Source organism: Adelges cooleyi, unplaced genomic scaffold (assembly GCF_023614345.1).
Source record: "Adelges cooleyi isolate 19-005CV unplaced genomic scaffold, UGA_ACOO_1.1 ACOO_flye_CR_arks_rails_tigmint_CR_PRNA_9, whole genome shotgun sequence".
Taxonomy (NCBI): domain Eukaryota; kingdom Metazoa; phylum Arthropoda; class Insecta; order Hemiptera; family Adelgidae; genus Adelges; species Adelges cooleyi.
The window spans coordinates 6,103,117-6,234,071 of NW_026096579.1; the positions used below are offsets into that span (position 1 = coordinate 6,103,117).

The 130,955-nt window shown below is 30.4% G+C and overlaps 6 protein-coding genes across 15 annotated transcripts in view; 3 read left to right on the top strand and 3 right to left on the bottom strand.

Annotated features, from left to right (window-relative positions):
• LOC126846914 (neuroglobin-like) overlaps positions 1-1,304 on the bottom strand; it is a 14,778-nt gene extending 13,474 nt beyond the window's left edge. The window contains exon 1 of one of the 2 annotated variants that reach the window (XM_050586776.1): positions 874-1,294. In XM_050586776.1, coding sequence (XP_050442733.1) covers positions 874-1,088 — 215 coding nt within the window. In that variant the 5' untranslated portion in view covers positions 1,089-1,294. Of the gene's footprint in view, positions 1-873 lie in introns of both variants that reach the window. The other variant, XM_050586777.1, reaches the window with a different exon arrangement.
• A 12,432-nt stretch (positions 1,305-13,736) lies between these two features.
• LOC126846830 (multiple inositol polyphosphate phosphatase 1-like) lies at positions 13,737-23,722 on the bottom strand. The gene is made up of 8 exons (XM_050586638.1): positions 23,612-23,722; positions 16,418-16,617; positions 15,899-16,188; positions 15,474-15,593; positions 15,273-15,411; positions 14,834-14,934; positions 14,202-14,311; positions 13,737-14,134 (listed from the first exon to the last, which is right to left on the bottom strand). The coding sequence occupies exons 1-8, from the start codon at positions 23,650-23,652 to the stop codon at positions 13,771-13,773; spliced, it is 1,365 nt and encodes a 454-aa protein (XP_050442595.1). The 5' UTR covers positions 23,653-23,722; the 3' UTR covers positions 13,737-13,770.
• An 11,333-nt stretch (positions 23,723-35,055) lies between these two features.
• Positions 35,056-50,267, top strand: LOC126846118 (sortilin-related receptor-like). 4 transcript variants are annotated; one of them, XM_050585284.1, is made up of 33 exons: positions 35,056-35,658; positions 36,496-36,726; positions 36,795-36,956; positions 40,101-40,367; positions 40,449-40,711; positions 40,805-41,006; positions 41,077-41,542; positions 41,630-41,825; positions 41,887-42,093; positions 42,233-42,407; positions 42,476-42,714; positions 42,785-43,016; positions 43,086-43,238; positions 43,302-43,488; positions 43,566-43,672; positions 43,738-43,864; positions 43,945-44,097; positions 44,386-44,519; positions 44,604-44,756; positions 44,824-45,040; positions 45,133-45,360; positions 45,424-45,575; positions 45,887-46,169; positions 46,231-46,460; positions 46,549-46,810; positions 46,891-46,989; positions 47,060-47,224; positions 47,298-47,554; positions 47,787-48,058; positions 48,138-48,334; positions 48,400-48,609; positions 49,456-49,473; positions 49,580-50,267. In XM_050585284.1, exons 1-33 carry the CDS (start codon positions 35,425-35,427, stop codon positions 49,633-49,635), a joined length of 6,534 nt encoding a protein of 2,177 aa, XP_050441241.1. In that variant the 5' UTR covers positions 35,056-35,424; the 3' UTR covers positions 49,636-50,267. The 4 variants fall into 4 exon arrangements, with proteins under 4 accessions (XP_050441241.1, XP_050441242.1, XP_050441243.1 ...); XM_050585285.1 differs by having other exon boundaries at positions 42,785-43,010; positions 49,580-50,266; XM_050585286.1 differs by lacking the exon at positions 49,456-49,473 and having other exon boundaries at positions 35,057-35,658; positions 49,580-50,266.
• Positions 50,268-52,352: 2,085 nt separating this feature from the next.
• Positions 52,353-59,416, bottom strand: LOC126846650 (mediator of RNA polymerase II transcription subunit 24). 4 transcript variants are annotated; one of them, XM_050586352.1, is made up of 18 exons: positions 59,360-59,416; positions 58,843-58,980; positions 56,357-56,482; positions 56,161-56,262; positions 55,861-56,089; positions 55,688-55,784; positions 55,433-55,613; positions 55,036-55,367; positions 54,590-54,953; positions 54,280-54,449; positions 54,036-54,213; positions 53,872-53,972; positions 53,729-53,812; positions 53,378-53,665; positions 53,159-53,294; positions 52,839-53,090; positions 52,635-52,780; positions 52,353-52,570 (listed from the first exon to the last, which is right to left on the bottom strand). In XM_050586352.1, exons 2-18 carry the CDS (start codon positions 58,948-58,950, stop codon positions 52,561-52,563), a joined length of 2,904 nt encoding a protein of 967 aa, XP_050442309.1. In that variant the 5' UTR covers positions 58,951-58,980; positions 59,360-59,416; the 3' UTR covers positions 52,353-52,560. The 4 variants fall into 4 exon arrangements, with proteins under 4 accessions (XP_050442309.1, XP_050442307.1, XP_050442308.1 ...); XM_050586350.1 differs by lacking the exon at positions 59,360-59,416 and adding an exon at positions 59,236-59,359; XM_050586351.1 differs by lacking the exon at positions 59,360-59,416 and adding an exon at positions 59,167-59,353.
• A 691-nt stretch (positions 59,417-60,107) lies between these two features.
• Positions 60,108-66,472, top strand: LOC126846652 (multiple inositol polyphosphate phosphatase 1-like). 3 transcript variants are annotated; one of them, XM_050586355.1, is made up of 8 exons: positions 60,108-60,209; positions 63,652-63,845; positions 64,052-64,347; positions 64,428-64,544; positions 64,605-64,770; positions 65,186-65,286; positions 65,835-65,944; positions 66,010-66,472. In XM_050586355.1, the coding sequence occupies exons 1-8, from the start codon at positions 60,175-60,177 to the stop codon at positions 66,356-66,358; spliced, it is 1,368 nt and encodes a 455-aa protein (XP_050442312.1). In that variant the 5' UTR covers positions 60,108-60,174; the 3' UTR covers positions 66,359-66,472. The 3 variants fall into 3 exon arrangements, with proteins under 3 accessions (XP_050442312.1, XP_050442310.1, XP_050442313.1); XM_050586353.1 differs by lacking the exon at positions 60,108-60,209 and adding an exon at positions 63,137-63,299 and having other exon boundaries at positions 66,010-66,471; XM_050586356.1 differs by lacking the exon at positions 60,108-60,209 and adding an exon at positions 63,308-63,450.
• Positions 66,473-70,095: 3,623 nt separating this feature from the next.
• LOC126846726 (uncharacterized) lies at positions 70,096-117,095 on the top strand. The gene is made up of 5 exons (XM_050586506.1): positions 70,096-70,265; positions 82,672-82,823; positions 91,160-91,277; positions 100,836-101,046; positions 116,283-117,095. Exons 2-5 carry the CDS (start codon positions 82,677-82,679, stop codon positions 116,392-116,394), a joined length of 588 nt encoding a protein of 195 aa, XP_050442463.1. The 5' UTR covers positions 70,096-70,265; positions 82,672-82,676; the 3' UTR covers positions 116,395-117,095.
• Positions 117,096-130,955: the final 13,860 nt, after the last annotated feature.

The window sequence follows — 130,955 nt, forward strand, 5'->3', positions numbered from 1 at the left end:
TTCGTAAAATTACCTCCAAAGTTGTAAGCAACACCGTTTCGTGATTGTTTCGCTCTGTAAAGTTCATCGATTTACTGATGGTCTTGACTGCGTACATAGTTTTTTAAATTTTATTTACTTTGATGAGCAAAAAACTGGCTTGGAAAATAATAAATTTCTGATTTTCGTTTTGTAAGTGATTTACAACTATGGAAACGATTTAAACAATAAATTGAGGGGCTAGAACAATAGTTCTGAGACAAAATATGGATTCACCAAAAAATTAAAAAAACTTATACAATTTATACATTTTGTTCTAAAAACGGTTTGTTCTAAAAAATATAGTCAAACAGTCAAGGTGTTAACAGTTAACATGTTTACCTTTACCTAATTACTTAACAAATACGTACTATTCATTAAAAGTATAGTTTGTACTAAACCGACATTGTACAGCAAAATGTCTTATTTATTTGAAACATAACCCAAGTTATTTACCTATTTATATTTTAAATTGCATTTTTTCTCTGAATCTGCTTCGAAATTGTTTCAGTGTCAATAAAAGACAATAAAACGTTCAATTTATTATTCTATTACACGACCAACGGCTAATATTGAACACATATTTTCTTAATAACTGTGCGAATATAAATGCATACAGCACTTTGTTTTTTTTTTAAATAACTATTAATAATGAGTTTGTTTCGGTTCTAGCAATTAACAATCCAGATTAAGCTCTCCACTTTAGTCATTCTTAATTTATTTGCCTGATTTCGATCAATCCTCATGAGGCGTATCGAAGAAAACGTTTCAACCGTGTTTACGGTTGTCGCCACTATTTATGTATATATATATATATATATTTTTTTTTAGGCGTTATATTATTATTATACTCACTTGATGAACATGTACACTCCGGTGGGTTCCATGGCTCTGGATATGCCTTTCCACGATGCGATCATGCTGTATTTCTGTTTGGCCGTCAGGGGAAGTCGCGGGTCGGGCGGCCCGGGACTAGGCGGCTCCTCCAACCTGTCCTTGTGTTTACTACCGGCACCGCGGTCATCGCCGGACGCGGCCGAGCTGGCCAATTTGCCCAGGTCGCAGCCCATGCGAAACGGATTTTTCCAAATATTATTATTATTATTTTTTTAATTAAGAAAAAAAAAAAACCTGGAATTTTTATTTGCTCTCCAGACGAACACACAGCACAGCACAACACGGCGGCGCTCGTGCCGCGTACTTGCGACCGTACCGCGTTCTCGTTGGCCCCAACACCGGAACAACACTGCCGCCGCCTTCGCCGCTTAGCTCGCCCGTCAGGTTGCCCGACCAAACGGCTAGAGCGGCCGCCACCGCTGCCGTCGTCGCAGACCACACACACAAACGCACGGGAGGGCGCGCTCGGTCGCGCACACGCACTATAAACGCCCAATGTACAATAGTGATAATACCCTCTTCAGCTGTGGCCAGAGCACACGGGCGGCAAAAGTGGAAAATATAATTTTCGGGGTTAGCAAAGTCTATGTGTGTGTGTGTGTGTGAAGATACCCGGTGGTAAAAACAACAACAACAAAAAAACACTGTAGAAAAATTTCTACCGAAAAGCCATTATATTTACCAGCTCGGCGAACGTTCGGACGAGCCGCGTTTTTTCAGCGGGCGCGACACTAACGCTTCCCGGACGAACCCGGCACCTGAACATTGTCACTGTGTATACCTCTACACACGCACAAACTATAGTAAAACGACAATATAAGCACCGCTAAACGGCTATTGCTTTTGTTTTCGTTCGGTTAATAGCTTCTTCCCCTAGCCCCCGCGAGCCACCGCAAAGACTATTGTTCACCCATTACCCTTTAAAAAAAAAAAAATGGTCTAGTTAGTTCAACATTTCTATGTGGTATTCTCTATTGATACACAGTACTATATTGGCACGCTACGACAAACCGAAAAATTAGGTTCCAACATTTTCCTCTTTTCTTCATTTTCCGTTTTACCTTTTATGGTTTTTGGTTCTTTATTTGGTTAGTCAACGTTTATTGATAGCAGTTTATTTAAAGAATACTTAATTACACATTTGGAACTAATTTGACTGTTTTCAAAAAAGTTATAACGTGCCTTAATTGTGCATAAAGTACGTACATAACACATATTTATACTTTTATTTCATAGTTTTATTTAGTCGTATTAAAATCATGTAAGCCAAAAATAATTTTATTTCCAATAATAATCTTATGATAGTTACAACACATTCGACATGGCATGATTGAATGAGTTTTGATTAACTAATCCTAAACACAAAGACTATTGTAATGTACCTATACTAACTTCTTCTGTAACATCTATCAATTTTTTTGTACGACCTGTTTGGTAGCCACTTTGGAGTTTAGTTAGGATTAAAGATAGTTTCGTCCTGACCCGAGTTGTAACTGAAACCCAGTCGTGTCAAATGATCGTTTATGTGTCCAATGTAATCGTCTATTTTGTTTACAAAGAAATTGTAGCTGTAACTTGTGGGATTTTGACGCTCGTGCTCGTTCATCAATTCCTCTAGGTCGAACGGTCTGTACTCTGGATGACAGTTGGACACCATAAATCTGTGCAAGAAAAGTGTGACTTTATTCAATAGATAGCCAAAATCAAAGCCCTCCTGTGACACCCCAGTAAACTCCACCACTTTGCGCTGTGTGAGAAAATTTCGGATCGGCACCATTGCTTGGTAAAACTCGTCCAAGTCAATGTCGTCGCCGATTATGTTGTGAATGTGTGTCAACACGCGGTTCACTTTCAACATGGTAAACGAACCTCTCTCGAGACAACCTTTGAGCTTGTCCCAACAATCGCCGGTCTGGCCGTCCTGGTCTCTGGACAGATAATTGCACTCGCCAATAACGTGCACAGCCGAAGAGAGGAACCAGTTTATTCTTAGCCCGTAAGCGCATCCCATCATCAGTGGGATCTTTTCCAATTTTTTCCTCGCGTCGAATTCGGACTGCGGGTCAAGTAAACCGCTCACTTGTATCCAATCGTCTTCTTCGGTGACGAAATCAAACCACAAGTCCAGCCAAAGTTGCGCCTTAAGTACACCGTCGCACAGGTCGGCTTGAGCTTCGGTCAGGTTCGCCCGTACTTTAGTTCCGTCGTGCACGTGCGCTAGTAAAATGGCAATTACTAAACCGGTGTGCATTCTAAACGGTTTAGATATAAGACACAAAATCATACTGAAAGGTACTACTCGCCTAGTCCACACCGAAAACTAGAATGTCTCTCTGAATATATCCAATACAGACGGTGTGGTAGACAACCGGATTTGCAAAACACTGAAAATTGTTTGCCTCCAACGTATGCTGAACGTCTACGTAAACAACATAAATTGATGAAACATCAATTTGTTTAGTTTATTTATGGAATTTTCTGCAATAACAATAGTCTGGGTTCGAAGATTACAATAATATATATATTTGACGATATTATTATATTCTCAAAACTCGGCCTGTGTGTGCAAAATATGGACGCCAGACGGTGTTTATTAATAGATACAACACATATTGTGACGCATTAAAAACATACTAGTTTTATTTCAAAAATATTAATTCGAAAGTCGATGAACTGATGAACAAAAAACAAGTACAGTGCAGTGGGGACATAGTGGGGCACAATGCAATCGGCGAGGCCACAGGTCTGTCAGCAGCTAATTTAATTGAATGTGATGAAATCACTTTGAAATAAAAATGTCGAAAGCATACCTTTGGTGTAATTTCCATCTAAAATAGCTAAATAAAGAAAAAGGTCCTACCGCATCTGGAGTAAAATTCCAATGTCACGAATGTGGACTAATGTAACTAAAATCGTTAAAAATGGTCCAACTAGTTGTTGGACCATTTTTAAACAAGTTATAGTAGTTACTAGTTTTACGTTGGAAAATATTTTAATGTTTAGGGCGCATTTTTGACTTTGTAAGAGGAGGGGTGAAAATCTAAAATTTCTGGCCCAAAATATTGTCTTTCAGGTACGATTTCTGATCTTTATAGTTGCCACGCGAAGAAATCAGTTCAGCGGTTTAAAAGATATCGTGGGCCTGACAAAAAATAATTAAACAAACAGCACATTATTGTAAAAACAATTACTTTCCAACTGTAAGCATAGTAAATTGCATACATTGCTGTATGTGAGTAAATCAACAGTCAACAGGTATGTTAAAAAAACATTCTCATTATATTGTTCATTGCGGTTTATAAATAACAACGGCAAAAACTTGTTACAGACAGACAATCATCCCTAATCGTACCTGTCATAATAATAAAAATACAATAAAAAGCTGATAATTTAGCATTATTTGCGTTTACAATGGTTTTTATCGATTACAGGTATCCTAATTATATATGTTAATAATCACAATACGAGTATACGGGTAACAACAGCAACAAACTGTTAGGGAATACTGACCCTATTCGTACCCACCCTATTACAGAAGGTATAAGGTCACAATATTGTTTTAATGATGTAAAAAATATTTTTACGCATACAATTTTCATTAGGATATTCTCAACTTAAAATTGAAAAAAATTACATTTTTTTTTTTATTATTGAGACAGGTTTTAATAACAAAGATTATTAGCCAAGTTACATAAGGCAAAAGAAAACAGGTTAATCAACTATGTACAAATAAGAAGAAATTTACAATTCTTTTAATAATAATAAGTTAACTTCGTTGAAGAATTGACAGGTAATATTTGCGTTGTCTTCATTGTTCATTTAACACTTTTTACCATATTATGCACAGTTTCGCATCAAAGCGTTTATTTGAAAATTATTTTATCACTTTCAACTATAATAATTCCTAAAGACCTGGGTTCTGTATATGCTATGCCCATGTAGTGGGACTAATGAGACACTCTGTATAAAAATGTAAACGCACATAGGTATTATTATTATATTATCACACCACGAGCTCACCAGTCACGAAGCTTTATTTTTTTTTAACAATTTGCTAATACAGATTAACTCACACTAATCTCCAATGCACATTTACAATACTATACAACGGTAATATTGTGTAACACGTTCACTCGTCACGTTCAAGTGTCATTTGTCGGTGATTATAAAGAAAAATGTCGATTACCTGCGTTTAGTATTTTATTGTATTTGTATTTTCATCATAGCCGGCTATTATATTATGGTTTAGAATTTAGATAATAAAATGGTGTGTTCCGTGTGTTGACGGGATAAGAGATTATGCATGTTATAATCTATATATGTATATATATTAGAAAGTCTTATAGTATATGGAATGGGCGTGTAGGGCGTAACGAAAATGCATGTCAATGATGTACTACAAAGGATGTATTTTGCAAAGAAAAAAGTGTTAACCTTTTTGAATTGATTTGACAGGTCACATTGTGATGAAAACTAAATGAAAAATATTTACACTTCCTCGTGTTAACTTTTCTATACACTGCATTTGTCAGTTTACTAAATACTATTTTGAGTATGACGTTCAATTGGAAAGTAGGTAAATTTGTTATTTGATCATTTTATCATATAATTCAATTATTACAATGCTGTTTTTATTAATACGGTTTTCAAATAAACGCTTAAAAACCACCCCTTTTACAAAACAAATTAATTGGTTTTTCACCAAATTATGTTTTTTTTTTAATAATATAAAACCAATTTTTAGTAATAACAATAATACAATTTAATTTAATTTTTCAACAATATCACATCATTGAAAAACCAATACCGTTGCATACCATGGTATTTTAGCTAAAATAATTGATATTTGCTTCTTCAATAGGTAAAAAAAAATTTTAATCGTTCGAGTTGTATTAAAAAGATTATAGGAAAAATATTGAAAGTAATAATAGTTTATAACAAATGCTCAAAATTTGAAAATTTTATTTTTCCAAAATGTATACTCTTTTTGTTTTAATTTTAGAACATTTACTTGAGCGCGAGCTTGAAAATTGTGAACTCAAAAATATGTTTAAGCCGCTCCTTAAACAAAATATCTTCTACGTTTTAGGTACAAAGTAAGACCTCTTAATCATATAAATTTTACACTTATATACGTTAGAAGGACTTAAAGAAATATTCTTCTTTAAAATAAACTCCGTGTATTTGTAATATACTTCAAAGGTTTGATTAAGTGGAATTAAATAAAAGTCAACATTTACACAGTCACGGTAAAACAAAATGCAAGCAATCCTAATACATTCGAAATTAGAATATTAAGTTCTGTAGAGGCCGGTGAAGATTTTCTAAACGTTTCGTTAGTCAGACAGGATTCGCCAATCGCATCTTAACTTTTGTTCTTATAGTTAATTCTTAGGTTTTATGTTAACTGCGGTTCTTGTCCAACGGGGACTAACGATGACTTGGACCAGCTAAGTTTCACCTTATAGTTTACAACTAGCGTGAAATCGATACACCGATTGCTTAATAATACAAATATCAGTTCTGGATCAAAGCTACACAATGGTAATACAATAATAAAGACTTCTACCTACTTCGGTTTTATTTATTTTCAATTTTATATCCGTAAACATAACAAGTTTTAAACATTTACTAATATGAAATTGATTGGTTTCACTATTTACCACTGTAGTAATGGCAGCACTGAAAGTGTTTGGACTTTGAACGAGATGAAAAGAAATCTAGTGTCGAGAGATTCAATAGTTGAGGTACACCGAAAGAGAAGTGGGTGGTGAGAAGTTGTTAGACTATGGCCATGGTGTCGAAAATACGAGGGAGAGGATTTAGCTGGCCCACCCTATTCGTATTGGGTAATGCGAGGAAGTAGAAGAAAGAAAATACCAATATAAAATAGATTACTTCCTATTCCCATGTGCATTTTCTAGATCAGCTCCTCTGTATACAACTAACGTCATTGAAAGTAAATATTGTTGACAACTAATTTTAGTCTCTATTATTTTTCAACACATAATTTAGTTCTGAACAAGACTCGTTTTAAATGTTTATTAGACATAACATAAAAATGTATTTTATACACACTGCACATATTGTGTCCTTATATACAAGTTATGTTTTAAAATATTAAATTAGAATTTAGTAGATATGAATGCAGCTGGGGCGAATATTAAAATAAAATTGTTTTCGTGTAGTTTACCACATCCAATCGTTCATTTGATACAATGTATTATGATAAATTTTATTAAAACGATAGGGTTTTTTAACACTTGACAGGTACGGTAAGCTAATACATTATTTATAGCACGACCCGCCCATTTAGAACTATTTTCCTGACAATAGTTACAAGTGGGGTAGTGGGGTTGGGTTCGGCGCCACCGCTAAAACCAAATTCAAGAATAAACATTTAGTATTGAGTTACAGAGTGTATCTTGTCGTCGTAAGCCCACATAATGGATTCTTCTATACTTTCAGCTTACATGCGTTTGTGTGAACACACATTCAGGCGCGGATCTAAAAATTCTAAATAGAGTGATGCAAACCGTGATGTATTTGTTAAGAATGTAAATGATTAACAACAATTTATTATTGACAAGTAAATCAATCCCGAGTCATCGTGATCAGACGTGAAGTTATAATAATCAGTAAGCTAAATTAATAATAGTGTGTTTTGCATGAAGCAATAGGCGTCTTAGGGCGTTGGGCTAACGAGCTGGTGTTTAATTTTATAATGTCTAAAAATACAAATCATTGTCTTTATAATGATCCTATATACTTGAGTTTCAGTAGCATTATATCGGTAAGAAAGTCTTACGACTTTGGTAAACTAAAAATTAGACTAACGAAATGTATTTTGAAAACGTACGTTATAGTAAATAATATGGCATTATTCTAAATAATGAATTTCCGGCATGTCCTTTACAGTAATGCAAATTCGAGTTTTTGGTTTCATTTATTATATCACACTTTAAAACTATCTTCTTTTTTTTTTGTTCGAGTAAGATTTGTATTTGTTGTAAAAAAATAATTCTTCAAACGACCTTTTTTAGGTTTATGAAAACAAACGTTTTTGAATAACAACAGTTTATCCCGAAATTGAAATAATAAATAAAAACAATTATGTCTGAATTTGTATTGTCCTCAAATTGATTTGGATAGTGAATACATATACGTCATATGCTACTATTATTTGTTGTGTTCATAATTATTAGTGTTTTGATTTTAGAAAACTTTGACTTTTAATGGTTGAAAATTTGTTTTTTTGGTAACATTTTTAAAATATTGTACTATACTATTTTGGAACAAGAACCAAAATACATTTTTTTTGTTTCTTCTTGTTAAAACCGAATCTGGCTTTAGATTTTTTCTAGCACATCTAGTTAATTTTTAAATCGCCTAAAAAAATTGTAGACAACATCGTTTTTTATATATATATGTATATATATTAGTGTTTTATACGTTTAAATGATTTACTAAAATGTATTATAGTTTTCGATTTTTTTCTTCTGAAAATCTAACACCAAAATGTATTTTGGTCCTTGTTTGACATTTTGTTCTGCAGTGTAATAATTGTAAACATAAACATTATAGAAATTGTTCTATGGTTTGACTTTACTGTTTGAGTTGATTAAAATGTATTTCTGTAGAAAAAATATCTACGTTTGTTTTACCCGGCATGAGTAAGGAAGGCACTTAAAGAATGCGAGTCACAAAATATGACAAATTGCTCAAAGTCAAACAATATAAAGGACGACGACGGATTGTCGGTTTAAGGAATATAAATGTTTGTGTGCTCGTGTGCAGGGTACTGTTGGCGAATGCAAATATTTGACTAACAAAAATGAATCGTCTAAGGGCTTATAGCGTCTCGAAAATGGCATTAAAAAATATGCATGCGGTGTGTCGAGTACAAGCTGTACACGGTGTTCTGTATAATAATATTGGTACTTAAATACACGGGTTTTCAGCTACTAGAGCGGTGATGTGTAACAATTAATTATTAGCCTCTACTTAAATGCTCAACGGAGTAATCAACCTAACTTTTAAACTTTATCGTTATACAAGTGGTTAAAAACATAAAAGTTTGTGAAAAATAAATTGAGATCGAATTGTGCAAAAAGAAACAATACAGAACAAAAAAAAAAAATCAATAACTGATTAAACCCTATGAGACATTGAATGGATCACTTAAAAAAAAAATCAGCCTGTATAATGTAGTATCATCGATCAGACGACTAAAGTACAACACTTTTATGGGTTGCAAAAGTCTTGTTTTGTACAAAATTATTTATTTAAACCATTTAAATTCCACTAAAAAAATATGCGAAACGTGTTACAAAATGTTATTTTTTTGTCCATTATAAAACAAAAAAGACAAATCCAAAAATATGACTTGAGTAGGCTGATCCAAAAAAATTGGAAAATGAGTTGTCAACACTGTCTAATAGGATTTTTAACGGCCAATTCGAAAGTGTTGTTAGTTTGTTTAGAAACACACTTACACACCAGACCAGATTGGATTTAGCCTGGAAAGTAGGTATTAGCTTTAAAACTAACAAGCTCCATTTTATCCTGTGAGCGTTGATACCAAAGGTTCTTTTCAGTCGTATAATATTATGTTTTACTATACTTTTCAACAGTATGTTGGCTCTAAAATATAGAAAATTAACTTTTAATGTGATAATCCAATTAACGCATGATTTTCATTGTCCCATACTCTTAACCTCTTTAACTTCCTATCCTCTATGGATATTAACGACCCTAACTCTTTCGATATACTTAACTCCTGTTCCGCTGTTCCTATCATTCAATTCATCCTCGATGCTAGGCTTACATGTTATTATGTATTTTTCTGTACTCGTTTTCATACTACATGTAATACGTGTTGAGCTGACATATTTATGTTATATTTTTTGTCGTACCGACAATTCGTCCGCGTTGCTCGCTCCAATCATAATATACAAACCAGCTGATTACAATACGATTACACTTACCCACATAGGACCATAGCCTACACCGTGCAAGTACCCGGGGGCGGGAGAATTATGTACAATTAGCAAACATTGCGGCATCACCGAGCACGTATCATGTGGTTCTGATGAGAATATCGAGCAAAGGCAAATATCGACCCGAACAGCCGCGGCCACCGTATTATTATTATCAGCCAGCAAACGGCGCGCGACGTTGCCAAAGGGCCAAAAGTATGTACACCGGCAGAGCAGAGAAGAGGGCTTGACTTAAAAAAGGGATGTAGCGACGTCAGCTGGCAATATTGTGGTTTAATTGTCCATTGTCATTCCGGGCAAACCGGAACAAGTATTTTTTTTTTTTTTTTTATATATATAATTTCCACGTTACCCGCACATTATGCCGGCACCATTGTTAAACCCTTGATCCTATAGTGACTACCCGCCTCCATACTTAAATAATATATATATATATATATATATGTACTCAAAAGTAGTATATCTGTATATCGGATACCCTGTTTTTAAGCGCTTATTTATTTTTTTATTACATGCTATCAAAAAACACTTTTGTTTTGTTCACAAAAAAAAAAAAAAAAAACTTTCTTTCTTTTAGATATACTGTAAAACCATCGTGATTACAACGTTATATCGTTTTACATTAATTCGAACAAATATTTTTTTTCACCCCTCACGCCGACAAACGCCTTTGAAAACTTTATCCGGGACACTAAAAATATTCTATTGTACCGCTTTGGGTTTTTTTCTTATAGTTTCTTATTGGGCAAATATAATAAATAAGATACTACAGCGATAAGTTGACGAATAATAAATTGTTATTTTTATTCTCGAACGATATCATACTTGTCAACACGATAAATAAAAGACAATTAGTTAGTTTATAACTAAAAATTTGTCTGAAACGATACTTTTTTAATACATTTTAAACAAAATCCAAGATAAAAATATAATCTTAGCTATCATTTTGATCATAAATATAAATTTATCTTCAATTATATGTTGTCAAACTTTATCTTCAATATTGTGTCTATTATGGTTATTATTTAGACATTCAAAAGAATAAAAAATAATTAGTTGTAACAAACATGTTTAATGTCTTTAAATAAATTACAAAATTTTAAATATATTAAATTTTAAAAGATATAATCATTTAAGTTAAACTTATTTAATTTTCTTATCTATTTAATTAAGTGTTGAATTTTGCAATTTCTTAAGGAGTTCGGTATAGGAAAATTTTGTCAAAATCTTAATTTTAGTATTACAATTTTGTCTAATGTACTTTTTAGTAATGAGGAATCTTTGTTTGTAATAACTAGACTATTTTAGGAACAGTTTATAACGAATTTTCACTACTTTTTTCCATAGCACACTCTTTTCAACCGCTTGTACAATTAAAAATAACATCTAATTTTTAAATACAGCTTAATAAATAGCTCATTTTTTTTAGTGTGGCAAATACTGTGAAATAAAAAGTTTAGTTTGAAATAAATTACATACATTATATAAGTACACTCACGAATATAGTTCTTAGACATTTTAGGTGTCTTAAAAATAATGTAGGGACTTGTAATTAATTACGGTATACACTGATTGAAATAACCAAGTAGTTTTTAAAGTAAAATTAAAAAAAATTATATTAAAGATACAGTAGTATTAAATATAACGTTATATCTAATATTAATAAATGTATGATTTAATTAATAGTCTTATTTTTTGTTTTTATTATCATTTTTAATCTATATTTTCCTGCTTGAGGAGAAACATATGAATCATGAATATGCTTATGGCAGTAAACAAAGAACAATACAGTTTATAAACAAGAATTTGATTATACAAATAATTTTTTAAAGTTGATATCTTTATGTACATAAATCGAATAAACGGACGTTTAACAAGTGATACAAATTAACAGTCATCGGTTGGTTGTTGGTCAACAAGGGGACAGATTTTGATCTCACTGAATAGTGTTAAGCTAATTTTATACTTCCATAAAACGTTTTCATGTAAATATGTGATTTGTATATAATCGTGTAACTACCGTGTATTGTTGTTATTTGTTTCTGATTACCAACTTCATTGTTAATAAATTGTTTTTTTTTCTAAATTAGGACAAAGTCTGGATGTCATAGAAAAATGCATACAACTGTACTGAGAGATTTTATGTTTATAATTATTGTTTTGATTTATAGTACCTACTATACTTACCGGGACAGTCACGGTTGGCAATTATTATTTTAAAAATAAACATACCTCAAGGAGAGTATGACGTTTGAGATAATTGTACGTGCACCCGTCACCGGTACTAAATCATTTTTAATTTCAATATTCTTCATAGTTTCGAGAAAATGTAGTGAGCTTGTTAGAAAATTAAAAAAATTATTATGACAAAAATGAACGTTGTCGAAAACATGATTTCGTTCAGAATAATAATTGTGGCCAACCACGACTTAATGATTGAATCGGGTACTTTTTAAATAATTGTATACATTTTTTTTCAACATGGTAATTATTTTGTTTTTTAGGCTGAGGTCAACCAAAAAAAAAAAATTTGTGAGAATTTTCGAATAGCATTTTTCACTTCCTGCTAATTTATTTGCTCGTTTACTCGATTAGTTTACTTGTTTCTGACTTTTGTGATAAAACAAAAATTTCCTAGTGTTGGATTTATAGCTATTTACTTGACCTTTGGGCTGTGCCACATCATAACATCATTACAGCATCAGTACCTATGTATGAGTTTTATAGGTGTTATTAGTTAAATATGTGTTTTATTATACCAATCGTCAAAACAACTATAAAACGAATTCAAGGTACGATTTCCTCTGTTACTGTCAAAAAAAAATGTTGTGAATATTTCAATTGCACAAAATATAATATATCTTTTACTTGTGTACTTTTTTATTTATTAAAAGTTGTCAGTTGAGAATTTGTAAATGTAAAAATTACTAAAATTGTTCAGCTCAGAAAGTATGGCCAATTTTAAGATATTGATAAGACATTAATAATAAATATATTTTTTAGTTGTTAAACTAAATGTTAGACTAATATAAATAGTTTTTGGAGACTTTAATCACTATTTGAACACTTCTAACTTTGTTATAATTGGTCTCTGAACGAACATCTTAAGTTGGATTTTTGAGAAACGCTATTATTTTAATAACATAATCTTATTATTTTGAAGTTATTGAAATTTGTAAAGTTCAACGTTCTGTTAACACCAGCTATTTGAAAATGTATAATTTTTATTTTTATTCAATTAAATTGTCCTTACTTGAACTCTTTTATAAATAATTGATATGGCATCTTGTTGAGTGGGTAATTTTAAGTGCAATTATGTAAGACAAGACAACTTTTGAACGCACCAAACTTGTTGTACCTAGTAGTCATAAAAATGTGAGCACAATTTTGTTGTTGTTAGTCTCGTCGTAATTCATGGATTTATATTTTTTTAATTTTTCTTATGCCACAGTTTTATTATTTATAATTAAACAAAAGTAATAATAAATTCCTTTAATCATCATTAATTAGGTTCCGACTACTTGAAGTTTTTCGTTCAATACTAAATTATGCGCACTTAACGAGTTTTCTTGTTAGCACTTAAGATTATAGTGGAATACAGTGGGATCCATTACATAACTATAGGGCGAGGATGGAAGTATATCTGGAGAAGGAGGAGGAGGAGGAGCTTATACAGTGTTAAAATAAAAACGTTTTGAAAATGGTTTATATTTTATAGTGTACCACCCAAGCGCAATCGGATTAATGGCCACATCAAAGTAAATTCAAATTATAAATGCATTACTACTTCGTCATAGAATTACGCCATTTAATGACCTTTTTAGTGGTAGGGTTTATTTTTTTTTTTATAAACAAGTCAATTAGAATTACAGTCGCAATTTAAAATGCGAATTTTTTCATCGAATGTCTGTTCGACAAGTTTCCACGGACAAAGTTCACACTTATCTCCATTGTCCAACTCGAAGGGTGTTAAGACTTCGTTGATGTAAAACGATACCATCAATTCGTCATTGCCACAATCGTATAATACAGCCGCGGTGTTTGCACCGAACGGGTTCAACTTTGATGTTTTCCATTTCCTGTCTTCCATCTCCTCCATGTTGTCGTAGGTCAGCCGTTGCTCGTCCTTTGCCACACCTAACATCACTGCTGCAGCAATCATGTTTGAACGATGGGCAAATTGAAACACCCCTTTCGGTCCCTTTCCATCGGCTTTTTCTCTAAAACGGCAAGGCAGAATTTCAATTGTAAACTCGGTTATCATAACAACACGATAATGTAAAATACTTGAAACTATCGTTGAGCTGCTTGAGTAAGGGACAAGCGAAATATTCATGCAACCGACAACCATAACCGAACGAATAGTACCAACCGAGATCGTCCAAGTATTCCAAAACCTGCAATTCTGTTGATGTAAATACGATTTTTTTCCCTTCAAAATAACACTAATTATAACAGCTGTAAAACGATGTATCCTGATTTATATTCTCTAGGGTTTTCTATAGTTGGACACTAGGAAAAAAGCGATAAACTGAAAATGTTCTTTCATTTTTTATTTTAGAAAAAAATCGTTTAAAATTTCAATTAGTTAAACGGTTCATAAAAAAAATGTTCAACGTACTTAATAGGTAAGTTTTATGTAAACATACTTTAATCATCTATCTCTATTAGGCAGTTCAATAGAGTAAATTGGTATTTTAATTTAAACCAGAGAACAGCATCAGGAAAGATAAATGGTTTTCTCTCACAGAAATAACGGATAGTGAACTGTTTGGATATCTTTGAAAATGTAATTTGATTTTGTAAGGTGATGTCTTTTTAGGTTTGAATTAAAGCTAAAATTAAACGTATTGTTTTTTATTGCTAAATCTTAAGTAAAATTATTATTAAAAAAAATTCAAAATAAACATATATTTTACTTTACGGTCCTCTTTTGAAAAAACTCTGCACCAAACCGGATTTGATTTAGGGTCCGTAGCTCTACCATGACGACACGATTCGAACATGGTTTCCAGTTGTTCTGTAAACATGTCTGATTAATTAACTACCTATCTATTATTTTATATTATAATGAAATGTAAGATTTAGTGACTTATCGGTGAACGGTCCATATTATAGGGAAAATAAGTAATGCCAAAAGTATATTAACCTTTGTATGAAAACTGTTTGTCAGTTGGAAGTATCAAATTACAAAAATAATGATATACGGTGTTGTTTAATATTAGGTATTTTCATCACTGTTCGCATTCGAGTTACGACAGACAAGATTGATTGAGAGAAGAGTATTGAGACAAGCAACCCTTGTTTTGCCAACCTGTACAACCTTTAAAATTAGGACAAGAACCTTTTGTTATTTACCTAAAGTGATCACGTCTTTGTCTAAGCCCATTTTTTCGGCTACTCTGGACAATACATTTGCCATGGTATCGCTTTTTTTGAAATCGTTAATTTGCGACTCGTCTACAATTCCGCCTAACTGGGCTTTCAAGTTGTAAAGCTAAGGAAAACAAATTTTCTTAAAAAAAAAAAAAAACAAATCCGGCTGTCGTTTACACTTACGTTTGGTAAAACATGGTTGTCTACATTTTTGGAAAGGTCTTCAATGTGCTCAACTCCAAGAACGGCTTGCATAAAGGCCTGGGCGCTGGTTATACAACGAGATTTCGGTGCCGACATAACCTAATCAATATAATCGAATAGACAATTGAAAGGGTCAATGGATAAAGATGTTAACTAACATTTTTTCAAACATGTATTTTAATGCATGCATAAAAGGATGCATATATTTTCCCTCTTATCAGTTATTTCATCTATTGAATAAACAAAAGTTCCGCAGTTTTTGTGTAATATTTAGTTACAAAAGTGGCGTTGCTGAACAATTTCAAAAATGTCAGATAACACCTTTATCCATCGACCCCTTCAATTATTAGTTTAAGAATAACATTCGGAATCAATATAAGGTGAACGACACGGTTTATTATTACTTTATACATTTCCGGATCATAAGGCTCATCAAATAGAGGTTTGAACGTCGCCCGTACTCTTTCTCCCAGACCTATCATGTCACGGATTCCTTGGATGGTTAAATTTCTGTCAGTTGTCCCGTCGTCGTTAATTTGCCAATTTTTCAAGTCCTCCACGTCTTTTTCGTTCATTTTCGGTTTGTCCATTTTACTTATTAAGTCGGTCAACTTTGACATTTTTTTAATATAATTACTAGAAGAATCTCTTGTCCCGTGTCGGACTGCCATGAATATTTGTATTGGGTTACATGCTAAAACGAAACATTATTCGTATTACTTTCCCAAAAATACATTGTCACATATGAATAGTTATTGATCTGGCTGGACCACACTGTACTCAATACAATATAGGATAAAGTTGTGGAGAACTAGGTGCTTGTAGGTCGTTGGATTCATAGGCACCAGGAAGTATAAGATAGTAAATAGTTGTGCATCTAAGATGTGTTATTAATAAATTCACAAACTAGACGGTAAGCTCACCGGATGGTAGTTGTGGAAATGTGTTTTCTAAATTGTAAACTGTTTTGCTACCAAATTGCCAATATTGATCGGTATCTTCACAACGGTCATATTGAGTTGGCTCGATATTTGTTTCTCCGTAAAGTCCACTAGGTTGATCATGCAAACCTTGGGCATTCATTATAAATGCCGGAACAAGACAAAAAAACAACAACACAATCCTAGGTAAAGAAAACATTCTTTAGTTGTATTTAGTCTTTACTGTAAAAAAAACTAGCATTTTTTGTTTGTATTTAAATCATATTATTCAATCGCATACGGTGTTTATAATTGTATATTACTAGTACCTACTGTTTTTCTATCATATTTTATGGACTTTAAAAAAAAAAAAATTACAATTATCAATTTAAAGATGTTACACATGTTAGTATGTATTATCATTTTAACATAACTTTTAACAAGAAGAATTGAGACGTATAAGCTTTTTTTTTTTATTTAGCTCAACAATAATAATGACCGTTCTCACCAGTTTGGTGAAACATTAAAGAAAAGGTTAACTATAAATATTTTAGTGTTGTTAATTTATGTTAATTTGTTTAACTAGGCTAATGAGAATGGCTATAAAGTATTCTCTCTGAAAAGAAAGTTAATAATATCTAAAGATAAGTTAATTAATTTTAAAATTTAGGGCATATATTATTAATTTAGGGATATATTATAAAACTACACGCCGCAATTATAATACATTAGTTACTAATATCTATAGCAATATGTATAATTGGTGATTCTTTTAACGTCCTACACCTATATACATGTATATAGAGAGAGACAGAAAGAGAGAGAGAGAGATAGAGCCAATTGGATAGAAAAAACTGACTTTTGTTTTTCTAGCTACATTTCCCAATTACACTAGTTAATAATGATTGAGGTATAAAAACCAATATGTTATTATACAACCAAACAAATAACAATTACTTCCTGTTATTGTGCTTTAAAATGCATCCAAAGAATGAAAACACAATTCATTTTTTTAACATGAAAAGGTCATGATAAATTTGGAGAGATAATATCACAACTATTACACACGCTAATAACTACTCATTAACTGGTAAAAAACGTAGTTGACAATGCATTGCCATAGACACGTGATAATAATAGTAATAACATCAATATCCAAGTTCGAAAAACTGAACTATACTCGTCATTCGTCATTGTTAAGTGTTATAATATTCGTGTTCTATTCAAAAAGAACGAAATTAATAAATAAATCGATGTCATTTTCCCATCATCTAGTCAATTTTATTGAATTTTAAATTAACAATTTTGATAATAAATGCGCTTGGTATTTTCAAGTTTTAATACAATTTAGTTTTTCACACATCCGTTATAATGTCGACAAGAGATATCTATGATGACATAAGGCCGTTTCTAATCATGTGTAAAGTACTCGTATTGACAAGTCTCCAAAACGCTTTTTCGGGTCAGCCAATTTTTCAATGGGGATATAGTATAGTATACCTTATTGTAAGTATGGCTGAAATATCGACGTTCTTTTTTTTTTAACTATGGGGAAATTTTCTTTCACATTTACAGTAATACAAAAAAACTAACCTTAAAATAACTTAAAAGAAATGGAATTTAGGGGATTGAAAGCGGACAGGTTTTTAGGAGTTTTACATAGGCAATATTTAAGAAATAAGGGATTTTATAATACATATCGACCATGTCATTTTACTAACCGATTAATTTGTATACACTTCAAAGTACTATTTTTAACTTGTACAATTGTACACGTGTAAAAAGTCATGTAATTCATTAGGTACTAACGGGGCTTGAATAAAAAAGAATACCCTGGGGAGGTTTTTTTAATTCTAAAATGATCCCACGTCTGTTGAAAATGTCATTAAAACGGCATTTTAGGAGCCTTATGTGTTTGAGTCTTACATAGGAAACACGATATATTGTTATAATACTACAGTGTACGAGTATAATCATATCGACGAAATTTTACTGAAATAATTATTTATTGTCGAGCAGATAGTATACACTGGAATTTTGTACGTTGCGGTTTTTGTCAACGTCCAAAGAAATCGAACGCCCTTAATGCGGTATTGGATATTCAATTCTGTTATGCGTGAGATTTGCCGGCAAACTTCAGCAACGTACGCAGATAGTCAAGTACCGGGAATCTTAGATAAAATCTACAGGTTCGACTTGGAGCAAGGGCGCCATTTACAGTACCGGTCTACATCCCGGCACTTCTTCGTCTTATATTTTATTTTTAAAATAGCCATAGTCATATGCAGTGTCGTGGACTTAAACGACAACGGAGTTTCATTGGACAACATGTACAGTGTCTTTTTTAGGTGAATAAATGACGTCAGTCTCGGGTCTCGCGAAATCAAATAGTTCGGTTACTTGTACACGTACAAGTAGATGGCTAACATTTTAACCAATATTTATTTATACCCATTTAAAAATGTAATGATGTTTAGGTACTGGACCTCGTTGTATCCGATCATGTACTTGTTCTTGTGCGATCAGCTTTATTTTCGATTTCGGGCGGTTGAAATGAGATTGACTTCGGAAGTGACAAAGTTATTGATGGCGGCTCCGTTGCAAGCCACACCGCAAACGATGGAATTAGAACGGTTAGCGCACGCTCAGCTCTGCGACCTAACCAAGGATGTTCGGTCAGCGTTCGGACCAATGCTCACTACTTATGTAGTCTTTGTGTTTTTCGAGCACTTAGCTCGTTTTTACTCCTTAGCGTATCTGCAACCGCTGAACCAAGTCAATCACACACATAACAACTCCACAGACCAAAACATTTTCCAAGTACTGGAACCGCTGATGTTCGTAGCGCATAGCTGGACCGGTATATACCTGGTTGCTCACTATTCCGGCAAGCTTACCCAATCAGTAATTACACTTATTATAACCAACTATTAAGCTATAAGGGAAATAACGCCGTACAACTCTTTTACAATACCTTTCTACTACACTGTCTAGAAAAAGAAATGATCACCTTTCTACATAATATAGCGTGACAGAAACCAAAATGGCGCACAAAAAAAAATCTGTCGAATTGGCGACCGAGCTAAGTCTTGACTCCGCTAAGCCTACTGTTGATCAGAAAAACCACAAAAAAAAAATGTGCATCCCCGCACATTCTGCAGGCTCAGCAGGCGTAGCTTATAACACGTTTAATAACTTACTACAATCATAAGAAATTCTCCAACTATTCCCTTCGTTGCTCAACTAAAATTGATTTTTTTTTATCATCAAACCATTTTCTCTAATACATATCCTAATGGATTTAGTTTCACTCCCAATCCATCTGTACTCTCTCCGCTCTATAAGTTATAACTGTCCACCCGGGTCAAATGGAACATTTTTTATTGACTTGGAACACTGTACTGTAATAGGTCCTTAGAGTTGTTTTTATATTTTTTTTTGTGAAACAAATATACACATTTAAACAAAATAAGTTATAAATTAAATTTCCATCACCTAACCTTAAATAAACAAAAATTAATTGTTCCGAGCCGGACGCCTGTTTCATTTCACCCGGTTGACCATTATGCGCAAAAAGTATATTCCAAAGAGCATATTGTAAACAAATAAATGTTAAATACGTGATTACGCGTGTTTTAGAGCAAAATGATTAAAGTAAATTTGAGAAGTATACCCTTGTGGAAATTACCAAAGGACTGTGTTGATCAGGTACAATAATTTAGTTTTTTTTTTTAATTATATAACTTGTTATGAGCTTTTAAGGTTAAGATGTTTTGCTCCATCTGCCCTTAATAATAGTTATGCCTAATAATGATAAAAATAATATGTTACTATAGGTGATTTTATTCATAATTCAAGTGGAAACTTCTAATACAATAATCCGGCCTCTTGGTTTTTTTACAATGGACAAAAGTATTATATCATCTGTAAGTACTCCAAGTACAGTTCTCAATTTTTAGGGTCTGACTGGCCTATGATCTAAGTAAAATGCCACAATAGAATTCGTGCATGTAAGTTTTTATCATAGGTGTCCGAATGCTGATAGATGATAAGCTTAAGGGCTAAATATACAACTAATTTGCTCACAATATAATAACATAATATGGAAAATATTTTAATAAAAATAATTTTTATTAGAAACATATACTTTTGAATTTGAAACTAGTCTAAAAATGTATTTTTTATTTTATTATTTAAAAATTAAAATACTCTATACTCCAGTAAATTTAATATACAAAAAATACGTTTATCTATAACTAGTCATTCTTAATTTAGGTAAACTTTAATTACAATTTAATTTTTTCAGTATAAGTTACAAAAAATGTTGGTCTTGTCTTGATCATTACATCAAACAAGAAAACCGATAATCAACTATCAAAATAAATAAAAAACAGGTTTTTTAAATGCATACAAATAAAGTATATATCGTTCCAAGTATGTGTCATCGGGTGCCGATACCTATTTAAAAGAGAGTTGATAATGTTTTCTAGAAAATGTTGAAGGTGGATGGGAAAGGATTTAAACTATAGAAATGTGGATTGATAAAATGACTTCAAGTATTGTATAAATATAAATATTTCCCTCGAAAGAAAGACATTGCATCATGAATATGTACTATGTGGCCTTCCCCAGACCTGTCATCACTAATTTAGCACGATCCTATTCCCTTTTCTTTTACTACGAAACTACAATTATTTGTTTCAGATAATAATGACATTGATTACATATATAATTGTGGTGGTACAATTATCACCGGGCATGATATCCTTATTTAAAATTTCTACATAAAAACAGATTAAGACACATTTTTTTGAACTCAAACGAGGAATAGATAGATATGTATACATTATTAATCCGACAAAAAATATGTGCAGGTATTCAAATACTACGGTTTAATAAATTTAAGTAACACGTCATAGGTTTATTGGTATTTGAAATTATGTTTTTGTTATTATAATTAATGATATTATGTTGCATATTAAGTACTTAATTATTAATTTAATTATTTATTAAGTACTTAATTGATTAATTTTTTTACTTACTGTTAAAATATTGTTACAGAGTTAAGTATTAAATAAAATATTGGATTGAAAATTAACTAAATATATTTTTTTTAAGTCAACTATGAATATTTGAAAGAACATTCATAAATGGAAATAATTAATGGTTACTGGTAGGTAAACGAGTAACTAAAAAAATTAAACTGGCAGTAAGACCATTTAAAAGGAAAATAGACGTATGTGAACTTGGCGCAGTCATCTTGTAATAGATCTCAACCAAAACCATTCAACAATTTTGTTGGTCATTTATTAGTCATTGTTGGACCATTTAAAAATTTGTCGGACGTTCGTTACAGAGTTATAAGGTTTTTTTTTGAAAAAGGTTAACGTGATTGTAATCGCTCACTTTTAAAAATAAAATACTATTGTCGTTTACGGTCCATTTCGCTCCAAAAATTTAACCATACCTACCGTAAACCTTCATTATTTGTCTGTCCTACACAGCTAATTATCATAACGCTGATTAAGTATAAGATAGTTTCAAATATCACAAACGAACAGAAAAAAACCAAGTCTGAAAGGGTTAAAAACAATATATTTTAAAACTACACTAAACATATAAACATAATATAATAAAAAAATATTAAGCAGCACAGTCTAAGACAATATAGTAAGAAAGATAAGAAATCATAGCTATTAAATTTGACAGAAATTTCATCACAATTAAATTAACTAATTTGTTTACTTTTATGTAATGAATGCTGTTTTTGATATCCCCAGAGTACAGTGTATAAGTTCATAAATATAGAGCAGATTAATTATTCGTTCTTAATGTTTACGACTTTTTTAGATTTTTCTAAGCATTACTTTTGGAGATAAGGTGGGGGGCCACATTCAGAAGTGTTGATTCAAAACATTGTTTTAATAAAAGTAACACAAAGTAGAGTAATATAAATCATTAAATTGGTCCCCACTATACATAAGTATTTGTTTTTAATTTTACATAAGCTTAATAATATTCTTAAACAGAACTTTGAAAACTGAAAATTATTTGAATACAACACATAATTTAAACTCGTTGAAGTACCGAAAAAATTAAAAAAAAAATTTAACATCCCCTTCCCCATCACCACCCCACCCCATCTTCATTACCACCCTTAACCCCATCTACATTCCCATCCCCAACCCCAACTTCATTGCATCCACATCCCCACCCCGCACAAATTTTATCGGTAACATTCAGCGTGAAGCACAGATTTTCTTATTGACCCCGAGCCAAAAGACATATCCACGTCAAAAACAAATATATATACAAATTCATGACAAAGAATACAATATATGAGATGATTTATACTGCTAATGTTCGTATAAAAGCAAAGCTATAATTTAAAGGTGCCTCTACACTAGCATTTATTATGGTGTATAGCCAATTTTTCACTAAAACCTAACCCAGTTAAAATTTGTAAACATGCACCTGTGTTAATATAATATATTATAATTAATATATTATATTAACACAGGTGCTAATGGTGTCTCTTTCTTTGACTGAATTGCATTATTTATGAGTGTGTCCTTACAAAACAATAAGGATAACAGTTTTTTCAATTACGTATGACTTACTAAAACAAAATCAATTAAGAAAAAAACACCACAGTCTAAACCAGCAGAGTTCAAACAAAGCGCAGACTAAACTATTATTATCTAAGCCAATTACAATGTAAATAAGTACAGCAAAGTTGGATCGAATTAATAATTATTAAATTTGAGTTCATGATTTCATTAGAATCTAACATTGTGATGTGAATCTGCAAATAGTAAGAGTTCGTCTCAGTTTAAACCAGCATAGTAGAAAAGATCAGTGTTTTTTTAAGCCCATAAAAACGCCAAATTGATATACGTATTTACCGTACGTTTTTAGAGTGGAGTAGTATAGAATAATACTTTTAAAAATATAACAAATATATTAATTGTTTGCCTAATACAAGTAGGTGGAAAATATTTTTTTCTCATAGTGTGGGGCATAAGAGGATGAGGAACTCGAGAGAGGCTCGATCTCCCCTCGGTTTCCTAATTATTTATTTATATTAACTATTAATTATGTTGGACGGAACAAGGGTTCCTTTTGCTCAACAATATCATTATATGTTTCTTAAAGTAGGTACCGAGTAAAGAAATATAAATTTCAAAAAGAACTCACTTATACAAAGCCGCCTCACCATTACAAAAAAACGTGGTCATATTGTTTAAATTTTAAACTTAAGTAATTTTATGAACTTTGTTGAAGCGTTTGGTGTTCTCTAAGACGCAGATATTAAGTGAGAATACGTTTACTAGTAAGACAATAGTAATAAATAAAAATATGTTTACAAATGGCTGACTGCAAAATTTACACAAGCGTGCAATATTAAGTTAATATTTGTAGAAAACATTATTTAAAACGGATTCCAATTTAATTTATGAGTCAACTAGTATCAAATCGCAAACTAAGTATAATACAAATTCGAGATGCTTTAACTTTTACAGAAATTTTCGACTTGGCGTCATTAGGTATATTTCTCCTAGGAATTGTTGTCAATCTTTGTTCACCTTATTTGGCCGAATTTTGGGATTATAGTCAGATGTATAAGTTTAAATACGAACGTTTATCTTTAAAACATTAAAAAAAAAGTTCAAAAATCTAGACAAATTTATATTATTGTATTGAGGGAACTTCCAAAAATAATCCAACACTGTATTGCGCACAATATTACCTTAATTGGAATGATTTTGATTGATCTAATTTATACCATTTTACCAGTTTTTTCAAAAATAACAATATTTCTCTATTTTTTTAGCTGTAATATACAATGCAATCTAACGGAAAATACTGCCATAAAGTGCTTAGTGTTCTTCTTTGAAGATTAATGACTTAATGATTATTTTGGCTTTGACTTGGTTGCACAGTGTCAAATTTTGACTGTGCTGTCTTACACTGTACTTAGTTTGAACTGTGCTAGGTTAAAGTGTGTTGGTTCATTTTTTGTTTGGTCCATTGCACTCACAGCTGCGCATAATTTTAAATGGTTAATGTATACAATTTATTTGTTTTTGCATTTGCATTAGCGCATTAATTCATTTTTTTTTTAAATGTTTATGTACATTTATTGATCAATACAAATAATATAATATAGATAAATGCATTTAATTATGTACTATCAATTTTTATGTTTATATTTGTACTATAAAATTACATTCGCCATAATTGATTACAGTCACTCCAATAAACCTAACATAAGTACTATTTGAATTTCCAATGCATTTATTAGACACTTTATGAACTGTGTGTTAAGTTTAATGATGAAACGGGATACTAGAAATGAAGACGGTATAATTATTTTAAACCGACTTTGTCAGGAATTGAAAACAACCGAGGGCCTCTTACACAGCTGAAATTGTAGTAGGTATATAAGTAGAAAATAATGTGCACGTGTATTGTTCAAATATTTTTTTAAAAATGTGTTTTACTTGGCGCAAAAAATATTAAGATTACTCATGTACAAATTTATCGGTTCGAACAAAACAAACAACAGTTATTGCTACACATTATTATTGCAAGTTATACCACATTAACTGATTTCAATATACGAGTAGGTAGGTCCTAAATTTTGGATACCAAGTTGTTTATCCCGGTAAAAAACTATAGGCACCAAGCTGACTACATTAGGCCAACAACACCACACACACTAGTATTGTAATTTAGGTGACTATAGTGTATGGATGCTTATTTTACAGCCATTTTTTAAACTAAAATACTTAAACCATCACATGCGATTTTACATGAATCGCTATTATTTTATAGATATTAACTAAATAAATACATCGATTTTAATACAAAACGATTCATACTAATTTTATAAATGAATACTATATAAAATTAATCAGAATTAATAAATATGTAATAAAATTACTCTTTCCCAAATGCAGTCTGCGTCCTAAAAAGTTTTCATGGGTGAATTTGTAGGTTAGGTGACCGGATAGCATCCAAGTACTTGACTTGGTGGAGAGAGGTTAATTAGACATCGGTATCCCAAGTATTTAATCTTCTCTTTTTTCTTATTCCCCTCTAAAACGAGTAGGTATATCACTCAGAAATTTATCGATTGACTAACTAACAAAAAAAAATGTCAATAAATTTCAATATCGCACTCCTTTTTTATAAATTTGTCTGAGGAATACATTACTTTTTTCAAATCGAGCACTTAAATGGGTCTAGAGTTAACCACACAGTCACATAAAAAAAAAGTTTTCTAATTATTTTATTTTTAATACAAAAAGTAAGAATTTTACTGATTCAATAATTGCGACTGTAGTTAATTCCGGACAGCTGCATATTAATAAATTATAATTAACATATTATGTATAAATCACTACATGTATTGCATACCCGTTACTTCGTATTATTTATACTTAAGTATTTGCAAATTCACAATTACAACCATCACGGGTAAATAATTGAAATTCTTCAAATGCAAGAATTATAAATGTTTCGATTTTCAAATTGCAACCGGAGCATCTGGATAAAATTCTGATTACATTTTTAATTAAATTTTTTTTTTTGAGGGGGGGGGGGGAATTCTATTATCAATTGCTTCATTATACTCGTTTCCAAACCACCCATGGGGTAGAGTATTTGGCTCGTTTTTTTTTAACGTGGTATCTCCATCTACGATGACGCTTCAAATTGTATTTACTGTAAAACCACCAGCAATGCGTGGTAGAGCGTTTCAGTAAAGTAAGCTAGTCAGTATTTAATTGGAATTGTGTGTGTAGCGTGCATTATTCGATATTATTGAAAATATTACGGGTAATGCAGATAATGACGATGAGGGTATCAAGGAGGTTATCCTGCTGGATCACGGTAGAGGTTGAATCCAAATTGACAGCTTGGGCAGCCACGCATCAGACAATGGTGGACTTAGCATCTATACATAGATTCGGGTTTACCTTAAGTTTAACTTCATCGCGACGACATCCTGGTATTGGCAGCTTGGTCGGCCTCGCAGTAAACGTGGTCTTGCACTGATGTCGATCGAACTTATGATTAACTTAATACTACAAACGCATTAGACTATTGAGGTCTTATGCTTAATAAAGGGTACCAAGGAGGTTATCCAGCAGGATAACGGTATACGTATTGGTAGTTTTATTTACAAACAAATCTTGTTACCAAATAAGTTTGCAACATGAAATAATAATCGGACATAGGTATGTCTGTAGAAATTCAAAAGAATAGTGCAAGAGTGTACAAAAGTTAATGCACATACAGATGTGACTTACTATTGTGTAAGTAGTTTAGTTTAATTAGCTGAAGTGATGACAGTGCTATAGTGTGTAAATTTACTTAAATAAATAAATTATAGTTTTGTGGTTGTTTAAAATAGTTTATGAGGGGAGAAATGAGAATAAAATGGCATCATCGTATATAGACCTAATCCACGCAGTACTTGATTTGATGGGGAAGTAATTTGGAGCTCCGAGTATTGGTCAGAGATTTTAGCGTAGGTATCTTTTTTGAGAAATACATTACTTATACCAAATCAAGCACTAGAAAAGGGCCTAGAATTAACATCCCATTCACATAAAAAAAGGGTTTTTCAATTTCATTTCATATCCAATTTACGAGAAGGAGATTTTAATGAATAGAGAAACGTGAATACAACTATTTCGACTGTATAGTTAATTCCGGGCCCTTAAAACGATATATAGTTCAATTATTATTAGTATTTAAAATAAATTTCTACATGCATTGCTTACCAGTTACTTAGTGTTATTTATACTTATTTGGAAATCCATGATCAACCGTCACGTGTAAAGCATTGGTCGCCTTCGGTGGAACGCTTAGGATTTATTTTTTGAATAGCTTGAAGATGTGTCCAACCAATCTTATAGTACACTGACAATAATGTTAAAGTCGTTAAAAAAATGAACGGTTTTAACGGCGTAAAAAATAACTGAAAAACGCTCTGACACGCTATATATTGTTCGCTGAAAATATTATAACACAGGTATTGAATTTTAATGTTTTATAAATATACATTTGTTACTAACTCCTTGTTATTAAGTTAACATAGAAACAAATTGATTTCAGCCATTGAAAACGCACATGGAATTTTGGCCAACAAAAGTTTGCTTATTATCATAATATATCTGAATACAAAATCCGCATAATATTATTTATACTAATTTAACATGAAGCGACAGAGTAATTGTAATTTATAAAGGGATGTAGCTCGTCCAGTATGCATAATGCACGTATTATTCAAACAATTATTTATTATAACAATAATCTTAAACTTAATTTTACACTTAATCAAATTAATGATACAAAACTTAATTTATTAAACATCAATGGAAATTATTTGAAAATTTCCGATTAAATATTATATGCACTCATCAAGAATAACTATATGTAGAATATCTAGATAAACAAGGGTATTGAAAACGGGCGGTTTCTAAGGGGTTTTATGTAGGCAATATTTAAGAAGATAGTGGTTTTAATAAATGTCGACTATGTAAATTTATTTTCAGGGTAATTGGTATAAGCTTCAGGATATAAATTTTAACTAACACAATTTTTTTCCTACCAGTCAAAGCTATTTTGTTCTTACAGGAAACCAGTTTTGACCTAAAGGCGTGACAAAATTACGCATAATATTTAGAATGATCGGATTTTAGTTCTGTAGAAATATTTCTGCTCATCGACCTCTTTTCCAGGTTATTGTAGAAGTCGATTTTATAACAACCGTTTCGTTTACTAAAAACAAATAATGGGAATACTAAAATTTTTAAAAATTCAAATAGAACTTAAACACAATTTAAATTTAAATATCAAAAATCTTTTCCCACATTACCCTGGAAAAGAGGCTGCTAAGCTAACAGTGTTTACATAATTACATTGGGACGCCATAAGTTGGCGTAAGTTTGTCAGCCTGACAAACAAAATGGGCTATTTTATCAATACAAAGTTAAATTGCTGGATATATTGATTTTGAGGATGTTATTTGCGATTTTGCAGCAATCAAATCGAGAAAAATATAATTGTGGTTTTGAAAAACTTTGTATGTTTTTGCACAATGCTCTTCCATTTAATACTATTCAACTTTTTTAAGGGGGGGGGGGCACATATATTCAAATTTGCCTCAGGCGCCAGAAGAGCTTACTACGGTTCTAATCTGATGCTAGTTCAGGATTTTCGTTGGAAAATGACTAATCGTATGAATTATGGAGTAATTAAAATTTTCCTGTCTTGTCCACATTCTCTAGAATCGGCTATAACAGGTGAATTGTTTTTTGGGCTCTATTATAATAGAGCATAAGCGCGACATTTTTGTGGAAAAGCTTGCAATTTTTTACAAATTTCAATCATTTCTACAATAAGATTTAATACTATAATTAAAAACGTACTATAGACCTATGCATCAAAGAAGTATAAATAGAAAAAACTTATACGTTTTAAAAATTATTGTCGCTTCACGCGTTTCATAGTACGGTTGAATTTAGATTGAGTTGATTGCGGTAGTAGTAAACACACAGGTGTAGAGGCCTCTCAATGATGTCAAGGTGGATTTTGTTCGGTTACTTTAAACACGGTTTATGTATTAACTCTGATAGATTATGAAGTAAACTTTAAACGAGCTTTAACACATTGCACATGAATATTAGTCTTGTGGCGTTCCACTTTTCGCAAAGCTTCTTATTACTAATTTGGTTTAATATTCACTTGATTTAAGAGCAATTTAAATGTGGAAAAATTATGGATGGAAATTATGAGAAATTAAATTATGGATTATCTGTACTATAACATAGATATTTTTTTAGAGGTCGGGGTCTATCTGGAATTAACGTCATCAATTTATTTTATATGTCAAACATATTCACTTCCAGCAAGAGCAAGAACCGAGTAAAAACAGTGATAATATATAATGCACATAGTATACAACGAATAATAAAGTAATAATACAATAAAAAATAAATAGTAATTAAACATATTACAAATTAATTAAGAACTAGACAATTACTAGCTGTAATGTTGTAAGCGGAGTGAAGTATAAAACAAAGAATGGTTACTAGAATTATTCATAAGATGGCACCCTGATAGATATATTATCTCCGAACAGTCCATAAGACCGCATTTACTAATTTATAAATGAAAGAGTTGTCCAAAATGTTTGCGCCTCTGATCTAGACTATTGTGTTAAACTTAATCCTCATAAAACCTTACATTCTGGTTGATCTATTATAAATCGAAGTAATGTGTTCCCTACAGGAAAGATCACTAGAAATTAATATTCCTAAATCTTTAACTAGGGGTCTTTAACTCTCATTAGGAAGGTACTGTTTAATGAATAACTAAATAGTGCTGGGGTTTTGTTCCGGGTAAAGGTAATTAGCTGTCATTTGCTAAAATTAAGATTACCCAAGTTTATTATCCGCGCGCCATTTACTGAATTTTGAGATTAGGGTTTAACTGAAATATATTTGAAAGACAACCTATAGAATAATTATGAGGTGTTGATAAAATGTGTCAATTACTTTTAAGGGAATTGCATGCGGTCTGTTTTTAAGGAGTTTTGTATTGGCAATATTGAGGAAAAAAGAAGTTTTAATAAATTTCGACCATGTCAATAAATTTACCGGTTAATTTTTATAAGCTCCAAGGTATTATTTCTAATTTAAATAATTATTTTATTGTGTAAAAGCCAGTTTGGTTTATTTTTTGCAGTTAAAAAATTTAATTTGCAATCTTTTCCATATTGAAACCCAATTTTTTTACATAAAAATGAAATGTATTGAAATAAAGCTCAAACATTTGAAGTCATCTACTACTATTATTACATTAAAGTTGAACATTATGTTGAGCCGTTTTCCAAATAATCAAACAATAATTTTCATAACTAGTCAAATGTTCAACTTAATTCGTAGTTAAAAATAAAATTATTATTCACAATTAAACATTTTTCATGTCATGGAAATCCATTCGAGTCAAATAAACGTTCCACTTGAGTAATAATTTACCAACACTTGCGCGTCATAGATCTTAGCGGCAATACGATAAATCAGTATCGGATAAATATGTGTAAGACATTTTTAAATCGTTGCAAATTATTTCAATATCTGTTTCCGCCGCAGGTACGTTTCAGAAGCACATCGCACCTACTTTATACTTAAAATGGTAGATTTGTATTTTTTGGGGTTTTTAAATATATATATTTCACGTATATAAACCAATACCACTATACAAATGCAACATTAGTACTAAGTCATTAAATAGAGTCTAGAAATATGTTTCGACAATGTAAACATTAGCGTTAACGTTATTACATTTCCAAAAATAGTCAATTTCGGGCTGTTTTCCTGACCTGTAAAGATATACCTACATATAAGTTCATTGGCATCTTTACTAAGTTTTGAGGAAAACAGCTTTTTGATCTTTGCTTTTTTTTTATGTAAAAATTACAAATTTAATTTATTTAATTACAAGAAACTGACATTTTTAAACGAAAAGCGGCTTCCTACAAAACTTAGTAGAGTAGCCAAAGAACTCTTTACAGAACTGAAATGGACCATCCTATGTAGTCCACCTTTTGCCTGGCTTTTTGATCTAAAATAAACCAATATAGCTTTTATTCATAGAAAAATTATTTAAATTAAAAATAATACCCTGAAGCGTATAAAAATTAACCGATAAATTAATTGAACATGGTCGAAGTTTTTTAAAACTCTTTTTTTTCTTAAAGATTGCCTATACAAAACTCCTTAAAAACATTCCCCGTGCAATAAACTTAATATCCATAAGTGTAATATTTTTCAAGACTTTTTTAAGAAATTGGTTTTTGAGGGTGTTTAACCCTCCGTCAAAAATTTAGCAGAGGGGTGCGATTTTTAGTATGTTAATGATTTTCCGAAAAGTACCGCTTGTTACCTCGTCTTTCATGTCTTTCATAATTCAAACACTTATTAGTTATTAAGAACAAGGGCCCGATTCGGCTTTTTTCAAAATGCGTTTTTTCTTATGTATACCTTTTTTTTTTTTTTTATTGTGGTAGAATATTGTGACCTAGTATGTATACAGGAACATACCATAATAAGAAAACACAATTTACTAGAAAACGGGCCTAATAAGTGTTATTTTATAAGCCAAAGTACAACTGTGATTAAAAAAGTCTTACAAGGTAAAATATTGCGATAACTACTTTTAATAGTTGTAATGTTCTCAAAGTTAATATTGTTTTCTGTATAACATTTTTATTAAATTTCATAGATTCAACAAGTGTTTTTTTTTTATTAAATAAACAAAAACTTTCAATTTTAAAAGTTTTAATTAGAACAAATGCCCAATTTTACAACTTTTAAAAACATTTTTAGGCTAAATTAAAATTAAAAATTACATTTTATAAATGAAATCAACCCATTAAATGGTAATAAATTAGGCGAAATTATAAAGTTTCGTTAAAAAAAAATGTCCTTGTCTTAATAAGCGTCTCAATTATTTCCTCTCTCGCCTACACTATGTGCGTTTCAAATTTATATTCGACCGATAATAAATATTGTCCAATAATAGTAAATACATTTGGCAAACATTGTGCAATGAGCTAGAGTTTTGAACTGCAGTTTATATACTTAAATCACAATTTATTCTCAATGACTTTAGTGATCTACATGGATTCAACAGTTGGCGACAACGTCCACAATGACCTCACACGCAATTTAATCGTTTAGTGTATAGCAACAGCAAACCTTTATCCTATTTTATCTTTTTTTTTTTTTTTAATGTTTTTAATACATACATTATATTATTATTCTTAAAATCGTCTGGAGGCGTCACTTACCGTATCTGCTTCCTGTATTGTTGCATTAATAATTAATAGACTTGTTGTGTACGCAGATTGTAAATTAGTTTCAATAAAAATCATATTATTATCGAAGTCGGTGTACAATACACTTAACGGTGCAGACAACAGAGGTCAGAGGTGGTCAACACATAACTCGGCAGTGTATAATATTATATAGGAATGGAATGTATAATGAGATTGTGAACTACTAGGCAATTACAATGTATAATGAGGTACATGTAACAATATTTTTCTGTCGATTATGCAATTATATTTTATTTGATCCGACACACAACAGTTTTTAAAAAAAATGATTTGTTTTTTCATCGGTGCCTACCTATTTCTCAACACTAACATGTATTTTAAGTATTATAAAGGGTAAACTTTGGGTAACATATTTTTTTTTTTTTTTGTTCTTCGCAAACTAAAGTCTAACATATTACTATTTTTATCACAATACGTTGATATAAATACTTATTTCATATTGGTATTTTTTTTCACTTCTTCGATACAATGACTAATAGTATAGTTGAGAAGTCGGGCCATGGTATAGTCAGAGAGTTCACAGGCCCTTCTGTGTAATTTAGCATTTTTAAAGATAACAAAAAACTCGCATCTGCAAAAAATGTAGGAGTTTGTTTTGTAGAATGTATAAATTATAAAAATTAATAATGCAAGTAGTCAAAAACATAAGCCAGAATATACAAATTAAACATAAATTGGCTTTTGTGTTCCCCGCGTTGCTCAGAAAAATTGTAAGCAACGTGTGAAGTCAAAGTAGGTACTCTTTTTTGTGTAGGTACCTTTTAAAACTACTCCTTAAACAAATATGTTTTTACTTTATAATATTAATTGTACTTTTTTCATAATTTAATACAGCAACAGATTTTATTTGAATAATTGTTTTAAAAACTTCAGCATATTTTTCTTGCGAACAAAATCATCGACCAAAAATTAATATTTTTTAACGTGGTTTGCGCAAAAACTTCTTTTTACCAACTATCGATAAAAAAAAATAAAGTTATTTGTTATACAACTTCCCTACTCGAGTTTCAATTATTGAATCTCGCGCATTTTATTTTACACTTTATAGTTTTTCCATATTTCTTATTTACGTTATTATTATAATATGTATTGATCAATGATTATTATTATTATCATTTTTTTATTAAAATATTTTCTTTATTTACAATCTATACAAAATATGTATAATCAGCAAGTCTGATGACAACGATACAATGACATAATGTGTGAATAGGAATGATTATTTAAAAAACAATTTTTAAAAGAAGACTTCTTATGGCTCACATAAATATATTTATACATATCTAAAAGTTATAATGAAAACTGTCCATTGTTGTGGTGCGTGACTTGCAGGGACGCGGCCCACTTTATTTGGGTATTTTTATATCACCGTCGAACATCTTTATTATATTATTTTTACTTTCATAAATTTAATTTTGGCTTGGATGCGTGGCTAAGAAGGTATTTTGTTTTTAAAATGATGTGTTTAATTGTGTCTGGCCCATGATATAATATTCTAAACCGCTGAATCGATTTCTTCACATGTAGCAACTCTACAAAATCTTCAAAATTGAGAAAAAACACCCAAAAAAAATATATATATATATATTCTAAAACATAGTACTACAAATAAACATTGACAAAAACCAAAAATATCATAAGCCCTTTCTCCTAGAAGGAATAGACATTTTTTGTCTGTATTTCTTTTTTTCAAGCAAAGTTTTAGAGATTAGTTCTGAAAATTAGACTGAAGATGGATCCAAAAAGGAACTATAACATATACAATTAGGCGCTGCCTTTAGATGAAAAAACAAAAATTCCAATTAACCCCTTCAGTGCCCATTGTAGAACAGAAACGTAACATGTTTATTAGGTATCTACATAATTGTTTTGTTAGAAAAATTACATATTTTAATTTAGGTGGTGCCATCAAAGTAGATTTATCAAAGAAACTACTATCTACCAGATATTATGAACGTAGTTATTTTAGATGTACACTTTGACATGGATATGTCTTATGGCTGGGAGTCATTCTGAAAATTTGTCCGTCACGCATGTGACACAAAACGTGCCGCCATTATGGGTTATGGAGGAGGATTATTGAGGGATTATGGAGGGGTATAGAGGAGTATTAAGAAATTATGGAGGTGAATCAATAGAGCTAGTGGATTTGATATAAGATATTAGAGATACAAGATTGCAGGACATGTCCATGTATTGATGTAACTGTATGAAATCTCTTAACTTTTTATTTTTCCCAAATTCCTGATAATTTAATACGTGTAAAAAAAAAATTGTATTATACCTAACATACAATTTCAAAAAAATTGGCCATTAACGGTTTAAAAAAACACTGTCGCCGGTCGCCCACTTATTGCAAAACATCATCCCGTAAGTCTGTCGAGCGCTTGACCGACGGCAAACGAAGACCAGGCACCAGCGCCGGCGAGCTGAAATGGTTTGGCCGCCAGGCTCGCCAGGATCGTAGGCGGCGGCGGCGGCGGCAGTACACGAAACCAGCGACGGCGGCAGCACGAGCACGCTGCAGCAGCACTGCAGATTATGGAATAATAATAATGAGAGAACGGATCCCCATCCTCCCCCCTCCCACCCGCCCACCCGTTTTCCGCTCGCCGTCGTCCGCCAATCAGCGTGCGGATAATAATAAACGATCGTCCCGCGGCACAGTGTAGCGGTAGTGGTGGGCGGCGGTGGTACGTCAGGCGTCGTCTTATCTGTTTGTGTTTTATATTTTGCGTATCGTCGCATCGCTGCCATTATCAATAAAAACATGTTGCAAAATCCGATCGCAGTCCGAGCCGACGTCCGCTGACGAATAGTGTGCGAAATAAAAAAAATTGCGGTACCGTTAATAAAAAAAAAAAAAAAACATCAACAACAATAATAAAATATAATATAGTTTTCATTATATGTTATATTCGCCGATTCGTTCGTTTTGGATGTCAGTCGTGACGAGCGCGAACCTTCGTTGAGTGGTCGCAGTGCTTTGGCGTTTTTTTTTCTCCATCGTTTCTTCTACTAGATGATATTATGTGTCGTTTTAAAGTCTCCCGTGTCGTTTCAATAGTAAAGTCGCTGTAAGTCTAGTGTAATCATGAAACCCTCCACCTCGATGTGGACCGTTTGCCTTTTGGTTGCGGTCGCATTGCCCAGTGCACCGTCGTTGTCCGTCTACAACGATGATAGCCGTTCGGTCCGCGGTCACTTGGATTTCGCCGGCGACGCATACGCTACGGCAGACCCAGCTCGATTGTCGGCATCGTTGGACAGGCATAAGCGAGACAGTCCTCCTGTCGTGAAGGTGATCGACAACAACATTACGTCCAAAGTAAGTCTCCATACATATGTAGTGATTATATATTGGTAAATATAATAAATGATTACAAAATGTTACAATCAATATAGCTTACTGGTATTATTCAACGTATGATCATATTAGATTTGTACCAATTTGCCCTGGCGTTTACGACCTCCTATTTGGTTTTCGAATCGTAGAAGTAACGATTCTTGAAAACTTATAATATGTTTACCATAATGTACTTAGTATATTCCACTTGAATATTTGATCAATAATGCACTTGAGTAAACTACATATTTTTTAACGATAAAAAATACTATTGAAAAACCCTTGTCAATGTCTGATAAGAAATTATATTTTTAAATTTGTTCGTACCAATAATATATTAATTTTATTGAGTTCTATATGATACAGTCTTACGATATCTTTATATTTTAATTAATAATTTGAATAAACAATTATATAACAAACATACAATTAAAATGTATTTAACATTATACCTAATCTGTTTGTGATATCGATCATAATTTATTCTTTAACTTTTCTTCATTATCTACTTCACATATAGTTTGTTCTCAGTGTTATTACGTTTTCTAAATATTCCATTTAACATCCAATGATATTCTCTTCCAAAATTGTCCCAGTACTACCACGTATTATTTCATTATGTCATTGAGTTGGATTTATAGTTTAAAATGCTTACTAATTATTTCTGAATTAAGACATAAAAATCTTTAAGTGTGTTATTGAAAAATATAATGTAGCATAAAACAATATAGGTTTCCGATTAGGTAATTGATCATACCTAATATTTAATTTAGAATTTAAAATATTTCATTAAAGTCCTATTTAATTTTTTTGTTTAAGGTAATACATTTGAATGAAAGTCGGCAACAGTTGATGGTCCATTGGGTTGGTGAAAATTCAAATGTGATCATATGTCTCGCTCGCGAAGGTGGTCTTTCTTCTGCTGTATACGTGTCTTACGACTACGGTGACACCTACATTAACAAAACGGATAGTTTTAAAATAGACACCGCCAAAAATGTGTACGCTTCCATCGATAAGTTTTACATACATCCGACGTTTAAATCATATGTAAGTTTAAAAATAATATCTGTACAATTTTAAAATTTTGCCAGTAAGTAATAATTGTTTCGTTTTAGTGTGTATATACGGATGTGGCTAATCGTAAAATCTTCACCACAAACGATCACAGTAGATCAATCAAATCGATCCAACTGGCTTTTGAGCCAAACGAAGTAGCTTACAGACCCGATATACCGTTTGTGTTTGTTGTACACGACAAAAACAGTCCTACAAAACAAGTAAGTACGACAAACTTGTTGGTGGGGTTTGTAGAGTATGAAATCGCTTCTACCCACAATGTTGGCGATGAAATATTTTAATCGGTATATTTTGTTACCAATACGATTTGTGTTATTGAATACTATTTATTTAAAAATATTTTGGTTATGACTTTCGTGTGGGATGATTTATCATTTCCTGTCGTCCAAATTGAATTGATTGCACAGGAAACTTGTTGGGGTATTAGACAGGATGTTGTAAATCTCTAGGTTCTATTCATATTCTATTGGGTTTGACTGTCTAGAACTTATTATTCTATTTTGTCGCCATTGAAATATTATACTACAATCTTCACGGCTATTAACATTTCATGGGCCGATATATTTTTTTTCGTCGGTATTAAGATGATTTCAATGAGAGCAGTTAAAATAAAATAATTGTAAAAATGATCGAAACCCAATCATTCTACAAAAGTGTGATCGCTATTTTAGTAGTCGTGTTTTATTCCATAATAAAACATAATTGTTGGACTTTAACAATAGACATCATTAACAACACAATTGTCTTAATTACTTTACATATGTAGACCTATACGCATGCGTTAATTTAATTTCTTAATTATCTTTTAAACATATTTAATGTTTCAGATTAGAGCCTTTGTAGGCTAATATTTTTTAATTAAAAATTAGCCTAGAAAATATTATTATAATTTACCTATTTTTATTTTATTTATGAAATGAAAATGACTTACTGAGATAATAACTAGTAATTCTTAGTTAATAATTTTGTTTTAAATCTGTCACAAATCAACAAGTCCGACAAAAACATCTTTAATGTGCAACATCAGTATTAATTGTTATTGTTGAGTTTTGAATAGTTTAAATGTGGACATTATTTGTATTTTTTGGATTTATTGTTTCTAAACAATATGTAGTATTTAACGACTATATTTTACGATTGCATTAGTTTTACATTAAGGGGCCTATACACCTGCCTACTATTTTTTGGTCGAAAACAACTCATTTCAATTTTAAACATACTTTGAAACACATAATTTGATAATAGTTTTGATAACAGTTATAGATTTTTTAATACTTTCTATTGATGTATTGATCGAAGTACATTATTAATTTTCGTGTTATTGTATAATTATAAAAAACATAGAAATTATTAATTACTTAAAAATAATTTTAAAATGTTATGTAGAATGTGCCTTAATAAATGCTAGTGTATAAACCCCTTAACTGCGACGAGGTATCGTAATTGTTTCACAATAACAGGTTTTAGTGAATACATTTAAAAACAATATTTGACTGTTTAAGAAATATGTTTTTACAAAGAAAATAAAAAAGTTAATTTCTTCTTCAATTATTCTTATACATAGTGGTTAGGCATTCAAATTTATCAAATAGGTAGTGATTCGTTTGCAGTTTGCAGTAGAATACTGTTTATCACGTATTTTGTCGAGAAATCAATATTGACGTTTAAAAGGTCGATATTTGAAATAGAAGGAAAAAAAATAGATTATACAAAGGTCGTACATTATATAATCTGTATTTTATTAGATCTGGTCTTTATATCTCTGTTAAAAAAAATGTACATTACTTGTATAAATATATATAGAAATATATATTATATATTACATATATTTATAAAATATCTCAGGAGTCATAACATTGATATAATAATAAAAACAATAGTCAGATAACATCGAAAGTAATATTACTGATTTAGCGTAATCGTCTCAAACATAATATAATGTTTGGATGTTATCGTTATGAAAAATAAAGAGTTTTTGCTCTAGTCAGCTGAAATTTTATTGACTGTTAATTGCCTTTGTGGAATCTTGAGGTTCATTTTTTTCGGCAGTAAAGTTATTTGAAACAAAAAAAATTTGGTCGTTACTATCAATGGACCACTACGATTGTTTGCTACAATAGAATTCATTCTTTTTTTTTTTTAATTCAGTTTTCATAATTAATTCAAAATGAATACTTTGTATCTATAGTCCATGTTGGTCAGACAATGGTCAATTGTATCAATAATATAAAAGTTAAAATAGAAAAAACAAAAAAACTTCACATTCTTTCGAAAAAAAATTATTTAAATACAAATTAAAATAATTATTAAAACTAGAAATGTATTTAAATAAAAACTTTTAAAAATAAATATTATATTATTTTTATTTGAATAAAATATTTCCAAACAACAATTTCTCCTACTTCACTGGAATTAAAACCCCACATGTTTTGTGTGTATATATATATATATATATATATATATATTACTCTAATTTATGTATAATACTCCTGTTGATTTATATTTCTAATTTATTTATTTTAATCGTTTAAATAAAAATTACTTTAGGCAATAAAAAAAAAAAAAATTGACTTTAAATCAAATTTTTTGTGTATACAAATGTGTCCCTTTATTTATTTAAATAACAAATTATAATTTGTAAATAATAAAACACATTTTAATTTACTGTATTAAATAAAATTGTATTTTTATTATTGTGTTAAACCAATCATTTTTTTAGCATTATCAGAAATGTTTTCATTATAAGTCTAAAAATAAAATTGTCTTATGTGTATTTGGTTCTAAAAATTAAAAATTTAGTCTACCATTTAATACTTGAATTGCAAATGTTTTTTGGGCAACACTCGTACAGCGAAAAAATGTCAAATAGTTTGTTAAAATTTTTAAAATATATTAAATAATGTTCTGGCGCTAAATATTATTTTAAAAAATGATTTTGAAATGTCTAACGTATTATTAAAACATGTTATCATAATTATTCAGGGTATTCTATGTATAATTAAACACCAATTTTATACATTTAATCATCTTATCCCAAAAAATGATCTTGGTGTGGTCTTGACAATATTAATTTGTTTTCTATATTAAATTATTCTTAAATATATTGTTTATACATTTTCTGTTTTATTTAAAAATAATTTTGTTAATGAATAATAAGAGAAATCAGTTTAAATAATTAAATCAAATAAAAATGTTACTTAAAAAATTCATTCTTTTCAAATTACCTATTATTTGTTTTTTGTAATTTAAGTAAAAAATATCCATGATAATTTAATGTTGGTATTACTTTCTTGGTTTTTTTTTTAATTTTATATTAATTACATTTTTTTGGTCAATATTTTTAGTTGTGGATAACTCACGATTTTGGCAAAACATGGGCAGTCTTAGAAGAGCACGTAAAGGCGTACTTTTGGATTCCAGTGACGTGGGATTTATATAAACGTGGTTATTCGTTCATCATACAACGTGAAGAATCGTTGACCACATCTAACGTTATTGCAGTGTCGGAAAACATAAACTTTGGTCAAAATAATTTAACTACGTTGGCAGTCAACGTATTGCAGTTAAAATTCAAAGACGATTTCATGTTTGTCACCACTCAATTGTCTAAAGTAAGATTCTCATAACAACAAAGAGCGGCCGCCAATTAGCTTGTTTGTGTGTATTTTATGTGTGTTGTATATTTTCCCCAGAATAATTTGGACTTGTTGATCAGCTACAAAGGAGGTAATTTTATTCGATCTCGTTTTGACACGGAACTTGACAGACGAGACTATTACATAGCCGATATCACCTCCAATCGAATAATGGTAGCGGTCGCTCATACACGTACACTATCAAATCTATATATATCTGACGTTTTTCAATCCAACAAAGAAACTGTCACCTTCAGCTTGTCGCTTGAAAGAGTAGTCGCATACTTTCCGAACATTACATGGACGGAGTCTTTGATTAGGTAATATAATATTGATTTCGTTTTTTTTTTTTGTATACCATTTATCAGTTTAAGTATAATGATTAACAATATTTGTGGTCTGTGTTATTTTAGCGAATTGTGGGGAGAACCATTTGCAGACGTGCACAAGGTGAAAGGACTCCAAGGAATATATATAGTATCGCAGATCCTATCTGGAACGCCGGCGGGCAGTGTGGACATAGCGCCAGAACACTTGGTTACATTGATCACGTTCGATTGGGGCTTCGAGTGGAGGTCGTTAAATGTGACACGTTCGTTTACACATTGTGAAAAGGTTTGGATATTTAATTGCGTTTAAGACTCTATTGTTGTAAATTAATTATTAATTATTTTTTTGTATTCAGACCGAAAACTGTTCTTTGCATCTTACCCAAATGTTTGCTCATGTTTATCCTGTCACCAGAACTCATACGTTTATTTTGTCTTCGGCGTCAGCTCCGGGCATCATAATGGCTACCGGTGTGGTCGGTAAGTCATTAAAGGGCAATCCCGGAGTGTTCGTCAGCAGAGATGCCGGTCTAACGTGGAGACAAGTTCTGAAAGAAATGCATTTTTATAATATGGGAGACCACGGAGGTGCCTTGGTCGCCGTTCGTTACTATAAATCGGAAAAAGAGGAGACCAGCCAAATCCTCTATTCAACCGACGAAGGAGAAACATGGCTCGAACAAAACTTTACGAACAGCAAAATAAAAGTCTACGAACTCATGACCGAACCCGGAGAAAACACAACTGTTTTCACAATGTTCGGCTCAGTTATGGAAAAACACGAATGGCTTATAGTGAAAATTGATTTGAAAAACGCTTTTTGTTAGTAGTTTTCTAAAATTTACAATTGCTAATGATTAATAATGTTCATACAGTAGGTGTTAACCATTTACGTAACTTTTTGTTTAGCGTATAATTGCACCAAAGACGATTACAAATTTTGGTCTCCTAGTTCTACTAAAAACCATCTGAAAACGTCTTGTGTTCTCGGTCAGACGCAAATATTTCAAAGAAGAGCACCCAAAGCAAATTGTTACAACGGATTAAATTACGCTCGACCGGTTCAGACGGTAGCGTGCGATTGTGATATTGAAGATTTTACATGGTAATTAAAGTAGACTTGAATATTTAATACTTTAATTTAATTTGTTTGTTAATTGTTATAGTGATTACGGTTTCACATGGTGGTCCAGTTCTAAACAGACGTGTGTTCGTAACAAAACGAGCACTATCGATCCTTATAAAATTCCACCGTCTTGCAAACCAGGTTTAATGTATAATCGCACAAAAGGATATCGCTTGATCCCAGGCGACTCGTGCAAGGGTGGACGTGCAATGGAATTTATGCCACAAGAAGTTCCTTGTCCTTTCGAGTAAGTTCAATTTGCAATTTAATATTAATGTCAATTATAATTGATAATTAGTATAATTATAATTCTAATACACAATTTCACTAAATTGGTCGAGACCTTATAATATAATTTATATTTCCAATTTATATTGTTATTTTAGGGAAAAGCAAGAATTTCTTCTAGTTGCCCAAAAAGAACGTATTATTCGTTTGGATCTAGGCGACAAACCGTTTGAAGTTTTACCCGTTCGTAAACTAGAAAATGTTATTGCTGTTGAATTTGATGTAAAAAACAATTGCGTATTTTGGGCTGACATTGTGACAGATACAATTGGGGTAATTGAATACATGTTTTAAACATATTCAAATTGTTATTTTTATTTCAACTTTTCTTTATTTTTTAGCGGCAATGTTTATCCAACGGTAAAGAGGGTCCAGAAATTTTGGTAGATTCCGGTCTCAACAGCGTCGAAGGAATGGCTTACGATTGGGTTTCAAAACATTTGTACTTTGTCGACGGTGCGCTGTCCAAGATCGAAGTCATACATACCAATACCAAAATACCAGGTCATATGCGTCGGACGGTCGTTGGCCCCATGTATTTGAAAAAGCCACGCGGCATAGCGGTTCATCCTCGTGCTGGGTATGGACGGCTTTTAAATATTTGTTATGCAATTTAAGATTCAAGTTCTAACTCGATTATGAATTTACAGTTACCTATTTTGGACCGATTGGGCAGTTGGTGAGGCCAAGGTGGCCAGATCTAATTTGGACGGATCAGACGTTAAAACATTAGTGAGTCACGAGTCAGTTGAATGGCCAAACGGGTTGACGGTAGATTATGTTGCTGAACGAATATATTGGGTGGACGCTCGTCACGATTATATCGCGTCCAGTGACTTGCACGGAAATAATTTCAAAAAAATTATTAAAAACGATGTAAGTGTAAGTTTTTTGTTACACATATTTTTACTTTGTACAGACTATTTTAAAAAATTTTAATTTTGATATCAGGAAAAAGTGTCTCATCCGTTCGCTGTAGCAGTTCTGAAAGATTGGATTTATTGGGACGATTGGAAACAAAATGCGATATTCATGTCAGACAAAGACCACGGATCTAAAATACAAACAGTTGCTTCACAGTTGCCCGGCCTTATGGATTTAAAAGTTTGTAACCAATTTTAAAGCTTAAATAATTATTACTAATACGTTACTGTAATTTACATATAGGTGTTTTCACACATGTCGCAAACGGACACAAACGAATGCGCCAACACTAATGTTTGTTCGCATTTTTGTTTCGGTCTACCTGATAAGAAGTTTTCCTGCCAGTGTCCGGACAGCATGAATAAATCCGGTAACATATGTCTTTGTCCTGGTCAAAAAGAACCCTACGCTAATGGGACTTGTCCGTCTGGTAATTACATTTTTTGTGCTACGATCTGTCGAAACATGTGTAAATAACTGTACAATTATTTGTTTGTTCAAACACAGTCGGTCATACTTGTTCGAGTGATTACTTCCAATGTACAAATGGCAACTGCGTGGCAAAGTATTGGCAATGCGACGGAGACAACGACTGTGGAGATAACTCCGATGAGGTACAGTTTATACTTTGTTCAAATTTGAGAGTTACAACTCACGGTAACGTTTCGTCTTATTTTAGGAAAAATGCACCAAAGTATCGTGTGGACCAAGTTCTTTTCAATGTAGCAATGGCAAATGCATTCCGTCCTATTGGAAGTGCGATTTTGATCCTGACTGTGAAGACAGTTCTGACGAACTCAATTGTAGTAAGTTTTAAATTTACTTAACAGTACATTATTAGACGTGTTATACATTTTCAAAATAAAACACATTCAAATGCTTTCAGAGTATTCCAATTGTTCAGATGGACAGTTTCGTTGCAAGAATGGCCGCTGTATTACCATGCAATGGCGCTGTGATTTGGAAGACGATTGTCACGACGGATCCGATGAAATTGATTGTCCAAATGTTACCAACAGTTCTTCAACCACTTGTCCAAGTTCGTTTATACATGTTTTTACTAATCATAGATTTGAAATCGCACAGTGGTAGGCCATTCGATTCTAGACGGACTTTTCATTTGTACTTAATTTTTACTATCGGAGTTTAATTTTGAATAATTCGGATTTATGATTTTACAATTTTTAAGCCGTTTATAATCGGCTTACAAACCACTGTGCCCTTTAAAACGAACACAATTTGTTTTGCATTGAAAGACAAATTATTGTTGAACTATGTTACCAATTTATTCGTAAATTTGTTTAACATATTTAAACTGTTGTTTTAGCGAGTAGTTTTCACTGTTCTGGTTCGAATACGTGCATCCCGGCTAAATGGCAATGTGATGGCGAAAAAGATTGCCCAGACGGTGACGATGAACTCAGTTGTAAAACACCGAGCTGCGAGTCTTGGCAATTTGAGGTTTGTGTAATTAATAATTTATACAGAATTAAGGTTCCATTCGAATGAAGGTTGTTCTTATAAATGCATATTATATGATTTTAGTGCGCCAATCAAAAATGTATATTTGCATCCTGGAAATGCGATGGAGACGACGACTGTAACGATGGTTTAAAAAGCGACGAGCTCAATTGTTCGTCTACACCTAAGCCGAATCCCAACGAACAGACTACTCCATTATTGCCATTTAGTACAAATGTATGAATGTAAAAAATCATATTGTAAGCAGCATTTAAAAGACAAAAATTGTTGAAAAATATTATAGGGGACATGCAGCGAATGGTTGTTCCGCTGTAGTAACGGCAAGTGTATACCGTACTGGTGGAAATGCGACCAGGTGTTAGATTGCGAAGATGGATCTGACGAAGAACAATGTGGAACGTTGACACCGACTGACACAAAGAATAACAGCACCGTAGTATCGACTACAAGGGCTTCAACTGTTGGCATGTGCCCCCAACATTACTTTCAATGCAATTCAGGTGAGTTATTGCTTCCTCAAAAAGGAGGAAGTAAGTGTTTTTTTTTTTTTAAAAAACTGTTATCAACTAGAATATCTGTTAAATAACTGTAGGCTTATGCATCGAAGACTCATGGGTGTGCGACGAAATCAACGATTGCGATCAAGGAGAAGACGAAACCGACTGCAAGAACAGTAATTTCGTAGGCCTATGCAAGAACAACAGCAAAGAATTTAAATGTCGTATTTCTGGATCGTGCATAGCAATAGAAAAAGTGTGTGATGGTACACCGCAATGTCCGGATGGCAGTGATGAGATGTTCTGCACAAATACCAATCAAAGTAGTAAATTTTAATCCTTATATAAAAGTATTGAGTTAGTAAAAAAAAATTGTTTTCGATTAGCTCCGGGTACACCAAGTTGTGGAATCGGTCTGTTCCCTTGCGACAGTAATCGCTGTATTCCAACATCAAAACGCTGCGATCAACACAAAGACTGTTACGACGGCACTGATGAGGATTATTGTAATTCTGTTAATAATACCTCAAGTATTCAAGTGAGTCAAATACTACATTTTATATTAATTATCGGGATTTAGAAAAGAAAAAAACGTCTATTTTTCAAAATATAATTTTTGGGGTAAAAAATTTAAAAAATTGGTGTTGTTTATTTGTTGTTTGTTATTGGGTAATTCATTCATTAATTCGTTGCAAACAATAATTTAAAGTCATTATAATTTTTTAAGATAACATTTTTTCATTAAAATAGTGGCTTGACACAGATTTTTGTAACTTTTTTTTGTGCTAAGGCAATTACCTTAATTATTTGTATAACGGCATAATAACCATTGACAACGGTTTATTTTAGGTATCGCTGATGTTTGTCGAAGAGCATGAATCGACATCGAACTCATTGACACTTTATTGGGCAGCACCAAAAAACATCAGCTTGGAGTATTTACCGTCAATCAGTGAATCTCGTGTACCTGAAATGTTTGTCAACACAACATGGACAACTAAAACAAGCTATAAGTTCACTTCGCTTAAACCATTCACCGCCTACAATATGACCGTGTATGTCCGTCAAAATGATTTGCCCACAATTGTATATCCACCAGCTTACTACGTATTGGCTTCGACGGCCGAAGGCGGTAAGTCCTGTTCTCATAATTTTCTTGATACGATTCTAAAAAAAACATCTGCATTTTACAGTTCCGAGCGCTCCGTTAAATGTAATCGTCAAACAAGTAAATGCCGAAGAAGTCCAAGTGACTTGGACTAGACCCGAAAATCCAGCCGGACGCATTTCATCGTACAACGTGTATATAGAACCTCCACATCCGCCCATGGTGCTGTCAGTAGAAGCCGATTTCAATAACGCCACACAATCGTATCCTGTTAGATCTTCGTTGTATAAAAAAAATATCGAATACAGTTTTTGGGTACACATAGTTCATTCTGAAAGATAATCTAATTATCTATAATTAGTAGTAATTTCTAACTAGGCTTTTTAATATTTTATTGTTGTAGGTCACTGCCAGATCGTCGGAGTATGAATCCGAAAGATCAGCGGTAAAACGATTCCATTTCGATGAAGATTCTTTGGTTGACATCGATTTGAAATTGAACGTTACCAATACGACAGAAAACACCATAACATTGTGTTGGGAAAGTATTGATTACGCAGAAGGTTTTAACGTCATGTCTGTAGCGCCCGTCAAGGATGGACCTTATCCGAACTCGGTTCAGTCGTTCAACGTAACTAGCACAAAAGGCATAATTAAATATACCGGTAAGGTTTATTTATAAGTTGACATAATAAATTCAATTGTATGTTTTATGTTATTTAATGTATGTGTTATTTTTTTTTAGTAACTAAATTGTCGCCTGGAGTAATTTACACCATTAACGTTACGCCATACAACAGTCGATACATAGGTATAAAGTATACCATTGTTGCAAAAACTGAAGGTAATTATAAAAACAAAAATTTAAAAAATTTAAATTATTATAACAACACATTTGTTATTTCCCTAATAAGGCCAACCTTTGCCATGCGTGACAAATATTTCTGGTTCTTTGGTAAACGTAAAAGACAAAAAAGAGTCCACGATAAAAGTACAATGGAGTCCTCCGAAACAAATGAGCAAAACCAAATGGTTGTACGGCGTGTACTTCGGCACTAACGCCAATGAGCTGATGAGTGGTACGATGACAACAACAAAAAAAACTAACTCATAAAAAATAATTAATGGGAAAATATTAAACGATGTTTAAAGGGTACAAGTACAACACTACAGGCACACTGGCAATTTTGAGTAACATCGAATCGTGCACTTCTCTCATGATTGATGTCGGTATTATTGGACCTTTGGGAGTGGGACCGCTGTCAAAGAGACCGCTCGATATTGTCACTCCGTTTGATCCAACTATTCCTCCGAAAGCCATTAAGGTCGAACAACTCGTAGGTTCTCCGAAGCCTATGATTGTCATCAGCTGGCGAGCGTCATGTCACCCAGTTCAGCAATCGTATAAAGTAAATATATTATATTTTATAATAACCGAATAATTTGAATCTTTTATTTACGAGGGGCGTCAAACAGGTTGACCAATACCATTATTAGCTTTTTTTTCTTTTTAAATAATCCTGCTAATAAAATTGATTTGTTAATTAGTACTGTTTATGATTTATCATTAACTACTCGATTAACTGTTATGCGTTAATACAGATTTGGTGATTATATAACCTATACCTTTTTTTTTTCCAGGTAAACATTTTGGAGATAATCAAAAATGAAAAGTTTGAAATCACCGTTCCGAACGTATCCGACGCTGAAGCGAAAATCAATTTTGGCATCAACTACGGCGGCAATTATTTCATCCGCGTTTCGACCGTGACGCCGAACGCGACCCCGTCTCCGCTCATCCATTACAGTGCACCGGATTTGCCCGTTCCTCATCAAGTCAGGGTATTCAATATGCCCAACGGCGGTTACGAAGTTTCCTGGCAGCGTCCCCGTTTAGTCTTCTATCAAATTCCGTGAGTTAAACGTTACATTGAGTTATTAACAAATCATCATTTTTATACATTATGATTATTACATACATTTTTATTGAAGGTTTCACTACTTGATACGCATATCTGAGGGCAGCCAATTAAACACTACATCCGCCAAGACTTACAAAGCTGAGCGTTCACCGTTTATCATCAGCGATCCTCCGACAGGGGAACAGTTGTCTGTGACCGTACAACTAGTGACAGAGACTGGTTACGTTTCACGGATGTCCGAAGTGTTCTCATTCATATCAAATAATTGTATGTAAAAAATGTTGTTTTATCAAAACCATAAACCAGCAACTAATGTACTTACGATTTTACAGACGACAGTGCGTCTTCAGAAACAGTCGTGGTCGGCGTCAATACTGGTTGGACGTCTATATTATTAGTAATTTTAGTCATTGGGTTATCAGGAGGATTGGCGTACTTTGTGATCAGACATAGAAACATACAAAACAGCTTTGTACAATTTGCCAATAGCAGATACGACACCCGATCTGGTTCGGCGACGTTTACTGGCGTTGACAGTCTCGGTTTGTACACACCTATCTTATTACAATTTATTAAAAAGGTTGGAAAATACTTGAGTAGTTTTAGCGACAAACTTATTTGTTCAAATAAAAACTGTTGTCATTAAACTGTTTAAAAAAGTTGGATGAAAGTTAATAATGGCCGCAACGTCAAACTTGTATAAACTCATCGTGCAATTCGGCTAAGTTACTTGAAAAAAAAAAAACCAAATATAACAAACATAAAGTGACAGTTGTTTAGCGTACAATAAGTTTTTGAAAATAAGTTTTATTTTTTTATATTTTTAAAAAAATGTTTATTAAAGTGAATTCAAATGTTTTATAATACTTTTTTTAATCAAATAATAAAACCAGTTAGTTGAAATACATTTAAATTTATTGCCAACATTTTTACTTACCGTTTCAAAGAATTTGTTTATTTAAAACATTCACTTTTCAAATAGGTAAACGAAATTAGTTGAGTTTTTAATTAAATAATTTTCATTTGAGTTACAAAATGCATGTTGTAGTAGTAAATAAATTAGAACTTAAAATAAAATACAAACATTGTTATAAAAAAAAAATAGTGTGATTCAAAAATGGTCCAACCCTAACCGTTAACAATTTAATTAAAAAGAAAAAATGGCCAGTATTTTTTATGTTTTGTAAAAACGAATAAGTATTATTACCGATGAAAATTTTCTCTTCTTTCATCATTTTCAATTTATTTCAAATAATTGACACAATCGACCAACAGTTGTGTTTTACTGTCAGCCAATTTTTTTTTTTTTTTAATAAATGGGGTTTAAAAATAAAAACTAACATTTTACTTAATTTTTTATATTGTATTCTGTTCGTGCTGCTTTTCAGGCTTAGGAGTTTTCAAAGGTAAGATTTCGCGTATGAAATTGAAAATAGTTTGTTTTATGTTTGTGTATTTTTATGTTATATTGATATTGTTATTTGTTAACTTTTTTTTTTTTTTTTTAATTAGACGATGAGCCAGCTGTTCAAGGCTTTTCAGATGACGAGCCACTAGTCATTACTTAAATCCGTCGACCGACCGTTCCGTCATCTGTGATAAATCGAAACCGTTCATCTCAATTCAAGTGACATAATAACGTATTTGAAAATTAACATCAGAATACTAAACGACTCGACTTCTTCGCTTATTACTTACTTAAAAAAAAAAAAAATATATATATTTCACCAGCGTACTTGTAAATCAAATCCCTTCTCGTCTGTTTTCTGTCCTCTGTCGTAGATCTCGTATTGATAATACTAAAATTTTGAAATCGATTATCTCAATTGAATATATCTCCAATTTTTTTCATCTCATCCCGCATAGAACTTATGTGAATTTACCTTACCGATGTGAATTTAACCGCGTGCTCAGTTTTTCGATTTATATATATATATTAAGGACTGTGCTAACTTTAAAAAAATTATTACTGATATACATTTGTTTGTACTAATTTAGACGTGTGACCCTTTTTAAAAAATTTCGATAAATAATTAAATTCCTTAAATCAAAGTTGTGTTACGATATTAATAACATATCGTTACCGATAAATTGCCAAAAAAATATATTTAAAAAAAAAATAAGTTTACTTTTTCTAGTAGTTTGCATGTGTGTAACAAATTTTAGGGTTATTATTCATTAATATTGATGTAGAATAAATTTAATTTAAAAACAAATATGTGTGTCAAAATATTATTCGTAATCTTTAAAAAAAAAAAAAAAATTACTTATCAAATTTCGACAGTGACATAATTGGTATTAAGCCGATAATAATAATTTTTATGTTACCAACTAAAAACATAATTATAATTAAATCGTATGAAAATATTATGTAATTATTATTGTTATCGTTGTACAGAGAATCGAGTGAAATGTATTTATCAACAACGATAATGATAAATAATTACTATTTATACGTTAATTTTGAGCATATTTTCTAGTACATAAAATATCTTAAAACATTTTTGTTAATATTATATCATTTCGATGCCATACTATTAGTAGTTTTAAATGATTTCAATAGATGATTTTTTTTACAATTATTAAAAAAATTCATTCAAATAATTATTTTGTTTAATTTTAATGCCATGAAAAAATGTTAATTTTTATGTTCAATCGTTTTAGCCATTATTTTTTGACAATTTATTTTACATGTATTGCCTTTCTAAAACTGTATCAATTTTCCGAACACATTTTAACCAAGTGCTAATCGATCAACAGTTTATTTTAATAAGATATTATATTTACTTGAATTCTTTGTTTTTCAATGAAACAAAAAAAATCTGGATAATTTGTTCGTAGTAAACATTCGCAAGAAAACATGACATAACAATTTTTTTTTAACATTCTAAGTATAAATTCAACTCTGCTTGAGTATTTCAAAAAAGTTTTTTGTCCGGGGTCTTTTGAAATCGATAACTTTGCTGTTGTTTTAGTTAAATATTGGTTATCAATATTCGGAGAGTCGGCATATCGAGAGCACGTTCGATTTTTTTTTTTTAGCTGTTATAATTTAATTACTGTTATTTTATTTAAAAACTATAGAATATGTATAATATGTAAATGCTTAAAAAAAAAATTATAATTATCGTATACAGAAATAATACAATTTTAACAAGCTACAATATTGTTTGTGAACCGAGTTTTTGCGCCTACTATTTTACGTGTAGTTATTTAGGTAAATTTTACTATTTGAAGTATTTGACATTTCGTGGAAATTTCCAAACAAAATTTGAATAAATAAATTAGTTAGAATTTCGGGGAATAATATACCCAAGTTGGTAATTTTGAAAACAATCAAAATTATCATTACGATAACTACTTCTTTTTTTTTAAATTTCATTTTAGTCATTACTACTTATATTATATTTAGCCATTGAACAGTAATAAATAATTTACTTCTATATTGTTATTATTATTATTACATACATATTTTTTATTATTATATTATTGATTTTTTTTTTTTTTTTTTTTAGTTTGTGTTATGACTGATTATATTATAATTTTTAAGGAGTGTGTTTTTACATTTATACTTTATACCTTTGTAAATTTTGCTTGCTATTATTATTATTATTATGATTATTACTATCGTACCATATAACTATTAAGTCAATTGTGTTTCTTCATCAAAACATAGGTATCTATTATATTATTATTATTGTTTGTTGATAAAATATGTAATGTGCATATTATTATAATAAACACTTGTATACTACTTAAACAAAAAATTGTTTTATTTATTTAAGTCTGTAATTTTAACTAAACAAGTCCTAATCGATATTGTTTGAACAACGTCGTTTTAGACTAAAACAAAGTTCATCAACGTTTTTTAAATTTTTACTGCATCTGAAGAAAGTACAACATGAAAAATGACAAAAACTATCTTTGGCGAGTATATCAGTTTTGATGCACGGATCAAAGCAAAAGAAGGTTTGAATTGTTTGAGTATTTTCAAGATAAACCACTATTAACCCTAAACTTAGCAAGGGCTAATTTTAAATAACATAAACGATTAAAATAAAAGTACTTTTTTGGTTGGTCATTGAAAGTTATAAAAAAAATGTATGATTCTTAAAAGTTATAGTGCCAAATTATGGGTTTTATTGATATAATAATGCCCAGAATTGCTGATAATGTTTTAAAATCAGAATTTTTTTTTTAAGGTCTCAAAATTGGATTTTGATTGTAACCTAATAATTTAATTTTATCAACATTTTATAATAATTTTACAAAAAAATCATGTAAATATGGGATATAAATTAATTTCCAGTTTCATATATTATAATGAATTGATAATAATTGCTTTTTCACAGTAATCAAAAATAGTCTGAAAAATATATTATTTTGAAACTTTGAACTGATATTTTGATATCGTCTATTGCTTTGACTCGACGTACAGTATTTGTGTATTTGAAAAACACTCCAGTTAGTACTGAATGGAATCGGTTGTTAATTTACAAGTTTCTAAAAAATATTCAAAATATAAGTAAAAAATGTATAAGTATAACCAGCTCTTAAGTATAATTACTCAATTTTCTTTGAACACCGAGTTTTCTGCAACAAGCACAAGTCGCTAGTCGCCGCGTTACGACCAGACGATGAGTTTAAATCGTACAAATTCAATATCAAGTCAACAGTGAACAGGTCCGGTACGCAACGTATCAAGTTTGGAAGCTAAAAATGTAATCTTTTAGTTATCACTGAAAAGATAATTTATCGTAGACAATCTTACCACGGACGGTGGCAAATGTCTTAAAACAAGTTGCGATGAACCTCGTCCACACATGACTAACTGCTCGAGTAGTCTTAAAACAAAATGGGTTTCTCTACAAAGTTGCTCGTGTCTAGATGCGACAACAGCGATACGTCGAAACAGGGCAACCAGTGCCCGTTGCAATGATCCGTCCACATCGGTGCCGCTCGCATCACTGTCTCCGCTGTCCATACGCATTATTTTATTGGGCGGCCACAGATTATCAAAGTCCTATGAAAACAATATTATTTTTTAATTTTAATTTCACCAAAAAAAAACCATAATTGCTTTTTCATTACTATGTCCATGTTATTTGTCGCTTTGTGGACGTCGTTTTTCACCATACTGTTCTGTTGCATTTCTACCGAAGCGTGAATGCAATACGAACACAATTTGGCCAACGCTGTTTGTTGGGGTTCAATTAATTCCACGTTTCTGGAAATATTAATTGAATAAAATAATAACCAGATGGTAACCGATAATAGTTTTTTTACCGACAGACATATCGCACAACTTACATTGCGGGATTGAACAAATATTGTGGCATGAGTTCAAGCAACGCCAGAGTACAGTGTTCGATATCAAAGTGGAATATGGCGAATAACAGATCTACGGCTTTTTCTAGTTCATCGCGGTATTGCAACTTCATCATTTCCTTTATTAAATTATTCACAAACCAATCAGACCCGGCAGTAAACAGCGTGGTTCTGAGTTTTTGGGCGGCTTTCACATTTAACCAACCTTCTTCCAAAATGTCTTCCCAGATCGGTATGAGTTGTTCGAGAATCGAGTCTTTGGATACGATACTGAAAATGTTAAACGTATATTAAAAAAAGCAGTTTTTAAATTAGTTGATGAAACTACGGTACTTATGTGAAGGTTTGGCCGGCATCGTTGGCGGGTGCAGATCTTGTTGCATTTTTCTTATAACCTGACACATTAAAACTTGACGACTGCAAAACATTGGTATTATTAGATAACATTTTACATTAACCGATCGATTCCAACTCACCATTCAGAATAATTATCTTGATTCTCGCCGGTTTCGGGTACGACGTTCAGCAATTGTTGGACCATGTTCATCGGTTTGAGTAAAGCGTCTTGGTGCAACACCTGGCAAAAAAAACCATTCAAATTCCCTACTTTTGTTGAAAAATAAAATTTGCTAGCACAAACCTGCATGTAAGAACACAACCAAGCCGCCGCACAGATCGGCAAACAAAACATTGAAGTACGCAAAGAGTCCAATATACGTTTAACGTCGTTACTGCTCAACGTAGAGTTTTCCCAAGCGACAAGAACATCGTGTGTAACTCCGATTATGGTAAGACAAATTTTATCCCAACTAGTGTCGCTAAAAATTGATATTTTGTGTTAATGAAAAATATGTTATTGGAAAAATTTAAAATAAACTACTGACCAACTGATGATATCCTCTCCTTTGTCGATGGCGGTGAGCAAAGCTTCTACTTTGGCCGGATCGCATTCGCCCATTACGTTTTCGTGCGATTTTGGATTGCCGTGTTCGACCATGCATTGTTTACACCATTTTTCAAAAAAAGTGTCGTTACCTCCGTCGGGGAAAATAGCCTTACGACAAAAAATACTAATTAATAATAATATAAACTAAATTAAAAAGATAATATTTTATTCAACAGTTATCAAATAAAAAACCGTTTGAATAAAAACTTCTAAATCGAATACGCCCAGCAATGCTTGTCGTCTCTTACTTGATATCCGTATTTTTGTGTTATGAAACACAACATCAGGAACGTCATGTCGAACAACACGGCGTTGGTGCGCACCAATTTTGGGTTGTCTTGCGGGTTGATCTGTTTGCTAAACTCATTGAACTTAATCAACTTGGCTACAAACATACGTAGTTTGCCTTCGACTGCCGCAGCTGCCAATATCAGTTCTAGACTGGTCCCTGTCAGCGCTTGGCTGAGCACACCGACTAGAGCTTCTTGAATTTTCGAAAAATCCGAATCCAAAGTCCTAAGCATCCTCTGCAAGGTGGGCTCTGTTCTCATGATAATCGTCAGTACGTTCGACGGAGGATCCGGGCTGCTCAGCGTAGTTACAACGCTGGCTCTGTCGAAGATGAAAATAACCTTTTTTTTTAGTACAATCAGATTCGATTTTTGATTTCTAGGGCACGATTAAAATTTATTACCTTCTGGCAATGATGGAGCAACACTGGTTTTCGGTGACGAAATCTTGTTTGACCAGTTCGTTGAGAAGAAGTTCAATGGAACTGCACGCCGTATGCGAGTCGATAAAATCCAACAACGGGAACATATCCAACAACATTTCAAACCCTTCAATCACTTCTTCGGAAGCTTTAAAACTCATAGAGTCTTGGCAAAGATGTTTGATGATGTGTGGCAATTTAATGAACGTAAACGCGCCCCACTGCGGACCGTGATCCTCGTTGCTCAGCGAATCGCGCAAGCACATCAGGCACGCACGGATCAGCTCGCAGTACAATCGTGGATTGCTGTAGCCCTGTAGCGATGAATAAACATAATCAATTGGGGCTTGTCCAATTATTTAATTTCCTTGGCACTCACTTTTATTTGACGAATCATTTTCAGCTTGTCCACCAACACTTGGGTTTCCGCTGTCGGATTTAACATTACACGCACGGCTAACAGCGGCTGCAGCACGTACGTTATGGATTCATTGAAGGATGTAACGGATTCCATCGCCGTGAGGTTGGTCGAATTTTTAAAGTCTATGTTGCACAAATTTCTAAAAACAAGGTAAATGTCTTTGTAAATAAAAAATTATACATTGGTATAAATTAATGATGAAGTAGTTTTTACATTAAAATATTGTGCACGTGCGGAATGTTCGAGTCCATCGAATTCTGCACGTCTTGACTGATTTCTTGGCATTTTTTCACAATCACGACATACAAATCTGTAAAAAAGCAAAACAAAAGTATTTTAATTTAACACAGCTGTTGTCTTATACTTGTCGCCAATGCTGTACTTACCGGCATCTGCGTGTTTAGCCAAGTACAACATGGCCAGAATAAAATCATTCTTCAACAAAGATTCCAAAATATCGATGGAGTTATTGGTGATCCGATCGTCGAGCGGATCTTTGATACCGTCTTTGGACGACAGTCCGCTGCGTATACACGATAGCAACCAGTCGACCAGAGACAACAGTGCTCCGGCCAGCACGCTCTCCTCGGGTTTACCTCTACAAGTAATGCCATTCTAAAAAAATTCCCACAAAATCATTGAATACGCCTTGTTTCCGTGGCGGTTAATTTTATTTGCATACGCACTAATGTGGTTTTGAGAAAATCCAGTAATACAATCACACACGATCTCTTGTGAAATTTATCGTACTTGCTAATGCGTTGAAGGATAGCTGCGTACGACACAAGCTAAAATAATTAAAATAATATAATTACGTACAAAATTATAATACTATATTTTATAATACCTACATTCTTTTTTATAAATATATAATTTACTCACTTGACAGTTTAACGAGTGTCTTAAATAAGACAGCACAAGCTCGTTAGGGTAAGACCCGACAAGAGCTTGAGATAGTATTATGTCGGCCAAATTATAAACATCGCCACTCACTCCTCTGGGCAACACCTATAATAATTGACAAATTTACCAAATTAGTATAATTGACTTTGATAACATTATTTCAGTTAACAGTATTGGTTTTTCAGGGTTTGACGCTGATTTAAATTACGTTAAAAATGTATTTATATTTTGCTATAAGCTTGATAAAAAAAGCAATTTCAAAATCATTCTTCTCTAGTTAGTTGACAAGAAAAACAAAAATATGAGAATTGAGTTGAATTTTGTAAAAAAAGTGAAGAAAATAAAAAATTAGGCTTAACTATATTACTCCTTTTTTTTACTGATATTTTTCGGACAGCACAAATTTATTACTATCCAAGTTAACATAATAATGCAACCATGTTTAAACTAGGTAATTTAAAAACACAACAAATTTGGAATCATTCTAATTTTTGTTTATTGTTAAGTGCTAGAATCTAAATTTTTCAAAATTAAATTTCTTACATTTTTTATGGGTTGAATATTTTGATTATGCAATAAGCTGTAAATTGAAATGTCTAAGAGAAAACCGTAGCTTTTCTAGCATTAGTTTAAAGCTAGTTAAAAAATCTAGTTTACGTAAAACAGAATTATATGACATGCTTTTTCTTTAAAGTCGATAAAAAATTTATACTTTTTTTACACAACAATTTCACTTGTACTATCATTATCGCTCATAACTGCATTTTTATAATTCTTTAACAAAATCAAGCCATAATTTAAAAAACACCGTGTAACCAATTTTTAGAAATCTACGACTATCATTAAAAAATACTACTTAATACCAGAACTAGATGTTCCTTAAAAACGTTTATATTATAATGAGAATAATAATAGAAATATTAATTTTAATAGTCTGCCAACACTAATATTTTATGGAGGAAATCGTTTCCTTCTTTACTTCATATTTTAATTATTTCACATTTAATAAATTCAACGACGAAGGTTAAATTATTATTGCATAAAAAAAAAATTGAATAAAGATCAAAAATAACAAAAAGCTGTTTAAAAATTAAAATAATAGATTTATTTTTTGTAAATACATTTGTATGATGGTATTTTTTTGGAAGCTTAAATTTAATAGATAAACATTTTCGAAAATAAAAATAAAATTATTACTAGTTATCGTTTTTCTTAAGATCTAATTGATAAACAATTACATTAATTATTACTATAAATATTTTTTTTTTTTTTTGATACTTAGAATACAGTTAAAATTCTTTATCTAAAAATACTTTTTCACGGCGTTCATAAACTATTGGAAGAGTGTTTGCAAAACTTCCAGGATCTGTCAATGAACCGGACTGACCAACTGGTAATTCTGAAGTATACAACTCTCGGCGGCATACTTCCCTTATCAAATAATCACACTCGATAGATCTGTACAAGCGAGTGTCATGAATCCGCATCATGACGCCGTCGACACGCAAAAAAAATCGTAGCAACGTAAAAAGGCCACTGGGCATACAACGTATTTTCACCGAACAAACTGCCACACCATTGTCGTGTAGTTCGTCTTCGAACAAAGTTAAGTCCGAGTAAAACAATATCTCTTCTGGTTCTTTAAGTTTTTCAATATCGATATGTTCTTCCGTAGGTTCAACAACAGTTTTTCCAAACAGAGTGCCTTCGTAATAAGTAGAGTATGTCCAATCGAACGGGTTGACGTCGTTGTCCACAAATCCAGTGCCCATTCTCGACGCTTTCCATTCTTTGGAACATGCAATTTTCACCGGCGCTCTATGAGGATCAACGTCTTTGAGTGCGTCTAAAGCGCAGAACCGTATTCCCGATTGGTTAGATTTTATTTCTAAAATATTGTTAGGGAAAACCATTTCTGGTAAATGATGTAGCTGCAGTTCGATAGTAAAGCGGCAAAAGTCACAACACGACGGTACTGGCACGGTTTTGCGCAATAAACATCCTGATCCGAGAATATGGCTTTTGGACGACACAATTGTCCATTTGTTGGATTCAAATTGTTCACATTTGGCAGTCATTTTGAGTAGATATTATAAAACCTGATCAAAAAAATTATTTAAATTCTGTCACTTAGACTATTTTTAACAAAATCGTAACAACAATTGGGTGATATTGAAAAGTGTGGAGTTGGAAAAGTTTGACCAAACAAGCATTTATATTACAATTACACATAAGTTAAATTTCAGTTTTTTTTCCCTATCAATAATAACCATTCGTCTACTATTTTAATATAATATAATTTCTACAAATCTTGAGAAATAGAAATAGTTAATAACAATAAATTAATTATCATCTATTGAACTACGAATGGACAATTAACTGATTTTAGTTTTGGCAAACATACAAAATTTTAAATTTTTATAAAAAATATATCTACGTATTTAATAAATACGAGTTCAACATACCGACTTGATAGATATGCCCCACTGGATTTCTGTCCAACGTTCTCCCCAGGCTTTTAAGACCAGTGATTTTAAGCTGCTCGTCTTACTAGTCACTTTGGTAACCTCCATTTACTATAAACAATGAACGCTCATTTCGTTCTAAAAAAACAAAAACACATATTATAGTACACACTTGGTGTGGGAAAAATTAAATAATGACAAACACACTATAACACTAGATCATTTTTGACATATACAATAATTTTTTCTTTCTTATAGTAATAGTATTTTTAAAAAAATTAATTTAACTCTTATGCAGTACTTAGTACTTACTATACAATATACATGCAATTTAGTCTATATAGGTTATGCCAATAAGAAATATAAATTTTTTTTTAACAAAAATGTACTAACTTCAAAATAATTAAGTTGAATATTCAAGTTATGCTCTATATTGCATAGATAAACCGCCAATCACCTTATTACATTCACTACTATAACTGTTAACGAAATACAAGTTACAATTTAGAAAACATACCAATAATAATGTACCGTGCCCTGCCAATTCTCGTTTGCAATTTATTCTTATCAACAGCCGCACTAGTGATGTAAACAATCAACATTCGAATGTGTGATAACATGATACGGTTACCATAGTGGTTGATGTATGGTTACAGCGGTTACTCGAAAACAAAGCGGTTTGCTACCACTGGCGGAACACGTTATTTAATTTTGAATTTTGATATAATTTATGAACAAAAACTATATTTTAACCAGGGCTCAAAGTATTTTTAAGTAAAATAGGTATGATATGAGTATATTAAAGAAAAACAATCATATCAGAATAATATTATAATTTATATATACTTTTAGGTAATTATAAATAAATAGATAATACTTCATACTAGGGAGGTATTATATTCTTATGTTAATGATTTTCGTTTTTATTTTATTGAACCAATGTAAATGGATATTATATTTTTAAAAAAATCAGGTTTACCGTTAAAATGATTTTTTATTTAGTATTTAAACTTATAAAAACGCGTTGGACAACACAAGAAACCAAATGTGTTTTCTAAGATCGAATAAGAAGTTATATCTATATGAAAAAAAACATCTGCGTAGGTATCCGTATTACTGGAGTCACTGTTTATTAGATAATTATTTTAGGTTCAGTAAAAAAATCTAGGCCCCTACACGGTCGTATTTAAAACCGAGTTGGAGCAAGTGTTCTCTTGTGTATTCGTAAGAATGTAATGTAAGAATTCAATCTGTTTACACACAAATGTTAATGGACACCTATGTTGTGTTGACTGCTTCATCCTACAGTTGTTCGTTTATTTTGAAGACAAGATGATGTCGTTCGCGTTTGTGTCTCCAACGCCTTGGTAAAGTATAACATAAGCTACAAGTTAAGTCTTACAATTTTATGATCAGAAACGGTTGTTAAACGGGGTTTAGGTTCAGATGAATTAATTAATAAGCCGGCTAATAAAATTAAACTACTGACGAAACTGCTATAGTGTTATCGATAGATTATTTGTATTAATGTTATAGTTATTGTTAAATGTTAAATCGATGTAAGACAAGTACCTAATGCGAATTGTAGGCGTGCAATTTGTTTTCCATTTTTTTTTTGGTGGCCTTTTTGAAATATTTCTCTGCAACGAAAATCTTGAAAAAACGGTATAAATGTGTTCAATAGTTTTAATATTATAATAAACGCACATGTTTCGAGACTTGTTTGACCGATGACCAGAAAAAAATCACTGCATTTTTTAAAAGGAATAATTTTCAACTTATCGAATGCCTCCCCCCCCCCTGAGCTTTATAATACTAAAATGTCTAAATTTATTAGATTTTTGACGCGTACTAGACTGCAAAAACAATTTATTTTTTCCTACACTTGTAGTTACATATTTCACTATATTTTTCAATACTTTAATAAATCTCTTTTACAGAAATCAAGTATGGGCCTCGTTTTTTAAATATGTTGACAACATTTTGTTGAAAAAAACTTTAAAAACAAACCGATACTAGCTCATTGTTTGCCTAAGACACAATAATATGTTGATATCAAAAGTCAGTTCTGTCCAATTTTTCTTATATATTAATTTTCATTACAAACACACCTCACAATATCTATCCTTACTTTTCAATGAAATGTGTCTCGACGAAGCGTTTATTTTTTGTAGGATTATTTCTTATTTTACCAATTCTGTTGATCACACATATTCTTCTTCATTTGACAACATTTGCATTTTTATCCACAACCCAACAACCCAAATCCAATAATGTGGTATATTCTCTTACCACAGTAACCTCTCACTACGAATCTTAATCGTTTTGGATTATTCAGTAATTTCTCAATTGTATAGCATGCCTCATCCTTTGGTATTTTCTCTCTGTAAAGCATATTCTATGTATTTTATCGTTCACTGATTTTTAGTTGCCTAAAAATGCACGTACCTAACACCGATCAATGGAAAAAGGGCTGAAGGATGCCCGTCTATTAATCAAACACAGCGAATAATTAGGAATTGGGATACGATTTCTGTTTACTTCTAGGAAGACTCAAAAGCCTTTACCAATTAACTAAACGTAATGTTTGCTGTTATTATCAAACGCATTTGGTACTATATTATACTATGTATAAACTTTATACTAAATTGAACGGCTATACAGGTTGCAAGGCCGCCAGCAAAATATAACACCATCCCACCCGGGGCAAGGGCCAATAGTTTTAATTAGTTTAAAGGCACATTTCCAGTAAATCATAGTCTAAGCGACTGAAAAAAATAAATAATACAACCGACCTAATAAATTAACGCGGTATACCACAGAAATTTATATCCACATCATGAAAAGGGCAAAATTCACATTTGAACTTTTATAACCACTTAAAAATGTTATAATACGGGCTAGGAGGATCTCGGTGTTCGATATAAATATAATAAACATGGTTGGTAGATTAACAAAACATATTTTGTCAACGTTTGTAATATTTTATAGTGATCATATATCGTACTAACCGTGTAAACACATTTTTGTATTAACTTATTATAAATTACAAATTACCAACATAAATTAAATGTGTTGATAGACAGTTGTAATTCAAAAGTTTAATAAGTATGCAATTGCCTTGTCTTTTGTCAGTGTCTAACCCCTCATTGTGTCACGTTTATAACCCTAAAAAGATGAATAATTTTTAAATTCACATATTCAACAGTGAGAAATCGCACAGTGTTAACTCTATGGTTTTTGTGTAAAAATGTCTAAATGACAAATCTGCACGATCGCTCACATTTTAAAGATAAACGTTGTTTTTATCCGGAATGGAGTTGTTTATTCCCTTATATTCGTTTAGTTTCCAGATGTTTTATAGTGTTATTTTGTCATGTTTACAGTATTAAAGGAGTGAACCATAAAAGAATAACGCTAGTACAATTATCAGTCTTATAACTTAAAAATTCACAGTTTATATGTTGAACATTTTGCCAATGTTGTATGAATTTCGAACTTAAAACAAATAATACATCACTGTAACACCAGTATGGTACCTACCTATTTTTCCAGTTGAGCTTTGAAGTAAAAAAAAAAATTTGGTATACACAAAGAATAGTACAATTTTTGTCTGTGTGGAAGTAGAGTAAATAAAACGCATCCGCGATGTGTCGATGTGTATTGTAGGCACTAGCAAATTACAAAAAAAAAAACATGGTTTTCCCATATGCTGTGTCAGATTTTTTTACTTGGCAAATCGAATGCAGCCGACCTAATTTATACAAAAAAAAAAAAAATTTTAAATGTCTAAATTAATTAGATTTTTGACGTGTAGTAGACTGCAATGGCAAATTATTTTTTCCTATACTCTTGTCTCTTAGTTACATATTTTACTATATTTTTCAATACTTAAAAATTGTTTATCTTCTTCTCTTGTACGTAAATCAAGTATGGTCCTAGTTTTTTAAATATGTGGACAACAATTAAAAAAAAAAAAAATTAGCGTTTGAATTCATTTTAGCAAAATTAAGCATCGCTCTGTAAACATTTCGGCATATGAAATATGGAACTTTGACCATGTTCCACTCGTGATCATGTTAACATCAGACAAAATAGCTAAGCAATAGGACAGCAAGTTTTATTAATTTAAACAAATTATTTTGTTCGTACATTTTAACCTAGTAACAAATATACTTGTGTAAATATAAAAAACGCAAAGCATTGTTTAGTCTAGTAAAATAGTTTGTTTTAATATAATATTTGTATAAATTGTTTTATTATTTATAATATTTGTACTACTGTAGACATCTTCGTGTTACACAAAAACCAAACGCTGATTTTCGCATTTCGTTCATTACACGATAACAATTATTCAAGTTCTAGGTTGAAATAATTTTAATAAACATTTTAAGCTAATTTTTTCAAAATACCAGCAATATGGCCTTGCTTTTTTTTAGTTCCGAGATTTTATATAAGTGAGTTCATTTCGAATTTTATATTATTTCATTTGTTACTCGAAGACACAAATATCTATATTATTGGTTTCGATCACAGACTAATATCTGTAGATTTTATTTAATTTGAAAATCCAGCATTTGTTCAACTTCTTAGCTACGACAGGACTGGGTAAAACATAAACTGATTTTCTTCTTCTTCTTTGTCCAGTCGGAAAGACGTTTTTTGGAAATACAAAATTTTTATGGCCGTTCTGAAATATTTAGCTTAAAAATTTAATGTAGTTTAACATTACTAACAAATGTATTATGCTAAACTTATACAGTCGGTACAGAAGATACACAACCCAATATTGCTTTTTTTTTTGTCCAGGATTGTATTGGCCTTGTTTATTTTTGGTATTGATTCAGAGTCTGTAAGGAATTTCGAGGATTTCCTACATCAACCCGAAACATATGTCCAGCCGCCAATTCACTACGACCGTTATGAAGATACCGATCCGTATTGGCAATTTGGTAGCAAAACAGTTTACAATTTAGAAAACACATTTCAACCACTACCATCCGGTGAGCTTATTGTCTAGTTTATATTTCTGGTATAAATTCAACGAGGTACTAGTAATAATTACCAAAACTTTTACCGTATATTATGTCGAGTACAATTTTTTAAAATTTTTAAACTATTGTGCCCATCACAACGAGTGGTCAACGTGGTCAATAATCATGCGGCGTTGTGTTTCTGGGAAAGTAATACCAATAATGTTTCGTTATAGAATGTAAACCAATGCAGATATTTATGATAAATCGACACGGGACAAGACATTCTGCTAATAGTTATATCGAAAAAATGACCAAGTTGAAAGATCTCATAAACAAAATGGGCAAACCGAAAATGAACGAAAAAGACGTTGAGAATTTGAAAAATTGGGAAATACACAACGACGGGACAATAGACAAAAACTTAAGCAGCCAAGGAGTCAGTGACATGAAAGCTTTGGGGAAAAGAGTACGGGCGGCGTTCACAAGTCTTTTGGACGAACCTTATGATCCAGAAAATGGCGTGTACAAAGTAATAATAAACTATGTCGTTCGACTTATGTTGATTCCGAATTTCATTCTTAAAATTAATAGTATCTATTATTCGAATAGGTTGTGTCGGCACCAAAACCCCGTTGTGTAACTAGCGCCGAGAAGTTTATGCAAGCTGCACTTGGAGATGAAGAACTTAAACTTCCCAAAAATATAGACGACAATGTTTTGCCAAATGTAAGTGAGAACCACGAATGAATTAGATATTTTTGTTTTTAACATAAATGGTTTGTTTAGTTGTACGTGCTGAAAGAACAATTACTGTTAAGCGAACCTGCAGTCGAGCCACACGAGTCACCAGAAACACAGATAAAAAAATTCAAGGAAAGTGATACCTTTGCAAAAGTATTGTCCAGAGTCGCTACAAAAATGGACCTACAGGAAGGCGTTACTATCACTCTTGGTAAATAAATACAATTTAGTAAAGGTCGTCGTTCATATCTTAACTTATCTTGACACCATCATAACTCGGAAGTGAATTTTCGGATGATGAATTTTGGCGATTCGACAAAAGCAAAAAAATGTGCGGTCTTGGATTTACATTCTTTGGATGTGTTCAAGTACTATGCTTTAGGGTTTACAATTTTTTGAACTTTAACAGCTGCCAATAATGAGTTCTGGAAATACCTAATATTAACCAATACCCTATTATTGATTTTGTAATTTGATACTGTTCATTTTCACGATACACAATATTACTATGAAGTTTTAATTTAGATTCTTGGCATTACCCATACAACCCATGCGGAGCCATGTTCACTAAATCTTTCATTTCATTACATTAAACAATAGATAGTTATTAACTAAACTGTATACAGAACAACTGGAAACCATTTATGAATCGTGTCGCCAAGTCAGAGCTACGAACCCTACATCAACTCCGGTTTGGTGCACAGTTTTTGTACAAGAGGATCTCAAGGTAAATATGTTTATGTTGAATATTTATTAATAATAATTTTATATAAAATTTAACAATAGTAAACATAACGTTTAATTTCCGTGACAATTAATTAAAGTTTAGTTTCAGCTTTAATTCGAACCTAAAATGGCAACGGGTTACAAATTGAATTACATTTTTAATGATATATGCATTATAATTATATGCTTATATGTATATAAAAAATATATAATATGTATACATAAATAAATTAATAAATTAATAGTAGATAAAACACACACAAATGAAGTAAAATTAAATTTTTAAAAATCGCAAACAGCAGTTAACTCTCAAATTTCTGTAAAAGAAAATAATTTATTTTTCCTGACGCTGTTCTATAGTTAAATTTAAACTACTGCTTTATTCTATAAACTGCCTAATTGAGATATGACGATGACGACGATGATGAGACCTTATCCATGGGAAAAAATAGACTAGATCAGACATTCGCGGGCATATTATTATTTTATAGTGTTATTAGTTTAAACGTTTGAAAAAAAAAAATAGTAATTACATTATCAACGCTGCAGGTTTTGGAATACATGGATGACCTCGGTTGGTACTATTCGTTCGGTTACGGTTGTCCGATACATGAAAAAATCGCTTGTCATATGCTCAAGCAGCTCAAAGATAGTTTCAAGTATTTTACAGTGATATTGTTATGATCGTACCGTTTACTATTAAAATCCTGCCTTATCGTTTTAGAGAAAAAGCCGGTGGTCGGGGACCGAAAGGGGTGTTTCATTTTGCCCATCGTTCAAACATGATTGTTACAGCAGTGATGTTAGGCGTGGCAAAGGACATAAAACCGCTGACCTATGACAACATGGACGAGATGAAAGACAGGAATTGGAGAACATCCAAGCTGAACCCGTTCGGTGCAAACATGACGGCTGTACTGTGCGATTGTGGCAATGGCGAAATGAAGGTATCGTTTTACATCAACGAAGTGTTAACACGCATCGAGTTGGGAGATGGAAGCACGTGTGATCTTTGTTCGTGGGAACTTGTCGAAAAGAATTTCGATGAAGTTATTCAAAAATCGAATTGCTGAAATGCTTAAAAAAAAAAAAAAAATCCCCACTGTAAGCACATAAAAAACTAACGTAATAAGGATTTTAAGTTGTTGAAATAAATTAAAGCAATTATACATGTTTTAAGCTTCGATGCGGTAGCTGAGAAGATACAAGTTTTACAAAGTTGTGTTTTTCTTTGTGTCTCAAGTCACGATAACTTTTTTTTCCTATATGGACCGATTTACTCGAGTAGCACCTCTATAGATCCAAAATCGCTTAGCACTTGACTAAAGACAATTCCTTCAACCCCAAAACTGGAAAAAAGTTTGACAGGTTTATCAACTGTCAAATTTAATTTGCTATATAACCTCCCCGAATTTCACAATTCGCCGTCCACCGGGGGGAGGTTTGAAGGGTTTTTTTAAAAGTATTTAAGAGCTGAAAATAGGTCTAACATATCTCAAAGACGTGTATAAAAAAAATTCAGAAAAGTGACTTAAACAATATAATCGTAGATTTTGAAGGCTTTTATGGGTTGACAAACTTGACATTTAACCCATAATATGAGTGTGGAATTTAAAAAATCACAAAACAAGAAGTTAGCAGAGTTGGGTCAAAGCAATTATTAATTCTGAACTTGATTTCATCACAATTAAATGCTTCGAATCTGGAAATAGCAAGAATCTAGCACAGTATTAAAATGTAGTCTAATTAAGCACAGTTTAAACCAGCTAAGTAGTGATTAGATGTGAATCTGTGAATACTGCACCCCAATTTGGTAGTTTTTACTATTACTACTTAATCACATTCAGATTTGATAATTACTTTTACCCAACTTTTTGTTCTGTACTGATTCATAGTTTATACTGTACTTGGTCAGGATTTTTCATTACAAATAGCTATGAAGTCGGCCTAAAATGTTTTTTTTTTTAGTGTAGAATAGTAATAGTCAAACTCAATTACTGGTAAACTATTATAATATAAAAAAATAGCAATTAAAAATCGAATAAAATCATGACAAGAATAGGTATAATTTTGTAAATGCAATAAAATTGTTATTGATTAACGAGTTATTTTTAATAGTTTTGACTTTAAACTTGCAAATTTGAACCCCAAAATTAAGTAGTCGAATATCTGCCTCAGCTAGATTAAAAAATATTATACTATAAAATGATAATGATTTATTTTATCATATCTGTGTAATGTAAAAAAAAAACGTTCAACGTGGTCTGGTGATTTTTTTTTTATAATATTTAAATTTGAAACTTTACATTTTTAGAAAGTTTTGCGGGGAAGGAGTTTTTAAATAAAGAATAAACATATCCAGAAAGTCTGTGAAAACGACACAGCGTTGAAAGGATAATATCATAATAATGTGTACAATATGAAAAAGCTTAACTTAAATATTTTTTTGTAAAACCAATACCATCTCAATTTCCGGCTCGATGCTTAAAGGGAAGAAATAATATACAAAGCAGAAGTTTACTTTTATCCTTTGGGACAATCGGCATGGATGAACTTAGCCAGAAAATACTTCTCCAAGTCGAACCAATTATGAGTTTTAACTTTTTTTTTTAATACTTTTAATAAGAAGATTAAAAATAAAATTTAAATAAAATCTACCAATTATTCGATTAATAAAATACACTGTGGTATACTGCGCAATATATAAACTATAATTATTACAACAATGTACTGTAAACGATTACTTTAAATGTATGTATATACATTTTTTTTAGTCATTTTTTTTTTTTAATACTACTACTAATATTAATAATATTCTCATTTATTTAATTTTACACACGTACTACTTGATATAGTTTATGCGATATTACATTTCTTTGCATACACAATGAAGTATAAATAATTAGACTGTTAAAGTGGATTATCTGTGATTATTAACTGCTGTAATAACTTCCTGTTATTTGACGTGTAAAAACTAAAAATACTTTTTCTGCTTCCACTATTCCGTTTCCAATGCAACATAATTTAATACTAATGGTACGCAAAATGTTTAAATTGCGTCGAAGAGGTTACAAAAAAAAATTATTGTAACTTAATATTGTTATTATTTTTTTTAATTCACTACCCATATTGATGATTGATGATCACTCGAGTTAACGTAACGACATCTAGTTAGCGATTCACGTTTATTTCACAAAAGAACGTACCCGCGGGACGGTATTTTTTCTTTTTATAATAGTCTTTTCAATAAAAAATACAAAAAATCAAATATTTTATTAAAAATTTTCCTACAGTAGCAACTATTTCCAAATTAAAAAACCTAAGTTTTGTAAAAAAAAAACCTAACGTATAAATATAACTTATAAGAGACAGAAAACTCAGCCGTTCATGATCCAACGTGTTCTTCAATGGAAAGATTGAATTTTCTAAATTAAATTTTCAGTCAAATTAAACTTAATCTAGAAAAAACTGTTAAGCAAACTTATGGTTAAATATATAGTAAAGATATAAAACTAAACTTGTTAAAATCGTTTTCAATATGATTGCTAAATCTGATATGATGTTTATATTTATCATATTCCAGTTGTATTTTTTTTTTTTTAATAGTTGTGTACTATAATAAGGTAATTTTATAATGGCCTTCAAACAATGGAAATTCTCAATTATATCGTATGAGAAATGTATTGCTAAAACAACATAATGATACTCGCAATGTACCTAAAGTATAACGTTTCAATAGGACCGAAAATGAGGACGAAGAAACCGCTAATATCTACTTTGGTACACAGACTTGAACCTAAGAAGATTTTCGAAATCCAAACCGACATTAAAAGAGGGCTTATATAAACAGACACAGCGGTATTGTTATATAATATTGTAAGGAACGTTTTTTTTTTTCAAAAAGAACTACTTCAAAATTGCAATGTTATTTTAAGAGATGTGTCGCGCTTAAAACCGACCACTCTGTATATTGTCAAGGCATACTCTGAGTAATAAATTATTGTTTTAGAATAAATCCGTGGTTTTTGGGCAAAGGGTGATAAGTCGAGTACTGCAAATTGACTTTATTTTAAAATTGTCACTTGACATAGTAATGAAGTTTGAATAAAAATTTTATAAATTAAAATTAGAAACCAAAACAATTTTCTCGGTAAATTTTCAATGTTGTATTTACATTTTCCCAAAAGTAGCAAGTTTAGACTTATCGCCGGCTAACACAAACATCACAGAAACACAGTGAACAGTTCAAAGTTAAAGGTAAATGTATATTGTATGACGTATACATTACCATTTGAGTTTCAAAATTTACCACTCCTAAATCTAGCTTCAGACATTAAACTATTATTGTTTGACAGAAATAAAAAATGTTTCTGATATTCTGAACACTCTGTATACAAGCGACGGTGCGGTGTAAATGTAAAATATAAGTTTTCGACAAAACAATATATTATTATTATGTAAATTATTTTTTCGTCGGCCAGTTTGTTTAAATCGGCCGGCGATTTCTGAACATAAAACGTCTACATTAATTATTTTATTATTTCCTGTGTGCAGTGTACAAAGTACTTGACTAAAAAAAAAAAAAATTAAAATAAACATCAACCCAAGTTTAACGACACCGTGTAACACACTATCGAATGGCTCGCTGTGTACAGAGTGTTGTATACAGCATTATTTGGGTCGGATAAGGATATTATTATAATATCCTGCGAACACGGACGACCGCAGCCGAACTTGCACGAAGTCACGGTCGCGTTCACCGGTTTTTGCCGCTTATACTTACAGGCCATCAGTAACGTGAACGGATCTGAAGGCATAGCGTTGCCGGCGGTCGTGTAAAATCGTGTTTCGAGTTTTGAACAAAAAAAAAAAAAAACACCCCCCTTCTCGATCAGAATATTGTCAATGATTCGGTTCTGTTAAGAAAAAAATCGATACATTTTTAAAAAAAAATTCAACAATACCGTTATAATAACTAGAGTGAGTATTTGAACGTAATTCGGTACTTGCTATTGCAATGTTTGCCATAGACTAGATCGTTTGCTTATAGTAGATAATGTAATATAATATTATGTACTTAATATTAAGGGGATTGCATGCCAGAGAAAATTTCGACTACTCAAGAACTTTCTTTAACAACTCTACTGGGTCATGTAGGAAACGAATTTTTTTTATATTTTTTGATTTTTTTATGTAAACAAAATGGGCTGTAATATCGAAAAGTTGCAAATTTAATTTATTTAAATTACGAGAAACTAAAATGTTTAAATAAAAATCATAAAATACAATAGTTATGTTTATTTTTGAAAATATTTGTATACATTATATGTTATAGTACAATTTAAGAAAATATTTAAATTTTTATCTCTTTTAGTGCCTATTTGCTAGAGCTTTTGAAACTTAAACGGTAGTTGAATTTTAAAATTAACAGTGATTTACTGAAAATTTGGACTGTTCGATAACTGGTTTTGAGTAATAATTATTTTTTATGATATTTAATTTTAAAATTAAGAACGGTAGGTAGTGTGAGACCGAGTAGTGAGCGCAGGTAAAAATAACTATTATTTAAATTTTTTAATAAATACAATTTTCTTAAAAAGCGTCCTACATTTTTGAGCTTTCAAAATTATTCATTCAAACCCAGTTATTGACCTTTCTAAGTTTTCCTAATTTAAAAAGTTAATAAAATATACTTTGATAATTATTTCAATACCAAATTATAGTGATCATCATTATAAAATATAAAAATTATTTGAAGAGTAGAAGAAAAAATTATAATAATATAAAATTGGTTTTTTTTTATATTTAATTTTTGAATGCCACATTAGGGTTGGATCAAAACGTCTGTTTTTATACTTTAAATTTGGCTAAAACTTAAGAGTTTTATTTTTTGTGTATAAATATAAAACATACTTAAAAACTTATCGTCCCGGCTTGGTAAATTAAAGTAAAACTATTTTCCTCTTTTTCAATCGGAATGGCTTGAGATTGATTACTTTTTTTTTATTTTCTTAAGTGTGAGTTATTACAATTTAAATGCACAATAGAACATCATTGAACAGTGTAAAAGATATTTGCAGCTCTAACTTTGGTACGGTTTACGATAATAGACTTTATGTTTTTTTTTATAGACAATGTGTTAGTAGTGTTTATACAAGACGTTTTATAATGTGCTTTCCTTTACTGGCCACTATTAGCTTTACAGTGACTTTTCTAATGCATAATATGTTCTAACAACCATATACAGGATGTAGGTATATGAAGAACTCTAAGCAAAAATAGTAGTGGGTTAACAGTTAGAAAAATATGTTTTTTAAGAGCACATCAATGCAAAAGTGTTTAAAATCCAGGTCTCAAGTATTTGAAATAATAATAATTAATACTGTATTTGCAAATATCACAAAATACAAATTGTGCATGTAAAATTGTGTCCTGTATCTAAACGGTTTTTTTTATTTATGGTTATAGCTTTGAGAACAAATGTCGTTTTCTAGTCTTCCTACACTTCTTGTTTTTTTCATTCGGTAGCTATATTGTAGTAAGTCATAAAAGTGTGCAGGCACATAAATCTATAATGACTACATACGACATAATAACAATAATAATAATAGTAAATTTCAATACCCAACCGAACAAAATTTGAAATTTAACAAAATAATAATATTATGTTAGGAAAAAAAACAGTTACTATGTATCATAACGCGGCGTGTCGAATAGGCAAAATTGGTACTTAGCTGTGTTGGTTGGGCTATAAGGTTTGTTTACAATAATAATATTAATACGATCGTAACGAATAAGTATTATTTGAATAAATTCAGTATTAACTGTTGTTATTTTTAATACTTGAGACCTGGATTTTAAACACTTTTGCCACTCAAGACTCGATTATGTATATATTTTAATTTAATTAGCTATATTCAAGGCCAGAAATATATAAAAAAAACTATATTTATAAGCTTATAGAAAAAAACTAAGTTATATTTTGACTTTGAACAAATACGAGGGGGAGGGGAGGGCTCTTTAGTTACCCGCATCCTCTTCCATCCTCCACCCCCCCCCCTCCCCGTTAAACTTTTCAAAAGAAAATAAGCCCAAGACTTAAAGTCACAACAACTCAATTTTCGTTTTGTAAAAAATACAAATCAGCAATATATTTTTTAGACGTTCCATTTAGCAAAAGTTAAAAATCAATATTATTACAAAAAAAACACAAAGATGTATTTTTATCCAAGTAGGTAGATTTAAGTTTAATATTATTAATGTTTACAACTCAAAAGCTTTTTTTTTTGCGATATTTATATTCCATATTTTCAAGGGAAATTGTACTTAGCGTTTCAAAGGTTTTAATTTTATACAGGGATTTGAAACAATTATTTGCACTGTAAAGAATACATTTAAGGAAATTAAAAATAAATATTTACTATTACAGTTAGTGTTAGAAGTCTGAAAAAATTTAATGAAATGTTTCCTTTTGATATAGGACATTTATATTTAGGAAAAAAATTCACACTTGTTGTTACTGTATTTTTGATATATTTTTCGTAGAAAAAAATGGTAATATACCCTATATATATATATATATTAGACTACCCTTGCAAATGTAAACGTTTTACAGTACGCAAATTATTATTTTTTTTTCTGCTAAATTTTTTTTCAACAAAATTTTACTTACAATTTTGTCGTAACAAATGGCGATTTGTTATCTAAAACCACCAATACGGTTCAATAAAAAAATATTATCATAACGTCTAGCTAAATTATACATTTTTATCCTTTAAACGTTTCCGAATTATGTAATTTGTATCATTATAAAATGCAATTAATAATTATATATAGTAAAACACTAATTATAATCGACAATGCGCCATAAAATAATATTGTAGTTTTAAAATATATTTTATATGATATTATTTTAAATTGTGTTGTGTTTTGTGAATTTAAAGCAATTGTGTTTGAGCAATTGTGTGTATTGTGGTTGTGACGTTTTCGGTTTTCCATTGGGCGAGACATTTAATATTTTGCCCAGCATGAATTAGTAGTAAATTACTCGGTCGTGTATTTCAATAATACGTATTTGTGTTTGATAGTATTATTTGTCAACTGCTAAAACCGCCGGCGTAGTTCGGTATTTAGTCGTTCAATTATTAAATTCCAATTTATAAACGGCTAAGCGTCGTCGCATCATCATTGTTGTTGGCTCTGTATACAATTGGCGGGGGTGCACAGTTATTATGTATGGCAGTTATAGTAATACAACACAGAACGCCACAATTGCTACAAAGGTTATAAAGTGTTTTTTATTCGATTAGAACAAACATTTGATAGATACCGAATTTTGTGGTCTTGACAACGTCGACAAACCGACATAGTAATGCGGTTATTAGTAGGCACCATGAAAACGCACGGTTTGACTTATTATTATTAATGTAAATTTTTTTACCAAAACCGATTCAATTGTGGTCTAAATTTATTCAGATCAAAAACCTATAATGTACCCAAAAACAGTTATTTAAAAAAAAACAGGTTTTTAATAAAACAACATTTGATTGAAAACAATTTAACGCGTGAAAAATGGAACTCCATATTTTTGTTACGCTGTGACAATATTGCAATTTAGGTTAGATATTTTAGTACTATGTATGATCACGGTTTGAAAACGTTTTTGAAAACCACAAAAAAGACAATAATTTTAATGTTAAGCTAATTGAGTGAAAAACGACAAATTTTTATTTCTGCCACTAGTTTATTGGAAATTTTTGAGTAATTTTCAGACTTTGAACTACACCTTAAAGCGAAATTAAGGAAAAGTTTTCACCCCTTTTGGGAGAAAGAGTTTTTGATATTTTTTTTTCTGCTGGTAGAGATATTGTTTACTATATGAAATACATATGAAATACTTGAATTGAACTATATTGTTCGTTTCCTGATGCATTAGTATGAAAACAATAATTGCATAACACACAAGGGTATACTATTATTATTGTAATGTAGACACTTTTACACAATTTCAGCCGCTTGTACAACCACTTTGGAAAATTGGTATTTATATAGATATTATTTTTTTGTTGTCACACTTCCAACATTATTCTACGGACGTTACATAACTCTCACAACTGTTGTTTTTCTCTGTCGGCATGATTAAGGACAACTCATAACTTTACCTAAAAATATTAATATTATAGTAAAACATTAAATTGCGTTATTTCAATTTTCCTGTGATCGATTCCCAATAGGACTTGGATTGACCGGATATAAATAACTTAAAGTGATTTGCATTAGTTTATGATGTTGTTTTATTTACAGCAAACATGACATGTGGCAATTCGAATAATGTCCACCGAGATTATCGACGGCGATAATTTCTCGGTTAACATGCAACACTTATGGTAAACACTAAAAATAAAATATTATATATAAAACACCAGTACAGTGGTATAGTGGGGACAGGGAGGTCATAGCAGGTCTACAAAAATTATTAAAAACTGAAAAGCATTGTACCTAATATGACAATTATGTGCTTAAACATTTATCTTTTTTAGTATTAGGGTGAATACGATTAAAGTCGATCGTTTGTACATAAATATGTGTTATCATAGCTATCGATTTTATATCTTAATTAACAATATAATGGAAATATTTTCATTACCTAGGTTGATTTCTCATAGATAGCAACCTGAAAATCGACCTTTTTTCCTAAAAAAAAGTGTGACTGAAAATTTTTGAGAAAGTTGTGTATGTTATAGTTCCATTCTAGATCTACCTTCGGTCTAATTTTCATACCCAAAACCCCAAAAACTTTGGTTGAAAAATTGAAATAAAAGAAAATATTTCTATCAAATTTGGAGGAAAGGGTTTACGATATATTTTTGATTTATCAATGTTCATCCATAGTACTATGAGTAAATAATATTTCATAGAAATTTGGATCCAATTTGACTATTTTTAAACAAAGATGTAGATAAATTTAACTAATTTAACTTAATTAAGCAACATACAAGAGATTTCATGTCGCCATTTTTGCTTTACATTTTCACTTTCAAGTGATAAGAGATACGTGATGTGATAAATGAGAAGTGATAAGAGATAAATGAAAAGAGATAAGAGATAACATATCTATGGCTCAATGTTTTAAAATAACTATATTTTTTATACATTTTTCGGGTGTTTTTCTCGATTTTGAGGAAAAAGTATGATTTTTTTTTTAATTGTTGTCCTATTTAAGTATCTTTCAAGTACGATTTCTGATCTATAGAGTTGCTACACGAACAAATCGTTTAAAAGATATCGTGGGTCCAGATACAAAAAAATAAAATAAAAACACATCATTGTAAATACAATACATTCTCAGCTCAGCATCGAAGCCAATAAAAAACGTTATATATCCAATAAAGTCGAAGCCCGCTAAGTGTAATCGTTTTCGACCGTTCTTAATTAATATTATCAAAACTTTAACGGAAATTCTTCAACTAGTGAACTTTTAGTTATCTCGTCGAACTGGCAATAATATAAAAGTTTTTTTTTAAACTTATGGCTTTTTTTTAATAAGCTTTCACTAAACTTTTGAAGTTATTTTTTCCATTAATCGTCCGGAGAACAAATTAAAGCTGATTGGCCTTCCATTTTTTCAGCCTTAGCACAATTATATAAATTGATTTGACATTTTTTTTTTGCTAGTACTAAGTTAAAAAAAAAAATTAAAAAACTTCTATACAATATGTTATACACTTTTTATCGTATAAGTATTAAGTACCCAACGTGCTTGTTTAATTGTGCAAATAAATTAAATTAAAATTTTAAGATTATGTTGTATTAAGTACCGTAATAAAATATAAAAGTCGTGATAAATAATTAAGACGGCGTTTTAAACAACGAAACACATTAACGTTAAGCTCGTTTTGGAAGTGTTTCGCTAACACATATGGTCGTTATACTATAATATACAGGGTGTTCCGATGAGTATGAGCCGGTCTTAATTTGTCTTAATAAAAACTATGGAATTTATTCTTATCTAAAGAGTTCTACCGAAAATTAACAATACTGGTGGTATCGGCCAGTCAAAATGTTCAGCAAGTTATTCTGAATTTTAAAGTTCTATTAAAAATATATACGTTACTATTTCAAGTTACAAGAGTTGATATCGCTCTAGAAAATTCTAAATAAGATAAAAATTTGAATACTGTCTTATATTTTAAAATAACATTAACTAACGTGGCTGCAAAAAGAAAAACTGCAAAATTGAAATTATTTTTAAAGAATATCCTTAATGAATCACCTTGTATTGATGTACCCAACAAAATGTGTTATGACAAAAACATGTTGAAGAAAACTACTTTAAAATATGTTTTATTCTGGCTAGTCAAAAATATGACTTCTAATTTCCTAGAAAATACTTTGTTCTTTATTTTTAGAAAAGAAACATTAAACAACTTAATATATTAAGTTACCAGGTCAATGTTAATAACTAATATTATTTTGACTTCTAGTTTTTAAACTTTTATTTTAAATATAGTAGTCAGTATATTACTACTAGTGTCAACTTTGTTAATAAACTACATATCAACCAATTATATATTTTTTAAGACTGCAATCAGTGTTGGCAAATTGGATGCTCATTTGTGTATATTTACATAAATTATAAATCATAAATGCATCGAAAAGTTTCTTATTCGCATTGATTGTGTTTATACAAACCAATAAGAAAGTATAACATTAAACAAATGTATACTCTGTAACATAACTAAATGCATGTAATTACTAAGTAATACCATTAACACGTGTGGTATAGCTGTAAAAGTATCTGTACCTACTAAGTACTGTCTTGTATCTAAAAAAGATAAAAAGAACTACAATCGCGGTTTGCTACTTATTTGACAGTTGGTAAGCTTTAGTGATGGAATTTATCACAAGGTTTTGTGTTAAACTTGTCAAAACTCTTCCAAATGTATGACACGGGAATGTACATTTTTCCTTTTACATGACCCAAAGTGTGTTTTTGACAAATATTTACATTGACCGTTTAGACCAACAAATAACACTAATATGTATTAATATTACATATATTTAGATAACAATTAGGCTAGAGAATCTACAAAATATTAAGTATTTCCCAGTTTGTTAAATAAAATATTAACATCCTTAGTACTCATGTCACTTTGATGGTTTTTTATGGATGGCTCTTACTTTTTGTATGTGAGCATACTGCTTACAATTATTATGATTAAGTTTTAAGTGATGAAAGCTCAAATAAATTACTCAAACATTAAACGGGCTCGACATAAAATATATTTTTTTTATAATATTTAGACAAATATAGTGACCAATTACATACTCTATATAGAAAAAATGCGACTTAAGCCGTTTGGATCTCTGTTAAAAACGTTTTCATCTCAATAAAATGGTCGAGCACGACCTGTACGGTTAAATCGAAAATAAAACGCATTTGGAAAATACCATTTGTCTCCATTCATCATTCTCGGACAACAAAGGGTGCGTGTGTGGTGTGAGAGGGGAAAAAACATTCGTCCTTATTTCTGGCGGTACCTAACCGTTTTGGGGCCGACAAAACCGTGTAAAATATTTGAATATTCTGCAGATTGTAGTGTGGTGATTTATTGCAAGCACAATCTGGAAACGCCTTAAAGTATATCGAAACGGCACCCAATTTATCAAAATCATTATTTATATATATAGGTATATTTTAAGGATTTTTACTTTGTTTCTAACGTATGTTTTAAGAGAATGTGATTTACTAGGGATTTATTAGCCACTTGATGGATCTGAAAATTATTGAAAATTCGTGTCGTCTCCATTATTGTTTTTAGATCTTCGGGTATTTGTGTGTCTTTTTCAAGTTATTAATTCTATTTTCCATTTTGTTTTTTAGCTTCGATGCAAAGCGAGAAGGTATTGTTAGGTTGGTTTTACTCTGATGTTTTATCTTTATAACGTTATCGACAAGATAAATTAATAGTTACTGCAAATAGCCATTTTTTTTTTTTAATCTTTATTTTGTATTACAAATGTTTATAATAATTTTATTCAAATACCTTCCTCGACACATAATTTAATAACTGTAATTTACATGACAAATCAACGATATGTTCTCGGAAAATAATTTCAGTTAATAATAATAACTTAGTATATAAGTAAAATAAAAAATAATAAAATGTTTTAAGATGATTCATTGTATAAATTTATATTAAATTACAACTTTCGGCCTGACTTTTGATCCGTCTAACGAGACCTTTGCTAGATAACGGCGCTAAAACTTCCTTAAATGAGAATTAGGCTTTTTTTACAAAACGGTAGACAAGAAGTTACTACACTGTTTTGATATTACCAGAACATGGATAGTTCCATTACAATGATTTTTATCAGTTTTCAATATATTAGTACCCGCAACAGATTGGCATCGAAGCGTTTTATTTTTGTAGTTGATTTCATCTTTCTCAGTTTTAATAATTCCTTCAGTAATGTGACTACACCGACCTCACTATACTCCAACCCCACAAGGTCCCACCCCACCCCACTGTGCTGGCTATTTTACTTATTTATTCACGTTAAGTTTTTAACCGATATATTAATGACAAAAATTAGTATAACCGTACAAAATTATTTATTCTTTATCTTATCATTGACTTCTCATTCTGGTTAGAACTGTGGAAATGATTTTGTTGGAAATTGTTTATTTTCTTTGTACTTGTTACGACTGTATAAGTAATTGTTGTGATACGGTTGAAAAAGGAAGTATTTTCTTTGTGTTCTTAAATAAATGTAATCTTTACATTTTGAAAAGACAACGTAAAGTAGGTGAAATTTCGAAGACATTATCTTTTTTATTTCTCGGAGCAGGTTTTTAAATTACTGATTAATGTAAATGGCGTGTAATTAAATATTTAGACCATGTTTTTTTTGTTCAAACAAAAACATCTCTTAACTAATTAGTATTCTTAAATTCAACCACTTTTTTTGTATAAAATATTCAATAAACTTTTTTTTTATTCTTGCTTGTTTTGAAATTGATATTTGGCTTTGAGTTTCTTATTCAAATAACGGGAAATGTCTCTCGACAAATTTATATGTGTCTATATTTTTTTCTGTTTGTCTTTTGGTTTTTGTTAGTGGAAATGTTACTGAACTTGTAGTATCGACTTCTTTATATGGTATATATATATTTTTTGAATTTGCTTATTTATTAAACGTCAAAAGCAAAGTACTAGAGTGTATATTTTTTCTAAGATATACATTCAAATAATCTATAAACAAAATAATCCAGTATAAAAACATAGCACGTTAGATATAAAATATTCAAATCAAACTAACCTATAAATTAAAAAAAATAATGATAATAACAAAAACATCTTTTGGCATATTTTACAACCCATTATTATTATTAACGAGCGCGTTTGTAGCTGTAATTTTGGCTGTGGCGGTTAATGTAAAATGTTTTTTCTGATGGTGTTCAAAGAAAGTACCTACATTTAAATAATAATATTCTTAAATCATTTTAAACTATCCACCGTTTAAATTATGGGAAATGAATTCGACATCAAAGTGTTCGCATCGATCTGGTAATGTTTGATCATTTAGATAATGTACAGCGTATTGTGCTTTACCTTAAGATTAAGATCTGGTATTGTACCAAGTATTTAAAAATAACTTTCTGGATACTCTCACGCTATTTAATACTTATCAATATAGTTTATTGGTTCAAACGGGCAATGTCTTTTCTGTATTCTAAAATTGGGACTTACCCAGCCTAATCTATCTGTAGTAATTATATGTGTATGTAATTTTCTATCACAAACTATTTTAATAATATAACCGTTCATCGGTCCGTGTAAAGGAAACGTATTGGACACAGCAGTGTGCTGCTGGCTCATAGAATTAAGTACATAAGTAATATTCACTCTAAGGATCAATACAAAATATAAATAAAAGATGTGGGTAAAATAGGGTTTCCTGACCTTTTGAGCTTTTCACAAACGTCGGACCACACAAGTCGAGAAAAGTTTATAACTCCTAAATCTCTGGTGAATAAAGAATAAAAATATACCGATTGGTAGAATTTTAAAAGTTGAAGAAATTCTAAACGTTGGAAAAGGATAATATCATTATATTTTATATTATATTTTTGCCTCACACATCTTAGGTATCATCCCACCAACATTGAGAAAGCATTAGGTAAAACCAACACCGATGCAACTATTAATTATTACAATCCTACAAAACGTACAAACTTTTTTTAAATAGTTTATTCAAATGTAAATATGTATGTACTATGTGCACTTGTTCAAGTCGTATTTATTATTAATATGTTGAATAGCTGTCGAAGCCGCCGTTATTCTTAATAAAAAAATATATATATTTTATTGTAGTGTCCGAACCGGAAGTCAAAAGCCTCTTACTCAAAGAACAAAGGTTAAATGGTAAAACTAGATTTACTTGAAAATTAAACAATCCACATTGTTATACGTAGGTATTGTATTAATAATGGTTTTTTTTTGTCGTTTTTAAAAATATTATGAACCTACATTTCTTTTATAACTGTAAATAAATTAAATTATGAATGGAATTAAATTAAAAATGAATAATTACTATATATATATATATATATATATATATATGCTGTATATTTTCGTAGTTTAAAAAAAAATGTATTATAATTTCACAATTCAGACAATTTAAAAATAAAAAATTTTACCATTATTACAGAAATCTTATATTTTTAAATCGGAATAACAAAATATTCTCCACGCATACAAATGTTATTTTTAAAGTATAATCTTTATTTATACATTGAATTTATATAAATCGTTTAGTGAAAGGTTATTTTCCTCTCATAAGGCTCATATTTTTAATAAAATATTTTATCACAATATAATGTTGGTAGAACATGATCATCCTAAACTACTTTGTTGGCCACTATCATATTTATAACATGCATATAATACACACAATCCGCTTTATAAATGATTACAGCTGTGTAAGTAATACAGCCATAATATTGTTATAATATAATCTAATACATTATACTATATTCCAGTGAATTAATACCGAAATTTGAACAGGAAGTAACCTCCGTTAAGTTTCCGTTGGGTTTTAATCCTTAAATTTAATTAACGTATTAAAGTGAGCTTTTTTTTTTGTACTAGGTAATTATAATTGCTACATTGACATAATATAACCTAACCTAACCGGCTAATATTATTCCTGCATTATATTTTGCCGGAAATACGAGACTAATTTGTATAATTCCATTAACCACCACTTAGGACACAAAGTGTATTTAAATTAATTTTATACTATGACGGTGCGGACTGATTAAACTCTTAAGTAGAGCTCGGTAAATTTGTAAATTTACTTGATATATTATTAACTGTAAGCTTACTGTCTAAGTTTTTAAATAGTTCTTTTTCTTTCAAAGACAGTATATTATTACGCTCAAGTTTACTTTAGTAAGTAAATATATTTAATTGAGATTGACACAATCGACAATTATATTCGTTCTGTCGCCATCGTGAAAGCCACCATTTTCAAATCGAATTGATTCAGAATCTGATATTGGGATTGCAAAAAAAGGTTTATGGATTTCGGATTACAGAATTTTAACATTTTCACGTTTACTATTAAAAACTATGACAATTGTTGAAGAAAGTGAAAACGTACGGTTAAAAATAATAATAATCAAGGTATTTTTTACTTATCCTTTTTCTTCTTTTTTTTATTGGGGTTTTCCGATATTATGATATAATATAGGTTTTGTTTGAACTAAAAGGATTCGATGTTTGCTTATCTTATTACTTCCATCCATATTTACCTTTATTCCAAAGGAGTCGCGTGCCGAATAGTTTTAACACACAATCGGTAAACAACGTTGGTGTCCATGTCTTTATATTAATTTACCCCGAGGCTGTTCTTGCACATACACACGTGTAAACAGATATATAATATTATAACAGACAAAAAACAAAAGCATAAAATGAAGATTTTTGTTCAACACGGTTCTCGGGTGATTCTCTCGTTTAAGTTTCTATGCCCAGTGACAGTGAATTTTCCATGAAGATTTATTGTTATCTATTTCTTTATCAAAGTTAAAATATTATAACTGATAGCGTGATGATAATTATTATTTTATATTTAAACTTAAAAGTTTAATTACATATCTGTGTTGTAGTTCAGTCTGCAGGTAAATTATGATATTGCGTGAGTTTAATTTTCAAATCGTTACTGTGTTAAAGTCATATTATAAGACAATCGAGTGTGGTCGTACGACTGGCTCTTGCGACTGATACATCATTATTACAAAACCGAATTATATTTTCCGGGTTCTTAAATATATTTGTTTATAGCTGTACTTTATCGTAGATGTTTTTTTTTCTTTCAGAAAAGATGTATCGAAAACACGAATCGCTGATTACCCAAGTGACGAATACAGCAGACGATATTCCAGTTATAGTTACAAGATTAGCGAGTGTCGACAAAAGCGATATTGAATACTATTTTTTTTCACACATACTCCGAGTGCGTGTCTTGCAGGTAAGACGCATTCAGATGAAACGATAATTGTATTCGAATTTAACTCCGCAACTACAACTTCACAAGTTGCTGCGGGTAATGTTGAGGAAAACCTAAAAAAGGCGAAGCATGAAAAGGTGTTTTGGCTTTAGCTTAAAAGAGCAAGTGGGTTTTTTTTTAATGAAAAAAAGCTTTTTGTCCAAATATTTAATGTCGGTATTATCACCAATTAATCGATTGGAAAAGAAACTGTCTTATCACTAATGTGATAATCAAAATTTTTTATCAGTATTTCTTATCAATCCCTTATCAATTAAAATGTTTGTTTAACTATAGGTTAAGTGATAAGTGAACGTAACGGTTAGGTCGACTCAGTTTGTTTTCTTTTAAATCCGAAAAAACGTATATTTGTGTTAAAAATATTTAGTTTTCTTTTTGACATTTTCATGTCTTAGCTCTGGCACATAACCGAAAATATTATAACGAAAATATGTAACACAAATATTGTAACGCAAATATTGTAACGAAAAATGCGTTACCAAAAAATAAATGGGGATGAAGATGAGGGGGGGGTGGGAATGAGGTTGAGGGTGGGAATTAGCTGTGGAAAATAACCGAAAAAAGCATAGCAAAAAAAGTGTTACCAAAAAAGAGTTACGCTGTTATCTGATATGAGATATGAGATAGGGGTAGGGGATAGGGGGTTAGTGATAGGGGTAAGATATAGGAGATAAGAGATATGTTGTATGTTCAACGTTCAAATTAGAACTAAACAATACATTCAAAACAGTTTAAGGGCCCAATTTCTCTATGAATTGTTTTAGCCAAATAATAAACACTACAATATTAGCCAGAAACTTGATGTTTTATTTAATATACTAGCTTGTTACTGCTTCTTACTAATACTAGCTTGTTAATATACTCTAAATTTATTCGATACTTCAACTAGAAATGAAAATACTCTTTTGTGGTTGCAGACTCAGCTGAAAAACTTTTGAAATTAAAATTAAATAGTGACTCTGGCTTTGGACACTGTAAATAGAGAAAATGGCAAAATTACCCAATTCCGACTAGGACCAATTTTGAGCGTTTTCGTTCACGGTCGTTTTTCCGCTGTAATCTGAGTGTCCATCTTAAAACGGAAAACATAAAATACAAGTGTAATAAAAATGTATCTCCGAAAACATGACCAGGACTACAAATTGTTTTATTAATCCGTGTCGAATAGAAAAGTTAATTAAAAAATAGGTTTTTTTGTTGTTTTGTTCTAACTTGAAGAAAAAAAATCCAGTATAACATTTCCATTCACGTCGTAGGAATTTTAAGTTATCTTTTGAAACTTACTGAAACATTGGAGAAAATTTATCCGAGTCATAAAGAATGCGTTTCTATTTGAGGCTTTTATTGCTGAACGTCGTCGGTCCAACATCGCTTAACGATTTTAAAACATTTAATGAAATTGTTTGTTCGCCGTTCAAACAAAGCACATATGAAAAAACAAGCTTGGCTTATATTAGAAGGAAAAAACCAACGTTGCAATTGGGACTAAACATTGTCTTTTATGTAGCCTATTCGCGCGTGTGGCATGTAAATTGCGATTTTTATTTACAATTTTAACAGATAAATGAGCAAAATAAGCCCACAAGAACTTCGGGGAGAATATGAAAAGAAAAGACATATTTTTGGTGCAATAGTAAGAACGATGAAACAGTTAAAATTTAAATTAAAAATAATAAATATATTATTTGGAAAAGTTGGGAAATCAAACAACTTTTGAGACCAATGATGATATTGTACAAACTAATGAACCTCTTTTGTTAAGCGATTATTGATTATTTTCTTTGGGCAAAAACCGAGTATAGTATCAATTTGAAATTAATGTATTTAAAACACATTAACACATTTTGGCGGGTCATTAAAAGATTAGAGCATTATTCACAAATGATTTAATAATGGGAAAAGTTCCCGCCGTTCAAATGCAATTTCTAAACACACTTTGCCTGTCACAACTCAAAGCGAAATAAAACGTCAATGGACAAAAAAATAAATTTACCTATAAAATATTGTAATTGAAAAATTTAAAAAGATATTTACTGTTTACAGTCGTTAAAGTATATTTAATTATATAATTTACATTGAAAACAAGCTTTATTAGATCTGCAAGTCGGCTGCCCTTTTACCGAATGGAAAATTGCCAAAAACAAAATTATCATAATTGATCGGTTTGAAGGCTTAAGTGTAAAATACCAAATTCTCTCTCAAAATTCAAAATTCTTCTTATTTTAAGCTAAAGCTAAAGACGTTTCGTGAATGAAAAGTTTGTAGGCTTCTCGCCGCAGCTGATTATCCTTATCAATCTCTATTCTTATTACAATTATATAATGTATTAGTTGATTTTACAAACATTCTCGTGACGTTGATTGACCTATCCGATAATGTATTTTTAAAACTTTTATGTTTTAAATAATGGTCCTTTAAACAATACATTTGTTTTACTTAAATACACTTTGAAATACCAAGCTGTACAGGATTAAAAGTCCTGATGTCTTAAAAAAGACTTCAGTTTACTAAGTTTTCTAATTTTAAGAAATATAAGGTACCTAAAATGTTAAATAATTGCAATATTCTTTTAAATAAAGTGGATATTTTTTAATTATAACACATTTTCATGTGTTTCATTTATTTGCACAACTGCCCATTTTGTTTAGAAAAAAAAAAAAATTTGTGCCTTCAAAGAAGATTCTATTTTTACCAGCTTAAATATGTCGAATGGATCCGCCTGAAAAATAGAAAACACACAAAACGTCCACTGCTTAAAATTACATAGTTGAGTTTCCCGCCCTAAAGGCGGGATGATGTACCTAACAGTTAGCTATTTTTCTTTTATCGTACAAGTCACAGCTAAGTCGAAGTGGACGACCTTCAAAAGGAACCAATATTAAAACAAACGGTCGAGTGATATATATATATATATATATATATATATTGACATGTTACAATTTCAAAGGGTCTAAAGAACGACGGTTAATGAAATATTTGGCGTTCAAAATTAAATTTACCTACGCATTTCATTAACGAATAAATTTTATCGAAACAAGATGCTAAAGTGAACTATAAATTATTACTACACAAGACAGTGAAGTAGTATATAAAAGTGCTCAAACCGAAACTTCAATAGCACAGTTGCGAGTAAATAGAAGCAAATATACATAAATATAATATTCTTTTCATAGAAAAAAGTTGTTTTTTTCGCTTATGATTTTCTTTTATGACAACTATTCCTTTGTTACGCTGTTAAACCCCAAAGGTAGGTATCACTATGATGTGTTTTTTACTCTCTTTGTACGCCTATTATATTATACAATCGACATTTCTGTAGAACAGTTGGATCGATACCTTTTAACCTGTATTTGCCGTTAACATCAAAGTCTAACCAAAATCCACCTTATTCAATTCGAAAAAGTTCCGTCTAAAATTGTTCATGCCGTTTCCTCCATGGTTTACCCTTATTGATGACCAACACCACATCAATCACAATTTGTAAAAGAATTCTTGTGGTTTTTAGCCAAAGCTACATTAATGTAGAAATGCAAGATTAATGTTCTTAGGTCATGTCAGATTAAAGGCCTAAGACAATGTTACTTTCATGTTAAAAACTATCCGATCGTTTAATTCACGTACAATCAAATGTCTAATTATGAATTCCTAAAAAAAAAAAATGCTTTATAGATGGGTTTTCCTTTTAGAATTTCTGCGTTATACATTATATATTATGCAGCCATTCGTTAAGCGTGCCCGATTGAATACCGTTTCACGAATTTGCATTTAATATAGTCAAGAACAATATTATTTTCCGTCTTGTCAGTTACTTTCTGGTTTTCTGCGGTACTAAGTACTTGACACCGAAGCGAATTCACACCTAACGCTTTATGATTTCGTTAAATCCGTCGAAACTCGAATGCATGTAATATTGTTGGGTATATTTCAAAGGCTTATTAACTTTGCTTGCACGTGGAAAACTTTTTGTTGTCACGTCGCGTCACTGTTTAAATTACGAGTAAGTCACGATTTATTTCTGAAGTGCAAACGTTCTGCTTCGTCTACGCCTATTAAAGGGTTCAAAGTGAATCAACATTGTACCAGCTAGTGTGTACACATTGAACACACAATATGTATATGATATTATAATTAGGGGGGTGATAAAACATGATTTGTACTCAGCTAGATAGAAATACACCGTTTGGGTGTTAGAAAATATATTGTAAGACGTTGAAAATGTATACATCACATAAATTGACATTGAAGAGTTTTCCAAAAACTGTTATGCCATAATCTTCAAAACGCTATGTATGCCTTAAATAAAAATAAAAAATATGGTCATTTGTATTTTTCCCTTGTACTTGGATTAGTATTTTGAAAACCAGTGCGGGTTAAACTGTATAGCGTTGTTTGGAGTAAAACGTTTACATAGCGTGACCAAGACGTTTAGGTTAAAACACTGGAGTTGAACAATAAGTGTGTCTGTTATGGCACGAACACCAAATTGTGCACGGTATTATTTTTGGAACCAGTGTACCGGAATCTTTTGCTATTTTGCTTTTAACCACTTTTATTAGTTACACTAACCGCTTGGTGTAATTACTTGGTTGAGAATTTTTGTTAAAATACGTTTATGACCGAAAAAATGGCATTTTTTTTATTAAATCACATTTTTTATTTTAACAGAAAATTAATTGATGCGAACCAAAAGGCTTTAAATTAAATTTTTATCCACAAATGCGTTTTCGGCCATACTTATTATATTTTATCAATTTTCTATCTGTTTTTTTAAGAGAGAACTACTTTTATTTTAAAAAAAAAACAAACAAAGCGGCTACCTGTCTAACAGAATATACATATATAGTGACTCAGACGTCAATGTTATAGGTTGTAAAGTACAATTCGTAGAGTTTAAAGACAAATAAACAATACATATGAATAGTAAAATCAATAGTTTAAGACCAATCAAATAATCGGATATACATATTGTATAAATTGATTAGAGTTATTAATAATATAATTTTAGCAAATTAAAGTATGCATGAAAAACATATAATACATTAATCAATCACTTGACACTAATCATAAATCACACAGAACACAAATTTCTATGTATTATATTTAATGTATCCTTCGTTATTTCCATACTGATTATCCTTAAGTGTTGTTTCACAGTCCAATATGAATATATTATATTTATATAGTTTTTTAGCAATTTTAAAAATGTAGATATTAATGTCAATACCAAAAATTCGTCGTTGGTGACACGACTTGGCCGACTCCAAAATGACGTTTCGATAGAATACTAAATTAGTTTCAATTGTCCTTTTCAATCAACGGTTCGCACAATTTAGGTCATGCACACAATGGCGATGTAGCCGCATAGTAATTAATGGCTACAATTTTTATTGTTAATAAATGGCGTTTGAGTTTTTGCGATTATTTAGCAAAAAATATCATAAATGAGGGTGTAAAATTCAAATCCGAACTACGATGGCAACGTTTGTGTTGCTGCACATAATTTATATGGATATAAAATATATAGCATAAGCGTTTTTTCTGAAAAATTATTTACAATAGAAAAAATTACTATAACATAAAATTCAACTAACGCTGTACAATATTATGCATATGGCAATGGGTAAGCACAACAAAAAAAAAAATATCAACAACAAAGGGGCAGGGTGCGTTTCACTTGGCCTCATGTCAATGATCAAACCGTCTAAAGAACCCAAGCATCCGACCCTACTCAAAAACTTTCATTTCACATCAAAGATGCTTGAAGAAAAAAAACAATGACCAGTCTTCAAATAAATCGAATATTCTATTATACAGTATAATATGTATCCTAATTGCATGCCATCTCCAGTTAAACGTCATAATTACATACATACTAGACTGCTCCAGTGACCTTTACACATCTGTCCGTGACATCTTATTTAAAAAAGTACTACTTGCCTCCCACCGTAGGTAATTATTTTTTTTTATTCAATATTATTATGGGTCACAATTCGAGTCGCTAAAGTTGTCAGCGCTCTGGCAATATTATAATTCTAGAAGATAAAATAGATTACTTTAATTTGGTCACCCTGTATACAAATTTATTATATTATTTCCTCGAAAAACGTCATACTGTTTTCAAGATACTTTGATCTAACGGTGTTTGCTATTCAATCTAATCATATTATATACAAGGCCCGCATGAAATATCACACTATTAGAAGAGCCAGGTGTAGATTTTTCAAAAAATGTTTATTTAAAACTTTGGGTTTTTTATCATAAAATATTGATGTGAAAAAATAAATTTCTCTATAACATATGATCCTACAAAATGTTCTTATTTGCAGTCAACAAATTTTTTTCACAAACAGAAAAAAATATAATTTGTCAAAATGTCCAACCCGACAAAAACACTTAGCGAACTCCGTTTAAAGTATCAGCAAAATTAAGAAAAAAAACGTTTAAGTCAGAAAAGTTGTGAAACCAATTTAGAGGCTAAATAATATCGTCTTATTTTATCGGATAACGTCTTTATATTTATGGACAACGAAAATGTCTCAACTTGGCTTGGCGGCTACTTTAATATTTTATAACTATAAACCAATTTTATGATCACCAAAATTGTAGTAGACATTTAAAATTGAATTTGTTACTTTGTCAACTAAAAAGTTTCAGAAATATTACTTAAAAAAATGTTGCATTATGTGTATAAAAAATGCATTGTTATAACCTTAACCTACAGAGGGGTCAATGGAAATTATTGATAAAGAAAAACCTATCTATTTAATGTAAGACACTCATTTTTTCGGGAAATAATTACCATGGTATAGTTTTTCTTTTTGAAAACATTTTTGTTTATGTTATTCCACATTGCTATACGGTCACCAATTATTACTTACCTTTATTTAGTATTTTCTAGAGCGCTGTCAATTTTTAAAACTTATACTTACTATAATTAAAAAATATATACGTTCCCATTTAAGTTTCAAAAGTTGATAGCGCTTTGGAAAATACTAAAAATATTAAATAGCATAAATAAAAATGATTACAACAAAAAAGTGTTTTCCGAGAAAATTAGCGTCCTACGTTAATTGGATCACCTTTAAACGAATTAACTTTACTTCCAACACGAGAAAAGTGTTTAAAAAAAATAAGAACTAAAAAAAAAAGAAGATAAAAAGCTTTATGGAAATAAAAAAAAAACGCTCATTAGAATAAAAACTAATAAAACTACTACTATTGGTAAAATTGTCTTATTCTGGATTGGGTTCAAAATACAATTATTGTAATGTAATTGATTGTAAGAGCAAAAGACAAGTTTTCTTCTTGTTTTCAGTACACAACAATTAAAACCGCTTATTTATTTTTCTCAACTACGGTGTACAGATTAAGTAGTTTTTAAAGCATTCTACAAACGTTATTAATGATTTATGCATGTACGGTATGCGGTTTATGTTTATCAAAAGTAAAATCTATTTATTCACAATCTTTTCTATTTATCGCTTTGACCATTCGCACATCTTTTTGTCTACACTGAACACGTCCAAGCCCAGTTCGACTTTTCTCTCTTATTTGTTTTCCTATTATTATTGAAACGGCTTCTGGGCTGTTTCATATATTTTACTAAATTTCTTATTTCATTCTCCTTGCTTTTTATTGCACTATTCGTTCAACGTACAATTTATTTATTTCTGCCACGCCGTTGCTCTCTCTTTTTACTTGTCTACTATAAAAAATGCACACCCTTACAACATTACTCCAACATATTGTGGCTTCATGACGTTTTCAGACAAACCTCCACGATACGTCTAATGTTTCATGCTTTCATTTTACACATTTTTTTTTTTTACATGACTGACCCTTTTTTGACATTTACCCCTTTGAGTACATACCGCAAATAACTTCATATCGAAAAAATTCAAACATTAATGATAAATATGAACGATTCGGTTCGGCGATTTCAATACACTTAAAAAACGTTTTGTATTAAAGTAAAAATGTCTTTTACTGTTGTCTAAACAAAATATTTATTTTATCATTTATTCAGATGACTAATTTATTAAGCCAAGCACTAAGATAAAATTTAAACATTAAACAAGTACATATATATATATTAGATATGTTTATTTTTTCAAAAAAAATATTTCATTAACTATTATTTTATCTGGAGAACTATTTAATTATCTAAACCTAACACTGGTAAATTGTAATTGTAAATATAAAGTTTGACAATTAATTATGTATAAATATTTTTTTTACTTGATATGTATTTACATTACACCTATTGAAACCCATTTTTTTATAACTTGTTTTTTTAGATTGTCTGTGGAATACTGGCAGTTGTCATGGGAAGTGTCGCATGCATAGAAGATAAGGGTTCATTTGCCAATCTTGGACTCGGAATTCCTGCGGGCTTAAGTACTGTACTGGCTGCCGGTATGTAATTTACAATATTTAACACTGACTTATCTTCCCATCTTCGTTAACTTCTTTTGTCTCTTTCTCTTTTTATACATCGTTCTATTTTGTTACTTTATTTCTTTCTCCTTTATTTTAATTACTTATCCTGATTAATCGCTTGTCTAGTTTATCGTTTACCAAGCTTGGAGAAAGTACACTGTGTGGTAAACTTACCAATTACATATTTCAAATTTATTTAAGTTTCAAGTTTAGGTTCGGTGGTGGAGTGCGGTAGTATTCACTCTTAAAAAAATTTTAAAATCTGTCTTAAATGAAACATAGACTAATTTAGGTCAATATTTGTTTAATTGTATGTCTTCCAAACATTTAAGTGTTTATTAAATTTATCATCATCAGCTTAACAGGCCAACGCTGCCATCAAGAGATGATGGTTTACTAAATTGTATGCTAATAATAATTATTACGAGTATAAATAAAATGTAAACAGATTTTCAAAACGTATTAAAATAACTAATAACAAAGACAAATGTTTTTTTTTATTAAAATGGTTACTTTAAAATCATTGTTTGTCAGATTCAACTTAGCTTTCTCCTTAACTTCATATGCTTTTAACTTTTACTTAAACGTTATAAACTCACATAACTGTTCTTAATCCAATTACCGTTCTAACTTCTAACCATTGAGCTAACATTCTCATTGTTATATACAATATGCGTGTAAAACAATACATCATTATGTTTGGGGTGTATTAGGATATTTCTTAGTGGTATTCCAATAGAGATCACTTCGTTGTGAACGAAACAATAGCACAACTCATTACCTCGAGTAATTTACCTGTATTAATTAGTGTTTTGCTTTGTTAGTTCTCTGATCTCGGTCGGGTCAGTGTCAAGAAAACCTGATTTAGGTAACGCTAGTTTATGCGTTCAGTGGTAATGGATAAGATTAAGCTAACCTGACACTTTCATGTTGACGGTACCAACATGTAAATAGATATTTTTACACCTGATGTCAACAACAACTAGGTTCTATTACAAACAGTATTACCGTTACCTAAGAGTGTATAATAGAATGAGGTATTATAATATAGTTACCCATTTCTAAAACATTAATTATACAATGATGCATTTGAGTGGGTGTATTAATTTTGTGCAAAAAGAACTTAAAACTTATCTATATAAGGTTACAGATAGTTTTTTAACTATAGTTTTATGTAGTTAATAATACACAGATGTATAATTAAGCCAAATTTATCAACATCGTATAACAGATGAGTACATATTTTAAAGTGTAAAACTTGTTTGCTTAACTTCAGTACCTACTTAATGAAACAATTTTCATCTTTAATTTTTGTTTCGGTTAATTATTTTTGTTCATACATACCGTATAAACTCCAACTGGTTTATTTAGATTGATTTATTCGATTAAAATGTATATTTTTGTTTTCAAGCAGTTGAAAAAATGTAATTTACAATTGCTTGAAAAGTACTTTGCTTAAAATGATTTCTAATATTCCAAAAATATTAGAGTTGTACGCAAAATAAAACTTAAGAGGCAGACATATTTTACACTATATGATAGATACATAGATAATTATAGATAAAGAGGCAGAGATGGATAAGCCATTGTGTTGTTATAAATACAAAAGTGGCACGCCCACATATTCAAAAAGGGTGGCAAAATATGGCTTATCCATTGTGTTATTATAAATAAAGTAGTGACTCGCCCACACGTTCAAAGAAGGAGGCAAACTATGTACGAAGGTAGTGTATTGGCATACTTATAAATATCCCTCTTGAATGCATACTAACCGCTGGCTAGTTTTAACAATAGAATGGCCAATCTTGTATTAGGTAGTCTGTAGTGTTGTGCAAATCCGTTTTGATTATAATATTTGTTAAAAATAAAACCTTTCATATTGTCCAATTTTGGGATTGTATTTTATTACAATCCCATTAGACTCGTGTTTACATCAAATTGAGTAGAGCCCATTTTTAACACTTCGATAACTCGATCCACTAATTTTTAATAATTTATTAAAAAAATACTAAATTTTAATAATACATAGAAAAAGAACCAATTGATATACCAACAAATTGCCAGGCTTTAAAGGTCTGAACCTCCTTAGCCCTCCTCTTGTTGTGCCAATGAAGGAGAGGGTTTTGTGGTTTGCTGACATTGCTTTAAATGGGATAGCACCGTCTGGTTTTGTATAATCTGTGACAATATGCTGTGGTATAATATCGCAGAATTTTCCAGAAGTAAACAATAACACTGTTTACTGTTAATCGTCACGTTGCATATTACCTGTAATGTATATTAATGACACCGTTGTGCGCGAGGGATGAGACCTTCTCTCATAGTAAACACATCACCGACCATTGACCGTTAGCATGTAAACCGTGTCTGCGCGGTTTATAATTATGTTTCTGTCGATTTTCGTTGACAGTGTTCTCTGCGGTTTTGACGGTTTTGAAAATATTATATTTTAACTAGACCAGACGTGCGCTACACATGTGTTTTTGGCTTGCATATTAATTTGTACAAAACAAAAAGCTAGTACAGTGAGGTCGTGGCATAGTGGGAATGGGGAGGTAACAGGTTTACAAAAAAAATTTTAAAAACTGAAAGTGATACATAACAAAAGTGATAATTTGGGCGCGACGTCAGCGATAATATGATAAAATTATAACTAAATCAACAACATTCATTAGCATTTTGGTCAAATTCAGTTTTTTTTATATTCATTCTTTTAATGAGTTTTTGTTCTTTGTTTTTAGAATTTAATAAAATGTTTCCTCTTCATTATAAAGTTAACGAAAACTCGGGGTCTTTTTTACATTAAAAAACACCCAAAAATTGAATAAAATCCATTTTCTTTTTCAATATTAAATCAGTTATCGCACGTTGTATATAAAAAAATGACCGAAAAGTCAATCGTTATTAATTTTACTATAAAATAAATTTGAATTAAGAAATGACCTGAGTTCTTAAAGAGTGTAATCAATAATATTATAAAAGTATATTATTTTCAATAAAATAACAAAATACAAACAAATATATTGTATATCAAAATTTTAATTTTGGACAAAACGAAAAAAATGTTAAAAACCACAACAGTATTAAAACGCAGCCACTAGTTATATATAATAGCTTAACATAATTTCAAATCTTTTTTTTTTTTCGAAAAACAATAAATTCTACACTTTTAACAAAAGAAAACTAAAATAAAAATATTATCTCATTCATTTTTCAAAACCGTTATTATATAAGTAGTTCACATTATAAACGGATTTTTCGTTACATAACCATAATAATATAATGGATACAAATTATATTTTATTCGGCGCAATAAATAATAAAAAAAAACGTGACATTTGTGTTTTGTTGGGAAAAAAACAGATCATAATACTATAACAATCATCCAACTCGCATAACCTCGTCAAGCAATTTATCATCCTTTTTTATTCCTTTTATTTCTTATAAAAAAAATATAAAACTTGAGTAATTCAGATTTGTACAAAATTAACTTGAAATTTATGTTAACCATGAAACGGTTGTTTTTTTTTTTAAAAAAAAGCTAGTGGCTTTTTTAGTTAATAGTAATACACTATTAACAGCTGGTGTAGCGTTAAAATGTTGAAAAGACAAGTAGTGGTCAATAAAATAAAAAAACCTAATAACTTTTTAAAAGCCAACTAACGTTATTTTTTTTTGTTTAGCTTTCACGCGAAACTGAGACTTTAGTATGATTTTACAGTGATGTGTTTTTTGTTGTTTTAATAATTTTCGCAGTAAAATATAAATAGTTTACAGATTTAATTATTATTTATATAAAAAATTGACAATTAGTTACCGTTGAAACAACAAAATGGTGCATATCCACTAAAATAATCATAAAATAAATAGTTCCTTGACTTGCGAAACAACTCCAAATTTTAAATTTTTATTCTACAGGGTGATTTTCTCAAAGTAATCCACTCAACATTTTTAATCAGTTATTGAACTTACCTTTTCAGTAGTGTTTTATACAATGTGATCTCAATTTTAACCCCCTCCCAAATTAGATTGTTTTTTATAAACTTTTGAAACTTGAATATATTTTATATATTTATTAAGTTTTCAAATTAAGAATAATTTATTGAAAATGTTGACAGGTCGATAACCACTTTTGAATAATTATTTTCAAAGTAAATCCAAAAACTATTTTATGTTAAAAACTAAAATTACAACAACCTCATTTAAATGTATTTATTTTTTCAGTACATGTTTTATATCGTATATGAACGAGTCTATATTGACTTAAAAGTATACACTATAAAATATTATAATAAATTGTGTCCCGTGCATACTTTTAAATAAGTCAATTAATTTTATGTTAAACTTACTTCGAACGGTATAAGTTAATTTTCGACGTCGTTTTCGTTATGTTTAAACGTTCTTTATTGAAAATTGACACATTTCAAGTCAGCCGTTTCTCGTCCTGAATCGTCGAAATAATAATTATTATTGACAGTATTATGTTAATGAAAAGTAAAATTATGCGTACATATTTAATCTCAGGTAAAAACATAATCAAATAATGATTATAAATTAATTTACTCGCTTCAACGATTTCAATTGGAATAATTAAAACTTAACATAATGAAACGTCTGATTTAATATTATTACTTACTCAAACAGCAATGTTCAAAATTAATTCGTTTTAAAATAATTTATTGGCAAATCAAAAAAAATATATATATATAGGTCACTATGAAATGACTTAAAATAATGTTTTTTTATTTGAAAACATAAAAAAATGTACTACTGCGTGTAAACATTTATATTTATAGACAGACTAACCGTAGTCACACTGATGTCTATGAATGGGTACAAACTATTAGTATTGAAGAATAATACTTAAGTGATATTTTTCAAGAAAAACTTAGCCCATAACGTTTGTAGGTCAAGCTGTTCCGGTCCTATAATACACAGAAATAATAAATTTAGTAAATAAAATAATAAGTATATTACACTAAAATAGGAATAGCTTAACAAAATAAATATTCTTGATAAATAGACTTTTGAAGAAAAAACTTTTACCAATTGTAGAGTTGTATAGTTTAAGTATCAATCTAATCTTATCTATGGTATAATATTGAGATATTAAATTTCTTAACTTCACTAAAAAAAATCAAATAAAGAAAAATTGTCCACTCTTCCCAGGGGACAACGAGTTTTGATTTTGCCGACATAATTCATACCATTATATTTTGAAAATATTCCATTCAATTTTAGAACTAATTGACGTTTTTAAAAAAATTATAGTGTAGCTTAATTTAAAGTAGAAAAATATCCACAATTTTTGGATTTTTTTTCTCGATTTTCAAAAGAAATGGTGAATTTTTTAATTTTTAGCGCAACAGAGTAACTTTTATGTACAGTTTCTGATGTATAGACAAGAAAAAAATCGGTGCAGTGGTTAAGAAGATGTGATTTTTTTAATGTGTAAAATTGTTCTGGAAAACGTATTTAATTAATAGAAAATAATACAATTTTTAGCTGGAAAAAAAAAGAAATTTCGTCCCGAATACTGTTTTTTCCATGTTGTTTCTAAATATTATAAACACCGTATTTACAACTAATGTTTTATTGTTTGTCATATTATGTTCGTTTTTATAATTCTTTAAACATAAAAAAAAAATCTTTCTAATTATATATTATGGATATATACATTTCAAACGTTTTTAACTGTACTTTATGCGTAAATTGTAAGTAGGTATTATTATGCCGGGTTGCATAAACTTTCACTAAACGTTTAGTGTACCATTAGATGTTTAAGGGTTCCTTAAACATAGTTTAGTTACCCGTGATTGGTCCATTAAATTTTAATTAACCATTAAATTCATTATGCAACCCAGCATTTGTACATAGTTAACCGATTTAATATGGTCTTTATGGGTATTAAGTGTAACTCGATTGGACTACGGCTAACTCCTTCCATTCTCTCAACCCAACTAATCACCATTTTCTTCCATCCTTTTCTCTACCCTTCGTTAATTATTTATTAAATTGATTAAAATAAATTATTCAAGATTATAATTTTCCTCTATAAATTATTAATATGTATAACATATCTGAAATGCGTACTTGACTAGGTTAGATTTACTTCATAACGCTGAACTTTATATGGAGAGTTTTATTGGTTTCAACTTAAGAATTAAAGCAGATAGTAAACAATATTATGTTTATTGTTTACATAATATTGAAGTTCCTATAGGTAGTGAAATTACTATAAAAACATCCAAACGTTTATTCGAGTTGGTTATTTATTTTACAATATTGTATTTAACTACCTAAGTTGTAGTAATATGGCTGGAAAGTTTCATATAGGTACCTACGGATGTAGCTTATCCGAAAACGGCTTTCCGTTCTTGTTTATTTTTGTTGTCGAGGATTAACAGGTGTACCTTTTTCTTTGATGTTGTGTTTATATCGAAACCCGCATTTTAAACAAATAGCTAAGTACGAAAAAGGATTTAAACGATAAAATTAAAATTTTTATCTTTGGAATTACCTTTTCGAGTTAAGTGTTTTTATTCTATAAATTTGAACAAATAGCGAAAACGTGATTTTTATTAACTATGTAGTAATGATAATAATAGTTAAAAATATTAAACTTGAATATAAAATACACTCTTGATATATTACAATATATAGCTTATAAGTTATAACTAAGTCTTCTGTCTCTTATCAGCTGGATCTCTTATCAGTAATATCTTATCATTTGATTTGCTTATCAGTAATCTCTTATCAGTCATTTAAGAATTATGGATATCCCTTTATCGACATTCCATTCCCACCCCCTCTTCTTCTCATCTATTCCTCCTCCTATCTATCACATTATCATTTACACACGCCGGTTGTTATTAAAACGTTTGTGTTTATTTTATCACGCTAAATAATAAGTAGAGTGTGGTAAATAAATAAGTGGATAAATAAGTGTTCAAACATCGCATTTATGTAGGTCAGTATGCAATAATTTTTGTTATTTTTTTTTGGAGAAGAGAGGTTTAATTTCCAAAAAAAATTGCTGGTTTTATTTTTTTTGTAACTTTAACATACCATGTGTTATTTTTCGACCGAGTCTCGTGTTTTTGTTTTTTCATCAACACCGTTACCACTGTGGCAAACTGCCGGTAGGTTACAAAACGTATGACGGGTCACGTATGAAGCAGCACATAATATTAATAATTTTAATAATAGTCTCGCGACGTTAGTGCAAGCACTTGAGATGTTATTATATTCTTACTTAAGACGGGAAATAATGCGTGCTATTATTTTGAACAACCGTTGTCGCAAGCTGACATAGAGAAAATGCTCATGTAACACGAACCGCGTGTCGCTCAAACTTGGTTTACTAAAATAATAATTACTCGGCCTTAGCCCATCGCGGTTTTTGGAGACATTTTGCTTAATGCTATTTTACAGTATTTCGAAGAAAATGAGCGCCTTGCGTTAAATGGATCACCCTGTAGGTACGGAATCTTAAGTCGACATAATATAGTAGACAACAATAATATCGTGAGACTATACACACCTTAAGCGGCATGTGAGATGCTCAATATAATTACAAGAAGCCTCGCTGTCTCACCGTCTGTGACTTGTATTTGATTTGTTCGCGGCTAGATTGGATCCCGACTATGATTCATTGTCCACGATTAAACCTTGCCCTCAAACTTATATTTCACTATCGACACACACACACACAGTACAAACCGTGAAACGGTTAATTGAATTTCGCTGTAACACACCTTGTTGAGCTTTCGCCAAAAACAAGCGGGACAAATTAATTAAGTAACCGCAATAAATATAATATGTACGTACATCCGTTTTTCTTTCAGAAGTCACGTTATACACCAATGCTATAAATTAAATTATAGAATTCGATCAAAGTCGTTTGCACCACACAGGCCTGCATGGAACTCTCAACAGTGTACAAGGTTAAAATACACTGCTGTAATTATTACTAATAATTACTACACATCACCATACGAATATAGAACATCAACCAGAGTAAACTGATTTTTTTATCCTCCATTTTCCATTTTACAATTTGTTTTTTTTAAACATTTGTAAAAAATTTGTATGCAACTTAAAAAACATAAAACCGGAATTTTTTTAATTATTATTATTTTTTTTTTTTTGTTACTAAATTTTTAACATTTATTTTGAGACCAGTTCTGATAATTGCACCTAAAAATGGCGACTATAACAACTTGAACACAGTGAACATTATTAATACCTTTGTAGTATATTTGAATAAGTTTTCAGACCCCAAACGTGTGCATTTGTAGATGATGAAAAAAATTACCAAATACCAGACAGTTTTTAATATTATAATCCTTTTCAATTTCTTTTTTTTTTTACTAAGCGTTATGTAGGTATAAAAAATGTATAATTCGATGCCACTTATCGTCTACCGAGTTTGTTCGACTTACCAATATACATATTTTTTTTATAATACTAACGTGGTCATTTATTTTTTTTGAAACGAGGTTGATTTAATGGCTGTGCCTGCCTAACCTCTCGGCTTAATGAATCTATGTTTGGTGTTGCGTTTGACCGAAATCTAATTTGCATTTTATAATGAAAGAAACTCCGTCAAAAGTTGTTCGATATGGCGATTTTGTTTTTTTTAATTAAAGCAATAAATAATACAGTTTTTTTTCGTTTACACAGGTCGCTCTTGTAAAATCTACTTTTTTTTTAGTTTTCTTTTGATCTTAAGCGCTTTTCAGTAAGTTTGTCTTTGTACTAGTTTTAATATTGGCAGCGGTCTTATAATATTATAAAAATAATAATCAAGTAAAATAAAAATACTAATAATAATTTGTCTCTACACAATTATTTTTTAATTAGTATACTATTTTCTCTCATCAAGCCTTATCTAAGAAGATTATAGGGTTTTTTTTTAATTCAGACTCTAAATCAAAACTTACTTATCAAAAAGTTCTTTCTTATTATTAGGTAAAAAAAATCGATGAGAATTTGGACAAAAATGCTGTTTGTATAAAAAGAACCGGCTGAGGCGATTGATTTGACATAGTTACATAAAAAATTGTTTTGTGTCGATTTTGTATGTAGGTGTACATTTTTTTTATGACCAAATTTCATATCACGGTAATTAAAATAATCAACTACACTGTTACTTTTTATCTATTTAAATATATTGTTTGCCCTAGAACAATTGTTTAAGGGGGACGTATTCACTATTGACATTTCAAGGACTACTTTAATGCTAAGACTACGGGGTATGCAAACAAAGATCTGATGGTTTTTATTTTACCTCATCCCATACAATTGGCGTCGGCCATCAAACCCCTGCCGGCAAAAATTATATTTGTACCATTTTTTTTATTCACCCCACGGCCTTTTTTCTTCCATCTATCTACCTTTAAATAAATCAAGTTACCCGTTTCACCAGTTCGTTTCTTTCCCTTCTTTCCCATCTCAATGGAATATTCCCTCTTGTCAATATTCTCTGCCAACATTTCTCAATTTTTTTTTTTAAACCATTTTTTTTTTCAGCCACAAGTATATACACAAGTCGGATATTCAACGGCTACAACGACACACTGACGGCGTCGTCCAACCGCACATTGGCTGTATTCAGATTGCTAGGCCCAACTTTTCAGTCTGCCATTGCCGTGGGTCTGTTCTGGTCGCTGGCATTGGTTCTCAATGTGATGCTGTTCACAAGAGCTGGTCGCGCGTTAACCGAATACCAAACGAATATCAGGTAAACAACAATGTGTGTGTGTGTGCGCCAAATAATAATTAGAATTCTCGTTCGCTAATTATTACAAGTTCAAATCAGTCGGATAATACTTAAGAGGCACGTGTTTTTATAAGAAAACCGCTTATGCAAACTAACAGATATGATTTAAGCGTACATTCGATGAATAAACCATCTTAGATAGATACAAGAATTGTTTCTATAGAATTGTTTGCCTTTTATACCTTAGTTTATTATGTATCTGTCTCAATATTTTACGAACAAAATATATTTAAAGAACACATTTCCAGTGTTGCGTGTGATGTTTCTCTCCAGACAACTCCGGCCCGTGTCTGTTGACTTTATTATCATAACGGTATCCGAGTTTCAGAGATGTTTACTTATTTATCATATTCGAAACAATAACGAGCCTAACTTGAACAACGTTTGAACTTTAATATTGTTACTAATCATTTTGTATTAGGTACTTGTGCTCGTTATCGCACACATTGTACATAACATATTATTAACATATTCGATTTATTCCTCTTAAACTTATTTATATTAAAATGGCGTCTCCACAGTTATCCAGAAAAAAAAACAGTTTTGCAATAATAATAAAAGTGTGCATATCTAATCGACAATGTCGATTTTTTATTCACCTATGTACATAATATATATATACACTTAGTGCAATATACTGTCTCAAAACATTCGTGGGACCGTTTGTGGGCTTTAATTAAAAAAATATAATATTTAAAATAATATCATTCTCACAATAAGTCGAGAGCATGGGTTTTTCACGGATTTTATAAAACAGCTAAAACAAAATGCTAATAATCTCCACAAAATATCAGTGAAATATTCTAAAATGTATGTTTTTATGTTAATTTGTATTCCATTGCCAACAGTAATCTTGCATTTATATGCAAACAATTTTCGCTTTGAAGCGGAACCGAGAACATATTATATTGATTTTTCAAAGACTCGGTTTAATTTTTTGTTTGTACTTAACGTGACTATTTAACCACTGAACCGATCAATTCAAATATACCGGAGGTATCTTTTATTAAAAGACAAAGCAGTTTTTCTTCTTTACCGTTAAAAATCGATAAAAAAACAACAGTAAAATTGTTTTTACAATTATTTATAAACCACTACGCTCCATAATACTTACCAAAAAAAAAATGTTAATGTTTTTGAGTTTGTTTGAGAATACTTATAAAGTATACGGTTTAGTTATAACATTTTAAAAATACTGTCAAAACCAAAAACGAATAGGTATACTGTTGTAAATTCTGTCGAATGTACTTTTGGTCTTACACCCTAAGTAAAAAATATGTCTAGATTAAAAAAAAGAAATGTGTCTTTTTTTTAATAAATTCGCTTTTGTCTACACTTATTTTGTTATTTGTATTCGTTAATCTTTAAATAATTATAATAAAAATGTTAATATAAATTTTGTTGTTTAGTGACGTACCCCAATATGATACTATTACATAGTACATACATATTTTAAAAATAAATTTGTTTCTTCATTTTTAAAATAATTTTTTTTTATAGAAATCTTATTTGTAGATAACATTTGTTTCTACTTGTAAAAAATAACAGTACAAAGATTACATTTTTTTTTTGGTTTAGAGAAACATTTCAACTATTGGCTTATTGTTTCACTAGTGTTGGAAAAGTTATACTTTACAAAAAATTGCTTTCAGTATTATTCTTCTAAATCAAAATTCTTTACTTTGAGATAAATTAGCGAGTTTAGAGATTTGGTTACAATTTACAATGTGCAAACTGATAATAAATAATAAAAACTATTCAAAGTTGTGTTTTTTTTTTATTGCAAATTTTGTATTTTATTTTATCGACATTAATTGATAACACAATTAACATCTTACAACCTAATATTCAATCTTAGCTACAGTTAGGTCTGATGCAATTCTAATATATATTTTTTTATGTTTAAATAACAACGACAAGACGTGTAATTTTATTAATGATTTCCGATGCTACTTGATATTTATTTAAGTTGCTATAATCTTGTAGCTAAACAAAAAGAAAATGAAAATTTCTTCTGTTCAGTGCAATACATTTTTTCTACAAAAAAAGTTATACAATAAGAGCGATTGTAATCGATTGTTATACTTTTTGTTCATTGTTGATGATAAATATTTTTCCAAAACATCGTGTAGTATTGTTGTAATTTATAATTTATGATTTTTATTCGAACGTGAAGCTGAGAAAATATTGGCTGCTATATACAATGAATTAGTGGTTTTTTTTTTCAACATCAATTTGCCGCTTTGTCTGGTTCACAAAGGCTTTAAAAATTGCTATTACCACCGAACTGATTCACAGCCTCAATCGTTATCAGTTAACTATATAATGTATTTTTAGCATATTAACGGAAATAAAAATCTACCGTTATTTATTAACCGTAAAATATATGATTAAAGTAAGTTGATCTTTAACATTTTACTAAGCAAATAATGTTATCATATTTTTTCTGGAGAAAAAACGATTTGGGTTGTTTTCACTAACCCGGCGGTTTTTCTTTAATATAAGCCGATGATGAATAAAAAAAATATAAATAGATTTAACGATAATACATAAATCAAAGTGAATTCAATTAAAATCATTTTCAAATCGACAAATTGCCCAATACCTACTACTATTGTGTAAACTACTAACTTTGCTTAAAGTCTATTTTTTAATTAAATTTCATTAATTTGTCGGTTCTGGTATAAAAAAAAAAGATTTTGTTCAGTTATTGTTAAAAAAAAGGCTCATAGGTTTCTTGATTTTTTTTTTTAATTAACGAAATTTAAGTCTTAAGGTTATCACAATTATTATTCAGGATTAAAGAAAAACTATACGACTTGGAACTGTTTTTTATAGATTCTGTTTCAACCATTGGATCAAAATAATATGCATAATGTTTATATGTATATATAATATATTGAAAATTAATTAGGATGAAGCCCAAAGGGGTTGTTTTCATCAAACAACAAAAGGAATTTTTCAACCATACCAAAGCAATATGATAGCATGTTCCGGCCGTTAGGCAGAAAGTTAAGTGAACGGTTACTTTTTTTTATTAAAAATAAAAATCCTTTTTTTTTTATAAAAATAACAAAGAAGATAAATATTTAAATATTTAAATGGAAATTGCAAAATCATGTATAGGACCACGTGACGTACGTGACTGCTCTGCCTTTATGATTGTGACGTTTGCCATCTGCTAGCACTTTGATTTTTAATACTATATATATTTACATAAATAATGTTTCCTATGTAATTTTCGTTACAATTGATACGTCTATTGCAAAACTACACTTAAGAATCACAGTATTTGGCACGTTTAATTCAGAGGAGTATAATTATAGTATAAATTCACCAAAGTAAAAAAAAAAAAAAAAGGTAGCTTGTTGAAGTGAAATCTTTTTAAGATATAGTTTGTAATGCTGTAGTGGTGATACGCTTGTAGAGTGAACCTAAGAAAATTTCGTTTCACGCTCTGTTTCTTAACAGTGCAAAAAAATATGTAAAAATTGTACAGTTTTGTTTAATTATAAGAAAACTGTCATTTACCGTTAAAAAGTAATTTTCTCGGAAACGGCTCTTCCGCTTTACCTAACAAATTTCATTCCACGGCATTTTCGAGATTTTCCATCAAACCTAACAAACAAAAAACTTAGGTATTTTTTGTTTTTTATAATATGTGTGTGTGTGTGTGTGTATCAAACAGCTTATCGTGTTAGCTGTTCGAGTCGGTCGGCCTTTGCAGCCAAGGCCGTCACTGGAAGTCATGACAATCGATAAGCCCGTTATGTAATTTATTAGCTTATAGGTACCTATGTTATATTTGTTGTACTGTTTGATTCGTGAACATGACACGGGTGTTGCGATACAGTGTTGCTTTGTATTTGGGTTTACGGTATTCGAAATATATATTTATATTTTATATGTGGTGTACTTGTCGAGAATTGTGAAAAAAAAAAAAATGAAAGCTTCCCGTCGATCACGAGTCCGCAGTGACCGGGAAATAATTTCCCAAGACCAGAACCTCCATAACGTGTATCGTCAATGTTCGGTTTCTTAAGGTAAAAAAAAAATAAAAATAATCCCCGATAAGAAAACGTGATCCGCATTTTCAAGTCGGAAACACTTGGGGTTTTTTTTATTATGCTATTGCTATTTTGTATAGCAGAAAACGAACGAATGAAAAAATTGCAATTTTAAATGCAAAACACAAAGCGCAATGTTGATTTTCCCTTTAAGCCGACCAAGTACTCGACAATCACAATGCGTGAAACGCCGTCTTAAGGGGATTGCATGCGGTCTGTTTTTAAGGAGTTTTGTATAGGCAATATTTAAGAAAAAAAGTTGTTTTACCGGTTAATTCTATGAGTAAATGCCATTTTTGTTTATTTTAGATAAAAAAAAAGCCAGACAAAATTTTGACTACATAGTCTATAGAGATTAGAGTTCTTTGTCTACTTTTCTATTTTTTTTTTTTTTTTATTAAATTTACAATTTTTTTTTAATATTAAAACCCAGGTTTCTTTTACACGAGGAAAGCAAAAAATTAAACATATGTTTCCTACATAGACTAGTGAAATTTTCATCGTATATCTTTACAAGATTGAAATCGTGCCATCTAAAGTAGTCTAAATGTTGTCTGGGTTTTTGGTCTAAAACGTCAAAAAAAAACAATCCACATGCAATCCACAAAGACCAAATCAAAAATTGTATTTTCAAAAGTTTCGTTATTTTACCTGAATATTTAATAAATAATGAAAAATATGTCAAGATAACAGCTGTCAGAGGTATATTTTATTTTTTAAGTATACCGTTTTTTTTAAAAAAAAATTTTATAGCCTTTATTAATACAATAATATGACGGCTCGACGACTACATAATATTATAACAAAGGTAACATAAGTAGAATAATAAATATACAAAAAAGCGTAACATTTAAGGCGAAAATTATAGGATTCAAAATTATGTTAAATTCGATTTTGGCCAATTCTCTTCAAACGTAGAAAATGCCGTAAACGATTTTTACCCCAACATTGGCGACAAGTTTAAAAATAATCATACCAGCAAAATGTTATTTCAGTAAAAAAATCCTAAAAAGAATACATGTACTTAGGCTTTTGTTCTAAAATGGGATTTAAATCTATTTAGCCCTTTTAATAAAGCAAGGAAAAATATTAAAGTAAAACAAAAACAATTAATATTTATTTTAATGTTGGAAGCTAAAAAGCTACACATTTTATTTTAATACACAGTAGATATATATGTCATTTTTTTATTACCCGTCATTTCGTAAAGCTTTATGACATAATTTATATTTTTACTATAAAATATTGACATTAGCCAAAATGTCAACAATATCGGTTTAACGTTTTTTTTAACTACTTAACTTAAGTTATTTTAATTCAACAAACACCTGTCGGAAACCGTACATGCAGAGACCGAGAAAAACAAAAATGTATTTATTCCTACGTCTCTAGTGATAACTATTGTACAAATTATTTTAACAGACATAAAAAATCATCGAATACATTTTATTTAAAAAAAAAATGAATTCTTACCTTAAGTGAACAACTGTAATTCGGTTAGGTTGCTCGACACAATTTGAATTACTGCAAAAAACTGCAAAAATGTTTTCCGAGTATACAAACTATATGTAGGTTTTAATAATAATAGAAGTAGTATTTTTTTTTAAAAGCGCCATCTAAAACTTTATTAATATTGTTTATTTCCACATCTGAGTATTATGTAATTACATTAAACGTCTTTAAAATATACTTGGAACTGTTCCAAAAGTAGTACACATTTTTCTTTTGTAACTTTTTCTCTCGGAATGCGTGTTATTGTCGCATTCTTCTTAAACTTAAAGTTAAATTTTATACCTAAACTTCTATCTCGCATTTCAAATATCTCTAAGAAGTAATTCTTAGTAAAATATGATTTCTTTGTAAACTACAATTATGTTTCTTGTCCTACTATATTTCGTTAAAGTTAACTTTTTCGGTTGCGAGCTTCTTTGTATTATTAAGATATAAACTACATCGCGACAGACACACTTAAATATTTTGGCAAGACTCCAAATAGTATTATGACATTGCATTATTGTATGATTTTGACAACAGCGAAAAAGCCAGAGTCAGAGTCTGTAAGACTATGGAAATAATTATTCCACATGTGGAAGTTACACAAGAATACACTCAAGAGAACGGCTTCATTAATAACAATATATTTACTGTGTACTATATATGTTCATACATTATCATGAAAGTTTATTACAATATGTTACATTAAACTAAAAAACGAAATTACACCGTACAACACAAGAAATGCACAAGAATTACCATATTGTCCGAATTCAGCAGAGAAAAATGTCATAATATTCACTTAACACATTACCAATTTTTCAAAGTACGTCTACATACAACGTTGAAATTATCATAAAACCTTGTTTTTTAAACTTAAATTCAAATTTAAAAAAAATAAAAACTTAACGTAATAGCGAACAATGTTAGTACTATGATACGAGCTTGGTACAAGCTACAGGATTTTTTTTTTCAATCAAACTTCTAGAAAAATTCAACAGTAATACGACTGTCTAAAATTGTAAATCTTTTTCCGGGTGTTTTTATTTTCTTTATCTAGCTAATCATGAAAAAATTATCATTTCATTCCACTAACTAAACCGCTTATATTATTAGCCCTTAGTGTTTATTGCACCAACAGATTATGAGTCCATCTTCAGATCTTGGTTTAGACCAAAGTGATTAATAGAAAAGACAATTAGGGTGTGGTCTATCGCAAATGCTCGCAAAACACATTATTAAAAACTTAGACTATAAACATAAAACGTCTCTATATGGCACTTGGCAATAACTGAAGTTCCACACTCTGAAAACAACGATGGCTCCGAAAAATAATTATTGTCTAACTTACTCTGGTAAATACTTTTTAATGTACAATTAAAAAATAATTTAATACAAGTGTAATGTTAATACTACATTAATAGGTATATATTTTTCCGTGATTCTTTCTGAACACCGTTTGAATGGTTTAAAAAAAAAATAGTTTTACTATTTGTTAAGTCTCGACTTGCTAGCTTAGCAGCATTTGTTTTGTCCTTGTATTTTTTTTTTCTCAATATCATGTACAAAATATAGGCCATCTACGACCGCCCAATTCAAATTGTACATAATATAATACATTATACATAATGCGGTTTACTGTTTAGGTTGACTGATAGCTTCAGTATTCGGGCTAACGTGTCCCCGATGGCGTCTTTAAGTCGTAAATAGAGTTTATCCGATAAGCATATTTATATGGCCTGCGCTTTGAACCTTCGAGATTTCATACAATAAAATAGTGAACCGCTCGCCCGACAAAATATAATAATACAATGTTCTTATATTTTATTGTTTTTTTCCTTTTTGATAAGCCGAATAAAAAGTAGTTTTCCGAATGACACAGTACACAGTACTATATTGTAGTTGTTGTATAAAAACTATTATAGTTTTGAAAAAAATCTCAATCAATTCTCGGTGGATATATATATATATTGTGTATGACAGTTTGATAAAACGTAGCCCTATACTGGTATTATAGCAATCCATGTTGTTGTACAATTGATCAAACCAGATTGTTGCCTCAATTTATTTACCTCTGTATAAAACGCTTTTTGCACGTGGTACGATGTGATCACGTGCGATATACGTTACATTACATTTGCTAAAGTGTCTCCAAAGCAATTTAGTAAAATGTACCTACTGGTAGGAAATGTAGCATTCTACAAGTGTATCCTAAAAAAAATGTGTATTTTTATTTATACAATCTGAAGTGTAAATAAATAAAACAAAATACTTGTATAAAATTCAATAGACAGTATTTAGGTATATCATTTTTTAGGAAACCAAATCTGGCTTGTTATCATATTGAATGTGTGTGTTGGATATCTCCGAAACTGAAATTAAGTGTAATTAAAAATAATATTTTTTCACATCACTTCGATTGTCAAAGAAATATAACTCAGGCGGAAATTTTTAAAATGTTATTTTATTAATTTTATTTCACCAAATTTGTGTTTTAATAAAACACTAGAATATTTTGAAAATTATTTTTCTTTTACCACTGGAAAAATAATTATGTAAACAATGTTTTACTAAATTGTTCCGATAGTTATAAAAATTATGTAGCTAATTTTTCTTCTTCCTCAGCTGAGTTCTCGTTGTTCTCTTAATTCTGTACAAATAGGAATAGCCTTTATAAAAATATGAATAACCGTTCTTATCGTTATGTATTATCATATGTACCGTTATGCTGTATTAACCTAACCTAACTTATTATTATACAACCGATAATAGATAAACTATGATAGTGATAAAAATGATAATTCACAAAGAAAAACAATTCTATAGTCAATTAAGAGTAATTTGTGGTTTTATAATATAATTATGAAAAAAACCAAAATTATAATAGTGATACGCATGATAATTTATCAGAAAAGACAAGCTGATAAGAGATAAGACGAGTGATAAATATTGGTTATTGATAGCAACTTGCTGATAAGAAATATAATGGTGATAAGAACGATAATCGAAAGATAGGTTAAAATAAAATATTTTAATAAGGTATTTAAATTCGGATATAAGTCACTATAGCTACAATTAGAGTTAAGTAAAAAATATTTCTTCATATTTTCATACAACCGTCACAAAACTGGAATTTTTTTTTCTCCACAAATACAAATCACATTTTATGTTCAATAATTTCACATAAGTGCGTAACTTTTATAACATTATACTAAATTAACAGGAAAAATTGTGTGTGGTTTGATGTGAACTAAACGCTTAAACCTTATCCCAATATTAAAGCCTCGAGGCTTTAAAAATATCCCCAAGTTCTCGATTCCGTTAACTGATGAAAATGAAAACGTCTATATCATACTTCGTATCTTGCTGGAAAATTAGAAAGATTGGTTTTTCACAAAAAAAAAAAAAAATGGTACCTTAATACAATTGTAGGTACAATGCGGAACTGAAAAAGTATGGTCTAAGATTAATGTAGTATGCTCATTTTTGTAGAGCCATCGTTCTACTAGTTCTGTGTGGGTTTTTTTATTTTATTTAAAAGCAAATGTTTAATTAAAAAATGTATTTATGGTTGAGCTAGTAAAGCTATACGTAATCATAGTATTACATTAATCTCCAGAGCCTTAGCTAGAAGTATTTCAATTGAATGCACCGTACTTTACAATCGCCGCATCAACTAATCTATCGTAAGCCTCTATTCAATTTGTCTTTATTTTTATTACCCGCAGAAAAATATCAACATATAAAAAAAAACTCTCTGGGTTAGCGTAGTCCACACAAATCGTTTACCCTCCGAATTAAATACCTAATTTTGTTTTTCCTACAGGCTACAAATTATATAAATCCGACGTTATTACAAACGTTTAATATTTGTAGGCTGTAAACTCAATTTACAGTATCAAATAAAATTCAATCTTCCATTTGAAGAAAATACATTGGGCTCAGAACATGATCAGTTGATTTTTCTGTCTCTAATCAAAGATATTTAATCAGCTGATTATCATATATCATTAATGTCCACAAATCTATATATATATATATAGTAAACTAGATTGCTAATAGTTTACGTGCCGCCAGTAAAGATAATGAGAGTTACCGTTTTGCGCCATTTTTGTGTTAATTAGAAGTTGTTATCACATGTTTATAACTATTATCACTGTTTATAACAATTATAAGTTGAGGTAATAGCACAAAATTACACGTATAGATACATATTATTTTATACACAAATAAATAGCTGACATCAACTTCCCTTCTTGTCACTCTAGTTAGCAATCTAGTTTATTATAATATAATATATAAATATTTATATATTTATATATCTATGTTCATATTTTATTAGCCGTATATCATTTATCAACTGATATCTTATCAGTTATTCGGGGATTTTACATTTCTCCTTATCACCCAACCTTATCCTCACCATCACTATGCGGCAAGCACATCAATTCGTATAATGTATAATAATAACAACGTGTACCTAAGTGTTAGTAGGAATTCATCCATCCAAGAAATATAATTTAATTTAAGCGTATTTTGAGCAAAAACGGAAATCTAAAAAATTATGCACGGCGACACCTGGGTAAGTACCCGTGTGGTGCACCGTGTTTGTGTTTGGTACAACGCTTTGTTTGTTCGTTTCCAGCGAAACACGGTTGTCTAATATTCTGGTTGTATTAAAGTGGATGCCCGACTTGCCACACATAAGCTCACTGCTTATTCAAGGAGCTGAAATAAATATAATTCTATGAATTTCTATCGTACTGCGCGACCTCTTGAGAAACATAATGCAATTCTGATTTGTGTATCTCATATTTATGTGGGCAAAGTAACAACGAAAAATAAATTCCCACATATTTTTGCACCCTCTAAAAAAAACGTTATTGAAAAATAAACACTTGAAAATGATTAAAAAAAAATGTAACGTTTCAAAAGTTTAACCCCGTCCGCCTTACGATTGTAGAGATAAAAATATACTAGTAAGAGCCGCAACCATAAGGGGATTAGTGTAAAATAATATGAAATTCCTAAAGCGTTTCAAGAATGCTCTTCATTGTTTTATACTTAAGTGTTTAGGTTTGTTCATTCGACATTGGTAAATAGCACGAGAGTTGGGAACCCGCTTCTACTCTCCCGAGAAGAGAAAAATCGTGATTTGACGTTAAACATTTTAAATTGAGAAAAAACATTGCATTGTATGATGTAACATAACAAATTAAAGATATTGTTTTAAGGTTTTTTGTTTAAACACCCATCTGAAAGTGATTTACACACAAACAAAAACTGTGCAAATATCTTTAAAACAATTTGTTTATATTGTAAAGTTAGAATAGCCAATATGATCACCTACCTCCCTAGAGAAGAAGACATAATTGTGTGTACTCTACTTAACACTATTTATTTACTAAAATCGTCTCATATTGCTCTTAAAAGTATCTAATATCTAAACAATATGAATTTTATGATATCATGTCAATGTTTAAGCGTGTGTCACAAATTTATTCTGGTGCAATGCCTTTGTTCGTCGATAGTGTTGTCCACCAATACACATTTTAAATGTATCAAAACAGTTAAAATACAAAATTAAAAGTTTGAACATCCAATCAATAAAAAACAAACATGTTTATTATTGTTCGTGTGTAGGACATGTGATGTTTGCTTCCAACTTTTCAAATAGGTACACACGAACGTTGACAATCGTCGTTTACAAAAAAAAAAATTAGCGAAATTCAAGGTTTGTTTTGTTTTGCCCATTACGTCCCTAACGCTTCATTTGTCCATTTCATGGTTCAATAAAAAACGTGCAGTCATCCGGTCGTTGCTATAGTTGATTCGGAGGATAAACATCTCCAATTGAGATATTTGTAATATACTTTGCTCGATAAATTATTCTTGGTCATTTTAGTCCTTGGTTTACACGATTTTACATTTTTTTTTTATCAATTTCTTAATATTGAGGTCTGCAAACAGTTTTAGATCGGTACATTTTAGCTGAGATTTGTAAAGAAAACCATAATTCAAAAGAAAAGTCTGAGAAAGAATGTTGCTATGGTAGTAGACAATTTTAAAAGAAAAGGTGACATTATCGCGTTTACCAAAGTCAAATAAACATCAAAATAATCATATCCCGAGACTTCAAAGAATTATTAAATGTATACAAAATTCAACTCGTGTCTTGTACATAATAAAGTTTCAACTAAGAACAGAGTCAAGTAGCAGCTGATGAGAAAACTTAAAATTAGACTACAACCTGACCGGATAGTATTTCTAAGCAATTCTTTGCTCTTTGTCCGGTTTCGATAAGAATTACCTAAGAAAATATGTTTTAAGTATGTCAGAATCTATAACGAGCGCATTAAAAATCAGTAAAAGTAAATACACTATATTATGCCAGTGTTTAAACAATAAATATAAGACAACGATATTTTAATAGTTTTGGTCTCACACACAAAATGCAACAAAGTCAATAATTATTTTGCAGCGAACAATATATCTAATAATACAGTCTGGTTATTTTCAGTGAGCTTACAAATAATTCAATGCTGATTATGTATCTTCTTCGGGACTTCTTCTGACTTCGGGAAATCCATAAATTTAAAGGAAAATTAAGCCACACGGTGAATCTTACTGTAAAATATAAACAAATATATTATGATTGAGGTGGCAAAATAATTTATTTCCATGAAAAGTTCAAGTTTGGTATGGTTTATGTTTTTTGTGAATAACTTCAAAACAGCCTACGTCACGAAGATAAGGTTATCTCTGCGTTACTCTCTTAAACGTCTAAGACTGTTCAAACAGTAAATTTTACATTTTTTTCATCAGACATTTTACAAGTACGTTATTTCGATCACATCGTCGTTAATTATATTATTATGGTTAAGTGGAGTCGTTTAGTGTAAATTTCACATTTTCTATACACTCTGGAAAATCACCATTAATTAAGATTTTACTAGTAGAATATTATGTAAGTCTTGCCGTGTATGAGTTATGATAAATTATTTTAGATGGGATTTATGAGCGTTTATAATCAGTACATGGTGTAACATTCAACTGAACAGCAATTAAAATAATGTATTATATTTTGTGCTTAAAGTTTAATGACTATTCGCTTTCCAATGTATTCATTAACGAAAGCGAATATTGCAATAAATCACAAGTATATGATTTGACACATTTCAAAATTTAATAATCTTTGAAATTATCTTAAGAAAATTTATATTCTTTTAAATAGTGACCTTTTTAGGACGGGGTTTATTTTATTCCTTAATGATTTGTGTGTGTTGAGAAAATAAACAAACCTTTACGTTACAAAAACAAGTGAGGTTAGGTTTGGTTAGGATAAGGTTCAATTTGTTTCTGTTAGTTTTTTAGAGCTCAAATCTTCGCCTACAAAAGTTAAAATGTCCAATTTTTTACTTTTATTTTTAGGATAATATGTTATTATAAGCGTTTATATTTTACTTTTGTTTTATATTGTTTATGTTGTATAATATATTCGTTATTTGTTGTAACATTAAGCTGATGCATAAATTAATGGGCCGTTCTAGACAAATGTCGACCACAAAAAAAAAATATATAATTGCATAAATTATATTTCGCATGTATTTTAAGACATTATAATAATGACATTAATATATTATAGTTAATATAAAACACAAAATCATTACAATGCATTTATGAATTATTATTCATAACTAATAGAAAGCCGTGTAAGTCTTACACGTTAATTAATGGAAGCTAATAAAGTAATTCTTAGATTTTTATTGTGAGCTCAAATAGAACTAACTTTTTTTTTTACATATTTCATAACGAAAACCACATAAAATTTCCCTTGAAAAATAATGTTTTTGGTTGTGTATATTTTATGAGAAAACAGACTAAAAAAAAGTTGAACATTGCTATAATATACTGATAGAGCCATCATATTTCCCAATAAAGGCTAATAAAAAAAAATATATATACTGATAGACTGCAATATGGCCGACAAAAAATGTAAAACAAAACAATAGAAATGATTAGATCAACCTGCTTGAATGTATTATGTTGCTTGATGGATTTATGTTTGATGCATGTTAAATGTGGGACAAAGGAGATAACAACTATCAAGGCGCATCTAGGATACATTTTAAATATGCCTTATAATTTATAGAATTATACATTTGTATTTTGAAGTTGACATTTGTCTGTAAGGGCCTATTAAATTATGCATCAGCCTAATATTAACACGGCATAACCTGAAAATCTATAATCAGAATATTAATATTATTTTTAGTATAGTTATAAAATGGTGTTTTTAGTTTCAATCAAAATTGTGTTAGATAAATTGTGTTACGATTACGTTCAACTGGATATGTTAATTATATTCTAGTAAAAGAAAAAACAATTGTTTTTAATGATACAAAAATTTAGCTACAATTTCTCAATTTGTTTTTATAACACTTCACAATAAAAAATTGTTATACCTACTGGTTTGTTCACAGCGATGGTCGTTTTTTACAGCCCCATAATCTCTATTACTTCCTATAAAAAACCAATAGTAATAAATTTAAAGACGGTTTATTATTTCTCGGGTACCACTGGTTTCTTTTTTTACTTATAGTTTTATTTTATTGGAAAGAGACGGTATGCAAGTCCGTCTAATAAAATTCTTCGCTACTCGACACGGTTAAATAGTCTATTAGCATCTCGACTGACTTTGATCTGATCTACATTAACGTTCTTTCCCTTTACTATTCGTTAAATATGTTTCAATGATTTTAGGTTGGGAATAAACAAAAGAAAGGTCCCGAATGTGTTGCTGAAATCATCTGATAACAGATAATATGATTTATTGATAAGGAGAAATGGACGAAAAATATTTAAGATAAAAGTATAGCAATAAAGTATAGTTCCTGGATACCATACTCACTTGAATATTATTTATGAGAGGGGGAGGGAGGAAGATCAGTTCACATCTAACCTAACCTAGGTTAGATGTAATTCTTAAAACTAAATTCTAGCTAACACTTTATTATAGTGTTTTTAAGAAGAGTCGCGAAAACGTTTTTTACAATTAAACATAATATGGTATGAAATTTTTTGTAAAGAGGTTCGTTTTTATAAAAAAATATCTACAGACACTCGACGAAAATTTGTCGAGTTGACTTTAAGGCGTTATGAATACAACATTACCTAACATTGCATAATTATTTGCATTTCGCAAGCGTCATCGTTAAGTTTAAAACGATTAAGACTTCATTTCAGGCAAACTCAATTTGCTCGGCGTTCGCTTATCATTATCTACATTTTATTATTAAACGTTGACGCCGAGACATCAACAGCTAATCTACAAGTAGTTATCTTACTATCACAACGATTTCCCATTTTTTCTACAACTTTATGGTACTTGTTCTTAACAAAAAAAGTGAACTTGAACGATTTTTTACTTTTCCTTGAAAAAAAAAACATTAAATATTGAGTATGTCTTACGATAAACTGATTTCTTTCTCCTACCATTCCCTAGCTCTCTCTTCTTTGTATCGCGAAATCATCAAGTAATTTTCGCCACGGTTTTAGCCATAAGACGTATTTTTGTAAAAAAAAAAATAATTTTCAAAGTGTTGTATTTTTTTTTTTTTGTATTTTGATTCGCAGTTCGAACCCCACCATGTTTTGGCTTGCCGTGCTCCATTTGACATTGTCTTCGTTGGTGTTAATCGCGGTCGGTGCCATTGTTTGGCTGGACTGTCACCACGACCCTGACTGACAGCAACTGTACACTGGACAAAGGCCAGACCGAAAGCCCATGTTATCGCGACCGACAACCAGCAGTTCGGTGACCATTAGCATGGCAACGTTCACATCGGATCCTCAATCGTCGTCCATCATTGGCAATCAATTGGCACCCGGACCCAGCCTTCTGGTCAGAGCTTGTTAGCAGTACATATATCTACATACATCACAGTGGATGATATTATTATACTGTGATTAGTTTTGATTCCACCCGGCTGTTAATAGAGTAACCTAAAGAACACCTAAACGATATCAATACCAAATAAATCACGGACGAGTTCCGGGTTTGAACGCCCGACCTAATGTTCCCAAAAATAATAAAAATTGCATTCATTTTCTGAAATGGACACCAAAACATGCGACCTTTCCCAGCCACCCGATGGGAAAAGCTCCGGATAGACGTCCCGTTGTCCCATAGAGCCAATGTCAGAAAGAAAAAAAAGTAATTTATAGAAAAATATCACCCACCATAGTTTCGGTTATCATTTTTAACTTTAATCGCACAAATTAAACACTTGAATACCTACTCAGTAGTTAAGTGTACATATTCATTAAATCTGATAAAATTTACCACTTTAAACTTGTCGATAAAATAAAAATCTACATAAAATACAAAATGTCCAACGAGGTTTTATAAAAACAAACTAAAATAACTTCTAGAGAAATTTAGAGTTTTAATAGGGTTTTAAAAAATACTTTATTCAATTTCTTATTAATAACAATTATTGTATATAGTGGTACTTTTTTCCAAAATAAAAAATTCGTATACAAATTAGTGGCTTTTTATTCTGTTGTAGGTATAAAATATGTATTGAAAAAATAATCATCAAAAATAATGTGACTATTTTCCTTAAACAATAATTAACATACTATTAGCCAAACTGGTAAGAACGGCCATTAATGATGCTTTATTTTCACTTGCCTATGAATTGACAATATAATCTTTTTTTATTGATTAAATAGCTACACAATATTATAATGTACTGCTCAAATATTAATTGCTAATAAGTAATATTAGCTATTACATCATTTGGCTGTTTGGTTAAACAGTAGGGAAACAAAAATACACAGATAAGTTATGTGATGTTACTAACAAACTTTTTTTTCTTACACGTTTATAAGAAGTGTGACTTTTGCTAGCTATTGCGGTGGTTTTTCGATAATTAAAACTATTACATTTTTTTATTACTTAAATTAATAATACTATCGTTAATGAATCTTATGACTATTAGTAAAACATGTTAGTTATACTTATATCTATATATTTGAGCACTTATTTTACTATTGTTTAAAATCCATTGTAAATAATACATTTTGTATGATTACACCTAGTATATAATAATAACTTTTAAATAGGTATTAAAAATAATATATATGTAAATTTATAGTTTTAAACATTTATTAGAAATTAATGTTGGATAATAGTATTTATTTTGTATGTTAAATAAAATATATAATATTGTATACTATATACTGCATTACTGCCGGTTTCCTTGTGAATACACCATATCGTATTTGGTGATTTTTATTAGCATTTTCGTGACGTCGAGGAAAACATTACATTAACTTTATCAAAACAAAAATATAAAAGCTACGGTATACCCAATTAATGATAAGGGATTATTAACAAGAGAACAGCGATAATACATATTCAGCGAAACGAGATTTGTGATAAGGGGCTATTGATAAGAGAACACTAATAAGGAATTACTGTTAAGAGATTAGTGTTTATAAATAACAGATAAGAAGTGAATTTTTTACAAAGCTAAAAATCTATTCATGCTTAAGCGTTTTTAGCTTTTTGCTCTCAAAGTGTTTGATATGTTAAATTTCCACACTTAAACAACCTGTAAACGTTTTTATTTACTCTTAGCCTAATTACATTTCATGATAAAAAGTGCGTATGGTTGAACTAAAATTCAAAAAATTCCCCAATGTGTAAACTTAATATTAGATTTTGCATTTTGGGTTTTCCTCATAAAATATTTCAAACTGTTCTTCCTTTCGTTCATGAAAATACGTCCCAATAACAACGTGATACCTTTATTTCAGGACTGCAACCAAATTAGCCTAACCCAACTGTATGTTTAATTACTTTACGACCTACCTGCACACGATTTTGAAGTCTAGCTGGAAGTAATTAAATGCCCAAGTACGTAGGATTAATTATCCACGTAGGTCTCAAATTGAATGTCTCCAAGTGCGAATCAATGCCGTTATAATTATTGTTTTGTTTTTACAAATGGTAAAAAAACGGTTTTAATTAATTTTTCAAATCCTTTTATTATTTTCCGTTTTCCCCTTCTTATTTTGAGTTTGAATTGTTTTAATATTTTTATTCCAAATAAATTATTCCAATACAGTTTAATTAAAATACAATAGAAGATTTTTCTTAGCTTGTGGCATTGAGTATAGTAATTTAAACATTGAGTAAACCAACATTTGCTTGAATAAGCATCGATTGTCTTTGACGATAAACCTTTAATCAGTTGTGTATCAATGCTAGTTTAAACTTGCATAATCTTTAGAAATATTTTCAAAAAAAAAAGTCTCTCCCTATGCACGTTTTTAAAATACATTATTCATTTGTTATTCGAAGAAACCGCTAAGTTTTAACATTTTAACCTTCGCATCGGATGAGTGTTACTTTGGCCAACCAGATCAGGTCAATCAGATTAGTTTTGTCCAAAAACGATAGATTAATAAATATGCTGATTTCTTTGAGTGACCTCATTAGCTAACTATCAAATTTTTTTTTGTAATTTTTGCATTTATTAGTTTATGCGGCGGCGTTATAAGCAAAGCAAGCAATAAAACAAAAGTAATGAGAAACACAATCTTATTTGTCTTTAAACGTACATAGACCAAGAATTTGGTAGTCCAAATTATTCGTCCGTGTTGTTAAACATATCAAAATCTTGTTATTGTGCGTTTTACAGAATTCCAGGAAACGTTTGCCGTCGACTTTTCAACAGTATTATAATCATTCGTCATAAACTTGGAGTACAATTTAAAATACATAAATTTCCATCAAAATAAATTACACCAAAGCAAAATACCAACTCGTTTGGACGAGTCCTAAATAGTTTCATTTAATGTTTCCATATTATTATTATTATTTCTTTATCAAAGTAAACGAAAACGTGACTTTAGATGTTTTTACTTAGTAATTAATCATTTTTATTTTATTTTCCGTTTTGCAAACATTGTGTTTTCAAGTGGAAATTCACTCACAGTGGTGGGCTGTTAAAAGCGAACCGATAAACATAACTAAATAGTTGATATGATTAAGATACACTTTGAAATATACTCAAATGTCTACCAAAAAAGCGGATATAATAGAAAAGTAAGTTAATTTCTTTAAAATATCTCTCAAGCATTCTATAAAAAAGTAACAATAATAACTTCCACTAAGCATCTAAAATACTCTCTTATCTCTTATCAGTTAGTTTCTCTTATCATTCAATATCCTTATCACTATTATATAAACATAATATCACTATAAATTATTAAATTATTTCCTTTAATATTTCCCATTTTTTTAACTCATGTAATTTTCCCAAAAAGTACTTTATCCAGAAATAATAATTTTAAACTAGAAATATTTTTACACTCCTTAATTTATCCGAAAAAAATGTTTCTTATCCTAGTTTTTTGTTTTGTTGAAAACTCATATTTAAAAAAAAAAAAAATACTTAACGTATTACTCTAAACTTCCACTAAATGAGGTATACGTCTACAAGACATATTTTATTAGACATTATTGTTTAGAGAAAATATAGTTTGTGCTTGATTGATTGTGTTGTACAACGAAATTTCGCCTAATATATTTTGAAACAAAGCCCAATGCATAATGTAAACATTTTATAGGATTTTTCCAGAATTATCTTATTTTCATTTTTTTTATTTTTATTAAAAAAACCCTACGAATTCTGAGACCAGTCGTGAATCACTATTGCGCTAAAGTCTGTGACCAACGTCAAGCGGATCTTCGTACGGTATAAAATAATTTAATATGCTTTAATACCTTCGAAGAAAAATAGGTTTTTGCTAATTTCATATCATCAACTGGAACGGTTTAATATTCATTTATGTATATTTCATAGGGTTTTCAAACGTCACCACAGCAGAAGCTAGAACGGGAAAATTAAATTGAAAAAAATAATATTATAATGTGAAAAATAACTAAACCCCAACACACCTCCTCCACTGCGGTCTGCTCCACGTCAAATAATACATAATAGAGTGAATAAAAAATAAAACAAAATATACAAAATAAAACATTGTCATCTACGTTTTCAAGATGCCTCCGCTTCTATGCTTAGATATCTTATAAATAATTTAACATTTTCTCACATACTTGCAAAGCTTCATTTTATTCGAAACGTTTTATTATTTGACCGAACTAAATTTTTATTATTTTTTTTTTTCTAGAAACCAATTTTTCTATTTTTTTTACACTAATTAAAGTCGATAACGATAATGCGATTCATATTGTACCTAATGAAAGTTTCACAGGCTTTGAACCGGAAATTTGAGTATAACTGGTGCATTTAATTGAACTGTTTTTTTTTCACTGAATTTAAATATGGACACAGCCTTTTCATGCCTACATTTATCTACATTGAAAATTACCTCTAAGGTTATGGAAATCGCGGTTTTATTATAATATATAAACAACGTATTTGTACACTTAAAAAAAAAAATTTCATTTTTTTTATTAATTCGAACGTAGGACTGGGTTTAGAACTGTTTATGATTTTTTTATTTTAAAACCTTATAATATGTTTATTTTGAATTCAATCAACCAATGATCAAAAGCATCAGTATTGTTCTATAGGCGTTTTTATTCTAGGTTTTTCTTTTATTGTGCTTTACACACATTGTACCTTGATCAAATAAATGATAACATTGTAAAAAAAAAAAAAAGGGATGCTTCATTTCAACCGAAAATAGGTGTTACATTTTTAACATTATTGGCGACAAGTAAAATCACGTGTGACCACTGAATTCAGAATATTTTATACGAAAATCCATGTGATTAATAAATTATAGCAAGCCTTTCCACAACTGTTGTCACCGTTTTAATTGAACAACTTTTTTTATAAATATAAATTATACACTTTTTTTTTATACAACCCTGTAATATGTACGCTTGTGCGTATGTGAGTATAATGTATACATTTATAATCACTAAAGCTACAACCCTTATTAACGTTTAAAAGTTTTTCAGATTAATTTTATACCTCCTGTACACAAAACCCATCAACGCGTTTATTTTATCAGGGGTTAAACTCGAAGGAGCTTTTCTGTTTTTTAATTATATCCATTCATTAATTGAAATGAGCAAAACAAATCTTTAAAGATTAGATTTGTGATTAAATGGAAATGTATTTTGAACAATTTATATATATAATATATATTTATTTATTATTTGGAAGCTAAATAATCATAAGACTTTTTCTTCTTAGTAAAATCATTGAGTATATAGTGTATTGTACAATACATACTCAATGGTAAAAGTCTTACCAGACACGTTAATCCTTTATAATAACTTCGTTAGGACAAAATAATATTGATTTAGTTAAAAGGTAAAGATGGTTATTTCGGTTACCAATAATCGTTAGGTAGTTGAGTTGAAGACATATAAAGTTAAACATTACAATTTTATACTTTCTCAAAATTGTACTCAAGTTAATTTGAAATAAAATGAGGTTTTTTTAATTTTCACGTTCCAATTTAATTTATTTGTTTTTAAATAAAAAATATAGTTTTTTTTCATAAAAAAAATCATTATTTCACTATCGAGTTGACTAGTAAAATTAATTTTACGGTAAATTCAGTTACAATAATATAATAGCTTTTTATTTTACTTTGTCTAAATAAAAAACTGTTTTTTGTTAAGTTTATTCATTTCAAAATTGTTTGTTATTCGTCGAACACGATTATTAAGTTATTTTTTTTTTTTTTGGGCAATATAGTTATTATCCGATTTTTATCTTTTTTTACTGTTCGTTTTAATTTGTTTGAAGGATTTCATATACTTTTGTGTTGAGATAATATAAATAAATATACAAATTACATTTAAACAGAACAGTCTTACATTAGTTTAATTTACAACAGGTTTAAAAATGTATGTGGGAAGATTTAAAATTAAAAAAAAAACCAATTTTTTAAAATGTAAAAAAATCACTGGCGTTGCTCAAACGTTATGGTAGTAAAATTCCACTACACTATTTGATTCACCATCAATTTCTCTTTAATTTATTCTAAGCATTTTAAAGTGTTCAACTACTAGTTTGTTATTGTTTTATGATTTATGAATTTATGTATGATATCCACTTTAATCCGCGCTTATCGATTTTTCTTAGCAGTTTAATTTTATACTTTTAAAACTTATTGCCAAATGGAATAACAACTGACCCGGCAATAATTATTATTTATTTATCTGCAAAGCACAGCGAGAATCGGGCATGTCATTTTTATAATTTGATTTCTATCATTTGTTTATTGCAACTATAACAATTGAGTGGTACGTTACAAATTAATGATCAAAATCCAACGGATTTTAATTGTATACATATAGTTATATTATTTTTTTAGAGTACATCATCTAAAAAAAAAAATAACATGACATATATTTGCTTCACATTGACCTCATATACATGTTATGTTTTTATTTTATTCAAAGTTCGATGACTAGAACATGTTAAGACACAATAATATGTACACTTCAACGACTATATATATACCTATGTCTATTTGTACTTCTTTTACACTAACACCACAGTATTGATTTCTGTGGACTCTTTTGGGAATTGAACGTGTAAAAGTGTAGCAAGTGTGTGCTCTCCGGCCGTACACATTTGATGACAATTTCAGCCTTTCATATTGGTCCGTCTCGGTGTTTATTGCAGTTAAACTAATACCTCTGCTTTACCACACGTCACCGACAGGCCAGTCGTGGCTCATAAATAATTCACAGCTTAATATATTGCTTGAATCAAACCCTTTAAGTTTAAGTGTCTCGCTTAGCGCATAATCCGCAGCCGTTATAATTTCATGTTGTAACTAAGTCACAAGTTACATTTTTAAGTAGCCAAAAGTCAAAACGTTTCAAGATGAATGAGACTAAAAAGTTTGTAGATCAAAAGGAACGAGTCTAGAGCGCTGCCTATGAAAATATATGCTTTCAAAAACGTTTTGCAATCTGTTATAATTATACGGATTTAAGCTATAATTAAATTTGTTAATAATTAAGTTGGTAAAAAAAAATAATTTTCGATTCGTTTAGCAGTCATTTGTGTTTTTCCGTCATTTTTTTATTCATTTCTTTTCTTGAATAAGCAAATCATATTACATTTTATTTGTTAATTTCTCGACAAAAGTTAAGCGAAACTCAAAAGTCACGCGTTTTTGGTATATTTTCAAACAGGATTAAAAAAATTAAGTTCGATATTTTCAATACACAAATCTAATATTTAGAAACAATTTTTCCAATTTTTTCTTTGTCAATGAACAACTCTTAACGAACGAAAATTGAATAGTTTTTACAATTTCCATTAAACATTGTCAATTTCACAACATTCCGTTTGATGGAAATTTCAAAAGCATTTTTCTCTTTTTTTTTTGTATTTTAATATCAATTCAGTTAGCTATAACCATCACGTCGCAGTGTTATTTGAGTTTTATTCAAATAGAAGGTAGGTAGGATAAGAATACTAATACCTATAATAATATTATATCATATTATTATAGGTATTAGTATTTCTCAATAGGCAATTTAATTAATGATGGTATATTCTTATTAAAACTACACTCTCCAATTGACAATGAAAAAAAGTAATGGAACATCATGCTTTCATAAATGATGTTCAACAAATTCTGCTACAGCTGCAAACCGTATTATTAGTTTGCGTTATGTAGCTCTTTTTGAAATATAAGATCCACAAAACTACCCGAACAACAGTTTTAATGATCATACATTTTACATATTGTGATTTATTCGGGTATGCTTTTAGAATTACTGCGCATAATAAAGGAACACATATTAACTTATTCGGATAAAGTATGTTTTTTCGGTCTATATCATTACAAATTAAACGTTTTCGTTGTCATGTATACATGCCATACGTTTTTTTAGTCGGGTTTAGAGCTTGTTAATGTAACATAACGGTAGATGATATACATACCGTGTGTAGACATTTTTGGTCTCTTCCTTCTACACACACAACATATTTCCATTTTATAAACATTAAATTACCATATTTCTAAAGGTCTCGCATCCACGTTAAAGGATAAATGGCCGTACCTTACCCACTATACCTAACCTATTAGCATTTAAGTTTTCTCAGTTGTATCGTTGCTCGCTCGTACAAAAGCTACAGACGATTTTATTTTCTCAATTCAATTACCCTAATCTTTCTATCTACAGCCGAGGTACAATCATGATGAGTGCGTTCGATACTTTGGCAAGTCAAAAGTTAAAAACTTTTCACTTAACCGAAATGCAGAAGAAATATCGTTATAATATCAATGACTAAATAATAGCAACGACTGAACCATACAAATGTCAAACTAATTCTTTAGGTACCAAATGATTGTTCAAAACTATGGTCTCCTTTTTAATTTTTAATTTAATTATCCATACGGTCTTGCTTACAATCGTTTTACAGCCTTACATTTTTGTGTGTAATTATTTAAACAATAAAATACGTTTTTAAAAAATATATACACAACATATGTTTTAATTATACCGACGGTAAGTCTTAGTTAGTTAAAATACTATTAAACAAGCTAAAAGAAAACGTTGGGTTCTCATTAAAACGATAAATACAATCAATGTACACTCGTTGACGTTTGTGTAGGGTTTGTTGGAAGTATTTTCATGGCCTATACTTATATTTACAACTTGGTTTTGCCAACGTCTTGGAAGCCGTTCATTTTCAGAGCTGTGCAGAGTGCTGTCCCGTGTGGTTCGCTCCGTTGCTGCCCGTAGACTGAAGCGATCGCAGTGATGCCCAGAGTTGCATTAATATATTCCTCTTGGATGATTTTAAATTTCCTTTTCTTCATCACAATTTCCCAGAAAAATTGTTCCGAAAAAACCAATTTTCAAACGAAAACGAATATTATTAATGCTAAGAAGCTGTTTTTAAGATCTATCAGTTAGCTTTATAGAATTAAAATTTAGCTATTCATTATCATTACATGGTTTTTTAAAGCTAATATTAAAATCTTATACTAAACGAAATCACTATTTGTCAAATATGATTTTAATTGCAACAATAACCCTTTAATTACAAGCATTAACTAACAATCGCAATTTTTTAATTTTAGCTTGAAAATTCTCAAACCTTTTTTTTGGGGGGGGGGGTCGGCCAATGGCCCTCTAAGGCGAAGCTTTTTCGGTTAACGCTTCTGAGAGCCTTGCGTTGAAAGTTAATGGAGAGGTCCATTACGTTGTGTACACGTCCGGAACATATGAAAACATTTTTTATAAGAGTCAGCACATTAAAAAGTCGGCACGGTAAAAAGGCTACTTGTTTTGGCGTAATAAATTCCAAAGTGATAAAAATCTCTAGAGAGAAAAAAACCGGACCATCGTGATGTACAGCTGCGGGTTGTGTTAATAAAACATTTATTTTTCGTTACATTCATTATTTATTAGCTTTTGCGTTGGTCCACGTTTAATGTGTGTGTGTTTTATCAGATGGGCTTTTGATTTAGCAGCAGCTGATGGATATCACAATTCGCCGTCAACCAGCTGTATCCCATTTACTTGCTCAGAACAGACAAGCAAAAACCGTCACTACAGTGAACAATAATTGTCAACCCATTGTGCTTAACTGCACTGAAGTTTATCTCACAGCTCGGCTTGACTTCCACACGCCCTTTGGCCGGTTTTTATTAAACACATGACGTACAAGGTTACCAATGTTGTAATAGTTCCCAGTGAAAAGCTACCGAGTACATTTATTTTTTTAATCAAATTCTGCATTCCTATATTTAATCGCATTTACATGTATTTTTTTTTTTTTTAATTAAATTCCTCTCAAAACGCCACAAGTTATTTTTGTCGTCCCTGAAAGTGTTTTTTTTTTTACACAGACACAAAAGTTCTACTTTTGGTACACTTACAAAATTGTCAATTTTAACATGATGTGTTCATCATCGTTTAAAAATAGGTGAGAATAAAAAATAATAATAATAATTCTAAACTACTATACGAGGTAAGACTATTTTTTCCCAGTTTCTGTAGAAAGTAATTTCAGAAATTTCAGCTCTTAGTCCCAGCAGTGTTCTTAAACCCTAATGGCGATCCGGACGAAACGAATAGCTGTTTTCTCTAAGCATGTGACCAGACGTGTTTTTGGAAGTACTTTGGAACAAATTAACCTAGATAAGTTTCACAAATAGTTTTATTCTTATCAAGCAATATCGATCATATTATCTTGATGTAGAACAAACTAAACTTTTGACGCCGCCAGTCACCGTTATATCGGTATAACTACAAGCCAAAAAAAACAGAATAAATGAAGAGTGAATTTGTCAAACGTTCTAAGTGCCAAAGCAAAAAAATTGAACTTTATAATTTGATTTGTATTTTATTCATTACCGGAAACACTTAAGCATATTTTTAAGTGTTAAAAATTATTGTTTTTTTTTTTATAAACAACTATTCCTCGCTTGACAATTGTAAAAAATTGTTTCCCGTAACGCGTGAAATACAAATAAAATTATAAAGTTCAATTTTTATACTTTGGCACTTAGAACGTTTGACAAATTCACTCTTAAAATATTGTACAATTTCTACTTTTCTACATTTAGCTATAACTAAGACTTTATGTTGAATTTTACTTAAATCTTTAATTATATTGGCTTCTGTTCGTTTAAAGCCAAAATCAACAACTACAAATCGGTTATTCTACACTTAAATCACATGAAATAAATGCTGAACAGTAAGTGAAATTACAATTTTTAACTGTGATAGAAATTTAAAACAAACGTTTGACTTTTTTATCGTTTTGTGTTTTTTACATAATATTTTGACAAGTGATAAAATAGTAATAGCAAAAATCTTTCGAAAACACTTGCTGAATATTATACATGTATTACATAAGCGCGGGTGTAGAAAAATTATTTAAAAAAAAGTATATACTCACTAAATGGTTTTTATTTACCAAATCAAAAAATTATTTGTACTAGTATAATTCATTCTTTTAAAACCCCCTTTTTTTCCTTCGCAAAATTATTAATTTTATTTTTCAGGTTGGACTTTTTTTTAAATTTTGTATATATATATTTATATATAAATGCAATATTTGTAATAATTTTTCAACGCAGAACTAAGTAATTATATTGTACTGGTTTTGCGACGGTTTTTTTTAAAAAAATGTTTTAAAAACAATATTGTTCTTAGTATAATACCGATTAGTTTTATCGTACCGCTTTAGGGATTTGACCCATGCGTTCAGAGACCGAGAAATAAATGTAAGCCCTTGATAAGTTCAAGACAGCCAAGGGGGCCCGTCAGAGTCTTAAATAAAAATAAAAAATAAATCGAGTGTCGGCGTTCAACTTTTACAACGTTCGGACAGAAATTTAATAACGTTTAATTCGAAGAAAGGCGATTTCTAGGAACGTCCAATTTAAAACCGACAAAAAAAAACCGTCTTGTTGCGGTTTGTTACTATCAAAAGTCACCTTGTACACAGTAACACGATTTTTGGTTATAATTAGAAAACCAAAAAAAAAACCGGCCAACTCGATTCAAAGTTAAAGACATTGAAATTTAATTGGTCGAACAATTATTTTTGAGTAAACTGAACACACACAGTACGGTGGCAAACGTTGCCCGTTAGTTGCGGTTGCCGTTTGCCTCAACATTAGCAGCAAATATGTATGCAATATCACTCTTGATTTGTGTGGGGGGGGGGGTGTGCAAAATATCAAAAAGATGAAAATTACAATTAAGACGACTTTCAGGCAGCTGCACAACATTTAAAATAATGTTAAACGCGAAAAAAATAATAATATATATCTTAAAATAATATATCTTTGAAAAACTTAATATTACCGTTAATATATAATTATAGCTATTATTGTTTATAACATTATTTGAGTATTTCTTTTTTTTTTTTATTGTTTATTTATTAGTATAATTCAATATGTAGTTATAAATAGATAACCTTCTATTGACAACAGACGTATTATATATTTATAACAGACGTTTTATATTTTTTGCACAAGATGTTTTTTTTTTGGTGATTTTTCTTTTTTTACTGAACCAGAAATTATGACTTCGGAATTAGTTTCCATTTTGGCCATTTTAAATATATTTATATTTTAAAAAACGTTCCACGTTTTTTAGAATCTTTAAATATGTTTTACTTGAATGTTTAACTTTATATTATTAATATTCATTACATTAGCGGCCCCTGGTGGTTCAACGTGGTGAGGTTCCATTTATATTATGTTTTTTTATTAAAACGTTTTATAAAATTTCGTTAAACAAATGTACATACGTTTTAGGTAACTTATGACTTGCAAAGCAATACAAAAAATTGGCGTTGTTTTTGCGCGTAAAACATAATAATAATAAAAAAATAAGTTTTTTTCATATTTTTGCTAATTTATTTGGCTATTTGTCGGTTAAGTTGCATATCCGTGCGCCTTAAAAATAAACTTTTATCCAAATAATAATTTCGGTAAATAACGGCAGCAGTATTATTTCTTTATTATTATACATTTAATAACCATTTTCGAAAATAGATAAATTATTATTTGTTTTTAGTATTATACCCGTATTAAAATTAACTGACTTGTAATAATGTTATAATGATATTATCATTTTGCATTTAGTAAACATTTAGAAAAAGTTTATAATTTATTTCTAAACGGGTATATGACAGCAAACGAAACCGAGTCGTATTACATTTTGAAAGAACATTCAATTGTAGTTATTAAAATAAATATAAGACATAATAAAGTCTGACAATAAATAAATGTAGGTACTTCCGTTGGCCGGTAGATGGCAGCAGTAAAATATTAAGAGCCACAAAGCGATTCATTTTTTTTTTTTTGGAAGGATTTTATTTTATGTAGCTTTTTAAACGAACAATTTTCTCATGTCTGTGGTTAGATCTGTTAGACGGATTTGACGGTCACAGAATTAGGTAATATTGTTTTAGAATGGCGTCAAAACGAAGACATTCTCATTTATAGTGTCTTAAAAATCTCGTCAGTGTGAGATAAATGATCAAGCGGCATCCGATTCAGATTTTGGTATTTCAAAATATGTAACAGATGCCTCGTTTCATTAGGTACTTACAACAACAAACAAATCAATTCGGTGCCGAATTCAGCCAATCGATATCAAAACAACAAACTCCATTTTGAACACATTTTAGACGAATGATATAATTATGTTTTTTACAAAAACCAGCTCGGCACATATTCTACACAACCGGATGAGGTTGGCCGAGAACCTCCGAAGACGAAGAAAACGTCCAACGTAGTAGGTATAGTGTAAAAAAAAAAATATCACATTAAAAATAATTATTTTTGGGAATTCTTATAATATGCTAGGGGACACGCACAGACCTGTGTGCAACGGTATTTACAGGCGGGGGAGGAGGAACAACAAAAAAAGCAAAAATCCTACACAGGGTAGGTCATAATAGGGTCCGAGTGTGTGTATGGGAAAAAAACCCCGCCTAGGGTAAACCCGTATGGGGGAAAAAAATTACATATATACATTTGTAGTAAATACACACACACACACAACTGGACCTGCTCTTGTTGACTCCGAAGGGGGCAGTTTTTTTTTTCTTCCTTTCCTTTCCATCCCGAAGACGCCCGAACCCTCTTCTTCTTTGTCACGTACCGCAGTCAGTCCCAAGGCGGTCCGTTAAGACCCGTGTAACCTATATTATCCTAAACACCGACCCGAGCGACCCGACAGGATCTCACTGGTGTAGATCAACGAAATTATCACCAGAAGAGAGGTGGGGGACGACATTTTGGAATTGTCGGTTATTTTTGGGGAAAATATTTTCACAAAAATCTTCAGCCACAAGCCCAAAATCAATTATAAATATTCTGTTGTTTAAAAAAATATGATAACTGTTACAATGAAACATTATTTGGTTTTAAAAAATATTCGATTGTGGTTATTACAATATAAAAAAAAAAAAAAAATTGTATATCCATTTTTGGGATTTAGACCCAATTGTGAATGAATCAACAATTAACAGGCATCTGAAAAATAAAAAACCAACTCTGCCTATTAGAAACAGTGGCAACGAATCACCAGAAAAGGGCAAAGGCAGACGGTTAACCCCAATCGTATCTACCCTATTTGGTAATAAAACAACAATTATTTTTTATTGTATAACGTAATACCAATTTTACATGTACCATGAGTTTCCCAATCGTCCAGCAGATTATCTGTGCTTTGCCAATGAGGTAACCCAACAAATTAAATAACGCGATTGGCCATAATAAGTATGAGATTTACACAATAAATGTGTA

What these genes read in the sequence shown, in the direction of transcription:
- LOC126846726 (XM_050586506.1), top strand. Translation starts at nt 82,677, where the DNA reads ATGTATCGAAAACACGAATCGCTGATTACCCAAGTGACGAATACAGCA. An exon ending in TCCGAGTGCGTGTCTTGCAG is followed by an intron (nt 82,824 to 91,159) that starts GTAAGACGCATT and finishes TTGTTTTTTTAG; the next exon opens with ATTGTCTGTGGAATACTGGC. An exon ending in GAATACCAAACGAATATCAG is followed by an intron (nt 101,047 to 116,282) that starts GTAAACAACAAT and finishes TTTGATTCGCAG; the next exon opens with TTCGAACCCCACCATGTTTT.
- LOC126846652 (XM_050586353.1), top strand. Translation starts at nt 63,262, where the DNA reads ATGGCCTTGCTTTTTTTTAGTTCCGAGATTTTATATAA. An exon ending in TTGTACAAGAGGATCTCAAG is followed by an intron (nt 65,287 to 65,834) that starts GTAAATATGTTT and finishes TCAACGCTGCAG; the next exon opens with GTTTTGGAATACATGGATGA. An exon ending in CAGCTCAAAGATAGTTTCAA is followed by an intron (nt 65,945 to 66,009) that starts GTATTTTACAGT and finishes TTATCGTTTTAG; the next exon opens with AGAAAAAGCCGGTGGTCGGG.
- LOC126846650 (XM_050586352.1), bottom strand. Translation starts at nt 58,950, where the DNA reads ATGGAGGTTACCAAAGTGACTAGTAAGACGAGCAGCTTAAAATCACTG. An exon ending in GACACTCGTTAAACTGTCAA is followed by an intron (nt 56,263 to 56,356) that starts GTGAGTAAATTA and finishes TAATTATTTTAG; the next exon opens with CTTGTGTCGTACGCAGCTAT. An exon ending in AAATGATTCGTCAAATAAAA is followed by an intron (nt 55,368 to 55,432) that starts GTGAGTGCCAAG and finishes TCATCGCTACAG; the next exon opens with GGCTACAGCAATCCACGATT.
- LOC126846830 (XM_050586638.1), bottom strand. Translation starts at nt 23,652, where the DNA reads ATGACCACGTTTTTTTGTAATGGTGAGGCGGCTTTGTATAA. An exon ending in GGTGAGGCGGCTTTGTATAA is followed by an intron (nt 16,618 to 23,611) that starts GTGAGTTCTTTT and finishes TTCTTTACCTAG; the next exon opens with GATTGTGTTGTTGTTTTTTT. An exon ending in CAAAGACGTGATCACTTTAG is followed by an intron (nt 14,935 to 15,272) that starts GTAAATAACAAA and finishes ACATGTTTACAG; the next exon opens with AACAACTGGAAACCATGTTC.
- LOC126846118 (XM_050585284.1), top strand. Translation starts at nt 35,425, where the DNA reads ATGAAACCCTCCACCTCGATGTGGACCGTTTGCCTTTTGGTTGCGGTC. An exon ending in ACAACAACATTACGTCCAAA is followed by an intron (nt 35,659 to 36,495) that starts GTAAGTCTCCAT and finishes TTTTTGTTTAAG; the next exon opens with GTAATACATTTGAATGAAAG. An exon ending in CTGCACAAATACCAATCAAA is followed by an intron (nt 45,361 to 45,423) that starts GTAGTAAATTTT and finishes GTTTTCGATTAG; the next exon opens with CTCCGGGTACACCAAGTTGT.